This window comes from Dama dama, chromosome 20 (assembly GCF_033118175.1).
Source record: "Dama dama isolate Ldn47 chromosome 20, ASM3311817v1, whole genome shotgun sequence".
Lineage (NCBI taxonomy): Eukaryota > Metazoa > Chordata > Mammalia > Artiodactyla > Cervidae > Dama > Dama dama.
The window spans coordinates 53,158,385-53,272,746 of record NC_083700.1 but is presented as its reverse complement, the minus strand read 5'-3'; the positions used below and the strand labels follow the sequence as shown (position 1 = coordinate 53,272,746).

The 114,362-nt window shown below is 39.8% G+C and overlaps 1 protein-coding gene and 3 long non-coding RNA genes across 4 annotated transcripts; 1 reads left to right on the top strand and 3 right to left on the bottom strand.

The window, feature by feature from the left end:
- Positions 1-2,969: 2,969 nt before the first annotated feature.
- LOC133041070 (uncharacterized) lies at positions 2,970-21,902 on the bottom strand. Its single transcript, XR_009689130.1, has 4 exons — positions 19,311-21,902; positions 15,242-15,411; positions 6,587-13,187; positions 2,970-3,249 (listed from the first exon to the last, which is right to left on the bottom strand). It is a non-coding gene; the product is annotated as an uncharacterized LOC133041070 (long non-coding RNA).
- Positions 21,903-23,693: 1,791 nt separating this feature from the next.
- On the bottom strand, positions 23,694-24,774 carry LOC133041069 (uncharacterized). Its single transcript, XR_009689128.1, has 2 exons — positions 24,480-24,774; positions 23,694-24,023 (listed from the first exon to the last, which is right to left on the bottom strand). It is a non-coding gene; the product is annotated as an uncharacterized LOC133041069 (long non-coding RNA).
- A 208-nt stretch (positions 24,775-24,982) lies between these two features.
- Positions 24,983-112,445, top strand: LRRC8C (leucine rich repeat containing 8 VRAC subunit C). The gene is made up of 3 exons (XM_061121430.1): positions 24,983-25,120; positions 75,748-75,889; positions 105,537-112,445. The coding sequence occupies exons 2-3, from the start codon at positions 75,752-75,754 to the stop codon at positions 107,808-107,810; spliced, it is 2,412 nt and encodes an 803-aa protein (XP_060977413.1). The 5' UTR covers positions 24,983-25,120; positions 75,748-75,751; the 3' UTR covers positions 107,811-112,445.
- Positions 36,382-82,898, bottom strand: LOC133041068 (uncharacterized). The gene is made up of 3 exons (XR_009689127.1): positions 82,795-82,898; positions 39,102-39,158; positions 36,382-36,752 (listed from the first exon to the last, which is right to left on the bottom strand). It is a non-coding gene; the product is annotated as an uncharacterized LOC133041068 (long non-coding RNA).
- Positions 112,446-114,362: the final 1,917 nt, after the last annotated feature.

Genomic DNA, 114,362 nt, shown 5'->3' with positions numbered 1-114,362 from the left:
CTTGGAAGTAAAGCTATGACAAACCTAGACAGCATATTAAAAAGCAGAGACATTACTTTGCCAACAAAGGTCCATAGAGTCAAAGCTATGGTTTTTCCAGTTGTCATGTATGGATGTGAGAGTTGGACTGTAAAGAAAACTGAGCACCGAAGAATTAATGCTTTTGAACTGTGGTATTGAAGACTCTTAAGAGTCTCTTGGACTGCAAGGAGACCAAACCAGTCAATCCTAAAGGAAATCAGTCCTGAATGTTCATTGGGAGGACTGATGTTGAAGTTGAAACTCCAGTACTTTGGCCACCTGATGCAAAGAACTGACTCATTGGAAAAGACCCTGATGCTGGGAAAGATTGAAGGCAGGAGGAGAAGGGGACGACAGAGGATGAGATGGTTCGATGGCATCACCAACTCAATCGACATGAGTTTGAGCAAGCTCTGGGAGTTGGTGATGGACAGGGAAGCCTGGCGTGCTGCAGTCCATGGGGTCGCAAAGAGTCGGACACGACTGAGCAACTGAACTGATCTATCTCCCTACCTCTCTATCTACCTGGCAATCAATTTCTCAAACCTGCATTCATTCTTCAAGATTAAGACAAAATATTTTGTCTCTGACCACCTTCCTTCCCTCAAGTTACAGTTCAGTGCTTTTATTCTTAAACTTTATAAAAATGTAATGAAGTTATTTTAGATTTCCTCCTCACTAAACTGACAACAGAAACCAAATCTTGTTAATCTTTCTTTTCCTTTCAATTAGTAGAGTGCCTAGCACATTGTAGGTACAGAATGAATGAAAAGCAGAAGTTTAGGCACTGGCACGGAGAAGGAAATGGCAACCCACTCCAGTATTCTTGCCTGGACAATCCCAGGAACGGGGGAGCCTGATGGGCTGCCATCTATGGGGTCACACAGAGTCGGACACGAGTGAAGCGACTTAGCAGCAGCAGCAGCAGGCATTGGCAAACCTAATCCCAGGACCAGGGGGTCAGCCAGAAAGCCCAAGGAGAAGTACACGTGCCAGAAACTGCTTGTGGGTAATTTTTGTGGACAGACTGTGAATATGATAAGCCTTCAAAGGCTTGTGGGCACGTGAACAACATGAGGAAGTAGAACTTTGGGTGCAGACTTTGAGGGCATAAAGGGAATGATGAGGTTATGGTATGAAAATCTTTTGCTCATTCTACAGATGAGAGAACTGAAACTTGAGAATGTTAAATGTTTCTGTAAAAACTCACACTGCTGGTAAACAAATCTGGCTTAGAATCCAGATCTGACTTCAGAGGTTGTATTTTTAGATACTATGCAGAAACTCAACCAAATCTGCAAACACCATCTTGAACTAACATCCTTTAGGTCTTCAGGGAACATTCTCCTAGCTTGTTAAGTGACTCCAGCATGTCACTAACCCTGACTATGCCTACTTCATTTCCTCTTCAGTAAAATGAGAAGCACTGAGGTAGGTGACTATAAAGGAAGTTTCAGGCTCTGATTCTCTCTGAAATGCAAATGGTTTCCTAATCTGGGGATCAGTGTGGTCAAAACATAAGTGTACTTGTGTATTGGCTCTGAAAAACTTTTTCACAGGTTGCAATCGCGACTCCAAAACACAACAAAGACTGTGAAATACGATCTTCAGTATTATCTTGAAGGTCTAGTTATTCTTCCCAAATGGGCAGTTAAAATATGCTCAGGCACTAACGCATGATTGTTGAATTCACAGAAATCATCTGTTTATCTGAACAGTCATACTCAAGTCACAGCAAAGCTTTCACTTGCTCTCTACTGCCTTAGGGCCTTTATTCTACCTGTAATTCTGTATCATAGTGAAAGTTCAGCATTACACTACTCTGACCTGTGGCACCTCCCCCCAACCCATCCCATAAGTCTCCATCAGACATAAATGCATTTCTCTGCATTCAGGCTGAATCTTAGGGTAGAGGGCCTCTGAAAATGTCTGTGTGGTTCAGGATGAACTTCACAGTGAAAAGTTTCCGCCCAAACCACTGACTAACATCCTGTTGTTTTCATCAAATCTATGCAGTCCCTCCTTTGATTTGGCTTTCATTTGGAGTGATCTGTCCGATGCCATTTTTCTGAAACATTCAGAACAAGATACAATCTCATTTTGGTCAGTGACATAGAGTGGACCTTTCAGAGCATAAAGAAACATCTGTCCTCCATCTGCAGTGCCTAAAAAATACGACTTTCAATAGAGTACATTGTAGGACTCTAATGCCTTTAAAGGGCAAGAAATCCATTTCTGACTGAAATCTCCATAAATATGTCTAACAGAATATTTTCCTCTTACATACTGTTTTTCAAAGAGCATTTCAAAGGCCATTAGTGCAGAGCATTTAATAAGAACATAATCTTTAGGTTTAACCAGACCTGGTTCAAATACTTTTTCTGTCATGTAGTAGCTGTGTGACACGTGTGTGTGTGTGTGTGTTAAGTTGCTCAGTCATGTTCGGCTCTTCACAACCCCATGGACTGTAGCCCGCCAGGCTCCTCTGTCCATGGGATATCCCAGGAAAGAAAACTGGAGTGGGTAGCCATTCCCTTCTCCCGACCTAGAATTGGGAGATCTTCCTGACCTAGGGATCAAACCAGGTCTCCTGTATTGCAGGCGGACTCTTTACCATCTGAACCACCAGGGAAGCCCGAGTGACACTTAGTCAGGCACTAAATAAACATCAGTTTTTGTTCCTATTTCATTGTTGCTATTGTTAATCCTCGGGGCAGAGTGGCCTGATTTCTCAGGCAGCTGAAAGAACACAGGATTTGGAATTAGAAGACTTGAATTTGCACCCTGCCACTGCTGCTTACTAGTTGTGTGGCCTTGGGGAAACTACTGAATCCTCCTCAACTCAGCTTCCTCACCATAAAAGAAGGAATATAAAAACTGATGCCAAAAGCTCAACTTCTCTGCACACCGGTGCCAAATCAAATCTCAGAGATCAGAATGTAGTACAGAAGGATAGCTTTATTACTTTGCCAGGCAAAGGGGAATACAGCAGGTGCTTGCCTCAGAAAACCTTGTGTTCCCCCACATGGAAAGGATAGTGAGAAGTTTTATAGTAATGCTTCATAGAGGGCTTGTGATCAGCTCATGGATGCTCTTCTGATATGTTGATGGTGAGGTAAGGAGTCTGCATCATCAGCCTTCAGGTTTCAATTGGTCTGGGGTCTACATGCTTGTGGGCAGCATACAATGGTTAATTGTAACTTCTTCCACCTGGAGGGGGTTGGGTATCTGCAAAACAACTCAGACATTGTTGTGTGTATCCATTGATGGGGAAACAGGACCTTGTTTCTCTGGACTGTTTATCACTAGTCTGGCATGCCCTTCCTTCCCTAATTAACAACGGCTTGAATCTGCCCATTAGGACTCAGGAAGGTCATGAGGCTGAATAAAGGTTATTTCCTATAATCAAAGAAATGGGTGACACAGAAAGGCTTTGTGTCCAGGAGCCCCCACATTGTCCTGTTTGGTATCAAAACTAACTTGTGAGGTGCAAATGAGCTGGTTTATGTGAAGTATACTTGCCAACTGTCAAACTCTAAGCGTTTAGCATTAGTATTATTTTGTCATTGTTAATACTATGGGCTGAATGTAAATGTCCCCCCAAAATGCATATGTTGAAACCCTAACTCCCAATGTGATCATGTTAGGAGGTGGGGTTTGGGCAATAATTAGATTTAGGTGAGGTCATGAGGGTGAAGCCTCTAGGATAGGATTAGTGCCCTTATAAGAAGAGAGAGTCTGGAGCTCGCTCTCCTCCCCCACTCCCCACTTCTCTTTTTTTTAATTATTTTTTAATTGATGTGTAATTGCTTTACAGAATTTTGTTGTTTCCTATCAAACATCAACATGAATCAGCCATAGGTATACACATATCCCCTCGCTCTTGAGCCTCCCCTCCTATCTCCCTCCCATCCCACCCCTCGAGGTTGATACAGAGCCCCTGTTTGAGTTCCCTGAGATATATAGCAAATTCCCGTTGGCTGTCTATTTTTACATGTGGCAATGTAAGTTTCCATGTTACTCTCTCCATACATCTCACCCTCTCCTTCCCTCTCCCCATGTCCATAAGTCTGTTTTCTTTCTTTCTCCATTGCTGCCCTGCAAATAAATTCTTTGGTATCATCTTTCTAGATTCCATATATATGTATTAGTATATGATATTTATCTTTCTCTTTCTGACTTACTTCACTCTGTATAATAGGCTCTATGTTCATCCACCTCATTAGAACTGACTCAAATGTGTTCCGTTATATGGCTGAGTAATATTCCATTGTGTATTTGTACCACAATTTCTTTATCCATTCATCTGTCGATGGACATCTAGGTTGCTTCCATGTTCTAGCTATTGTAAACAGTGCTGCGATGAACACTGGGGTACATGTGTCTTTTTCAATTTTAGTTTCCTCAGGGTGTATGCCTAGAAGTGGGATTGCTGGGTCATATGGTGGTTTTATTCCTAGTTTTAAAAAAAAATTCCATGTCATCTTCCATAGTGGCTGTATCCATTTACATTCCCACCAACAGTGGAAGAGCATTCCCTTTTCTCCACATCCTCTCCAGCATTTATTGTTTGTAGACTTTTTGATGAGGGCCATTCTGACTAGTGTGAGGTGATATCTCATTGTAGTTTTGATTTGCATTTCTCTAATAGTGAGCAATGTTGAGCATCTTTTCACATGTTTGTTAAGCCATCTGTATGTCTTCTTTGGAGAAATGTCTGTTGAGGTCTTTTCCCCAATTTTTGATTGGGTTATTTTTCTGGTATTGAGTTGTATGAGCTGCTTGTATATTTTGGAAATTAATCTTTTGTCAGTTGTTTCATTTGCTATTATTTCCTCTGATTCTGAGGGCTGTTTTTCCATCTTGCTTATAGTTTCCTTTGCTGTGCAAAATCTTTTAAGTTTAATCAGGTCCCACTTGTTTACTTTTGTTTTTATTTCTATTACTCTAGGCAGTGGGTCATAGAGGATCTTGCTTGGAGTCATCAAGAGTTCTGCCTATGTTTTTCTCTAAGAATTTTATAGTTTCTGGTCTTACATTTAGGTCTTGAATACATTTTGAGCTTATCTTTGTGTATAGTGGTAGGAAGTGTTCTAATTTCATTCTTTTGCATGTAGCTGTCCAGTTTTCCCAGCACCATTTATTGAAGAGGCTGTCTTTGCCCCATTGTATATTCTTGCCTCTTTTGTCAAAAATAAGGTTTCTGGGCTATCTTGTTCCATTTGTCTATATTTCTGTTTTTGTGCCAGTACCATACTGGTTGATGACTGTAGCTTTGTAGTATAATCTGAAGTCAGAAAGGTTGACTTCCTGAAGGATGTCCTTCAGGAGAATGTCCTTCCTGAAGAATGAAGGACCAGCTCCATTCTTCTTTCTCAAGATTGCTTTGGCTATTCAGGGTCTTTTGTGTTTCTATATGAATTGTGAAATTTTTTGGTCTAGTTTTGTGAAAAACACCACTGGTAATTTGATAGGGATCGCACTGAATCTGTAGATTACATTTGGTAGGATAGTCATTTTCACAATATCGATTCTTCCTACCCAGGAGCATGGAATATCTCTTCATCTGTTTATGTCATCTTTGATTTCTTTTATCAGTGTCTTATAATTCTCTCTACACAATTCTTTTGTCTCCTTAGGTAGATTTATTTCTAGATATTTTATTCTTTTTTGTTGCAATAGTGAATGGGATTGATTTCTTACTATTTGTGATTTGTCATTGTTGGTATATAGGAATGCAAGTGATTTCTGTGTATTGATTTTGTATCCTCTCCTCCTCATCTTAATTCATCTGTCTACAAACCAGGAAGAGGGCCCTCACCAATAACTGAATGTTGACCTTGGACTTCCGGCCTCTGGAACTGTGAGAAAGACATGGCTGTTGTTTAAGCCACCCAATCTGTGATGTTTTGTGACAGCAGTCTAAACAGACAAAGACAACACCACCACCATCTAATTTTTTTTTTTTCAGAAGTTTTCATTTACAAAAGTCTTGATTACGTGCTCAAGTGATGATAACTGATTTCCACTCAGCCTCTGAAGTGAGGGTTCTGGGACAGACTAAGGGAGCACTTTTGGTCTTCCCCAACAAAACACCACCATTACGTATTAGGTGTGTGAATTAGTGCTGATCTCCGAGAACATTTAATGTTCACATGTCTGAAGAGATGCTGAGGCAGAAAAGGGTTGTTGACTATGGTCTCTGCCTATTGTGTGTTGTTTTTCTGCTCTAATTGTTAGGTTTTTCATATTTCACCTCCTCCACATCCCCACCCCCACCACATTTAAAACAACTGGCAATCCAGCTCCTCCTACTTTCCTGGGAGTCTGATCCTTCTGTCCTGCCCATAGGGTGGAAGTCCTTGGGCTTAGGGCTTTAAAACCAGCCAAACTTGTTTGAAGCCTGCTTCCCCGACTTTCTGTGTTACCTTGCTCAAGTCACTTAACCTTGCCACAACTCCATTTTCTCATATGCACAATGGGAGAGACTACTTGGTTGGGAAAAGTCAATAAGACAGTACATTTAAAATTCTGAGAGCCACATCTGTCAGCCAGGGTCACTCACCAGCTTCACCCTCCTTCCTGGAGTTCTTGTATTATCCCTGCTTGCTTCTTTTACCTGATTATTGACATCTCTCCAGGACTTTTGGTGAGATGATCACCAACAGAGTCAGCAACTATTGTGAGCCTGTAAGAAAGTATTCTTGGGGAAATACTAATCAATACTGTATCTCAGTAAAAACAACAGACTTTATTAAATATATATGCTGATTGAATATTTGAAAGAGAGAGTGTGTAAGCTTGGATATTCACAATATCTCTGGTGGATATATACACAAAAAAGGTAACACTGTAGACTCTTTTCTCTGCATATCTTTTTGTATTTTCTTTTAATTTTGCATCATATGCATATAATAACTATTTTTAAATTACTTTAAAAATGTCAGTGATATGGGAATACATTCTTGATTTGGATATTGTAGAAAGAGTTCTCCAATGCCCTGAAGGTTAGCATAAACTCCAAAACTTTCTAATATATGGATAGGGGAAATTGTGGTTTTTGAAGCTGAAAACCACTGTCAATAATAGCCTATTAAAGGCTAGAAGAAAAAATTTTAACTCTGTGGTCTCTTTGCTGTAGAACATCTATAACTTCTCACCTCAAGGTGTGCAAAGAAACCATTTGTCACCAGTAATAGGAGTAATGTTAATGGAGAGCTCACTGTGTCAAGCACTGTTATGTGCATATTTCACACACTACATCAAGTTAATTTTCACAACATTCTTGTGAATTGAGTCATTATTATTCATATTTTACATAGTAGAAAGTTGGGTCTCAAAATCTTCTAATTAGCAAGTGACAGAGCTGAGATTCAAACCTACTAAAGGTTTTTTAATGTTTCTTTTTTATTGGATAAATTTGACAGGTAACGTGTAAATTTAAGGTGATATTTATCACATTACATACTTATAGTATTATCATTTATATTATACTGTACATTAGATCTCAATTACTTATAATTACTCATAACAAGTTTGTACCCTTAAGCACTATCAGTCTTATACCCCCACCACTAGTCCTCTGGTAACCAGCATTTTATTTGGTATTTTTATTTGTTTTTATAGGTCAAACCTGTTGTAGGTTATGACAAGGGGCATTGGACTATTATAAGGATTAAATTAATTAATATATTTAAGTGCTTAGAATGGAATTTCTCATAAGTATTGATTCTCATTAAATACAAACATTAACATCTTGGAGTCAGGCAGGAATTTTGTGAGTCAGAAATAAGTTCAAGTCAGCAAAAGTACAGGAAGTCATTTTTATAATCTGAAATATGCTAAGGGCCCATTTATTCTGTAACTTAAAAGAGTTTTTCTATGTTTTTCAAGATAGTTTTCCTTGTTTTTATTTCCTATGTATGTCATTTCCTAGATCTTCCTAGAAAGATCTCCTGCCATAAATTTTTTGTGCTGCTCCCCCTCCCCCAGCATTTTACGCTTTTTCATTACAGACTTTTATTTTTAGCCCTGTCATATGGTTTGTAGGATCTTAGTTCCCCAGCCAGGACTGGAACCCATGCCCCCTGCAGTGGAAGTTCGGTGTCCTAACCACTGAATGACTAGGAAACTCCCCCATCATAGAAATTTTTAACATAAAATCAGAGAAAGATAATATTTCAAGGTGTAGCCATTAGGATGACCACCCACACAAGCAGAAGCTTTGTGTTTGGATCTTCCTTAGTGGTTCTGATTGGGCTGTGTTTCTACCTGTGGGAGCTGAGAACAGGTGAAGCAGGAGACTTGCAGGGCAGTTTGCTGTTCTAAGTGGTTAAGTCATAAAGACAGTTTGAGATCCTATTTTCAACATGTACGGGAATAGCAACTGCATAACTGCTTGCTATATAAAGCAAAAGAACAAGCAATATCTGAGCCTGACTGACACCATGTTTCTGCAGTCACATGCCAGGCTCACAAAAATACAAAGCAAGAGAGGAAAATCCCTTCCTTTTGCCACCAGAACTGCCTTATCCTCCCACCAGAACTGCAGTCTATTTGAGTTGCTCTAACAAAGCACTGGGGGCTTGGTGGGGCGGGGCAGGGACAGGGCTTCTTGCTATTCCTCAATAACAGCAGGTAATCTCCCATTTCAAGGCCTCCACCCAAATGCTCTTCTTCAGATACCGGATATCCATGTGGCTCATTCTCACACCTCCTTCAAGACTTTCCTCAGCTGCCTCCTTTTCAGTGAACGCTTCCATGACCCACATATTTTAAATTTGTAATTGCCCATCCCAATTACTCCCTTCCCCTGCTTTATTTTGCTCCATAACCTTTATCACCAGCATATTTTACCTTACTCATTTGCTTTAGTGTTTATCTCCCTCCAAGAGAATCTAAACTCCACAAAGGTGAAGACCTTATTTTATTCACTGCTATCTTCCCAGTTCTTAGAACAGTGCTGCCACAAAGTAAATGTTCCATAAATATTTGTTAAATGATGGAATGAAATCCTCAGAGGAGGATAATGACGCAGAGGGAAGTTCAGTTTTAGCCAAGATCACAGGACTAGTGTGTGCAAGGTTCAGGATTAGAACTCAGCCAGAGCTCATTTCACTCTCTCAACCTTGTTCCGGGCTTCCCTGGTGGCTCAGTGGCAAAGAATCTGCCTGCCAATGTAGGAGACACAGGTTCAATCCCTGATCCAGGAAGATCCCACATGCCGTGGAGCAACAAAGCCCATGAGTCACAGCTAGTGAAGTCCACGTGCCTGAGAGCCCGTGCTTTGCCAACAAGACAAGCCACCACCATGAGAAGCCCGTGCACAAGAGAGTTGCCCCTGCTGGCCGCAACTAGAGAAAAGCCCAGCAGCAACGAAGACCCTGTGCAGCCAAAAATTAAATACATAAAATTATATTTTTAAAAATCTGGTTTAGCAGCTGAGAGGGGGGACTCCCCATCCAACCATAAGAGCTGGCTGGTTGGGCTATACTGTGGGGGAGGCACTCACCAAGGTTCAAATGCAAATCCTGCTAGAAGGGCTGAGCTGAAACAGAACCAAGTCTTTTGGCAGCACTGTTGACAGACTCTGATTAAAGAAAGTCATTTGAAGGCATATGAAGAAGCGTTCCAGTTTTAAGACTGGCTTTAACTATTTTTCTTTCAGCTGTAGCTTTCCGGGACGATGAATGTACCATATGTCAGTATCTCCAGGTTCCCATACAAATTAGGAAACTAAAAATGCCCGATGATTAAAACAGATTTCTGCTTGTTTCCATGGGAAATCAACTGCTCCAAAACCTTAGGAAACTGGGAGGGAGGGAGACTGTTCAGCTCGAGGTGCTGTCTCGGAGTGGCTGCACTCTGCCTGCTACCTAACTTTCCCTCCAGTCTGCTCAACATTTTGGACAGGCGGGGGGTGGGGTGTAGTCCTAGGTGGCCCACCCTGCTGGCAGACAAGTGACACCACGAAGACCAGCATGTCTTATCCAGCTCCTATGAGCCTCCTGCCTCCAGGGGACCGGACACTCTACTCCAGGCCCTTCAGTGCTGGATCCCAGGCCAACCACACAGGAAAGGCCTCTTACTCATGACAAATAGACCCTGAACAGTGTCATGCCTCCGGCCTCATCCTTCCAACATAATTTCAGCAAGTGTGGAGCCCACTAGCAGGTCTTCTGGTAGACCGACGGATGCCCCCTCCAGGACTCTTGTTTGCAGACTCACTGCTGGCTACTCACAAGTAGGCAGTGGTAGTTTGGGGAAGTGGGAGGGCCCACTCAAAACAGCAAGAGGGCCCTGGGCAGCTATACCAAGGGTGTCTCTAGAAGGCTGTGATGATTGCTTGCTCCTGCCTGCCCCAGAATTAGCACCAATTTGCCTAAAAGAGAGAATGTTCAGAGAAAAGGCTGCAAAAAGATTTCAGTGTTGTCTTGCCAGTGGCAATCTTTTATCTTCTTTGGGAAAACTGGCTCAGGTGCTTACCTTAGCCTAAGTTGCTGTTTAGTTGATAAATCGTATCCAACTCTTTGTGACCCCATGGACTTTAGCCTGCAAGGCTCCTCTATCCATGGGATTTTCCATGCAAGAAAACTGCAGTGAGTTGCCATGTCTTTCTCCAAAGGATCTTCTTGACCCACAGATCAGGAAGTATTGGCAGGTAGGTTCTTTACCACTGAGCCAACCTGGAAAGCCGTAGCTTGAGTTCAGGGTTGATCAAACCACACCACCACTCTCCCTCAACCACCAGGCAAGCTGAGGGTGAAAAGAAAAATAACTTTTTTCTGATTTCCTAACCTGTAATGTAATTCAGGCATGCCAGGGTGAGGCCCAAAGATGGAAACTCGGCAGTAAAGTTGAGAGTAGAGTTTAAATTTGGATCCAGACAGCTTACTAACTTACTATCTGGGAGACCTCAGGGAACTCAGAGTCACAGTTTGAGTGTTTCTAAAGTGGTGATGACAATACCTCTTCCTCAGTGAGGTTACCAGAATGAAAGAAACTAACTTAAGTAAAAACACTCCTACTGAGCCTGGTAGGCAATAGGTTCTCAGTGCCCATGGCTTCTCTCTTCTTTCCCTCTGCTGCTGTGTTTTACTGCCAAAATTGGAAACAGATAGCTTGGTGAGCGGTAAATAGGCAATGTCCCCACTCCTCCCATAACCATTATTACCACACTAGCAGTTCAATTCTTCTCAGAATTACTACTGGCGATGCAGCTAGTACAGAGGATTCCAAATCCTTGGACATATTATCCCACTGGTAACACATCAGCCAGGCTTGGTTGTCTTGGCTAGGTGGAATGTTTCTCAGAGACACTAAGTGGAAAAGGACAGTGTGTTGTCTTCTGCCAAAATAAACCACTGGTAGGTCCTTGTGGAATCAAGACCATCGATCACAATGCATTCCAAGTGCTGTCCCCTAGGCTGGTCAAAATATTTTAACTCCTTTTGTCTTTAAATGATTCACAGGCGTGATTCCTTACCATGAGGCCATCCTCACAGGTTCCATGTAATCAAGATTAGAGGACAAACGCAGTGTTATCATTTTGTGGTCCTGGGGAGGCTTTCAGTAAATCAATCTTTCCATCACAGTTCTGCTATACAAAATCATGCTCTGGTGACTTGATCTATTTCTGCAGATTTCCAGTAATAGCTTCTCAAGACTGTCAGCTCTGTTTCTATCCCAGCCCAGTTCTAACACTGACTACCCAGAGTTGACACAGGCTCCACAGGTTAAAGGTGAAGTCCTCCACATGACTATCTTCACTTCAGATGCTAGACATGAATCTTGGGAGGTCCCTGGACCACCTACTCTTCTGCCCAACTAGCTACAAATTTGGGGGTTCCATGACTTTCCCAATGGCTCAGTGGGTCAAGAATCCAATTGCAATGCAGGAGACACAAGGGATGCGGCTTTGATCCCTGGGGGAGGAAATGGCAACCCACTATAGTATTCTTGCCTAAAAAATCCCATGGACAGAGGAGCCTGGTGGGCTCCAGTCCATGGGGTCGCAAAGAGTCGGACGTGACTGAGCATGAGCACAATAAACAATATGACGACTTGAAAAATTCACTAGAATGACTCACAGAGCCCAAGCTCTAAACTGATTATAACTTTATTGGATACAACCAAGAGCAGCCAAATGAGACGAGGTCCAGGAGAGAACAGAGCGCTTCAGTGCCCTCCCCCCATGGAGTCAGGGCATGTTACTCTCCAGGCACATCTATGAGTTCATTAACCAGGAGCTGCACTGAGCCCCAGTGTCCAGGATTTTTACTTGGGTTTCATTACATAGGCACAATTGATTAACTCATTGGCCTCATGATTGAACTCAATCTCCAAGTACCCCAATCCCAGAGGTCAGGCTGGCCTAAGGTTCCAAGACTCTAATCACATGGTTGGTCCTTCTGATGTCCATCCCTCATCCTGAAACTATCAAGAGACCCAGGTGAGGCACTTTATTAACTTAACAAAGACACCTCATCATTCAGGAGATCCCAAAGGTTTTAGGACCTCTGTCCTAGGAATGGACAAACATCAGATATATTCTTCATTATATCACCATCTCTTAATATTTACAAACCATCAGGGTTTCGAGTTTAAGCTTTCTCCTTGGGGCGGTGGAGAGATATTTGAAATAAGTTGAAGTCATCATGTATTGAGACAATATGTGCTGTGAGTAGTATTTGGAGAATAAATTGGACACCTATGTGGAGGGTGGTCTGGCCGCAGCTAAAATGGGGAAGGCTGAGGAAGAGGCAGCGGCTTCTGTGTAGCCACAAAGTGGTGAGAGCTAAACTGGGGAGCAGAAGTGGGAATGCAAAGGGAGACGGTGAGAGAGGTTTTGAGGGAAGCTTTCAGCTGACCATTTAAAGTTTTTTTCCATTACAAGAGACTACACAATGGACTGAGAAATTAGAACTACTTGAAGAGTTAAACTACCTTCTAAAGACATCCAAGTAATATTGACAAAGTGGCTCCTCTGTGATTAACAGAACTTCGTATTCTAAACATTAAAAAATTCAACTACCATTAGAGATCGTAATGCTTTACCTCTTGAATAAATTTCGGGAACCCTGTCTTCATCATTAATGCCACATTCCCATTCATTCTTCTCAACAAAAAATGGGGACTCCTCTTGTCTTCAAATGAAAGACTTGTTTCTGTTTTAAAATGAATACTGTCAGTTTTCATCTTTCAAACAGCCTTTTGAAATTTCTTCACTTCTAAGTTCAAGATCTTTCCTCTCCTTTATATCAAAAATTCATGATGCATCCCTGAATAAATTATGTATAAAAGAGAACCTGTAATATTGTTGCATTAAAAACTAGCTATTTCTTCCTGCACACAGATTTCAGTAAACAATAAAAGTAATATTTCAGAATTCGGTGTGTATGTTTTTCTCACACTAATTATTAAAACAGTGAATTACTCATATCTGTAGAAGTTCTGCAATATGACAGATATTTTAGATAAGAATTTTTCAAATAAAGTAATTTAACATATTTAAATTTAGGGGCAAAGAGAAATGATGATTATTTCAATGTATAGAAATAGAAATGAAATAATAAAAATTATATATAGTTTGCTCAGGCAATAAGCGTTCATTTTATTGTTATTTTTCATTTGCTAAGTCATGTCCAGCTGTTTGAGACCGCATGGACTGCAGCACACCAGGCTCCCCTGTCCTTTACTATCTCCCTGATTTTGCTCAAATTCATGTCAGTGATGTTTTCTAACCATCTCACCCTCTGCCTCCTCCTTCCCCTTTTGCCCTCAGTCTTTCCCAGCATGAGGGTCTTTTCCAGTGAGTTGGCTCTTCACATCAGGTTGGCAAAGTATTGGAGCTTTAGCATCAGTCCTTCCAAAGAATATTCAGGGTTGATCTCCTTTAAGATTGACTAGTTTGATCTCCATGCAGTCCTAATGTTTACTTTAAAATTTTTTAAATCATATATCAAGCTATTAGACATTGACTTTTAAGAAAATTGGCAACTGGCAACTCTTCATGTTTGTCAATATGCTTAAAAAATTTGGAAAAAAGGCTTCTTTGACATTATATTAAAATAATTAAGTGAACAAGTAGTTTTTGAACCTCAACTAGGTGGGAAACAGAAAAAAATCTAAAGTGTCAAAAAAAGAAGATGTAATTAGCTGTTGAATATTAATAAAAATTAACATTTACTGCATGTTTACAATGTGTCAGGCATGGTGCTAATCTAAACATCACAGTCACACTGTAAAGTAGATATTAATACTATAATTTATCCCCATTAAACTATAGAGAAACTGAAGCTCAGAGGTTAAGCAACTTATCCAATTTCGCACAGCAAAAGATTCATTACTATAAGCATTTATAAAAAAGAAAGTGTTTTTTAAAAAAACTTTATGGAGAGAGAATTTGAACAGGACATTTAAAGACTGATGGAATTTGGAAGAGAGTAGAGAGATGAGAAAAAAATGAGAGAAAGCAGAAGGCAGTGTGAAGACCTGCACAAGTTGAGGTGGTAGTAGAGTACCAAAGCCAATGAAGGCGTGTGCCAATGGGGTGAGCGTGCCCCTCAGGGCAAACGACCGCAATACTTATGAAGGTGATTTGGACAAAAATTGGGTCCCTGGGCATTCAGTTATCATATTAAAAAAATCATGCAATGCAGGTTAAAAATCTAGATAAATCCAAAACCTCTTCATTAAGGAATTAAACCACTTCTGCCCAGCTACTTGAGGCCTTGCAGGAATCAAAAGATGGAACCCTACTTATGTTGGAGGAGGTAATTGAAAAGACTTGACAACTGGTTTGACCTGCAAACTGGACCCGAGCAGTTGGAGGTCCCCTACCTCCTCTCCTGTCCTTGGAATGTGTGTTCTGTTTGCTTTCCCCACTCCCAGAAGCTGCCCCAAGAGGACTTCCCTGGAGGTCCAGCAGTTAAGACGCCATGCTTCCACTGCAGGGAGTGTGGGCTTGATCCCTGGTTGGGAGAACTAAGATCCCGCATACCACCAAGTACAGCCAAAAGAAAAAAAGAAAAGGCTGTTCCCAAGGATGAAGCCTTGAAATAATAATCTGGTGATGAGACTAGATTGCACGCAACCGAACCCAGTTAAGGACTCCATATAAACTTTTAAGATTCTGGTGGGCACATGCAGAAATCTACTTGTCCTGCATCTGTCCAATATAAACCTTATAGTAAATCCCCTTATGAAGCCTGCCACCTACCAATCTGGAATGGTCTGCTTCTTTGTTCCTTCTCTCCCTGACTTCTGGATATGGGCTTCAGTTTCAGATCACACCTGAGAAGTTCCCAAGGAGGTCTGTGAACCATCAACTCACTTCTCTTAAATCTCTAGATTCACTCCAGATTTGAGAAGCAGCAGCTTCTTCCAGTCCTTGACAGAAAAAGAAAAATAATGACCAATCGCCACAAAAGTCATTCAGCAAAGCCCATGATAACTGTATTTTCTTGTGAAAATGGTGGCAGGGGATGCAGAAGTGCATCTTGTTCTTGCAACTGAAATTTGTGCTGTACCATTTGTCTTCACTGCAGAGAGTTTTATAGGAAATTTTCCTATCACTAATTTTCAGAAATCGTTTTGGAATTTTAGAGGCTGGCCAGAAATCTATAAATGCTGTGCACTAAATGATCTCATCATTCTAAGTAGTAGCCAGCCAAGATTTTTAAAATTCCTTTCTCCTTAAAGCACTCAGAAGTCCCCTACTATTGCTCACCTCCATGCTCTTTGGGAAGATTCGCTCAGATAAGTTTCCAGTCTGATTTGAAGAAAAGCAATGTGGTGTGATGTGATTGTTAGCCTAGACACAGTCACAATGTGCCCATCTGGGAACTGTGGCAACTGTGGGTGACTTGTGGGCTGGTAATACCACTCCTGATAATGAAAAATTAAAGCTTGCCCAAGTAAAGAACTGGTAACTTTAAAAAATATGGTTACTTTTACCTCCTTCACTGGATACAGACTGTAAGACAAACATGCAACATCTATTGTATGTTTGTTTTAGATTATTAAAATATTTTTCAAATGCATCTTGTGTCAGGAGTTTGACATGCACTGAAATGGAACATTTCAAAGTGGCTTAACTGGAGTATCTCCCTACTCAAAATGAGCCACACAATATCTCCCTTCTCAGTCACTGTGGGCTGATGATGGACATAACTCATCCTTAAATGGTCCTGAAATATATTCATTATGGAGAGATGAAAAATAAAACATTATATCTGGGAAGATAATCTAGAGATAAAACTACAAAGCAGCAAGGAAATTGATGTTTATTTCCCTTAAGCAGTCCAGACCAAAAAAATCACATTTTCTAGAAGTTTAAAAAATTCTGATGTTATAAGGCAGGAAAGGATGCAAGACTGCAGAAAGAGTTCAGGCTTTGGGGTCAGGTGCCTTGATTCCATTTCTGGTTCTGCCCCTTTCCCCGGTGACACTAGTGGTAAAGAATTCACCTGCTAATGCAGGAGACGCCAAGAGGCATGGGTTCAATCCCTGGGTCACGAAGATTCCCTGGAGAATGAAATGGAAGCCCACTCCAGTATTCTCGCCTGGAGAATTCCATGGGCAGAGGAGCCTGGTGGGCTACAGTCCATGGGGCTGCAAAGAGTCAGCACTTGTCCCGGGGCAAGACACATGACTTACCTGTGCCTTCAAGTTCCCTGTCTGTGAAAGGGGGACAGTGATAGTACCTACCTCTTACTGTTGTCACATGGATTAAATGAAACAGTAAATGTAAAATGCTTTAAGCCCTCCCTGGCTGAGAGCACTCAACAAATGTTAATTTATTGATACTAGTCTATTGGTAGCATTCAAATCACTGTAGCAAATTATCAGACAACCTCTTAAAAATTCCAGACTAGGTTGCTCACAAATCAATTATTGTTATATTCTAAAGTCCCTGAAACCCTTTTGATCAGAAAATGTTCGTTTCAAAGCAACTGATCAAAAGCATTATTATAGAACACATAAAGTTTGAGTTCTGGTTTAGTCGATGAAATCAACATGAAGAAGTGACATCAGATAAGATGCAAATAGACTGTTGTCAGGAGTATCTTACAAGCTAAAGAATATCACTGACATTCAAGAAATCTGGATGTTTTCAGTTTCTTAAATGTGATCACTGTTGTTTTCATGTTACCATAAAATGATCCTCCCTTTGGTCATGTGAAGCAATTTATCTATCCAAACTCCAGTGTTTTCCTTTATTCACACTGCTTCTGGGAGAAATTAGTGAAGTTAACTCAGAAGTACCCCCCCCCCCCCACACACACACACACATACACATATCTATTCTTTACTGTAATATGGTAAATTTCTTTGCACTGAGGATTAAATTTTAAATTCCTTTAAAATAACAAGATAGAACATAAGATATTTTATAGTCATGTTAATGACTGGAAATGCTGTAAAGAAATTCATGGTGCCTTTCTTTGATAGCCCATAATCAGAGCACATCATTTCTATCAGCCCTCTACTGAATGTTCCTCAGAAACAGGGATGGACAGCTGTAAATGCTAACAGGCCTAGAGAAGCACTTGTAGGAGAGTATGTTCACAATAACAGGGAGGGAGACCACCTAAGGTCATGAATTATTCCACCCATGTTCAATTCATAGGGAAGAAAAAGCCAGTTACTGTCAAGGACTGTAAAACGCTAGAGACTTTATTATTTGCAAGCTAAAAAAAAATCATCCTGCCCCAGTTTCTCTTGGATGCTGGTAGAAGACATTAAATTCCTGGATCAGAGATGGGGGAAAGTTCATTTCTTACAGCAATAGCTGGAGCCAGAGTATCAGCATTTTCTGTGTGTCTGTTCCCTGAGCTTCAACATACTAACAACAGGTTGTGTTGTAGAAGAGGAACCGTGATCTTAGGTAGTGTGAAGCCTTTATAATGAGTGTGTCTCCTGTCCTTTGCTCTGGAGAGAGACAGTATAATATTATTATACTGAGCAGTCACTGTGCTTGCCCTTTGCTCCAGAAGGAGGCATTATCACTACTGTCAAGGCTGTTCACTATACAAATGTCTTTGAAAATCTAGTCTGGAAGAAAGGGCAGTCAGTGTCTTGCTCACAAGATGTGCGAAATCTTATAGATGCATGGACAGTTGTCTCCTGTCAGTCACTGGTAAATTCTATGCTATCCCTTCAAGTGCATGGAAGGTGTTAGTTGCTCAGTTGTGTCTGACTTGCGATCCTATGGACTGCAGCCCGCGAGGCTCCTGTGTCCACTGGATTCTGCAGGTAAGAATACTGGATTGTCATTTCCTCCTCCAGGGGGTCTTCCCAACCCAGGGGTGGAAACTGGGTCTCTTGCATTGCAGGCAAATTCTTAACTGTCTGAACCACCAGAGAAGGCTGTAGAAAGAACCTAAAGGCTAACACAAACATGTAAAAGCAAGGGAATATTCCTCAGTGTAAAGGAACAAAACCACAGGATTACCAGTGAGAATGGGGCTCCTTATCCTATTAAAGATGACAGGGACTCTATTATGGCTATTTGTAAGGAAAATGCGTGCAGATCGCATCTGTCAAGAGGGCTTATCTTCATGGGCATTCTTTAAATTAATAGTTAATAGGGCCTATAATTCCCTTATCTTTCCAAGGGGGGGAAATCTTATGAAGGTTCTGATGCCTTTAACTCTAGAATAACAATTCAAACATTCTATTCTGATAGATTTTATTCTTCTTGGAATGTTGGTAGATATGGCAAAGGAAATCATTTCATGGTAAATGAAATTAGAGAAATGCTAAGTTCAGCAAAGTCAACAAGTATTTTTAGAGCAGGACTTCTCAGAGCCCTTAGCATGTTAATATTCACTGTGAATCCCCAAGAGGAATAGAATGTTTCCCCAATGGCTCTGACCAAAGACCCCTATTTCTCAGGGTACTTAAAGGGTAACTCTACAAAATGCTACTTGGAAATGCCTCAGTACAGGAAAGGCTTTATCTCACTGGCAATGGATGGTGGAAGACACACGTGCTTTGGGAAGAAATTGCCTGACTGTTCTGCCCCGCTCTAGACATATTTCCCATAGATAACAGCAAAGGATACCTTCCTGCATCTTTGATTATATGTTGGTGACTATATCCATTACTTCCTGAAATCTAGGAAGGATAAATATTACTAGCAATAAACGTGATCGCCAAAGATCTTACCACTGTTACTGAGAAGGCAAACCAGGCTTTCTTGTTTCGTTCTCCAGAGAGGTAAACAATGTGAGTAAATTTAGGAAATTAATAAATGAACTCCAAAAAGCCTCAAGAAAATGTACCTTGTGTCAGTGTAAGGCAGCTTTAAGAAGACAGCATCCAGGCATGGCTGTAGCATTTTCTGAGTGAACAAAGCACCGTCCCACCGTCCATGATACTTTTCCAAAGAGAGAGTCATGTTTATGTAACAAGAGCATCTTCAATTTCACTACCCTGATAGGACGTCTTGAGCCATGGCTATTCATGCCTCAGAGAGACAGAGAAGAGCAGCATTTTAGTCAGAGGAAAGAAGCAGTTCTTCAGGCCTGAAATCAAGTGCTTTGTCAGGGCTGATGTCACTGAAATTTGAAGCAAGTTAATGTTAAAGTGTGATCTGAGATGTTCTAGGATACATTCTACATGCATAATATGATATGGTACTAAGAAAAGGCTAAAAATGTTTAGTCCTGGGAAAAAATGAGTTACCTTCCTTAGGAAGTAAATCCTAATGTAGTTTGTTTAATAAATAAGAAAGTTCTAACCCTTTTAACAGTGTTTCATTATCTTTAGAATAATTTATTTCACGGCTAGAGCCAGTCATTTGTAGATTTAATTAACGAGTTAATATAGGTAAAGTTCTTAGATCAGTGGCTGTACGTGATTAATAAGTAGTAGCAAGCAAATATTATTTAGTAGTGCAATTATAGCAGTTATATTTGGATACAAAAAAAGTCACTCCTGAGACTATCAAACTCATTTTTACTTAAAACTTATACTACATGTCTATCATGTGAAAGCTATTTATCATTGGTCTGTATAAAAATAAAAATTCCAAGAATGAGGCTGCCTGATATATTTCATATTGCCTAAGCTCAGAACCACAGACACTTCATGCTCTTTCATTAAGTTTGCTTTCAGTCATAAAACGCTTCTCAATTAAAGAGCAAGCTGTAAAATCATCCCAGGAAGGCACATTTAGGATATGAGTATGCTACTGGGAAAAGCACAAATTAATGCAATTTCAAAAAGTATTGAAAAAGTACATCATAAACCTTACTGAAGATACTTGATGGATTCAATTTAAAAGTACATATTCCTTTCTCATGTGATTGAATAGTGGTTAAGCCCCAGAACTCTGAAATTAGAGTCACCTGGGCCCAGATCCTAACACTTCCACTCATTGGTCATGTGGCCTTTGACTAGTTACTTGATTGCAATCTGCCTCTCTATCAACAAAAGAAAATAACACTGCCTACTAGCTGGGGATGGCAACTAAATGATAACAATACATATAAATATTAATATAAAGCTACTACTTAGCATATTAGCATGTACTTTGTAAATGCTTATTCACCATTATTTCCAAAGACTATCTCACAAGTTAGTGGGACCAAACACTTACATATTGTGTTTGCATGTGCACAAACATGCATGTGTTTTTGAAGGAGATATATAAATTATGATTTTAGAAGAATTTGACCCAAACTTTTCTAGAATCCTATTTTAAGTCCTCAGCAACACTACCCTTGCCTCTGGCACAATTCTATTGCCATTTTAGGATCAAGACCACATTTGACCACATTACCTCTTGGGCAACTTCCGGCTCACAGGACATTTTCTAGGGAAGGTTTCTCTTGTCTGAGCATTTTTACTGGCATGCAGTCTAGAATTTAAAAACTGTAGCTAAAGGTGGGTTTTGTCTTGCAGCTATTAACTCAGAAAGTGCTAATGGTTGCAACAATGTTAACAGCTGAAACTTAAAAACAACCACGTTTCCTGTTAGTTCAGGATCCTTCCCACAAAGCTCAGAAGATGTCTGCAGAGCAGATGTGCAGAGGGTGGGCAGAGAATGCTGGGTAAAGTTCTGCTGGTGGTTTGGGTTTAGAATTTAGATTTTACTTTCACTATTACTGGGCAGGATCAACTGACATCCCATACAAAACACACAAGCATAGCAGGTTGATCTTAAAGAATGAGCCCAGCACTGAAAAATCAAGGTTTAAGCAGATACATGTACATAACACATAATTTTAGTATAAACTAAACTGTTGAGGTCTTAGAGACTGTAGTTTAATACAAATTATACTGAAAGTCAGAACCAATACAGGAGATGGAAATATTTTTAAACTTGTTCTTTCAAAATTTGTTGCCAGGTTCTCTGCTAGTATTGATGTAGAAGTGAATAAAGAAACAGTAGAGAAGCAAAACGTAAAGAGATAAGTGGTGGCGTGCAACGGTGAAACAGAGATTCAAAAGTAAGTTCTATGGGAACACAAGGAAGAGAGAATTATGCTTGCCCAGAGCCCGCAGAGCTCTACAGAGAAGGTGACTTTTGAAATATGCTTTCAAGAAATGAGATAGCTCAGGCTGTTCTTTATTGTAGCCAACAACAAGATAATGTAATATAATCACCATTTCCATACAATCTACCATGGCAATTGCATATATTCTTTCTAAGCCTCACTGGAACGTTAAAAAGAAGGTATTATTCTTCCAATAAAGATACGGGAAATGGGGTTCAAAAATTAAGAAACTCATGATCGCATAGCTGGTGAGTGGCAGATTCAGGATTTGAGCCCAGATCTATAACATTCCGGGCTTTCCAGGTGGCACTAGAGGTAAAGACTCTACCTGCCAATGCAGGAGACATAAGACATGAGTTTGATCCCAGGGTCAGAAAGATCCCCTGGAGTAGGAAATAGCAACCCACTCCAGTATTCTCGCCTGGAGAATCCCATGGACAGAGGAACATGGTGGGCTACAGTCTATGGGGTCACAAAGAGTCAGACACAATTGAAGCAACTTAGCATGCGAACACTACATCATTCCAAATTTTGTACCATGGTCGTGAGTTGCCCAGAAAGATCTACTTTTGTTCCCTATTGTCAACCAGTATATGGTTAACTACATAGAATTTATCCTGGCAGCCCATCTGGAATGCCAAACTTTGGCCTAAAGGACTGAATATTAAACGAAAGATCAAAATGGTAGCCTTGGCCCACAGGGCCCTCTCTTTTCTATGAACTTCTTCCACATTTAGTTCCAAATGGTTTATACTGAGTCAAGTGCATGCTAGATTCCCTCTCCCATGCTCTGTGAACACCTGGAAATCAGGGAATAAGCCTTATCCTTCTTTGAGACCCTCAGGGTCCAGCAATCACAGAAGCTGGCTGATTGCTAATTCACCTAGTGTTTTACAGAGGGCTTGATAAGTGTGTGTGTTGATTTCAGTTAAGCTGACTGAAGTGAGGTGACTATAGACTTAAAGCCTACATTCTGTAAAATAAGAAAAGGAAACCTAAGCAGTACAATATAATGAGTTTCAGGCTAGTGCCTCTCAGACTGCAGGGTACATGGGAATCACCTGACTACACACAGAACTGTCCAGCTCATCCTACTAGAAAGCAGGCACAGAGTAGAAAAATGGATTGCAATTAATGGGGTGGAGCAGGGAGGGACTCAGCTTGCAGGGACTCAAATCCATTTCCAAGCTTCATTGCTGTTTCCGGTTCTTTTGTTCTCTGAGCAATAGTGCAAGTCACTCACTCTGTGTCAGACTCTTTGCAACCCCATGGACTATAGCCCACCAGGCTCCTCTGTCCATGGGGATTCTCCAGGCAAGAATACTGGAGTGGGTTGCCATGCCCTCCTCTAGAGAATCTTCCCAACCCAGGGATCGAACCCATGTCTCCTGTACTGCAGGGGGATTCTTTACTGTCTGAGCAATGAATTGTAGTAAATACCACAGCTACCATTTACTAAGTACTTATAAAGTGTTTGGCCCTGTTCTTGGTGATTTAAGTGTGTTATTTAATTCTCACATCACCCTATAGTACTATACTTACATTGTTGATGGGGTGGGGGGAAGTAGCAGTAATTTCCTTACATTTACACAGAAAAAGCAGGGATTTCTTCCTGGTTCACCTCAGTCCAAAGTGTAGGATTGTGCTTCCTTGACACTGGGCAGTGAGGCAGCATTTCAGGGAGGACTAAGCTTGAGTTTAGGAGCACAAGGAGGATAGAGGTGCAGGCAGAAAGCCTCTGGAGACCAAAGCCCTCCACAGGATATTTGTGCCCTTAGTGATCACCTCACTGTTTAAATCCAGGTAAGGTATTTAACCTGAGTTAACTAGTTGACTCAGCTAGTACCTGGTGGCCTACAAGGTACTCAAATTTTTACTTAAAAAAATTTTTTTTGTTTGTTTGCAGCAAATTGCTAGTCAGCCTCTGTCTTTTCTCTAGGAAACTTCCAGGAATTTTTCCCACCTGCTATCTAGGAGGAAGGCCCCACTTTAGAATTAAGTGTTGTTCTCTAGGTTAATTAAGGCTAATGTTAGGGTCATCTCCTAAGGACTAAGAGGGTTGAATGTTTTCTTCTGTGAAAGACACCCAACAACAGTACTGGAATTCGAAAACGTGTAGGAATTTGCCAGAGGAGCATGGAAAAATCAGTTAAGACTAAGAAATCAACTTTTTGACAAATTTTAATTTTGACTTGGAGATAAAAATGGGGTAAAAGGAGAGAGGCCTGCTTTCTTAAGGTTTGGTGTGTAAGAACAAACCAACTAGCAAAAGACTAGCTGTCTATGAATTGCTCTGCTGGCATACGCCCCTCTTTTCCTGAATGCCAACACAAAGCAATCGTATAATTGTTGGTGCTCTTAGAAAAACTCATATTGGTAAGGCATTCCAGAAGATCTTATATTACTTAGCAATCTTGTCTGTACATTTTTCCATTGGGGAGATTTTCTATTCAGGTGACTCGGCTTTCAATAAGGCAGAGTTCGCTTTTCATCCTGAAATTGGGTAGGGAAAAGTGAAGAAAAGCGTGGTTTAGGTCGATTTAAGAGGGGAGAGGAAGAGGAAGAAACCCCCTCCCCCATACTCTAAACAACAGGTGGTTTTGACGAGAAAGATCAACTCCACGCACAGTACGAAATTGCAGGCGGAGCATTTGATTTCAGTCCCCCAGAACCTGGCGCCAGGTTGTCAGGCTGCGTGAACAAGGAGGTTCCTAGCGGTGAGCAAGCTCAGGTGTCAAGGGAACGGCTCCTGGGTTTTACGGTCCAGGAAAACTGGTTTTTGCCTTTGTTCTCTGTCTCTCTAAGTGTGTCCCACCACCCCCTCCCACCCTTCTGCTCATCTGTGAGGGGAGCAGGATAGTGAGGAAGGATTATCTCCATCCTCCCCAGTCCTTCCGAGGAGTGCCCAGAAGGGCTATTTTTAGTGGTAGCGGCTCCCCTCCAACTTACCCCGGGGTGGAGCTGCGACCGTGGCGCGGCCGCCAGCGCAGGGAAGCCTCGGGTTCGGGATGGGGAAGGTAGTGGCCCCGGTCCATTCCTCAGGCACTGGCCGCCAGGTGGGCGTTCCAGAGGCCGGAGGGGCTCCCCCGGCAAGCGGCGGGAGATCTTCTTGGGCGCCCTGAAGGAAGTCCTCGGCGGCCGGCGGCTGTCCTGGGCGGCCGGCCCGGGCGCGGGGTGGTCTCCGCGGGAGGAAGTTCCCGGGCCCGGCGGCCTGCGTCACAGCGGGCTGGCACCGCGGAGCCGACCGGCGGGCGGCGCGGCGACCCCGGGGCCGGGCGCTGGGCGGCGCTGGCTGCCGCTGGCCCGGCTGCTCGCGGGGCGGCGCTGGAGGCGGCTCCGTCCGCGGCTGGGGAGGCGGAGGGGAGGAGGGCTGCGGGGCTGGGGCGTTAGCTGCGTCCCGGCTCGGAGCCCGCGAAGAGGACTAGGAGGAAGGCGCCGCCGTGGCCGCGGCCGCAGTGCTTCGGGGCGCGACGAGCCATGAGCAGCCGCCCGGCGGGCGACCCCGCTGCCGCTGGCCGCCGCTGAGCCCAGCCGGGAGACGGCTCGCCGCTCCCCAGCACCGTTCGCAGCCGGCACCCTCGCGCCCAGAGGTAAGGGCGGGGACCGCCGAGGGATGGGATGGGATGCGATGGAGAGGGACGGCCCGCCGAGGACCGCCGGCTCGGTCCTCTAGGTGTGCTGGAGCCACGACTCGCCCCGCCTCGTTCGCGTCCCTGCCTTCCCCCGGCTCTCGGGCGGGCGGACTGTGGGCTCCTGCCCGGCGTGTGGTCCCTGGAGCCATCCGCTGCCGGGGCTCGGGGACCCGCCAACCCTTACCCCACCCATTCCGCGCCAGCCCAGCGTCGGGTGAGAGACCCCAGCCTGGCGCCAAGCGCAGCGCGGCAGGTTCTGCGGACTTGGGGGGATGGGGCTGGGGGACCAGGAGAAAACGGGGCCACGCAGGGGGAGATCGTCGTTCTTTTCAACCTTAAACCTCCCTGAGACCTCAGGGTCTTTACCTACTGGTCAACTCTTCCCTTACCACCCCAGAGCTCCTGAAGTTAGCACTTTGGGGAGAGAGAGGAATTAGGTCTCCGAAGGGAACGAGAGCGAGATGCCTGCTCCCCAGCAGGACCCGAGGGGAGAGAGGGTTTCGCTGGATCTCGCGGGCCCCAGAAACCAGGTGTCTAGGCCGGCGATTGAGACCAAGACCGCTGCTTTCGACACAAACCCAGGCTCGCTTGGTCTTTCCCTTTCCAGCTGGTTCTCAGCGACGACACGGCTAGGGATGGAGTTAGCGACTCAGCAACCTTAGGATGTGCTCTGTAGAAGCTAATTCCTTTCTTCGCTCCCTCTGCCAGTTCTTCCCTCCCCCACCCACGGTATATATCGGATTCTAGTCCCTTCAAAACCTTGCTCTCTACCTAGCTTTGGGTGCCACGGACACCTAGCCCACATCCCAGGACTGATATTTCAAAGGGTTAAGGCCAAACTTCTCTTTCGAATTCTTTTTAAGCATTTTAAACTCCCAGCAAACCAGTTAGGAAACACTTTCAAGTCCCTATCCACCTTAAAGTTAAAAAAATAAGCACCCATCAAACTGTGTGTGAGTGCCAGCAGCGTTGGGCAGAGGGAGATTTGAATGACTATTTCATGCAGACTTATGGGGGAGGAACAGGTAAAGGAAATGGCAAGACTTATTTTAGTCACACATTTCTCACAAGCTCTCACTAGTGGATAGTGTAAAAAATGTAGCTTTAACCCATAGTCACATTTCCGGACAGGTATTATAGTGGTTTCCTAAGGCATATTGGAGGCTTCTTCATGGACAAGTTATTAAAATGCCTCCAGATGAGAGATGAAGGCAACTGGTCTTAACTCTCTTGGCACAGTAGGGCACCATCACCTCAGCGGTCAGCTTTATAGTTTTTATTTTTCTTTACATTCTATTTTTAAATGTTTTGTGTAAACCCCAAAGGTAAGCCATACTTCACAAAATTTGCTCTGATTCATAAACCTGTGGACATGGGTAACAGATTAAGTGTCTACAGTTTCAATCTGTGATATTTGCGTTCTTGTGACTTGCTTAGATAGGGAAGACCGTGGACCTGACCGAGACTGGCTTTGCTTTGGAGTGATCAAATACTCTCTTTAGGTCAGGTTGTTTATTTGCTTTTGAGGGAGAGGTGGGGAGCAGCTTTGCAAGGATGGATGCTTTTCATGGTTCACATAACAGATTTGACCACAGATAAGGCCCACTCACCCACCAGCAGTATCAGAGATAGCAATCATGTTTAACAACTTTCTTAGTAATAAAATGATCAAAGCCTTTGTGAACGGTACTAATCTCTTATTTCTCAGATGGACTAGGCACTTAAGGAAATGTGTTTTGAGAAGGGAATGCTTTTAGTATAAAAAAGAGTGTCTAATCTTTACCAATTTGTTAATGATTCTTAATAGTGTGTACTTAAGTTGTAGTCACCCATAACTTCTTAGTAAAACCCAAGTTTAAAAAAGAAGTGGAAAAAAAAAAAAAAAGAAGTAGAGTGGAAATACACACTTATTTTGCCAAGTGTGGGGTTAATAATCTAATATGGAGCATTACTGTAATACAGGCTGCACTAGATGCCTGACATGCGTGATCTCAAAATCTGACAACAAACTCTTAAGGCAGATGGCCATTCACACTTCACAGAAGAGAGCAGTTCAGGGTGTGTGACTTATCCAAGACCATACAGCTGAGTTAATGCCTGAATGAAGCCAAGCCTCTAGTTGTCTTTTTTCTTTTAATTTGTATTGGGCTATAATTGATTTACAGTGTTGTGTTAGTTTCAGATGTACAGCAAAGTGAATCTGTTATACAAATACATACATCCAAATCCTCTAGTCTTAATGATTTACTTTTTTGTTATTCAAAGCTGCCTCTCTTTTTTTCCTAAATAAATTTATTGTTAACTTACCATAAGGACTGTATGAGGAAATGGGGGATTAAGGAAGTCAGGTCACCTGTTCAGGGTTTTCTGGTATATAGCAGAATTCACATTTGGACTCAGGGCCATCTGTTTCCCAAACCCCTCTTCTGGCCACTGCTCTCTATTAAATGACTGATTTAGAGCTTAACCTAATGAACATTTCACTCCGGCTCATCAGCTATTCTCATTCACATGATAATGATGCCCTCATGAGCTGCAACACACTCCCAAAGAGTCTATACTCAATCCCTGGAGTGCTGGCTATGTCTGCAGGCCCAGAACACTCATGAAAGCATATTGCAACCAACAAGGTGACAGGTATCCTAATGCAGGTATCCTTAATTCACTTAATGTCTCTTAAAATATAAATCTTTGTAGACTGGTATGGGATAAAGGGCATGGCCTCAAGATAGGAAAAGCTGGTACAGATTCTGGCTCTACTGCATAGAACAAGTGCCAACTAATTCACATTATTGAGCTTCTCTGAGCCACAGTTTCTTGGTGTGATAATGGGCTTATAAGTAAAGCCTACCTAGCTGGATCATTGTGTGCATTCAGTGTAACAGTGCTTACAAAGGACAGCTCCTGAAACCTGTGTGTTGTGTGTTCAGTCACTAAGTCGTGTCTGACTGTTTGCCATCCCATGGACTGTAGCACACCAGGCTTCCCTGTTCTTCACTATCTCCTGGAGTTTGCTGAAACTCATGTCCATTGAGTCAGTGATGCCATCCAACCATCTCATCTTCTGCCACCCCCTTCTCCTGCCCTCAATCTTTCCCAACATCAGGGTCTTTTCCAATGAGTCGGCTCTTTGCATCAGGCAGCCAAAGTATTGGATCTTCAGCTTAAGCGTCAGTCTTTCTGATGTATATTCAGGGTTGATTTCCTTTGGGATTGACTGGTTTGATCTGTTTGCTGTCCAAGAGACTCAGGAGTCTTCTCCAGCACCACAGTTTGAAAGAATCAATTCTTTGACGCTCAGCCTTCTTTATGGTTTAACTCTCACATCCATACATTACTAATGGAAAAACCATAGCTTTGAGTATACAGACCTTTGTTGGCAAAGTGATGTCTTAACTTGTTAATACACTGTCTACATTTGTCATAACTTTCCTTCCAAGGAGCAAGCATCCTTTAATTTCATGGCTGCAGTCACCATTCGCAGTAATTTTGGAGCCCAAGAAAATAAAATCCGTCATTGCTTCTACTTTTTCCCCTTCTATTTGCCATGAAGTAATGGGACAAAGGGCTTCCCAGATGGCACCAGTGATAAAGAATCTGCCTGCCAATGCAGGAGACGTAAGAGAAGTGGGTTTGATCCCTGGATCAGGAAGATCCCCTGGAGGAGGGCATGGCCACCCACTCTTATATTCTTGCCTGGAGAATCCCTTGGACAGAGGAGCCTGGTGGGCTACAGTCCATAGGATCACAGAGTCAGACATGACTGAAGTAACTTAGCACAGTGGGACAAAATGTGGCCCTGTCACCTAGTAGGTGCTTAGTAAATGGTAAGAATTACTGTATTCTACCCCTGATTGAAATTTCTGCTTGATTTTACATTTGTATATTTTATATGCATATAGCATTTAGTCAGCACTGTCATTGATTCACTTTTTTATATAAAGGCCTTATCTGCTTTTTAGCATCTTTAACTTTTGAATCACATCCTTTTTTTTTGTAGTCTTGACTTATAAACATTTACTCACCTTATGTAGTTTTTCCTTTGCCCTACTCTGCACATTTTTTAGAATATTAATAGCCATCTTTCAATGGGGTGGAATTTGTATATCTTGGCAAATGCACTATCCTGTTTTCTGCCTCTCCTGATATCTCAGCCTTGCTTATCACTCAGAGCACCAAGGCAATCCTAGTATCTCCCCACCACATACCTCACCCTTCACCGAGTCTCTACCAGCTAATGTTTTGCATCTACTTCAAGGCCCAACCTAAATGCAACCTCCTACGTGAGCTATAGACCTTCCTTTTTAATGATTTGTCAGTTCACTTATAATTCAGATAACATGTCCCCCTAATGATTTTTACATTTTTTAAGGTTATTTGTCCAGGTAATATCCTACAAAAAACTGTAAACTCTTTGAAGATAGGGACATTTTTCTATTTCTTTATATGCCTTGCTTCAAATAAAACATAGATAGTTTCGATTTCCTGAATGAAAGATGAGTCAAATATTCAAAGAGAGATCCTCACAATAATTAGGAAACACACCCAAGTTATTTGTCTCTGTTACATGAGTAGTGGCACCCTCCTCTTTCTGAGGAGGCACCCTCCTCTTTCTGAGACTTGTTCATCCCAGCCTTCTTCACTCTTTTAACTGGCATTCCATTTACTAGAAGGCCACAGTTCTTCAAAGCCTTGGCCATTAGGTACCAGGTAAGATAGCTATATTTCATTGATCAGTTGCTTCTGTGGTGGTATAGTAACCTCATTAGGTTGTAAATATATTGAGTACATCAACAGTATTTGGATAGTTTGGCATTTTAGATGGGGTAATGATCCTGATGGATTTCTTTAATTAGGATTATAATTTACCTGTGGGAAAGAAATGCAGGTTTCCCCCATTATCTGCAAGCAGAGTTCCTCTGAAAATTTATGTAAGCTGAAATAGCATAAAGGGAAGGAACAGTTATCTTAGGACACATCTTACTAACGGATGCACAGAATACATGGAGATAAAGCGCAGACGCTCACAGATACTGTTCAGAGTTATGGGGCTTGATGTGGAGATGCTGAGTGTAGTTCTTGGGGAAGGAGCTTGCCGTGCCACTGTCGCTGCTGCCCTGGGTGTTCGCTGCCTCTGTATTTCTGCTTACTGCAAAACCAATGCTGAATGCTATTTTTGCTTTTTGCCTTTCTTTTCCATAAGTGCAAAAGTCCTTTTTGGATTTCTTTCAGTTAGTCAAATCAGGCACCACTATAGGTCTTTCATAAAAGTGAAGTAGTGTAAAGGGAACTTTCAAAAAGCAGGTATACCTGTACCTGCCTTAGAGAGAAGGTTGAGATAATAAGCAATGAAGATTTCAAACCCTTTGGTTGAAAATAGGACTAATCATGGCACAGTATGAAGGATACAATCAAATTGACTTTCATGAGAGAATTCAATTTAGTTCAGTTCAGTCGCTCAGTTGTGTCCAACTCTTTGCCACCCCATGAACTGCAGTACGCCAGGCCTCCCTGTCCATCACCAACTCCCAGAGTTTACCCAAACTCACATCCATTGAGTCGGTGATGCCATCCAACCATCTCATCCTCGTTGTACCCTTCTCCTCCCACCCTCAATCTTCCCCAGCATCAGGATCTTTTCAAAAGAGTCAGCTCTTCTCATCTGGTGGTGAAAGTATTGGAGTTTCAGCTTCAACATCAGTCCTTCCAATGAACACCCAGGACTGATCCCCTTTAGGATGGACTGGTTGGATCTCCTTGCAGTCCAAGCGACTCTCAAGAGTCTTCTCCAACACCACAGTTCAAAAGCATCAATTCTTCTGTGCTCAGCTTTCTTTAGAGTCCAACTCTCAACATCCATACATGACTACTAGAAAAACCGTAGCCTTGACCAGACAGACCTTTGTTGGCAAAGTAATGTCTCTGCTTTTTAATATGCTGTCTAGGTTGGTCATAAATTTCCTTCCAAAGAGTAAGTGTCTTTTAAAAAATGTCATGGTTGCAGTCACCATCTGCAGTGACTTGGGAGCCCCCCAAACTAAAGTCAGCCACTGTTTCCCCATCTATTTACCATGAAGTGATGGGACCGGATGCCATGATCTTAGTTTTCTGAATGTTGAGCTTTGTCACTCCCCTCTTTCACTTTCATCAAGAGGCTCTGTAGTTCTTCTTCACTTCCTGCCATAAGGCTGGTGTCATCTGCATATCTGAGGTTATTGCTGTTTCTCCCGGCAATCTTGATTCCAGCTTGTGCTTCTTCCAGCCCAGCGTTTCTCATGATGTACTCTGCATAGAAGTTAAATAAGCAGAGTGACAATATACAGCCTTGATGTACTCCTTTTCTTATTTGGAACTAGTCTATCGTTACATGTCCAGTTCTAACTGTTGCTTCCTGACCCGCATACAGGTTTCTCAAGAGGCAGGTCTGGTGGTCTGGTATTTCCATCTCCCTCAGAATTTTCCACAGTTTATTGTGATCCACACAGTCAAAGGCTTTAGCATAGTCAGTAAAGCAGAAATAGGTGTTTTTCTGGAACTCTCTTGCTTTTTCAATGATCCAGCAGATGTTGGCAATTTGATCTCTGGTTCCTCTGCCTTTTCTAAAACCGGCTTGAACATCTGGAAGTTCATGGTTCACATATTACTGAAGCCTGGCTTGGAGAATTTTGAGCATTACTTTACTAGCATGTGAGATAAGTGCAATTGTGCGGTAGTTTGAGCATTCTTTGGGATTGCCTTTCTTTGGGATTGGAATGAAAACTGAACTTTTCCAGTCCTGTGGCCACTGCTGAGTTTTCCAAATTTGCTGACATATTGAGTGCAGCACTTTCACAGCATCATCTTTTAGGATTTGAAATAACTCAACTGGAATTCCATCACCTCCACTAGCTTTGTTTGTAGTGATGCTTCCTAAGGCCCACTTGACTTCACATTCCACGATTTTTGGCTCTAAGTGAGTGATCACACCATCGTGATTATTTGGGTCGTGAAGATCTTTTTTGTACAGTTCTTCTGTATATTCTTTCCACCTCTTCTTAATATCTTCTGCTTCTGTTAGAATTATGTGAGAATAATGAGAGAATTAGCATGGGGAAAAGACCCAGATAGTCTCACCACAAATATCAGAGGTGGAAAAATTTTAAAGGAACAGGTTAAAGAAGTGAAACACTATAATATTACTATACTATGCTATATTCTCTCTCTATATATGTGTGTGCGTGTGTGTGTATATATATATATATATCTCACACACTATAACACCCTATGACAATAATAACAAATACTATTATTTATTATTAATAATAGGTCTGCTAGATATGGGTCATTCCTGGACTATAGAAATAGGAAAGAGACTGTGGGGTCAAGATGGGCAAGAGTGGAAACTAGTGTGGCCTCGAATACCTAGAACAATAACGTACTCCCATTCGCTCTCAGCACAGCCACAGAAGGGCAAGAGGGTAATCTCAGAACTTTACGTAAGTAGGTAGTTCGGCAGATACAGAGAAAATCTCCTAAACGTATTCAAAGGTAGAGAATACCTGAACTCTTTTCCAATATCAGGCGTGAAACAAAAAAATAGCCTGGGGTACCTACGTAAAAGTGTAACGCACTGTCGCAAGTTCAGGGAGTGAATTTAAAATCCTTTTCTGCTATTGGATGGGTTGTCCTTTTAGAATATGATTCTACAGTCTGTGAATGCCAGTCAGTAGAGACATGGTAATATTCAGAAAATGAATAGAGTTAAGAAAAGAGAAAAAGGCAAAATTCAAGAACCGGTTTTAAGAAAAATGTTGTAAAGTTTAGGGAAACAACTGAAAGTGTTCTAGACCACTGGGCATTTGAGGTCAAAGGCATCCAGGAGAACTATAGGTTCTTTCAAGAACTCAGAAGAATGAAAGCTCTGTCTTTACTGGAGATGGGTGGGAAGGAAGAGCAAGGAGGAAAGTTATTTTGGCTGAACTCAAAGACTGCCCAAAGGTAGGAAGCGCAGGAGTAAGTAAGGAAGCTTACTTAAAGTAAGGAAGCTCTTAGGGAAGCATTTCTCAACATTTCTTTAGTCATGCCTACCTTCCTTCTAGAGATACATATTTTTAGATACATTGTAATGCCACAGATACCCTGTCTACCCACTTAGGTGCTGTGGCCTATTGGCAGGCTACAACCTGAACCCACTGCAGAATTCTTGCCTGGAGGATCCACACAGACACAGGAGCCTGGCGGGCTACAGTCCATGGGGTCACAGAGTTGTACACAGCTGAGCAACTAAGCATAGCACCCGGCAGACCAAGTATTTGACGGACAAGATTGCCCCCCCTGTTGAGAACAAGTGGAGGACCATGATTCTAGACTATGTTTGAAAATCACAAATGAGCCATGTGGCACTAAAAGACATGAAGAACAGTGTATACATACACATTTTTCCTTTATAAGAAATCATATTGGCTCTTAAGCTGAAATATATTTGTAAAAATACATCTTCCAGTTGTATCAGTTGCATCTTGACAACATGATTACATTCTTTAAGTTATCTTCCAGACCTACCTCTACCTGCATTCTTTTGTTTCAGGGATGGGAAACCCTCCTCAAACTTTAAATGCGCAACATCTTTTATTTACTTACTTCTGTTATGCTGGGAAGGCTCTAATACTAACCATTCATTCTTGTGATTGTTCAGTTTTAATGAGTATAAATTAGTTTGTCTTTATTAGAGCATTTGCATCTTATGGCAGTTGTTTATTATTATGAAACACTGTGTTCCCTGTCTAAGAAATTTTAACTCACAACAAGTAGATATTTGGTGGTGGGGGTGAGACTTCTGAAGTCACTGTTAGCTTTTTCATGTTTGTTTCCATGCTCTGGTTCCATAGGGAGCATAAGCCTCGGCTTCTGACATGGAATCTCAGAGCTTTTTAGGGTTAGAGCTTTTAGGAGCTTGGCTTCTTTATATACTGGCTTCTTTTGGCATTTGGAGGCCGTGGCCTTCCCAGGTGGCGCTAGTGGTCAAGAATCCGCCTGCCAGTGCAGGAGACACAAGAGCTGAGGGTTTGATCCCTGGGTCAGGAAGATCCCCTGGAGAAGGAAATAGCAACCCACTCCAGTGTTCTTGCCTGGAGAATTCCATGAACAGAGGGTGCTGGTGGGCTGTAGTCCATGGGGTTGCAGAGAGTTGGACACCACTGAGCCCACACACACACAGCCTTTGCATGCTCCTTCCTCCACCACAACTCATCTTCTTCTTTCAGCTTTTATTTTAACCGTCTTATTCTTTCCCCTTCTCCTTTCCCCCCAAGGCCTCAGAAATATCTTTGTTTTCCACATCTTTTCTCTTTGTTTGATTTTTAGAGCTGCACTGAAAGTCCATGAGGGCCGAGGCCATTTGGCCGTACTGGTCCTGTTCACTTCTGTATCCACAGCACCTGCAGTGACTGGAACAGAGCTGCTGGGGAAACAGTTGTGGAATAAACACTTAATGGTACATTTTGCACTGAAGTTTCTAACCTGCCATCTTACCGTATATCCCTTTCTGTTATCTTAACTTCTAGAAATGAAATTTAAGAGTGTAGTTAGAAGTTATTCTTCTTAATAGGGTCGTGACATATGTATACAGAAATATTTCTATATGCCATTGGAAATTTGGAGTATTATATAAAACATGAAGTCAGAACATCAAATCCTAGATAGAAGTCACTACCTAAGCTAAATAGATGAAAACTCATGGGTCCAGTAATCAATAAAAATTACTAACTAGTCTTTCTCGAATACCTTAGGAATGTATTAAAATTAGAAACAGATTCAAATATCTTTTTTTAAATAGGAAGGGTATAACCTATAAATCCAGCTTCTGGAAAAAATACTTTGGGGGTCATTTAGCTAATAACACCTTGATTTTTAAAAAGAACAGTGAGAATAGCTTCATTAGGAAAACACCTTCAAGCTAATTTATACTATGTCCCTTGAAATTAGCAAGGTCCAGGATAATTTCCCATCAGCCAAGTTAGGAAATACTATATATATAGCACACAAAAATACCTTTCTAGTTAATGCACAGCTATATAGATCGCTGTAACCAGAAAATGGTGAAAGTTGAGGAGTTAGCACTAGGGGTGTGTCTAGGGTTTGGATCTTTGTTGAGTGTTTAAGCATTTTATCTAAGGATCTGATGGTTTAATGTATATCTTATATTTCTGTATGTGGCTCCATGGTGCATAACATAGTGTTGAAGCAGAGTTGGAAATGAGCTTGGCAAAATAAAAATGAAGGAAATAGTCAAAACTGAGCACTGAAATTCACTTAAGGAAAGTATAGGATTGTACCTTGAAGAAAAATAAATCGAACATAAAATATACTAGACTTTTGTTTGTTTTGTTGTGTTCATTTCTATATCAGCAGTATTTAGAATAGTACCTAATGTGTTCGCAAAGGATCAGTAAATATTTGTTGGATGAATAAATGAATGAAATGCAAGATGGAAAAAGACTAACTACATGCCATTAGGGCAAAAGTAGAGTTAATCCTATGGAGATGGTGGTGGATAACTAGTAGACTGAAGAAACTGTTAGAAAACACTGTTTGGACAAATCATTTTTGAGTCTGTGTTACAGTTTTATTTTAGTCTTACATATAAAAGACTTCTGGTAGGTCAGAAGTAGTTTAAAAATTCATCCTGACTAGGGGCATTTTATAAGCATTGTGGATGGTTAGATATTATTGGTCAGTCCAGTTCAGTTCAGTCGCTCAGTCGTGTCTGACTCTTTGCGACCCCATGAATCGTAGCACACCAGGCCTTCCTGTCCATCACCAACTCCCAGAGTTTACTCAAACCCATGTCCATCAAGTCGGTGATGCCATCCAGCCATCTCATCCTCTGTCATCCCCTTCTCCTCCTGCCCGCAATCCCTCCCAGCATCAGGGTCTTTTCCATTGAGTCAACTCTTCGCATGAGGTGGCCAAAGTATTGGAGTTTCAGCTTCAGCATCAGTCCTTCCAATGAACACCCAGGACTGATCTCCTTTAGGATGGACTGGTTGGATCTCCTTGCAGTCCAAGCAACTCTCAAGAGTCTTCTCCAACACCACAGTTCAAAAGCATCAATTCTTCGGTGCTCAGCTTTCTTCACAGTCCAACTCTCACATCCATACATGACCACTGGAAAAACCATGGCCTTGACTAGATGGACCTTTGTTGACAAAGTAATGTCTCTGTTTTTTAATATGCTGTCTAGGTTGGTCATAACTTTCCTTCCAAGGAGTAAGCGTCTTTTAATTTCATGGCTGCAATCACCATCTGCAGTGATTTTGGAGCCCAGAAAAATAAAGTCTGACACTGTTTCCACTGTCTCCCCATCTATTTCCTATGATGTGATGGGACCAGATGCCATGATCTTCGTTTTCTGAATGTTGAGCTTTAAGCCAACTTTTTCACTCTCCTCTTTTACGTTCATGAAGAGGCTGTTTAGTTCCTCTTCACTTTCTGCCATAAGGGTGGTGTCATCTGCATATCTGAGGTTACTGATATTTCTCCCAGCAATCTTGATTCCAGCTTGTGTTTCTTCCAGCCCAGCGTTTCTCATGATGTACATATTATCGTTAGGCTAGATAAAAAAAAAAAATGTGGGTTCAAAGTCATTGGATTCTTGCCTGACAGTTGACAGTTAACTGATTAACTCTTTAGCTGGTTTCCAAAGACTAGTCTTTTCCCCCTTTAGCATTATACCGTATTTTGTAGGAGACTAGCCAGTACAATAAGGATAAAAAAATTGAAGACATAAATATTGGAAAGGAAGAAGTAAAAGTATGTCTACTTACAGACTTAGTGTTTGAAATTAGGATTCCATATCCCAAGGAATCTACAAAGCAACAGCTAAAGATAAATGCCACACTCATCTCTAATAACATGTGGGTATTTAAAATTTAGAAACAAAATCTTTGAAATAAATCTGTTGTCAGTGACTGTTTCAGTCAGCTCTTGTACCTGAACTTGAAGATGATTTTACTTATCCTGAAAGGGTATCTAGTAACATAATCACATTAATAACATTTTATTTAACTTTTTTACTTAACAGCTCTCCCCGTAATGTGACTGCAATAAACAGAACAGCCTACTGTTGACCTAATTAAGGGATTTAAGGAGCAAATCAATTAAAACTAATTATTTTCAGCATCTTTTTTACGTGTGAGTACCGCATCCTGGATTATAGGAGAGGGAGCACACCTTTGGTGTTACCTAGAGGCTGTCTAATGTGTCTCAAACGTGTTTTGAATATTAAAAAAAAATGCTCCTTTTTTACTGCTCCAAATTAGAAACAATCTTAAACCAACATTTTAAAATGTTGTCAGATAAGAATACAGATGCCCAGTAATAAGAGAAGGCCATATGGGTGGTTGGCTTATTAACTACACGTAAGAAAGTGTTTAAGAAATCTCAGAATTTTAATTTCTCTAGAGTCCAGGAATCTTTTATTGTTCTGCTATTTTGCTTTTAGTTATTTATGATTTTGAAATTTCAAAAAGCAGCCCAAAAGCAGGAAAGCTAATTGCCCCTTCTGAAAGAACACATTTGGTTTGAGTGAGGGAAAAAATATCTTTTGTCAATTAGATAGAATATATGGTAAGTAAATAATTTTACATCTTCATATTGGGAAAAGTTTTTTCTTAGTTACCAGTTAGCCTATCCTATTAAGCTAATTAAAAACAGTTAATTTTATTTCAGTGTATTATTTATCATGTAAATCACATTAGCTAAACAATGGTGGACGACAGTATTTAAAGTGTTACACTTCAGTTCTTAAGATAAAATAAATTTTATAAAGCATGTTATAATCATAGTATTATTATTTAAATGTTATAAAGAACAAATTATGTATAGATATGATATGTAGGTTAAAACTATCATATGATATTATTTGTCAAATGTTCATTAATTAATTATTAGTCCTAAGTCTTCATATTAATTGTCTTTAATTACAATCTATACTGCCATTTAAAAATGACATAATCACAGTTCACATTAGAACGTATCAGAGAAAGACGACATTTCATGGTTTCACGTTACTGTAGGAGTACAACAACCATTAAATAAACTGGCACTAGTTATAATTCAATGTTGTTGAACATACGTACAAAGACATAAATTTTTAGTGTAAATAATGATCTGGGGAGCTGTCTCTCAGAACTATCTGAGATGCTGTGTTCTCAGTTTTATATGCCAAATAAAACATAATTCTCAGCAACAACAACAAAAGTGATCTGACCTTGGGCTTCTCTGGTGGCTCAGAGATAAAGAATCTGCCTGCAATGTGAGAAACCCAGGTTCGATCCCTGGGTTGGGAAGATAGATCTCCTGGAGAAAGAAATGGCAACCTTCTCCAGTATTCTTGCCTAGAAAATTCCATGGGCAGAGAAGTTCTGCAGACTACAGTCCATGGGGTCGAAAAGAGTCAGACATGACTGAGTGACTAACAATTTTAGTTTCACTTTCGTGAGACAAATACAAAGAAATTCAGTTCAGTTCATTTCAGTCGCTCAGTCGTGTCCGACTCTTGGCGACCCCATGAATCGCAGCACACCAGGCCTCCCTGTCCATCACAAACTCCTGGAGTTTACTCAAACTCATGCCCATTGAGTCGGTGATACCATCCAGCCTTCTCCTCCTGCCCCCAGTCCCTCCAAGCATCAGGGTCTTTTCCAATGAGTCAGTAACTTCCAATTTAACAGGCATCCTATCAGAGAACAGGTCAGTCATGCAGGAACTAAAATACATTTTAACAGCTTTATTGCGATATAACCCACCTTCTATAACAGTTATTTTTTTAAAGTATACAATTCAGTGGTTTTTAGAGTAATTACAGAATCATAACAACCATTACCATAGTCTGTTTTAGAACATTTTCATCACCTCCCCAAAAAAACCTGTACCCATAAACTATCACTCCCCAACATACCTCCACTTCTTCTCCAAGCTCAAGGCAGTTGTCTGTCCTCAGTCTCTGTAGATTTGCCTGTTGTAGAAATGTCAATAAATGGTATCATGTTATATGTAATCTTTTGTGACTGGCTTCTTTCACTTAGCATATATTTAAGATTCATCTGAGTTGTACCGCGTATTAGTACAGCATTCCTTTTAATTACCAAATAATATTCCGTTACAGGGGTATACCATATTTTCTTTTTCCACTCTTCAATTAATGGGCATTCATTCAGGTTGCTTCCACTTTGAGGCTGTGAGGAGTAAGGCTCCTGTGAACACTCATACAAGTTTTTGTGTGGACATATGTTTTGATTTCTCTTAGGTAGATCTGTGTAGAGGTGGAATTGCTGGCTTATCTGGTGTCTTTGTGTTTAACACTATGGTATAAGTGAGGTATAATTTTTTCATGATCTCCCGACCTAGAATAAAATCAGGGCTAAGATTTTAATAGTCTTTAATGAAATTTAAGAAAATAGTTTAATTTGTCCCGAGTACTCATTATCAGGAATATCAATTGAACTTTGAATTTTATGTAATTCAGTGCAGAGTACTATAAAGCTTTGCTAAATCTCTTTGAATTAAACATTTTGATTGAGAAATGTAGAAAGAGCTGTTGAAGGGTGAACAGAAAGCTATTTGCATAGGTTTTAGTTCCTCATCCTTACTGACAATTCTACCCATTACCTCCAAACTTCCCTTTTGTGCATTTTTCTTCTTTTTGTTGTAAGACAGTGGTGAATATTTTTTGTGTTTCCTAATTCTAGGTATATATGTTTATTACCTCCTTCTTGGAATATGTGAATTCATTATAGTCTTTACAGTCCTGTTAACTTCCCTCTGGAAAGAGGGAAAGGCACTTTTTTTTTTCCCATTTATTTTTATTAGTTGGAGGCCAGTTACTTTACAGTATTGTAGTGGTTTTTGCCATACATTGACATGAATCAGCCATGGATTTACGTGTGTTCCCCATCCTGATCCCCGCTCCCGCCTCCCTCCCCATCCCATCCCTCTGGGTCTTCCCAGTGCACCAGCCCTGAGCACTTGTCTCATGCATCCAACCTGGACTGGTGATCTCTTTCACACTTGATAATATACATGTTTCAATGCTATTCTCTCAGATGATCCCACAGAGTCCAAAAGTCTGTTCTGTACATCTGTGTCTCTTTTTCTGTCTTGCATATAGGGTTATTACCATCTTTCTAAATTCCATATATATGCATTAGTATACTGTATTGGTGTTTATCTCTCTGGCTTACTTGACTCTGTATAATGGGCTCCAGTTTTATCCATCTCATTAGAACTGATTCATATGTGTTCATTTTAATGGCTGAGTAAAATTCCATTGTGTATATGTACCACAGCTTTCTTATCCATTCATCTGCTGATGGGCATCTAGGTTGCCTCCGTGTCCTGGCTATTGTAAACAGTGCTGCGATGAACATTGGGGTACACGTGTCTCTTTCAGATCTGGTTTCCTCAGTGTGTATGCCCAGGAGTGGGGGAAAGACACATTTAAAAGTAAAACACCTTTTCTTGGCTAACATTCTTTCAGGCACTACTGTTTTGCCCAGGAGAGTGAGAGAGGGGCTGTCTTTTTAAATTGTAGGTTCTATCTTTTTTATCTATTTGAACTATTCTTTTAATCCACTGTCAGACCAATTCCTGACAGAAATTTCCCTTGACTCTTTACTACACAGCCTTATGAAATCAACCACGTAGATTTCCCCTTCTCCCTTTATTTCAAGATAAATTTAAGGAGGTGTTTTTCTAGGGGAAAAAAGGACAAACTCTGACCAATTAACCTTCATTCTTAGAGATATTCAAAGCAAGGGAAAAAGTATAGTTGTAGTAAGTGGCCAAAGAATTCACTGACCACAAAATAAACAAACAAACAAAACATACAAAAAAAAACCACAGAGCACTGTAAATAACTATAGTAACAGGCAAATATACAAAAAAATCTCTGAACCAATTCCTGCATACAGTTTTTTAACTGTTAGACAAATGTGAATACAAGTGCAAACATATACACAAACAAACCCACTGTAAGCAAAACACAAGATAAGACTTCTGTGAATGTTGTCAAGGGATAATTTTTAAAAAATTAAACATGACTCGATGAATATAGAATAAACCTGTCAAAGATTTATTCAACTCCTTATTGAGGGAGCTGGTAAGATGGCAAAGCATTTAGTTTAAAGAGCATTCCAAGAACTGTTTGAAAAAAGAATGTTAAAATAACATTACTAGGTTAGATACAAAACTAGGTAATGTCCTTCAGGGCAATAAAAAAAACATGTTTTGGGTTTTCTTTTCTGTCGAACAAAAATCTACAAGTCTGGGGTGTAATCAGTAGTAATTAGCAAGTCAAACAAAAGTATATTTCCCTAAATTACTCTTGGGTATGGCAGTTAAAAAGTTCTGCAGTATAATAATAAAAGGAAATCTGCCCTCGTTTTGCCTCACTTCCAAGTTTTAGATTCTTTTTTTTCCCCTAAAAATGCATAGTTGTTCATCCTAAGCTTCCTTTTGAAGGGCTTTTGTTTTTCTTAGTGTTATAACAGAGATTTGGCTGTGGAATGTGTCAAATTCAAAACACTGGTCATTGAAATTCTCAGATTTAAAATATGGCATGGAAACTTTGGATTCTACACTTGACTCCCCCTCTTGGGAGTCCTTTACGTCACTCGAATATCAAAATACCTCTCTGATCTCATCTTGGGGAGGAGTTCTTTAACTCCAACCCCAAGTTTAACCAATTCTTATGGTCCAGACTGCTCTCCAGGCTCTCAGTTCAGATAGTAAATCATCGTAAACCCAGTAGAACAAGAGTCTTTTCAGGTGGCCACCAGACTTTGACATTCAAGAGATAAAATTGCTGTAGATCAGCAAAAAAAATACTCCAGGCTCAGGAAGAGAAGCAAGGGATCTCAGTAGTGTACATGCATGAAGTTCCTTGATTCAGTGCCTGCTGTTTTGCAATAAGCAAATCTCCATGGGACCTCCAAGAACCGTGACAACAAAAATCAGCAAACTATGGGCTGTGAGTTGGGTGCAACCTGTTTTTGTATGGCCTGCTTGCTGAGATTGGTTTTAACATTTTTGGAGGGTTGTTTAAAGAAATTTTAAAGAACTTATAACATAGACCAGATGTGATCTAAAAGGCTTAAATATTTACTATCTCTCCATCTGTAAAGCTTCCCTGGCGGCTCAGATGGTAAAGAATCTGCCTGCAATGTGGGAGACCTGGGTTCAGTCCCTGGGTTGGGAAGATCTCCTGGAGAAGGGAACGGCTACCCACTCCAGTATTCTGGGCTGGAGAATTCCATGGACAGAGGAGCCTAGTAGGCTACAGTCCATGGGGGTGGCAAAGAGTCAGACAGGGCTGAGGAATGGGACTTCACTTTCACTTTCCCTCTATAGAGTAAGTTTACTGATGCCTGCATTTAAAAAAATAATAATAATTTTGTTGTTAGTATGTATCAAAGAATTACAATAGATTTCCTGTTTGTTTGTTTTTTTAAAGCTCTCTAGTCAGCTAATTCGGAGAAGGTAATGGCAACCCAGTCCAGTACTCTTGCCTGGAAACTGCCATGGAAAGAGGAGCTTGGTAGGCTGCAGTCACTAAGAGTCGGACACGACTGAGCAACTTCACTTTCACTTTTCACTTTCATGCATTGGAGAAGGAAATGGCAACCCCCTCCAGTGTTCTTGCCTGGAGAATCCCAGGGACAGGGGAGCCTGGTGGGCTGCCGTCTATGGTGTTGCACAGAGTCGGACATGACTGAAGTGACCTAGCAGCAGCAGCAGCAGGCTAATTCAAAGATTTGCTCTTCCTAGGGACATTTTATAGGAAAAGAGAATGGTTAGAGAAGTGTTAGATTCAACATCAAAAGAAAGTAGTATTTGGTTAAAGGTTACTAAACTCTTGGTTGATGACTTATCACTGGTGTTTTTTTAAAAAAAGCTCTCTAGTAGGCTGATTCAAAGATTTGCTCTTTGTAGGAATATTTTATAGGAAAAGAGAATGGTTAGAAAAGTGTTAGATTCAACATCAAAAGAAAATAGTATTTGGTTAAAGGCTACTAAACTCGTGGTTGACAGTTTATCAACTGCGTTGGGTTGGTAACTAATCTCCCAGAATTTCTTAATGTCATTAAAGTTTATTAGAATAATTTAATTAAGCATTGTATCAGGAACATTAATTTCTTTCTGGGAGGAGGTTGCAAATTATATTACACAAACAAATTTGACACACTTTTTCATTTATAAGGCAATGTATTAGTATATATTAAAAACATACAATGGGTTAAAATAAAAGTAGACTCTAGGATTCTTTTACACATTATTAATATTACAATTTAGGACTATACAAATAGGAAGATGAAAAACTTTTAAAAGAGTCAAAAGACCATCACAAAGAGGATTAGAAGATTGAAAAAGCAAAATCTATGTGGAAAAAAATGAAAGGACCTGCGATATTTCAGCTAAGATGAGGAATACAAGGAGAAATTGAATAATTACTTCCAGTGGTATAAAGGGACCTCCAATTGAATCTAAAGCGTGATTGTATATCTCTTTTGAAAAGAGATAGAAACAACTTCAGCATAAGAATTTAAAAAGAATTTGCTGACACCAAGTCATCAGACTTGCCACAAATTTTCATAAAGGCTGTGTCTTTGTTTAAAAATTGAACAGAGTTGGGGTTGTCTGCCCTGTGTTGAGTATGCTCTTGCCTGAAGGTTTAGACAGATAATCCCTTGAGATCAGCCATGTGTTTTGAAGACCATACTGGGTGCAAACCACCACCTGATCTGCTCTCCTTTGAGGAAATTAAAAACCAGCCACTCAAAAAAAAAAAAAAAAAACAGCCACTCTCCTTCGTAACATACTCTGTAACAGATGGGGTAGGGTAAACAAATATATGTGTGGCAAAGATAAGGGGTAGTCCTACCATAGAAGAACAGGGAAATATTCACAAGTATTTAAATATCTGGAAAGAGAAACAATAAAAATATGGTTCATAAGGCAGAGACCTGGAGGAAGGGAGGGAGCCATCCATATCTGAGGAGAGAGAGAGCCAAGAAAAGGGAACAGCAAACACAAAGGCATATCCTTGGCCTGATGGGCCAGCATCAAGGAAGCCAGTGTGGATGGATGGAAGGCACTGAGCAAGGGGAGTAGTAGCTACTAGGAGAGGATACTGGAGGCTCATGGAGGGTGTGTCCTCTCCTGTGAGTGCAGTGAGGAGCCATTAGAGGGTTCTGAGCAAATGAGTTTTATTTTATTTACTTATTATATGTATTTATTTATTAGACTGTGTCAGGTCTTCCTTGCAGCATGAGGGATCTCCGTGGCAATTCGTGGACTTCTCTCTGGTTGTGGTGTGCAGCTTCTAAAGTGCAAGTGCTCAGGAGTTGAGGCGCACAGACTTTGTTGCTCCGTGGCACATGGGATCTTAGTTCCCTGACCAGAGATCAAACCCACATACCCTGCATTGGAAGAGGATTCTTAACCGTTGGACCCCAGGTCGTCCCATAAGACTTGAGTTTTAGAAGGATCACTCTGGTTGCAGTATAGAGAAGCCATTAGCCAGTGGCTTCAGTGCTTTCATAATCTTGAAAAATTGTTGAAGACTCCCAAAGAGCTTTACGTGGGTTATACCTCTAAATGTTTACTATATTGGGCTCCCCTGGTAGTTCAGACAGTGAAGAATCTGCCTGCAATGCAGGAGACCCAAGTTTGACCCCTGGGTTGGGAAGATCCCCTGGAAAAGTGAATGGCTACCCATTCCAATATTCTTGCCTGGAAAAGTCCATGGACAGAGGAGCCTGGTGGGCTACAGTCCATGGGATGACAAAGAGAAATTTAAAACTGTTAAGTATTTATTAACTTATTTTAAAATAACAGCACAACTTGATGTGTTGGTTGGAAACTACTGAAACAAAATATGGATCTCAGGAGAATTTTAATAAAAGGTAAAGTTTTTCCAAAAAAAAAAAAAACAAAAAAAAATAAATAAAAAATAAAATAATAAGAAAACATGTTATCACACATAATGTATTTTTATGAAAATAACTGTATTTTCCCCCAAAGAAAGACAATATTATTGTCTTATATTGTTACACATGTCTTTAATGCCTGGCATTCAGTATGTTCACTGACATCATATAGCCTCAAGAAAACTCTATACGCTCACCAGAGAATGTGAGTTAAAAAGGCAAATCATGTGTAGTATTTTACAGGAATAGTTTTGACCTCACTGACTTTCTAAAAAGGCACATGTTGAGGAAAAATAAAATGGTACAGACTAGACCGTAGGAGACAAGGATGGAAACATGGAGACTGCTGCAAAAAACCACATGAGACATACTGGTGGTTGGGACTATAACTGGCAGTATAATTAATGAGAAATGGTCAGATTCTGGATATAGTTTAAAAGTTGAACCATTAGGCTTTGCTGACAGAATACACCTGGGTGCAAGGTGAAGAAGTCAAAATTAGCTTCAAGGTTTTAAACCAGGGGAAACGTAATGTAGAAGATTGTGGGGACAGCAGATTTAGAGTTGAAATGAATTCTGTTTTGGACTTACTTATTTTGAAATGCCTATTCAACATCCAATTGTAAATGTCAAGTTACCAGCTGGATATATGTCCAGAATTCAAGGGAGAAACTTTCTATTGCCTTTACATCCCTCAGTACTTTTAAAAGAAAGAATGCATAAAGCTGAGTTTTCTGAACTTTTCTGTATCTGAAATATATTATTTATTCTACTTTCAGATTTGGAAGTTAGTTTGGTTGGATATTGAACTCTAGCTTGACAATTACTTTCACTAAGAATTTCAAATGTTTCAAAGAGGACACCACAATTTGGGAGTACTTTTAGACATATTCCATGAATGGTAAATATAGAAAAACATACAGTAAATGGAATTTTTAGAATCCAGAAGCTTCCTAGGAGAGAAGCCTAGCTAATATTTTAATTAAATGAGGTTTAATTAAATGAGGTTGATAACTGTCATATTTACTGCCAAGAACTTTTCCAAGTGTGCATGGTTTAAAGAGACTGCCACAGAGTTATATTTCAAACCTAGGTCTTTCTGGCTTGAAAATTTGCATTGTAGCCATTGCATTATTTTGAGTAAAATGGTGAACGGAGATAACTTACTTCCATCTTTACTTTTTAATGTGGCTGCTTATGACTAAACTTAAGAGTTCTCAGAATACAGATGTTCAGTGAGGTAGTATGTACCCATAAAAGAATAATATTAATACTTTTATTAGTTTTACTGTTGGCATATCTTGCTTGGGACTAAGGATTTAAAATCAGCCTTAATGTGCGAAAATGAAATCATTTCATAGAAAAGAGAATTTGTACAAATTGCCCTGAAGTTTTACATTAAAATACTATTAATAACTTGTCAGTGCCACAAGAAGGAACATACCCCACCTTTATGAATGGTCTGCCTGGTAAGCTCAGTCAGCAGTGGCCATAGTGGTTTAGAGGAAAGATACTTAGTATGATGACAGTCTGTTCCTGCAAAATTTTCAGGAGACCTCTTCTTCACTAGGGGCTTCCCTAGTGACTCAGCAGTAAAGAATCTGCCTGCCAATGCGAGAGATGCACGTCTGATCCTTGGGTTGGGAGATCCTCTGGAAAAAGAAATGGCAACCTGCTCGCTCCAGTATTCTTACCTGGGAAATGCCATGGGCAGAGGAGCCTGGTGGGCAACAATCCACGGGGTCACAAAAGAGTCGGACACAACTTAGCAATTGAAACAACAACATTCTTCACTAGAAGGGAAAAGAATTTTAGACCCAAACTGAAGCCATGCATAAGGAATCATATCACATTAGAATATTTGATATGCAAAAATAATGTTTTAGGTGAGGCAACAAGGGAGCAAGAAGCAGACATATTTGTAGAGAATGAAGAATGTGAGTATCTGAGAGCATATTTACATTCCCTCAGCTGTACTGAGATTTTTTTAAAAATTGAAGTATACCTTGCTTTTAAAAAGCCCCCTTGTGCCACGTCCAAATCTGAGCAAAATAGGTCCCTTATACGAGGAAACCACAAATCTTGAAAACAGAGGTGTTCCTTGATGTTCTTTGGCTGCACCAATGTTTGGTTTAACTAGCATTTCTGGCAGTGGAATCACTTGAGTCTCAGAATTAGTTTGCTTAGAATTTTTATGTTTTCCTGCTGATGCATTCAACCTGAAACAAAGTTATTTGTGTGACATCATAAGCAGTGTAAGTATAGCATTTGAAAACAGTCTAAGGCTATGATATATTAATTAATGTATTTGGGTGTGTTTGCTTAGAAACCTGGAAGCCTGTTTTAAAGTATATCTGTCATTTAGACTAATCTGAGAAAGAGTCAGAAAATGTTTAACCTCTCTGACGTTTTAAAAGAGTCATTCCCTATCTTTCAATGTCTCATATACCAAGTAAATCATTTATTTAGTGAAATTATGGAAAGTAACAGACATACTGTACTTGAAAATAGACAGTTATATCCTCCTTTTAAGAAAAATTATACCTAAGCATCATCAGTATTTTTATATTAGAATCACCAATGAAAATTAAAGAAATCTTCATTATCTTTAAAAAAACACAGCATTTGATATAAAAATTGAACCTGTGTATTATCTTTCATTATCAAGTAATAAACCATAAATTTTTAAATTTAAAAATATGGAAATACAACAGGAAAATGGAATAGCTGTACTCATTTAGGATGAGATAGATTCTACTCTTAAAAATCTTTAAAGTTTAAAGTTATTAAGTGCTTGACCAAGAGACTGAAGAGCTAAGAGATTTAAAGCCAAAAGCCAAAAAGTTAGGAGCCAACACCAATGAAAAGCAAACAGAAAATTAAAAGAAAACATCTCTTAATATGCATTCTGAATAAAATGAATTTAAAAGGAAACATTGCTGATTTTATAATGTAAGTTAATAGGACTTTTAAAAATTTATTTTAATTGGAGGCTAATTACTTTACAATATTGAGGTGGTTTTTGCCATACATTGACATGAATCAGCCATGGATGTATATATGTTCCCCATCCTGAACCCCCATCCTACCTCCCTCCCCACCCCATCCCTCAGGGTTATCCCAGTGCACCGGCCCTGAGTGCCATGTCTCATCCTTGGAACCTGGACTGGCAATCTGTTTCACATATGGTAATACACATGTTTCAATGCTATTCTCTCACATCATCCCACCCTTGCCTTCTCCCACAGAGTCCAGAAGTCTGTTCTTTACATCTGTGTCTCTTTTGCTGTCTCGCATATAGGGTCATCGTTACCATCTTTCCAAATTCCATATATATTCATTAATATACTGTATTGGTGTTTTTCTTTCTGACTTACTTCAGTCTGTATAATAGGCTCCAGTTTCATCCACCTCATTAGAACTGATTCAAATGCATTCTTTTTAATAGCTGAGTAATATTCCATTGTGTGTATATACCACAGCTTTCTTATCTGTTCGTCTACCGATGGACATCTAGGTTGCTTCCATGTCCTAGCTATTGTAAACAGTGCTACGATGAACATTGGGGTACACATGTCTCTTTCAGTTCTGTGTGTATGCCCAGCAGTGGGATTGCTGGGTCGTATGGCAGTTCTGTTTCCAGTTTTTTAAGGAATCTTCACACTGTTTTCCATAGTGGCTGTACTAGTTTGCATTCCCACCAACAGTGTAAGAGGGTTCCCTTCTCTTCACACCCTCTCCAGCATTTTGTAGACTTTTAGATAGCAGCCATTCTGACCGGCGTGAGCTGGTACCTCATTGTGGTTTTGATTTGCATTTCTCTGATAATGGGTGATATTGAGCATCTTTTCATGTGTTTGTTAGGCATCTGTATGTCTTCTTTGGAGAAATGTCTGTTTAGTTCTTTGGCCCGTTTTTTGATTGGGTCGTTTATTTTTCTGGTGTTGAGCTGCATGAGCTGCTTGTGTATTTTTTGAGATTAATTCTTTATCAGTTGCTTCATTTGCTATTATTTTCTCCCATTCTGAAGGCTGTCTTTTCACCTTGCTTATAGTTTCCTTCGTTGTGCAAAAGCTTTTAAGTTTAGTTAGGTCCCATTTGTTTATTTTTGCTTTTATTTCCATTTCTCTGGGAGGTGGGTCATAGAGGATCCTGCTGTGATTTATGTCAGAGAGTGTTTTGCCTATGTTTTCTTCTAGGAGTTTTATAGTTTCTGGTCTTACATTTAGATCTTCAATCCATTTTGAGTTTATTTTTGTGTATGGTGTTAGAATGTGTTCTAGTTTCATTCTTTTACAGGTGGTTGACCAGTTTTCCCAGCACCACTTGTTAAAGAGGTTGTCTTTTCTCCATTGTATATTCTTGCCTCCTTTGTCAAAGATAAGGTGTGCATAGGTGTGTGGATTTATCTCTGGGCTTTCCATTTTGTTCCATTGATCTATATGTCTGTCTTTGTGCCAGTACCATACTGTCTTGATGACTGTAGCTTTGTAGTATAGTCTGAAGTCAGGCAGGTTGATTCCTCCAGTTCCATTCTTCTTTCTCAAGATTGCTTTGGCTAATCAAGGTTTTTTGTATTTCCATACAAATTGTGAAATTATTTGTTCTAATTCTCTGAAAAATGTCATTGGTAGCTTGATAAGGGATTGCATTAAATCTATAGATTGCTTTGACAGGACATTTTAAGTAGTCAATTTCTAGTTCTTCAGAAACTCTTCTGTAGAGTAAGGGCAAACACCCTTGCCTGCTAATTCCTAAATTAAATCAAGAAGAAATTCAACTTTCAATTCTGTTATTCATGAAATGTTAGGTTTAGTGACTTACTTAGAATAATTGCCTCTAAAAACAGATCACTTGGGTTGTATTTAGGCTCCTCTACTTACTGCTGTGTACCCCTGGGGACATTTGACCTAGTAAAGTCTCCATTTCTTCTGTAAGGATACCCAGAACCTAGGTTGTTTTGAGATTAAATGATATGATACATGTACATGCCCAAACCTTAGCTCATACTGTGATGGAGATGCAATTTTTTTATTTATAAAGGGATCTTTGCTGTTAAGATTCACACTTACTGTTATTCTCAAATAAAAAACATATAAAGTTAAAATGGACCCCATCAGAACTACAGTTCTAATGTTCAAAGCATCATCTACATTCAGAAAATGTTTTGGAGGGTTAAATCATTACCATGCCTGTGGAGCTCCTTGTCATTATGCTCAGACAACAAGGTCAGAGGCTGGGAGTGCCAAAATGAATAAGGTAGTATCTGCCCTTATAGAACTTAACAGTGTAGATGAGGAAATAGATGCATATATAAATAACCAAGGGGAGTGAAGGAGTAAACAGACCAGGTAGGGAGAGAGTTGATCTTGGCCTACATATGAAAACATGCAGCCACATGCTTCCAGAATTGAACACTGCAGTTACGGTCATGATCCTATCAAATGTTATCCTAGCAGCATGTTCTTTCTGCAGGAGGGTGGGCCACCTGGGGGAGCCTGTCAGTCCTGATGTGCTAATCCGGGTAGAGGTAAGCTACCTATTAACTATAGACACGAAATGAAAATGTGAGTCCATAGAGTACTGAAATCATTTTAAAGTAAGCAAAGTCTGCTTTGGTAGGCCAAGCTGAAGCTCTCATTTTTCCTTAAGACCTTGTCTGGTTCATAGGTTTACTTTTTATCCCAAGAAGAGGAAGTAGGTTTCTAGGGAACTAGATCTCAACCTCAATTGGATGTTGGCATCACCTGGGCATGTTTAAGACGCAACTTCTTGTCTGGAGTGATTTTCTGATCTAACTGGACCTGGAGCATTAGTATTTTTAAAGCTTTCCAGCTGATTCCACACTTTGAGAGCCTCCACTCTATGTACCCTGGGTTTCATTTCCTCCAAGATTTTCTATTTCAGGGTCCTGGTTCAGCCCAGATGTTGTCAACAGGTTTTCCGATGGGTCATTCCTGATTTAACATCAGTCTGTGTGACTTCGCTTTGGGAACACATGGTGTTCTCTGCTGTTTCAGTAAGTGATGTTGGCTCCTGGGGAAATACCCATCTTAGGCTCTGAGCAGAGCGGCAGGGGGCTTTCTCAGCTAGCACTCCGCCTCCGGGTTTTGAGTGTGAGTCTCACCCATTTTTCATGTCTCCATGGCATGACCAACCCACAGGCTTTCTTCTAGAATGTTCTATTGAATCATTTAACAGCAGGCTCTCTCTGTTTACCCCAATTCTCTTATGCAACAGTTTGAGACCTGTTTTTACATCAAAATTGAAGTACTTTGTATTTGGCCATAGTTGATCCATAAACTTCTAGGTTCTTGCATCATCTGTTAGATTTACATATTCCTTTGCTAACTTGATTTTGATATTAATAACTTGTCTGGGTAAGTTCTGTTTCTACTGGTTTATTCTTTCAATCAAAAAGTATCTACTGAATGACAAATATGGGCCAGGTACTCTCCTGGACATTAGGGACAATGTGGTGTCCAAATTTGACAAAACTTTCTGCCTTCATGGGACTTATGGTCAAGGGGGAGGAGACAAGAGAAATATGTAAGTAAAGTGTGTAGTATGTTCAAAGGTACTAAATGCTATGGAGAAAAATAAGGCAGGGCAGGAAGAAAGGGACTGCTGGGCCTGGGGTGGGATTGTAATATATTAAATCAGCTTTGCAGTATTATCCATGTGAGAGCTGGTGAAGGCTCAGACTAGAGTGGTAGTGACAGAAACGGTGAAAAGTGGTTGGCATCTGCGTGAGTTTCAGCAGGGCCTGAAGAAGGCAAGGGATTGAACCCTGCAGATGTCAGGAAGAGGAGAATTCCAGGCAGAGGGTAGGGTATTGCAAATACGAGGGCTCTGAGGCAGGAGTGAACCTGGGATGTTGAAGAAACTGCAGGAAATACTAGTGTGGCTAGAGCAAGCCAGAGCGAGGGAGGCTATGACACTGGTGCTGAGGGTGGGGAGAAGGCAGATTACATAGGGCCTATAAAGATTTTTGTGAACATTTTGACTTTTTCTGAGTGAGATGGAATTATTAGAGGGTTTTGAGCACAGGAGAGACCCAATAGGACCATTTTGGCTGCTCAGTTGAGACAAATCTATGTGAGTCCGTGATAGAAACAGGGAGACCAGTTGTGAGGATATTGCAATAATCTAACTGAGAGATGATGGCTTGGACCAGGGTAACAGCAACAGAGCTGAGGCAGAAATATCGAAATCTGGATATATTTTTGAAGGTAGAGCTTGTTTCTCTTAAGTGTCTAACGTCTTTTCACATTTCTCTTGAAAGATGGAACTCAAACTCCAGTTAGGGGCCAAATAATGCTAGTTATAACAAAAGGTTGACTTGCAGGCTCTTGTTACCACCAGTTCAGTGCCCTGATTTTTTTTACAGAATGATGGTAGAGGCACCATGGCTTCCCATAGTCCTGACTTTCCCATTTTCCTTCTCTTGTGCATTGCTGGGCATTTGCCATTGAGAATTCTAACCTAAACTATCAATGATCACTCTTGCCTGCTATTGTTTAGTAAGTACCTGTCCTTCCCTTCTTTCAGTCTTTACCTTATTCAGTGGTGGGTCCCTGGAAGGTGATTTAGACAGGCAATGGGAGTGAAGAACATGATACCACTACCATTATTACATAAGAGCCCAAGGTTCAAAATAAATCAGGTCGAAAACACCTCTTTTCCCACTCCTCCCCTGTCTTCCCTATTCCAACTTCCTGAACAAAGCAGAAAAAATTCTCCTTTTCAACCTCCATGTAAATCTCCCAGGTGGCCTTTTATGCCTTCCTTGCTTCTCTGCCCCAAAACAGAGTGTAGGAATCATGAGAAAATGCAGAGTGTTGCAAAAAATTAAAAAATCTGGTGATTCTTTTCTTCAAAACTAAGTCCGCCTAACTCTAAATTCTGGTATTCATGTAAATATTTCTGTTATACAGGCATACCTTGGAGATGTTGTTTGATTCCAGACTGGGTTTGATTCCAGACTAGCACAATAAAGCAAATATCATGATAAAAATAAGTCACACCAATTTTTTGGTATCCAAGTACATACAAAAGTTATGCTTATACCATACGGTAGTCTATAAAGTGAGCAATAGTATTATATCTAAAAAATGATGTACATACCTTAATTTAGAAATATTTTATTGCTAAAAAATGTTAACTATCATCTGACAATGCTGGGAGGCCACAAACTTTCAATTTGTAAAAATCACAGTGTTCGTAAAGTACAATAAAACAGGTATACCTATTCATTTTTAACAACTGAGAGAATTCCAAAACATGTGCATACTCATTTTCGTTATTCATTCATTTATGACATTATGGCAGCAACCATTTATTGAGTCCTTTTTATGTGCCAGGCACTGTTCTGCACACTGGGAGGTACGAGTGAACAAAAGGAAGTCCCTGTTTCTTGGGAAACGTACCTTATAACGCAGGAGAAAGACAAAACACAAATAAATAAGCCCATATGTAGTACATCTGATAAAGATAATACTGTTGATAAAAATCACTTAGGAGAATGAAAAAATGGACTGCTGGGATAGTGTGCCACTGATGGTGGCAAGTTAGTATTAATATTTTAAAGAAGGTCACCAGAGACAGTGTTACATTATCATAATAATGATGATATGACATTTTCACAGCAACCTAAAGGAAGTAAGAGAGTGATTCAATCTCACATCTGGTAGGAAAACACTCCTTGCTGCAGGAAGTCCTTAGGTAGTTATCTTGTACTTCCTAGTGACTTCATCCAGTCCCATGGCTTTAATCCCTTCCTGTACCCTGATGAGCCCCTAATTTATATTCCTGGCCCAATCTTTCCTAAATCTAGCCTAGTATATCAAACTTTCTTGAGTCCCTCCTCTTTAATGTCTTAATCACTTCAGTTCAATTCAGTTGCTCAGTCGTGTCTGACTCTTTGCAACTGCATGAACTGTAGCACGACAGGCTTCCCTGTCCATCACCAACTCCCAGAGCTTGCTCAAACTCGTCCATTGAGTCAGTGATGCCATTGAACCATCTCATCCTCTGTTGTCCCCTTTTCCTCCTGCCTTCAACCTTTCCCAGCCGTCAGGATCTTTTCCAATGAGTCAGTTCTTCCCATCAGGTGGCCAAAGTATTGGAACTTCAGCTTCAGCATCAGTCCTTCCAATGAATATTCTGGACTGATTTCTTTTAGGATTGACTGGTTTGATCTCCTTGCAGTCCAAGGGATTCTCAAGATTCTTCTCCAACACCACAGTTCAAAAGCATTAGTTCTTCAGTGCTCAGCTTTCTTTATGGTCCAACTCTCACATCCATACATGACTACTGAAAAAACCATAGCTTTGTCTAGTCAGACCTTTGTTGGCAAAGTAATGTCTCTGCTTTTTAATATGCTGTCTAGGTTTGTCATAGCTTTACTTCCAAGGAGCGAGTGTCTCTTAATTTCATGGCTGCAGTCACCATCTGCGGTGATTTTGGAGCACAAGAAAATAGTCTGTCACTGTTTCCATTGTTTCCCCATCCATTTGCCATGAAGTGACAGGACCAGATGCCATGATCTTAGTTTTTTTAATGTTGAGTTTTAAGCCACTTTTTCACTCTCCTCTTTCACTTTCATCAAGAGGATCTTTAGTTCTTCTTCGCTTTCTGCCATAAGGATGGTGTCATCTGCATATCTGAGGTTATTGATATTTCTCCCAGCAATCTTGATTCCAGCTTGTGCTTTATCCAGCCCAGCATTTTGCATGATGTACTCTGCATATAAGTTAAATAAACAGGGTGACAATATGCGGCCTTGACATACTCCTTTCCTAATTTGGAACCAGCCTGTTGTTCCATGTCCAGTTCTAACTGTTGCCTCTTGACCTGCATACAGATTTCTCAGGAGGGAGGTCAGGTGGTCTGGTATTCCCATCTCTTTCAGATTTTTCCACAGTTTGTTGTTATCCACACAATCAAAGGCTATGGCATAGTCAGTAAAGCAGAGCTAGATGTTTTGCTTTTTCTATGATCCAACAGATGTTAGCAATTTAATCTCTGGTTCCTCTGACTTTTCTAAATCCAGCTTGAACATCTGTAAGTTCTCAGTTCACGTACTATTGAAGCCTCACTTGGAGAATTCTGAGCATTACTTTATGAGATGAGTACAATTGTGCTGTAGTTTGAACATTCTTTGGGATTGGAATGAAAATTGACTTTTTCTAGTCCTGTGACCACTGCTGAGTTTTCCAGATTTGCTGGCATTTTGAGTGCAGCACTTTCACAGCATCATCATTAGGATTTGAAATTGCTCAGCTGGAATTCCATCACCTCCACTAGCTTTGTTTGTAGTGATGCTTCCTAAGGCCCACTTGACTTCACATGCCAGTATGTCTGGCTCTAGATGAGTGATCATACCATTGTGGTTATCTGGGTCATGAAGATCTTTTTTGTAAAGTTCTTCTGTGTTTTCTTGCCACCTCTTATCTTCTGCTTCTGTTAGGTACATACCATTTCTGTCCTTTATTGCACCCATCTTTGCATGAAATATTCCCTTGGTATCTCTAACTTTCTTGAAGAGGTCTCTAGTCTTCCCCATTCTATTGTTTTCCTCTGTTTCTTTGTATTGATCACTTAAGAAGGCTTTCTTATCTCTCCTTGCTATTCTCTGGAAGTCTGCATTCAGGTGGGTATATCTTTCTTTTTCTCCTTTGCCTTTAGCTTATTTTCTTTTCACAGCTATTTGTAAGGCCTCCTTAGACAACCATTTTGGCTTTTTGCATTTCTTTTTCTTGGGGATGGTCTTGATCACCACCTCCTGTACAATGTCATGAGCCTCAGTCCATAGTTCTTCAGACACTCTATCAGATCTAATCCCTTGAATCTATTTGTCACTAAGAGATTTGAGTTAAGTCATACCTGAATGGCCTAGTGGTTTTCCCTACTGTCTTCAATTTAAGTCTGAATTTGGCAATAAGGAGTTCATAATCTGAGCCACAGTCAGCTCCTGGTCTTGTTTTTGCTGACTGTATAGAGCTTCTCCATCTTCATCTGCAAAGAATATAATCAATCTGATTTCGCTATTGACTATCTGGTGATGTCCATGTGTAGAGTTGTCTCTTGTTTGTTGGAAGAGGGTGTTTGCTATGACCAGTGCGTTCCTTGGCAAAACTCTATTAGCCTTTGCCCTGCTTCCATTTGTACTCCAAGGCCAAACTTGCCTGTTACTCCAGGTGTCTCTTGACTTCCTACTTTTGCATTCCAGTCCCCTATGATGAAAAGGACATCTTTTTTGGTGTTAGTTCTGGAAGGTCTTGTAGGTCATCATAGAACCATTCAACTTCAGCTTCTTCAGCATTAGTGGTTGGGGCATAGACTTGGATTATTGTGATATTGAATGCTTTGCCTTGGAAACGAACAGAGATCATTCTGTCATTTTTGGGACTGCACCCAAGTACTGCATTTCAAACTCTTTTGTTGACTATGAGGGCTACTCCATTTCTTTTAAGGGATTCTTGCCCACAGTAGTAGATATAATGGTCATCTGAATTAAATTTGCCCATTCTGGTCCATTTTAGTTCACTGATTCCTAAAATGTCATTGTTCACTCTTGCCATCTCCTGTTTGACCACTTCTAATTTACCTTGATTCGTGGATCTAACATTCCAGGTTCCTATGCAGTATTGCTCTTTGCAGCATTGGACGTTACTTCCATCACCAGTCACATCCACAACTGGGCATTGTTTTTGCTTTGGCTTCGTCTCTTTATTCTTTCTGAAGTTATTTCTCTACTCTTCTCCAGTAGCATGTCTCATTATTTGTTGTTGTTTATCACTAAGTCTTGTCTGACTCTTTGCAACGCCATGGACATATAGCCCACCAGGGTCCTCTGTCCATGAAATCCTCTAGGCAAGAATACTGGAGTGGGTTGTCATACCCTGCTCCAGGGGATCTTCCCAACCCAGGAATCAAACCCAGATCTCCTGTATTGCAGGCAGATTATTCACCGTCTGAGCCACCAGGGAAGCCCTGTCTCATATATAGTATGTCTCTAACCAAATTCTTCATGCCCTCCCCCAAATCAGCTCTTTCTGTTGTTTCCTTCAGAAACTATCATCCCTGTTCATTCTGTTTCTCAAGTAAAAAATCTTGGTGTTATCTTCTTCTGTCTCACACCCCACATCTGATCCATCAGATACACCATGAGTTACTCATATTGGGGAAAACTAGAAAAGAAGGAAACTTGGGAGTTGGGATGAAAAAATTGAGGTTAAATATTAATAGAAAGCAGAGCAGTAATAGAAGTATCTGCAGGTGGTATTTTATGATATGAAGAAAATGAAGCTAAGGGATCATGTGCCCTGGAACTCAGGTTGACATAAAATCACATCATAAGTCAGATTCTCCTAGAAGAGCTACAATCTCAAAGTGGTCCACCTGTTGGATATGTCTTAGCATTAAGAATTAGTTGGCAGAACCTAGGCTGTAACTCCATAGGTTGGGATAAGACTTTGTAAGTACCCATGGGAATTTTTTACATAAAGGGCCCCTGAAGCATTTTCTGTCCCCTGCGTCTGGAAACATTGTGTGACCTGAATGGGGAAGCAAGAAATTCAGAATCATAATTTTAAAAAGACAGTGAACACTTGAAACATTAAAAAAAAAATCCTCTTTGTGGGCATAGCTGCAGTAAAGCAAAACTCTTTGCTGAAGCATCAAGAAAAGGAGGTTCTGGTGCTTTTCTAGGGGCAAGAGATGGTTAACAGTTAGTGTCTCGACCACATTAACTTGAATAAGAACAATGAAAAGGAAGTAAGTATTCACTGTCCTTCTGTTTTAATTTGGAATATGTTTCCCAGTATTCAGATTCTCAGTACAGAAGGTTTTTGCCGTTTTGATGCACTGAGTTCCTGAAAGTTACATGTAGAATCCCTAAATGAGACTGAACAGTGTGAAATTGGGCAAATTTCATTCTTCACCCAGGGCTTCCCCTGTGGCTCAGTGGTAAAGAATCTGCCTGCCAATGCGGAGGACGTGGGTTTGACCCCTGGGTAAGGGCATTGGCAACCCACTTCAGTATTCTTGCCTGGAGAATCCCTCATCCAGAGGAGCCTGGCGGGCTACAGTCCATGAAGTCGCCAAGAGTCAGACATGACTGAAGCTAGTGAGCAGAGCAGCAGGCTCTCCACCCAAGGATTTACCATTAAATGAAAAATGGGTGTAACCAAGAGTATCACATCAAAGTCCTTCTGTGGTTCTGGTAAAATTTGGTTTTGCTAGCTATTTACAACAGAAGTGTCAGTGCCATACTAATTACTCCCTTGAGGGAAACTGACTCCTTTATAAATTTAAAAAATGATCTTTCCTCAGACTGGGTGTCTCTCTCAGTGCCAGATTTTAGACAACTGGATGCTAGTCACAAATCTGACTGCCCTGGATTTAGTCCTCGGATAATAGCTAACTCCCCAAATGGGAGTTTTTGTCAATGGATGACAAGGCTGAATTTCCCATTAAGGAGGTTGTTAGAGACAAAAGATTTCTCTCATGAAGTGGAATGAGTCTGAACATTGGAATCTGACAAAGCGGAGTGGGAAGTTTAGCTTTGCCCTCACAGGCTTTGTAACCTTGGCGAAATCATTTCATCGCTCTTGCACATTTATTCTTCTGAAGAGCTAAGATAATACCTTACCTCATGGGTTTAATGTGGAAGCTCAACAGATAAACTTGATCTATACTTGCTGTGTAGTAGGCACAATAATATTAAATGTTCGTTGTTACACCTTTCCTCTCCCCTTTAAAAAAATTGAGCTCTCAGTTTGTTTCTTTTGTTTTATAAAGATTTGTTTTAGTGTGACACCTCAAGTTAGAGCTAAAGGCCATAAATGCCAATTCTTATTCTTATAGTAATTCTTATTCTTCTTCTTATTCTTCATAGTAAATTCCCTATCACATTTATCAAATTGGATTGTTAGCTTTATTGGTAATATTAGCAGTTGTCATATCTGAGTGCTAATTTCCTGCCTAGAATAACAATTAGTGTTTGCCAGAATTACCTTTTATACACTTCCCAGAAACTCTGTGAAGGAAGATACCATCCTTTTCCCCATTTTAAGGAAGCAGAAGGATTGAGTAACTTGTTCATGGTCACCCAGCTCCCCAGTGGTAGAACCAGGATTCAGATCCAGGCGCTTTGACCTCAGTGCTATGGCATGAATACTAGAGTAATTCTTTCATACTCAAGAATTACATTAATATGAATGTCTCTTCTTGCTTTAATCATCAGGGACATAACTCTTCCCTAAAAGTGGAGATTGGATATGGAAAATGTAACCTATTCTTTCTGTTTTTCTTTCTTTTGCCTTTTCCTATAATAAAACCAGAGCTCTAGACTGGGTGAGAGATTCTGTACCATTTGGGGAAAAATAAGTGGGTGAAAGTAATACATTAAGCTGAACTTTTAAAATCATTTAAGATAACATGTCACTGAGAAAAGTCACATTTGATCCCTGCAGATCTTTTGCTTTCCCCCTATTTGATTCTGTGAGTTAAAAGAAAGGTACAGATTATTTATTAGATCAGCTTAGTCTTTATTACTGTGCTTCCACTCCCTTGGATATTTTCTTTCTTTAATCTGTTTACATGTTTTTCGCCTGTTGCCATGGTAAAGCTCATTCCATGATGTGAGAGATCTCAGTGCCCAAGAAGGTTTTCCTAATGTTAAATCCTGCATTTTCACTTCCACATTTTATCTTGGTGTTACTAGGGCAACCCAAATAATTTCATTTTTTCTTTGAAGTTGATACCTTTTAAAGTTTTTATACCCTCATGCTGACTCATTCATGTTCTTACTATTTTTTTTTTTAATTCCTGCAGCTACTTTCTTTACACACACATTTTCTGCTTCTCTATAATCATAATAGCAGATGTACTGTGGTGTAGTGATTAAGTATTTGGGGGATTACAAATCCCACTGGGGATTAGAAAAAGCCTGTGAACTTTCTTACCAGAAAAAAACAGCAGTTTAAGAAAAAAAGATGAATATACAATGGGGAAAGGATTGCCTCTTTAATCAGTGGTGTTGGGAAAACTGGACAACCACATGCAAAAGAATGAAACTGGAAAACTGTTGTATACCATACACAAAAATCAATACAAAATGCGTTAAAGACCTGAATATAAGAAAGACCTGAAAGCATAAAACTCCTAGGAGGAAACACAGGGGATAAGATCATTGACATCAGTTTTAGCAGTGAGCTTTTGACACCCAAAGCAAAGGCAACCAAAGCAGAAATAAACAAGTGGGATTACATTAAACTAAAAAGCTTCTGTAGAGCAAAGGAAGCCATCAAGAAATGAAGAGGCAACATATGGTATCGGAGAAATTGCTTGCAAATCATATATAAGTGATTAATATCCAAAAAATATAAAGAACTCATACAACTCAATAGAAAAACTCAATCCAGTTTTTAAAAACAGGCAGAGGATCTGTAGAGATATTTTTCCAAAGACAACATACAAATTGCCAACGCATGAAAAATGTGCTCGACATCACTTATCAGCAGGGAAATGCAAATCAAAACCACAACGAAATCTCACTTCACTCCAGTTAGAATGCCTATTATCAAACTTCCCTCAAGGCTGAGTGGTAAAGAATCTGCCTGCCAATGCAGGAGACATGGGTTCAATCCCTGATCTGGGAAGATCCCACATGCTGCAGAGCAACTAAACCTGTGTGCCACAGCTATTGAGCCCGTACTCTAGAGCCCAGAAGCTGCAATTACTGAGCTCACGTGTCACAGCTACTGAAGCCTTCATGCCCTAGAGCCCATGCTCCATAACAAGAGAAGCCACCACAATGAGAAGCCTGTTCTCCGCACCTGGAGAGTACCTGCCATTCGCTTCAGTTGAAGAAAAGCCCATGCAGCAATGAAGACCCAGCACAGCCAAAAACAAATAAAGTTATATTTTTAAAAAGAATGCCTATTATCAAAAGGATGAGAATATAGAAAAAGGGAAATCTTTGTGCATGTTGGTAGGAACGTAAATTGGTGTGCACTTGCATGCTAAGTTGCCTCAGTAGTGTCCAATTTTTTGTGACCCTATGGATTGTAGCCTGCCAGGCTCCTCTGTCCTTGGGATTTCCCTGGCAAGACTACTATACAAAACAGTATGGAGGTTCCTCAAAAAATTAAAAATTGCCATATGATCCACCTCTGGGTCTTCACCTGAAGAAATTGGAAACAGTAGCTGGAAAAGATGTCTGTACCCCCTTGTTCATTGCGGCATTATTTGCAGCAAAACAGAAACAACGTTAAGTGTCCTTTGATGGGTGAATGAATAAAGTATATGTAGTAGCTATAAATATATACAATGAAATATAATCATAAAAAAAGAAATCCTGCCATTTTCAACAATATGAATGGACCTTGAGGGCATTGTGCTAAGTGAAAAAAGTGAGCCAGAGGAAAAGAAACACTATAACACTATGTGATCTCGCCTATATGTAGAATCTTAAAAAAAAAAAAACAACAAAAAAAAACTGATCTATGAAATCATAGATAGAGAGAACAGACTGGTTGTTACCAGAGCAGAGGGTAAAGGGTGGTGGCTGAAATGGGTGGAGGTGATTTGAAAAGTACCCAATTATATGATAAATGAATTCTGGGGACATAATAGACAACATGGTAAATGTAGTTAACAAGACTGTATTGTATATTTGAAAATTGCTAAGAGAGTGGATCTTAAAAGTTCTCATCACATGAAAAAAATTTGTAATTGTGTGGTGATGGATATTAACTAAACTTGCTCTGGTGATTATTTCACAATATATGATATCAATATACCAAATCATTATGTTGTACATCTAAAAGTAAGACAGTGTTATGTGTCAATTATATCTCCATTACAAAAAGAAATAATGGATAGAGATATTCAATAAATAGTCTCTTTTACCCAAATGTGTTTGGTTCTTGGATTTTAAATAGCAAGTTGCAAGAATTTGTATGGCAAAAATCTATCCCAATCTATTCCAGTTCCATTTTTATTTTTACTTCATCCCAGGACAACTTCATGCCTGTTTTTATATCTTTGTCCTTCACTGGCAGGTCTCTTGGCAAAACTACGTGCAGAGGTTAAATGGTTAGTTGGTATGCTTCTTTCCTAATGCAGATTGGGCTCACAGAAACCCTTTGGGTTTGAATCCGTACAAAGAGCTAAGGAGCAAAAAGGAGGGATAACATTTTGAGTCTCCTTGAGAGCACATACTCAACTATCACTTCTTATTTCTCCCCAGTATTTGACACGGAGTGGTTGGGTAACAAATGTTGGAGGAGGGAGAATGGGAGGGAGGAAAAAGGAGGGAATAGGAAGAAAGAAGTGGAAGGAAGAAGGTTCTACCCAAGGGAGGAAGGGAGAAAAAAATAAAAGTGACTAAAGGAGACTCTCCTCTGACTAAAGGCTGACTTTCCTGTGTGACTCAGAAGTCCGCTCTACAGGCGGAGTTCTAGAGAGAGGCTGAGTGAGATGCTGCTCTGCGGGCTGGTGCACATTTGGATGGATGCAGGTGAGAAGAGCAGCCTCTGGTCCTCATAGCTGCCACTTATAAAAGACTCCTGGGGAGTCCTCGTGACTTTTTGCCCTTTTCAGTTTAGGAGCATGTAACTTGGGGACTCCCTCTGTCTCAGAGAATCTGAACCAGCTCAGGCTACCCCTACCCTCATGTCTCCAGAGATAGAAAATATCAAGTTCAACCTTATTTGAATAAACAGAAATAAAATGTTTCTAATGAGTGATGGAGGGCAAAATAAATGTCTCAAGGGGGAACGAAAGACATCACATTGTAGACCTTTCATTCTGCCCAGATGTTCTCCTGGCCTTGCCCTTCCAACTTTACCAAAGTAACTATTCCTACCTCTACTTCCTATTTTCATGCAGACATCACTTCCTAAACCCCCAGTATGTCAGGTACCTTCATATACTCACTATCAGGGGATCTGAAACTTCCACTTCATTGTACCTGTCACAGTTGTGATTAAATGATGGTGTGTCATGTTTTCTTTTTTTTTTAACTGAATATCTTTCCCCCATCATATATGGTCCATTGGACAAAGGTTATGTCTGTCTTAATCACTGATATATCCACTATTAGTGAGCTCAATACCCTGCAAATAAAAGCTACTCTGGTACCTGTAGAAAGAGTGAATAGCTGCCAGGCACTGTGTGTGGTAGGTGCAAGGGATATAATAAAGCTTTTCAAAGGCACTGCATCTATCTTTGAAAAACTCTGTGCCTCTGGAGTAGCTATCTCTAATGATAATATATCCCTCTCTCAGCCTCCAGAAAGGAAAGATGAAAGATGAATCAAAATCCTGTGGCTTTGACACCTCATTCCCCTAAATCCCACTTCTTTCCCACAAAAATACATCTTTCATATCTAAAAACACTGAGTAGAAACAAACCAATTTATCTTCTCACCAATTCTCTTCCTTTGTTGAATAGATATTTATTTTGTTTTTCTGAAAACAATTTTGATTTATGTCTATATAACCATTTTTTAAGGCCCTAGAACATTGGTCTGTTAAGTTTTTAACATGGGTCATCTGAAAATAAGATTAAACATTACAGGACAAGTAAAAACAAACAAATCCCCACAGTTGTTCCATAAGTTTGTCTTTTCCATTGGCCCTAAGCTACCCAAAAGATCGTTCACTCATTCCTAAATCCCATTTTACTTCAGAACTTCCAGAACTTTCTCAGCTTTGAAATGCTTGATTTTTTTTTTTTTTTGGCTTACCTTTTTAAAAAAGTTTATTATTGGATTATGATTGCTTTACAGTATTGTGTTTCTGCTGTACAACAAAGTGGAAATGTTTGACTTTTAAAACTAACTTTTTACTTGTTTCTTCCTCACTGTTGCCTTCTAAATCTATTTTTAAATAAATGATTGTCTTTTCTACATAGCTTTTCAGTAATTGTGATTAACAGTGAAAACTTCCCAATTTAACAACTCTTCAATCAATTTTGTTCCTTTCAAGCATCTTTGATCTACCTTTTCATCCTACTGATAAGGTTGTTTGAACAAAACCGCTTTAAATAAGTAGATGCTTTAGATAACTAATTGTCAACATACAAGTTGATGTATTACTGGGCTTTAGTATCTTGTTTTCTAGGTCTCTGAACCATTTAAAAATACATTTGACAGGACTCAGTATCTTTGAGATAGTTTTCTCCGGAAGACCTCATCTGGCCCCAAGCCATCTTTCTTAGTAAAAATAGCAACTGTTAGTAAACGATTTTAAAATACTATACAGTTTGTCTATAAAGATGGGCACTGTTTTGGGTCTCATTCCTAGTTAGCTGATGGGCTCTAAATTTTTCCCTCTCTTTTCCTTTTGCTGACAAAGTATTCAAAGGAATAAATCTGAGATTTCACACTGAGAACTGTTTTTGGAACTTGGTTTTTAATGAATTATTCATTTGATGAACATATATTGAGCACCTGTTATGTGCCAAGACTGTTAGGTGTTGGCAAAACAATGGAGACCAACATTCATTTGGAAACCAGATAAACGAATGGGAAATGGTGCCTGTGACGGGGACCACAAGTGAGATCCACAGTGCTGTAAGCCCTGCAGGGCTGGATGTGACCTAGCCAGGGAGACCAAGGGTGGCTTCCCTGAGTGAGCAGCACTAGAGGCCCACTCTGCAGGAGGCACAGGAGTCTGAGAAGAGAGGAGAAATTAACAAAACATCCCATTTTTATAGAGTTAGCACCACAAGGACATGCTACAGCTGCTGGTATCTCCACTGTGGTGACTTCTCAAGAGCCCCACACAACACTCAACCTTTGCAATCAACTAATGTATAGCACCTAGTTGGAGGTGGGGGATTAGAGGGTTTTTGTTATGTTTTCTATTTTGTTTTCGGTAAAGAATATATCATCTTCAGAAACAGATGTATTTTAATGAATTGGTTTGTATTTTCTGTATTTTTTTTTTCTTTCATTTAGATTTTTGGCACAGTCTCAGTCTGACTGAGAGAGTCTACAAGTAGACTTCGACCATATTCTCCTAGAAACTTCATATACGGAAACTTATGCCCTTTGTCAGCTTCCAGAAGTGAGACTCGAGGAGAGTTGAATATCATCATGTTAGATTTTATTTAGCTTTGCTGTGAGAAAGGAGTTGGAAGGGGAAACTCATATAATGTCTAACTTGGAAAAGATGAGCCATTAAATCAATATGTTAACTTTAGAGCCAAACCCAACAGATATTTTTCTTTTAAGCACAAAACTTTGCATTAAATATTTATTGGCTGTATGGATAAAAACAAATATTCCAATTTCCAGGTAGTTTTAATAGTCTGACAGTAAGATTCTGGTCATTTTCTCCTATAGTTCCCCCCTCCCCACCACCTCCCCAGAGGCTGGAGGATCTGAACTTCTTTCTTCCATCATGGATTTTACTGAGCACAGCCAACAGAAAAGACAAACCAAGAGTTGACTTCTTGAGAACAACTTTCTTGAAAAGAGACTTACTCAGCATTTAATATTTTTCTGCTATTAACAACCCTACCATGTTCCCTGATCTTAAAAGGGAAACTGTGAATGGTAGATTCTTATAAAGATGAGTTTAATAAAAAAAGATGATAAAAATGATGATACTATAAATCCTCTAGTCTTTCAGTCTCTCACTGTAACCACCAATCTCTTTGTTTATTGAGTGTTGCCTTGGCTGCTACTGTATTTAATATGGCTGGAAATTTAAAATTTTACCCTATTAAACAACAAAAAAAGAGCTTAGTGGCAAAGTTTTGGTAACAAGTTACTTTAACTTCCCTGTCACTCTTGATTGGCGCTCTGTTTTTATAAGTTCCAGACCATCTATGTGTGTGAAAAGTGTTTGTAAAACACACCAAACTTTCTACTGAAACAGAAAAGGCAACTCCCCCAGTCCCCCCCACCCCAGCCCCCTGCCACCGACCCCTGTAGAATCATTAGGAATTTAACTCAACAAACTATTGAGCCTTTTAGGCCCCAGAGCAAACAATATGAAATAAAAGGTGACCCCTGCCTTTTCAATCTACTCTATTTTGTGGGGGGAAAAAAAAGCAAAAAACTTGAGTTTGAATGTTCTGGAGAGCAGGAATGTTTCTGTCTTCCCCACCTCTCTCTCCTCCGCATCCTTTCCTCAGAAAGTCACCCTCCAGGTAGAAGGCTCCTGGCACTCGTTTTGTTTGAATTTTCTGGCCTGCGCGATATATTCATGGTGTTCATAGAACTGTTGTGCTTTCTTTATTCAAGGGGGAAAAGTGTGGACTGGAGATAAAGCTCAGTCTCTTTTTGTGCTTTGAAGGAAGAGAGACATAATCTTCAAAACACTCACTACAGATATGCTCAGTTGAAATCTAGACTTGGTTTTTGGATGTGGAGACTGATAAGAACTGAACTCTTGTCTACATTACATTTGAATGATATCAGCTATTTAAGGGAAAACACAGTCTTTCCAGGGGTTTAGAATCCTCTGGGATGGGGGTGGGGGTTAAGTACACCCTAACATCCTGGAAGGCCATTCCTGGTTTAAGGAAGGCGGAAACAGTGTGGAATGAAGAGGTGACTGCAAAGAGCAGTGAGGTGCAGAGAGTTGGAGCCTTAATTCTCAGAGAGACTTTAGGTGTATTTAGAACAACAGAGATGAGGGAGAGAATGAATAACATTTGATGATAATCTTTTATGGTCAGGTTTTAAGAAACTATTAGATCACTCTTTAGCCTCATTTTTGAAAAAATTTCTGAGTTTACTTCAAAGGTATAGAATAAGCATTAAATAATTACTAGTGTCATTTAGATGTAGCTGAAGTTCTTTGACAAAAATTCCAAAGAAGTAAAAATCTCACCAAGATTTATAAATTTATAAATACTCACCAAGTATTCTAAACTGTTATATTGTAAATAACACTTTTATGTTTGGATCTGTTTCTGTCACTTGTTTCTTAACAGAGTAATGTTCTGATAAGGGAATCACAAAATGTGGCCATTGGATACTGACTGGTGCTTAAGAAGTCATCATTGATCGGTATATCCTCTTTGTAAATAGTGACAGAACATCATACATTAAATTTTCAATGACCCTTAACTTTGAAATTATAAATTATTCCTGACTCTCATTATCTTCCCAAACAGTTTCTTCAGTAGTGGATGTTCTTTGAATAATCATCATTCAATGATTGTGAAGCTATGTGGTAATAGTCACGCTCTTATTGTAGTATCAAGCTGTAACAGAGGATAACAGTAGAAAAATTTGTCTTTACTACAAAATGCTCAATTGGGTGTGTGTATCTGTTTATGACTATGTTTGTATGTTTAGGCCTCTTTGAATTTAACAAAAATGTGTTGAGGGTCTGTTCTAAGACATTGTGCTGTTTTCTAGAAGATACAAAGATCAACAAGACATAAATCCTTTCCTCCGTGAAATAAAAACAGCAACCTCTTTAAATGCACCATTGGCCCTGGAAACAGTAATCAAAGAAGATCAACTACAATTCACGCTCTCATGGGAATTTGTTTAATGCACATTCTCCTAGAAGCGTACACAGGGATGAGGCAGGCACTTTGTCTGTTTTATACCCCCAGCACCTAGCACAGTGCTTGACATATCTTAAACTTTATATTTTTAGTGTACATTTTAATATATATTTCTTATAATGCTATAATTATTTATAGCAAGTGCATAAGTAAATGAATTATGCTTGTGAGAGAAAAATAAGCTACTGATAAAAGTATAACAAATTTTTAGTAAATTAAAAGCTTATGACTATGCTAAAGATAACTGGATACTGGTGTGTAAAGCGATAGCCTTGTGATAAATGGTCTAAAGCAGCGATTAAGGGGTTTTTCTTTAAATATGGGAAGGATATAATGAGAAAAAGGTTATAATGATATCTTAATTGACAAAGAACTAAAATTGCCAACTAAAATAATGTTTAAAATATTTTTGTTTATTTGGCTGCACTGGGTCTTTGTTGCAGTATGGGGGATCTTTTATTAATAGTTGCGATCTCTTAGCTACTGTGCGAGAACTGTTAGTTGCAGCATGTGGGATCTGCCCACGGATGGAACCTGGGTCCCTGCATTGGGAGCGTGGAGTCTTAGCCACTGGACCATCAGGGAAGTCCCCAAGGAGTAATTTTTGTTCCCTATCACTCTTAGAAAAACAGGTTAAGCTCATTCTGAATGCTTCCCAAATAATGTGATTGGGCCATTAATTTAACACATAACATCATGGAAATATTCACGGAGATGATAGTACCAAAGTCCACTGGGTTGTCAGATCAACTTGCATTCTGAGTCTTAAGTTCTCGTTTATGGGACTGTAAGAGCAGTAGAGCTTAAGAATCTTTAAATATATTAATAATAGTTTATTTTTCATTTTATGTTTTCAAAGAGAGACATGAAACAAGAAATTCTATTTAAGCCATTTGTTTCTTAGTATATATTTTAGATTCTTTGCGTTCAGATCAGCATGATGTATTATTGACTAAGAGCTGTAGAGTAAGAGGTAAGGTTTGATTAGAAGTCAAGACACCATGAGCTGTGTTCCTTGGGCAAGTCACCAAACCTCTTGGCTCAAGTTTTTACTCATAAAATGAGAGTTATGGAGTGGATGACTTCTGAAAGTGCCTTTCAGATTCTGAACAGTTATAACCCACCTCTGAGTTTCTTTAAATTAAATAGATTTCTGTAGAACCATATAATCATGGTCTTCTTTAATGGATTTTTCTAAAAAATTTTTGTCATGTATACTGCAATTGCAGAGTAAAATACAATCCAGAGTCATGCTCTCCTAAGAGAGAAATAAATCACTTTTATATAATTAGGAAATTTGGCTTTTTGTCCTGTTTTTTATTTCCATCTTTGCATTGCTAAAGGAAAAGTAATTTGTTTTATAATTGATGCTTTGAGCATATTCTGATGACTTTATTTTGATTAGTACTGCTGAAAAGAACCCATAAATAAATCATGTTATTCCTATGCTTTTTCTCTTTTGCACTCCTCTGCACTGGCCTTGGCTGTGCCAACGTCAAGGCCCTGCACTGTGGGATCTTCCTCCCATGACAATACTTAGACACACGCTTTGCTTTTATAATCATTATTTCCAAACCAAAGGCAATCGCCCCTCCTATCTTTATCAGAATTACTAGTTATTCAGTAATTTATTCAGCAAATATTGAGTGCTTACCATATGTCAAGCAATATTTTCTAGGTGCTGGGGCACATCAATATACAAAATAGAGTTGAAAAGAAAATTCCTGTCATCATGAAACTTACATTCTTTCAGGGGAGACAGACAATACATTAAGGAATGTATAATTTTTGACAGATGGGGTGTGGGATGTAAGAGATGAAGAAGACTCAAGGATGACTCCCAAAATTTTGGTCTAAGCAACTGGATAGACGTAGTTGCCATCAAGGGAGGAACGTTGCAAGAGGAACAGGGCTCTGCCAAGGATAGGAGAGGCAGGGATGAGGAGATGGAACTAGAGCTGGTTCCAGACATCCTGAGTTTAATGTGTCTACTGGGTGTCCAGATGGAGATATCGAGTTGGCAGCTGGGTCCACCATTTAAAGCATGATGACTTGATGTGCTCACAAGGGAATAAATGAGGTAGGGAAGAGAATTGGAACAAAGACTAAACATTGGGCACATCAAGGCCAGAGGTCAGGGAGGTGAGGAAACAGTCACGGAGTTAAAGAAGGAACAGCATGGAAAACAGGAGGAAAACCTAAAGGCTGTAGCATCCTGAAAGCCAAGTAGAGAATGTCATTTTATACCAGATGCCTCAGATGGAGCAGGTCAGGTGAGGGCTGAGAACTGACCATTAGATACAGCTAGCCACACAGATGAATTATATATGTGGGTTTCTTTCCTGTAGAAGTCACATTTGTTGTGCTCAGGAATTAGTGACTTTTTAACACTCATTTTTGTAAGGGGCCACTCACTGTGTTATTGATGTGATTACTAGGATCACTTGGAATTGGCTGTTGTTTTCTTGGGCAGTACTATACTGTCTAATGTCTAATGCTATTTTCCAACAGCCAGAAAAATGTGAGACAGAGCACTAGTAGTATATACCCACCTAATAGCCATTGGAAAACAGTGTTAGCAATCCGATTTGAATCAGAGTAGAATATATTTAATATTATTAAAGTCATGGGTAATAAATAGAGTAGAATTTGTTCTGTATAATTAATTCTAGAGAAGAAGATATTAAAATTCTCCTGAGATGGAGAAGAAGACATTGTTTCAGGGAGAACCAAATAAATGAAAGAAATAAACTCTGGGTTTGCAACTAACTTACCAATATTCTTTATAAAAAGGATTATAGATCTGTATATTTTTGAGAGGTAACATTTTATAAACAATGAAGCCTTTAAAATTAGTTTTAGTAATAAGTTTTTTTTAATTGATTTATGTTCATTGGAGGCTAATTACTTTACAATATTGTAGTGGTTTTTGCCATACATTGACATGAGTCAGGCATGGGTGTACATGTGTTCCCCATCCTGACCCTCCCTCCCCCCTCCCTCCCCATCCCATCCCTCAGGGTCATCCCAGTGCACCAGCCCTGAGCACCCTGTCTCATGCATCGAACCTGGACTGGCTAGTTTTAGTAATAAGTATTTTTAATAAAAGTAATGCAAATGGATTTCTGCAAAAGGATACAGAGGGAAATATATAACAATGTAAAAGTTCATGTATTTTTGATTAGGATACAAGAATCTTTTGATTTAATTTAAAATGCCATGTTTCTAAAGGCATTATCAGATAAGCAAAAATCTTACATAGTAAGTTAGAAATTAGAGTTGGAAGAAATATTAATATAATCACTTATATTTCTAAAATAGGAAAATATATATATAAATAGAATTATCCTGATTGATCTTTAGGGGAAAAAACTATGTAAACTTAGCAGTTCATTCAGAAGTGGCTTCTTCAACTTGAAATGATAACTCTCAAAATGTCACTAATTATTTGGAAAGTACAATGATAATGAAAGAGAAATTGTGTTGTCACTGTAATGCACAAGGAGGGGAGGAAGGGTAGGGAGGGAAGGGAACGTATATATAATTATGTCTGATTTGTGCTATTGTATGGCAGAAACCAACACAACAATTTAAAAAGTTTTTAAAATATTGAAATAAAAAATGGGGGAAAGCACTAAAATTGGTGAAAGAACACAAAACTTTTTTTCAGTTAAGCAAGTGCAAGATTCCTTTACCCTCTCTTTAGTTTCAGAGGTTTTAAGTCATTTCCTATATTTCCTCTCTTCCCCCTGATTTTTTTTTTTTTTTGCATCAAAAATAATTCCAAGGATTAAATCTGTGCTGGATATTGGCTTTGAGCCTTGTGATATGTTAAAACAATAGTCTGTATGTGTGTATTATACATGCGTCCACATACATTTATATGTAGTATGTGTGTACATACATATAAGAGCATGTACATACCACATGCACATACACACACTTACCCTAAAGAGGTTAAGTACATTAAGAGTAGAGTTATAACACTAAAAGACTGCTTCACCTTGACTGTTTTCTCTGATAAACCCTCTTAACAGTGTGAGGAAGCAGTAGACAATACTTCAGTTTCCTAGATTGCTTAGTTTGTCTTTATTTTCCACATTAAGAGAATGATGCCAATGAACCGGATAGCCTCGCTGTTATGAGTGCCCTAGGCCTTTGCTTTTCCAAGGCGAGCCACAGAAGGAACAGTGAACCTCTACCTCAGTGGTTCTCAAAGTGTGGTTCGTGGAACACCAGTCACCTACACATTTTTAGGGAGTCCACAAGATCAAAGATCAAACCAGTCAATCTTAAAGGAAATCAGTCCTGAATATTCATTGGAAGGACTGATGCTGAAGTTGAAACTCCAATACTTTGGCCACCTGATGCAAAGAACTGACTTATTTGAAAAGACCCTGATGCTGGGAAAGATTGAAGGCAGGAGCAGAAGCAGGCAACAGAGGATGAGGTGGTTGGATGGCATCACTGACTTGATGGACATGAATTTGAGCAAGCTCTGGGAGTTGGTGATGGACAGGGAAGTTTGGCGTGCTGCAGTCAATGGGGTCGCAAAAAGTCGGACACAAGTGAGCGACTGAATTGAACTGAACTGACAAGATCAAAACTAGTTTTTAATGCCAAGATATTTCTTGCATTTTTCATTGATGGTACAAAATCATTGGTGGGTAAGTCATCTTAATGTGAATCAAGGTAGAGGCACCAAATTCTACTGTATTCCTCACTGGCACACATTTACAACTTAAAAGAAAAAAATGCCAGTTTTATTTAATGTCCTGGTTGAATCCGTAAAAATTATTACATTAATAGCTCTTGACCCTTGACTAGAAATTGTAATAATACATGATGTGATGAAAGGGAAGAATACATAAAGCATGTCTGCTGAATTCCAAGTACAGTAGGTAGGTATCTCAAGGGAAATCTTTATTTGAGTTGAAAGTTGAATTAGCCACTTTATCATAATGTACCATTTTTAATTGAATAAAACAACTGATATTCAGACTTGAGTATGTGGAGGATAATTTCTCAAAATGAATGAAGCGAACTTGACATTTCAAGGAAAACAACATAATATTTGCTGCCACAAATAAAATTCAAACTTTCAAGCGATGATTAGAATTTCGGAAAATTTATACACCACCATGAGCTTGACAGGCTCCAGTTACTTAAAAAAATTTCTGATGAAAGCATTAGTGATTTCAATGAATGTGATTTCTTAAGTATAATTTGTCAGCATTTGGAAAATCTGCATGACTAAATGATTCAGTATTTTCCATATGTTCCAAATGACCAATGTCGTTACCAAATCATATACGGATAAAAGATCCTTTCAAAGTACGAGACAGATGAATGAGTTTTAACAGCAAGGAGTTTGAAAAGTTCATTAATACAGTTTTCAGGCTCCATACTGCAACTTACCAAGTTAATTTGTTATATTATCAAATTATAATTATCCACAATTATATGAAAAGTCTGTTAAGATAATCTTCCCTTCTCTAACTGCATATATATTTGATTCATAAATTTCAATCAAGGCAACATATCAGAGCAGACTGAATGAAGAAGCAGATATGAGAATCCAGTTATTTTCTATTAAGTCCACTGGGAAAGAGATATGCAAAAATGTGAAACAACGCCATTATTCTCATTAATGGTTTTTGTTTTGGAGAATATAGTTATCTTTATAATAACATAATTTATGTTAACCTGGAATGGGTTTATTATTTTTAAATGAGTTAATATATATATTTTTAAAATTTCATTTTAATTTCTAATGTAGTAAGTATTGATAGGTATCACCCACCTAAAACGTGCTCTTTGAGGTCCTCCTCCTACATTTTAGGACATGAAGGGATTCCCAAGATCAAAAATTTTGAGAACCACAGCTCTACCTTGGTGTATTTTATTCCTAAAATTGTTCCTTGCTTCAGAGAGCAAGCCCAGGTCCTTCCAAGGTATACAGGAAACTTATCATGAAGGAGACAATAACCAAATCTATCAAAAGATGTAAACTATAGCACAAGGACCGTACTTGTTAGTGCTGTCACTGCAGCTGGCTCGGGTCACTCCTAATCTGATTAGGTGAGCCCTGCTCTGTGAACAAGCGTCTCAATCGACACATCCATTTAACAGACAGTTGCTCAGGGCCTCTTGTTTTCCAGGCACTGTGGTAAGTGATGGGGGTGCAAAATAGAACACCAGTAGCTTCTGCCAGTAGCTTCTAGGCAGAAAGTGGAAGTTAAGATGAGTTTTAGTGCCTGTGACTGCCACTGGACAGCTGTGACTAGAAAACATTTGGGGCCATGAGATTATAATGATCCATTGAGAAGAAAAAGGTCCTAAAGTGTCAGGAAAATCAAACTTTGGACTAGTCTGAAATGTTAATAACACTAGGAGTAGGTGACGTTATTTAGTTTGGGTGGCTTGCCTGAAACATATGTTTTGGAAACATACATATGATAACATATAGGTTCTCCCTTCAAGAAGCTTGCAACCCAGTGGTGGTGAACAAAGTGGAATTAAGGAAGTTGTGTTTCAGTAAAATGAGGAAATTTTATCAAATGCTGCACAGATGTCAAGTGGGTAGGTCATAGGTAAAAGGAGCACCAAGCGGTTGGATTTTCCCTGTTGTGTTAAGACAAATTACTGCTTAAGAAAAAGTCAGGTAAAGCAGTGAGATGGAATGGAACATATTATAATAATTTCCAAAGATAAACACTAGTGAACCCAAATAGGAGGCTTTCATTTTCTTTAGGCTGTTTATGGTACAGCCTTGAATTCATTATTAGGAAAGAGAAGATCCAGGAAACAAAAAGGCTTGGGAAAACAAGCACCAAATGTAGCCTTTCCCTGCCCTTTAATCAGACTACATAACAAGGGCAGCTGTAAAGAGCGAGATTATTGGATCCAAAGATGGCAAAAGAGAAACTTTTTTTTTGGCCCTCACTGGCCACCCTTTTTCCTTGCCGTGAGATAAGGAAAAAATATTCCTTCTCCCAGTAGCCAGATGATTAACTTGAAGTCTTAAATCATAATACAGGCAATGGCGTTAAGCCAAAAGATAGAACAGTGCAGGTGAAGGAAAGGATGTGTCTCTTTTTCTCAGAGCCTCAGTATACCCTATTCATCTTCGGTCATTCAGAGAGAGAGGCTGGGGCTTCCCTGGTGACACAGTGGTAAAAAAAAAATCCATCTGCAATGCAAGAGATGAAGGCTTAATACCTGGGTCAGGAAGATCCCCTGGAGGAGGAAATGGCAACCCACTCCAGCATTCTTGCCTGGGAAATCCCATGGACAGAAGAGCCTGGCAGGTCTAGGCTGCAGAAGAGTCAGACATGACTTAGCGACTAAAAACAACAAACAACAGATGTTTCCAGGGAAAACTGACTTCTCAGAGGATAAGTTTGAGGTTCACAGTGAAATATAAAATGTTTAGGAAATAGAGTGGGGAAAAAATCGAGTCAAAAATCACAGGGACAAAAAAAAAATAGGAGGGGAAAAAAAAGTTCTCCCCAACACCTCTTCCCCACATGAGATGATCCCATTTATAAGAAGATTATTAGTGGCAAAGTCGTTTGCCTTTCAGGACTTAGTAAATAGTTAATACAAACCAATGCTGAGGTTTACACTTTAAAAATAGTTCAAAGCAAAAAAACCCAAGATGACAAGATAAATAGGAAAAACATTTTAAAGGATGGGCTGCGCTCTTTCTGGCATCTTCTGGCTCTTTCTGGCATATCTTTCTGACATTAGGGGAAAGGGAGAGACCAGGAAATAACAGGCAGCTTTGCTCTCTCTCTGGGCTTTGGCTTTGGCCCATTGGAGCTAAAGGGCACTGCTGGTTGGACAGGCATTAGTAGAGGTGCTTGCTGTTTCCATGTGGGGTTCCTTATTTCCTCAAGGGGTGGATTTCTCAATGACTTGTTAAAACCCTAAAGTACAGTGACAGCTCATGGACTAATTGAGACTACTGAGTATGACAGGTTGGAGCAGAATTTTCAAATGCTGTGAACAATGCAGTATGTTGTGTGTAAAGATAAATGAATTCACCAGTCACCTCTCTTTTCTCAGAAACATGATTCCGGTGACAGAGTTTCGGCAGTTCTCTGAGCAGCAGCCTGCCTTCCGGGTGCTGAAGCCATGGTGGGATGTGTTTACCGATTACCTGTCCGTGGCCATGCTGATGATCGGTGTGTTCGGATGCACTTTGCAGGTAGGTCAAGAAGGAGGCAGAGCAAGACACCAAGCCATCGAAACCTCTTAAAAAAGTATGTGATTTTTAACCATGTATACATTCGTTGCTCTTTCTCTGTTTGCATGTGGTATTTATAATCATGGCAGGGAGCCTGAAGCCTAATTTCCTGAACTTTCCTAATAAGGTAAATAGGGTATTTGTAAGGTTTAGCTGAGCTCAAACAGCAGTTGAGTATAGTCAAGTAATATTTGATGTCATGAATATCAAAGGGAGTCCTTTATCTTCCAGAGTTGGCTTTACGGTAAAATACAGCATATATACGCACAGTGCCATTTACATTGTTAATATCAAGTTTTTTTCTTTATCTCTTATTTTCACTCCTAAGATTTTCTGAAAGAACTGACATTTTGATGAGATGTTTTCACACCCAGTGCTTTAGTTCTGAATTAAAATGTAACTGAATCATAATTTATTCTGTATACATACTGTACATTCATATGTTGAATCTAGATTTTTTTTTCTGCATATCTATGTGTCAGGCACTATCCTTTGTGGCCATAAGCAGTTCATTTCTAGGGGGAGACTAAACAAGCAGTCAGAACAGGTTGTGATAGAGGCTTCCAAAGAGCTCTGAGTGCAAAGCAGGGGAACCAGAGAAATGGTTGCAATATTAAAACTTGAGAGCCAGTCAGGAAGAGGGAGCTGGCAATAAAGAAAGTGGTAGGAAGAGGAAAGAAAGCTCCAAGTCATGGATGTGAGAAAAGGACACGACGCCTGTGGGAGACAGTCTGTAGGACGGACGCCCTTTGGGTGTCTTCAGTGTGATAGTTGAAGCAGTGCCTGGGGATGGAGTCAGACCAGGAGGATGCGGTTGGTGAGGTAACGTCAGGAATGGCAGTAGAAAGTGAGAGTGATGGAAACTGAGGCGCCTCTCGAAGAGGCTGACGAGGGGCAGCCCTAAGGACAGGTGGAAACCAGGAGGGGGAAAGGCTCAGGTGTGGTCAGGGAAGGCAGGTGGTTCAACTATCTCACAGGCTGAGGAGAGAAAAACAGCAACTAGGCCTTTAGAAACCTTAGTGCAGGTGGGTGGAAAACTGAATGGAAGTTAAAGGCTGTGGGGTAGATGGAACTTTCATGTGTTGATAGATCATCTGAGAGGAAAAGTCAGGAAAGAGGGAAGTAGCTAGAAGTGGTGCAGAGTAGAAATAAAGACCTTTTTGTTGTTAATTTTAATAATAGTTAGTATCTAGTGCTTCCTAGGATTTCCCAGGTGGGTGCAGTGGTGAAGAATCCACCTGCAATGCAGGAGACGCAGGTTCAGTCCCTGGGTCAGGAAGATCCCCTGGAGAAGGAAATGGCTACCCACTGAAGTATTCTCATCTGGGAAATCCCATGGACAAAGGAGCCTGGTGGGCTACAGACCATAGGGGCACAAAGAGTCGGACACGACTAAATGTCTGAGCACAGTGCTTCCTACGTGTCAGACACTCTTCTGAACACTTTACATATGTTTTAAGTCATTTCATCCTCATACCAACCCTAGGATGTTCTATTATTATCCCCATTTATAGATGCAAAACTAAGACACCAAGAGATTAGGAAAACTTCCAAGGTGACTGACGAAACCCTTGTTGAAATCCAAACAGTTTGGCCCCAAGTCCCTATCCTAATCCCTAACACCAGGCTGCATTTTATTTGCAGGCTGAAAATATTTCGCCCTCCTCCCCACACCAATAAAATGATGCCAGTGAAAAACTAGAGTTTGAAAGAAAGGGCTTAAATTCATTCATAAATAAAACAGATGGTTGTTGAAGAACCTACTGTGTGACAGGCAGCATTGAACAGGCCAGGCATTGTCAATGCAGGAGATAAAAACAAAAAGACAAATCTCCTAGCCTTATAAAATTTAAGTTCTATGGGGGAAAAAATAAGCAAAATCAATCAGTTATACACTGATTCACTGGAAAAGATTGAGGGTGAGAGGAGAAAGGGGCGACATAGGGTGAGATGGTTGAATGACATCACTGACTTAACGGACATGAGTTTGAGCAAACTCGTGGTGAAGGACAGGCAAGCCTGGCGTGCTGCAGTTCATGGGGTCGCAAAGAGTCGGACACAACTGAGTGAGTGAACAGCAGCATCTGCATACATGTTTGAAAGTAATAAGAACAATGGAAAAGAAAATAAAGCACACAAGAATGGTAGGAAATCCCAGCAGCTGAGATTAGCACTTGAGGTTCTCAAACAGGGTGCTCTCATCAGGGAGGTGACTTGTGAAGAAGGAATTGAAGTCAGTGAGAGAGCAGCCTATCCAGATATCCGGGGAGGAGCCATCCTATCAGAGGGAATAGATGGAGCAAAAGACACAGTGAACAAAGCAGTCACAGTACCCTTCCCCTTCTACAGAAGAAATTGACATTTGGCTTTCTCAGCTTTCTATCTCAGTTTCCCTGGAGCCTGATACAGTAGAATGTTAATTGTGTTACTAGGCAACATTGCTTATGGCATCAATTGCTGCTGATTGGTCAGCTACATCTGGGCTCGGGCAATGATAAAAATGCCCGGTAGGAAGACATAGATGGAATTTCTGTGATTCTGGTGACTCCTGTAACTGGGCATGTCCCTTGACACGTGGAATATCTATCTCCTAAGTTACAAGAGTTGCTGGCTCCTTGGGAATATAAGGCATCAAGTCAGAGTAAATCCAGAACCTGCATACTGTGGATCTCTCTTCCTTGCACCTGAGATGACTGGGGAGGAAAAACCTGGGGAGAGACTAGCTCTTGGGCAGCAGAGTGGACCACCACACAGATAGTTGTGAAGATTACCCCCAAAGGGAAAGAGCCTGATGCTGCCTGGCTGGCAAGCTGTGACTCCAGTCTTGTTTCCAAATGATTCTGGAACCAAGTGAGATCTGTTATAACACTCTAAGTTTGAATGTTGAGGTGATGTTACAGGCCTGAAGCAGGGGTGTTCCTCACACACTGAGGGAAAAGCCAGGAGGCCAGTGGGCTAGAGCAGAGTGACGAGTAGAGTAATAGGAGATTGAGGCCTGAGAGGCAACAGCTGCCAGATCTCGGAGGGCCTGGAGGCCACTGTAAAGATTCTGTCTTTGCTCTGAGTGAGATGCTCTGTGTTTGGAGGGTTGTCATTATCTGACTTAGGTTTTGACAAGACCACTCTAGGTGCTGAGAATACAGTGTAGGGGGCAAGGATGTAAACGGGGATGACTGAGAAGGCTAGTGCAATAATCCAGGCATGACACAAATCAGATGGCTTGGACTAGGAGTGAGGCTGTGGTTCTGGATATATTTTGAATGAAAAAAAAAAAAATGAGAGTTGCTAGAAGATTGAATGAGATGAATGAGAGAAAAAGAAATCAAAAATTACTATAAGATTTTTAGGCCTGAGCCACTGGAAAAAGTTTTTTTTCGAGCATGTTAAGTTTGAAATATGTATACAATGGAATATTACTCAGCCATTAAAAAGAATTCATTTTAATCAGTTCTAATGAGATGGATGAAATTGGAGCCCATTATACAGAGTGAAGTAAGCAAGAAAGATAAAGACCAATATAGTATACTAACACATATATATGGAATTTTAAAAGATGGTAACGATAACCGTATATGTAAAACAGAAAAAGAGACACAGATGTACAGAACAGACTTTTGGACTCTGTGGGAGAAGGTGAGGGTGGGATGTTCTGAGAGAATAGCATTGAAACAAGTATACTATCAAGGGTGAAACAGATCACCAGCCCAGGTTGGATGCATGAGACAAGTGCTCAGGGCTGGTGCACTGGGAAGACCCAGAGGGATGGGATGGGGAGGGAAGTGGGAGGAGGCATCGGGATGGGGAACACATGTAAATCCATGGCTGATTCATGTCAGTGTATGACAAAAACCACTACAATATTGTAAATTAGCCTCCAACTAATAAAAATAAATGAAAAAAAAAAAGTTTGAAATATGTTAAATGTCTAAGTGGAGAAGTAAGCAGTTGAATAGAAGACCCAGGAGTTGATGGTAAGAGAAGGATCATCTTCAGGAGGAAGGAGGTGTTGGATCCAGAATCCAGGGGGGATTATCATTGATTTGAGTAGAGGGATCACCTTCTACAAGTACAAGAATTATGGCTACAGAGACATTTTTTGCAGGGAGAGGAAAGACACAATAAGATGGGAGTGTATGCCTTAGAGAGCTTCCACGAAGCAGAAAGTGACCCATCTGCTGAGAGATTGTGGAGGGAGGGAGGCAGCAAGATGCAGCAACAAGGTGGGTATGGATTGGGGTCCTCGAGGAGAAGGGCAGATTTTGGAATGGCAAGTTGGGGAAATAGCAGAAGGGGGGTAACATAGGTCTGTAGGAAGATTCTCCATCTGTCTGTCTTTATCACTGTGCCACGCGTGACAGCAGAACTGCCGCAGGGCCTGCTTATTAACAAGCGCAGGAGTTTCTCTTGTTTACTTATTCCATCATGGAAAAGGGAAACCACAGAGCATCTGTAAGAACTAGTAGCTAACTTGGAACAAAATAAATGAAAATGGGAGTGTGTACCTATGACAGTGCCATGATGAACATCATTTAGGGAAATGGCTGCTGTGAGTTCAAGCGCAACTTTATCTCTTTCTGAGCCCTGGTCAGAACCATCTTCCCGGAGCACAGTCCCCGTTGTGTCTCTCTGCTACACAGAAGCTTCCCACTTAGCACCCTGCCCAGCACATCAAGTACCTGCTCCTCAGATGGGTGACCCAACCTGGAGCCTTCACACACAGGCCTGTTTCATCCTTACCACCTTTAAGAATATGGATGCCAGTTGACTGGACATTGGAAGTACAATCTGAGATGTCAAGGTTCTAAAACATCTGACATACCGCAAAGGAAGATTGCATCAGAATGTGAAGGCTACAGAGCTCAGAATTCATATGGGGTAGACCATGGTTCAACAAACATTCCTAAGCATCCTCAGTGTATCAGGTGCTGTGTGGTGTGTTAGAGACACTGAAAGACAATACAGTACAGCCCCTGCCCTCGGATTGCTAACTGTCTACAGTCCGTAGGAATACAGAAGCAATGCCATTCAATGTGTAAGCACCTTGATGGTGGTAGACTTCAAGAGCATTAAATATGATGTCATCTCAGCTACTGGAAGTTAGGGACTTGAGGAGGTGAATTTGAGCAAATTCTCAAAGAATAAGTATATAAAACCAAAATATACATTTTTTGAAAAGAAGAATTAAAGGAAAAAATCAATATAAGCAGAAGATTTAGTGTGATTATTTCAGAAAGCCGTCATTGATGGGTCCTCATAGCCTTTTCAGGGGCATCCTGCTCTGGGTGGGGCATTCCCACAGAATCCAGGATGCTAATAGCACTCCCATTGAGTGACACTGGTAAGGAGCCTGTGATAGAATCTGTATGCATTTTATTTAGCTTCCTGTAAGGACCCTTGGGAGGTAGATCAGTCCCATTTTTCAGGTGAGCATTCTCATCTGAAAGGTTAGGTGATGTCCCAAAGCCAAGAGAGATGCAGCCAGGGTTCAGATCTCGGGTCAGTTCTCCACCATGTGACTTTCACTCCTGTGTACCCTGCTATGGGTGCGATATTATGGAATCATTACAGTTGCACATTGTAATGGCCAAATTTTGGCTTGTAAAATAGGATTTTAAGTATAAAAATAAATGCAAGATGACTGAAAGAGAAAATAGTTATAACAAGATTGGTTTTTTCTGATTTACAGCTTAGGTTCTCTAAAAGATTATTCACTGTACACCTACTATTAACAAATAATAACTTCTAACCTGTAGTGAACATTAAAGAGGCAAGAAATACAATATAAATTGCTAAAGAAAGTAAAACCACCCAGTATTTGTATTGCAAATGAAAGTAATGTTCCCGAGGGGGAGAATTTAAGCTCTTATTTTAGCTCTGCTGTGATAATCCTGTTAAATGACTGATAACTTCATAAACAAAAGGTTCTCTTTGAAGCTCAAAATCCTTTCCCACTTCTAAGGGGCTCTTACAATAATCACAATATGTTTTTATGCCTTGATTTTCCCTTTGTGCAATAAAAGTGCAGTCATTCATTCTGATCATGTTTATAAAACAAGATAACTCTTGGGATTTGAAAACACAGCAAAGCAAACTCTCAGTAGGGTTAGAAGAGTACTCATTGGTGGTAAAATAGGTTTCCAGCAGCTTTTTTACTATTTTATAAATAGCCTCTTCCAATAGCAAGCAATAGTTCATTATCTCTTTTTTCTTATCATTATACAGTTACCCTTTTACTTTATTTTTTAAATTAATTTATTTTTTTAATTGGAGGATAATTGCTTTACAGTGTTGTGTTGATGACTGCCGTGCAACAATGTGAATCAGTCATAATTATATCTCCTCTCCCTCTTGAGCCTCCCCCCACCCCACCCCCATCGCACCCTTCTGGGTCGTCTCAGAGCACCAGGCTGGGCTCCCTATGTTATATAGCAGCTTCCCACTAGCTATCCATCTTACACATGGTAATGTATGTAATTATCTCTTTATTCCAAAAGAGATGGTGTGCATATAGGTTTAACACTATGCAGCTTTGAAAATACTGGAGAAAGGAGGAAGATACTGCCTTGTCAATGGTGTGTTGATTCTTGCCTCGCAATGTGAAGGGATCAGAATCAACATTTGTCTTACTCATCTGACAAATATTTATTCATTTCTGAGCAAGTGACTATTTTTCAAGGCTGCCATGGACTAAGAGCACGCATAAAGAGCATTCCTTAGGTTTTATCAGTCCACATAACAAACAAATATAAACTCACTGTAAACCAGGAGACTGTATGTATCCTATTTCTGTACAGCCACACACCCTCAAGGACCAATAGCATAAACACCCAACCTAGTGCTATAAACAATACTATTCAAATACTCACATTCAATAAAATAGACGAAATCCTGAAAGGTCAACACGCTGCTTCCTGGAAAAATAAGGTTGCTTTAGATCTCTGCTCCATGACTCCAGGTTATCTTATTATGACCAAATCCAAAACAGCCCATGGTCAAGCTGTTACCAAATATAGAGTTAACAGTTAGAAACCAGCAACAGGAACTGGAAGACAAGCCCCCTGGAAACCCTAGGGGACTGCTCTGTGACTGCTACACAGGAAAGACATTTCCTGCTTTCTGAATTAGAGGGGGAAAAAGCCAAGAGAATGATTTCAGTAACTTGAAATCACCTACAAAAAAAATCCTTATAGACTAAGCCAATGGCCAGGAGCAAACTGTCCAGCAGAGTCACACTGGAGAAGAGTTTGGGACATCAGAGCTTGCTGGTTGGAGTTGATCCTCACTTTAATTTTTGCTTCATACTCAACTGCTTCTCTGATTTAGACATCAGCATCAACTCCATGGCAAATGGCCTTCAACTGAAAATACAGGCAATTCACTGGAAAGCACAGGTGGTAAAAATTAGTGATTTCAGAGTAGTTCATTTTTTTAAAAAATGTATTTGGCTGTGCCAGGGCTTAGTTGCAGCACGTGGGCTCTTGGTTACTATGTGTGTGATGTTTTGTTGCAGCATGCAAACTGGGATTGAACCCAGGCCGCCTGCATTGGGAGCTTGGAATCTTAACCACTGGACCACCAGGGAAGTCTCCAGAATAGTTCATTTTGTTTACACACCCTGAATCCTTGCTTCTGCCTCTCTCCCCTAACCCTTTGTCCTATACTACCCAGGATCTCTAGTAGATTTTTCCTTTGCCAAATCTGAATTTACAGATGGAGACTCAGAAATTCTTACTTAGATTAGCCTATTGTTTAAGGTGAAATTCAGAATCCTAATGTAACAGTAGATGGTACCAGTGGGTAGGCTTAAAATGAAGACCTCATCTAAGATATGTTTTATAAAGTTTCTGTGTACCCACAACATGTCACCATTCTACTTCACTCTTTGGGGAATATAAAACAAAAATCATTTGATGGTGAAAATAATTTTAAAGAACAACCTTTCTCATCTCATCATGGTGGTGGGTGCTGTGAGAGAAACACTATTTCAAAATCCCTGTTACATCTCGTAACAAAAGTATGCCTTAGTTAGGATTTCCTTGTTATGATGGTTTATTCAAACTGATACTTTTTCTTCCCTAGAACTTTATTTCTTGTCATCTATCACCTTGACAACTTAATGTGCAGTGAATTCCTGACCACAAGAATAATATATGAGTGCCTTTCACCTCCTTCTCTTGGGTTTAACACAGGACGTGAACCTAAATGCTTCTCTTAGACCATCTGATGCTGCCCAATACCACTCTGAATGGGGAGCATTTCCTTTTATTTCACTATTATGGATTGTTGTGACTTTGTTGCCTATTGATTGTTTAATAATACATCTTTCCCTCAGATAACAAAGCACTGACAAGAGTATTGAATTTTTTCATCTGTGAAGCAACTGAGATTTACTTATATTTAGTCTCTTGTTAGGACTTCCCTAGTGGCTCAGTTGGTAAAGAATCTGCCTGCAATGCAGGAGACCCAGGTTCAATCCTAGTCTCTTGTGGATCCTATGTTGTAAATCACCAAAATCTGTGTTTAAAAATCTCTATTAAGCAGGTTTGTCACGAGATGGAGGGAGGTAACCTTGTATTTCTGAACGGGACATTTGATTTGGAGACCCTCCTCGATCCTCTCATCCTGTCTGGCAAGCAGATTCACTCCTCTTCCTCTTCCCTCGCTTGGTCCCTCCCCAAGACCCCCCCTTTCCATTTCCCTGAGAAGACTGATCATGTCTGGATTTTCTCGGCTTACACAGGGTCTCTGTGCTAAGGATTAGGTTAACACTTGGCACTACATTTTAATTGCAAGGCTTGTAAGTTCCTATATTATATCTGGAATCATATTTAACATAATGTGTGCTGTTCTTTTGTCCCCATGCTGCTGTTTTTCTTTGTAAACTCCTGCATTTTTGTTATTTTTATTTTGCAGTTCCTATTGTTTTGGAACGTCTGACCTTCCTATAGTTTTTTTAAAATCTGGTATTATTGTTTTGTATTTACTTTATGAAATAAAACACTCCCAACTAGAAAGATACATATCAACTGAAAGATTTAACAAAATATAAGATCCCGCTCACAGTGGCAATGAAAGCTATTAAGTATCTAGGAATTAAGCTAATCAAGAATACACAAGAACTTCATTAATAGCTTTTAAATGCCTCATAAATGACTTATAAGACAATTTGAATAAATGGAAAGACATCGTGTCTTTGGATGGCACAAACTTGACATTACAAAGATGTTCAGTCCTCAAAAATTAGTTTATAAATTCAAAGCAATATTAAGAATATTCTAGTTTATTTTTGAGAAACTTGGTGAACATATATCACAATTTATATGAAGAGTGCTCACTTGTGGTGGTGAGGGGAATAGAATGGTGTAAGTTGATAAAAGGAAGGAAAAGAGAGGAGGAAGAGGAGATGGAGAGGGAGGGACTTTGTAGGAACTGATAAAATACTGTGCTTGGAGGAATATGGAAAGTTCAGCCCTCTGCCCCTGAGGGTTCCCTTGCCCACCACACACGCAACAAATATAAACTTGACTATATAAACTACACTTGACTATATAAACTAATTTCTTCAGATTTCCTTTATAGAATATGGGTCAGAAGCTCCATCTAATTCTCATTCCTTTCCCAATTGTAAATTTCTAAATCTCTGTGCAAATATTCTATTTACAAGCAGGAAATTTCCTAACTCTAAATTTCACAAGTGGGTACGTCATTAACTCTTAAGATTTAGCATCCCATTGTTTCAAAAGCAAAACTCTAGCTGAAAGAACTATCTCTAATTGTTGGGAATAGATAGAAACCTTGTGAGACCAGGCCTCACCTGTAAGGTTCATTCATGTGTCCCCGGAAGGAGAGACAGTAGTGGTCCTGGATAAGTAAGTACTCACCAGAGTTCATTCTGTGGAATGACAGGATGAGTGAGGGAGAATGGATGAGACATTTTTGCCATGTGCTAATGTACAGTGAGCATTTGTAAGCTAAGTCGCTTCAGTCGTGTCTGACTCTTCATGACCCCATGGACCATAGCCTGCCAGACTGCTCTGTCCATGGGATTCTCCAGGCAAGAATACTGGAGTGGATTGCCATTTCATTCCCCAGGGGATCTTCCTGATGCGGGGATCGAACCCGTGTCTGTGATGTCTCCTGCATTGGCAGGCAGGTTCTTTACCACTGGTGCCACCCTAACAGCCTTGAAAAGGGACTGAGACCTTTGAATTACAGAGATACTGTGCTTATTTCTGGGTATTTTACACCATAACTTAAGAGATTGTGACCAGTAGAAAAAAGAGACCAAAAACCTGTATGAGACCTACTTGAAGGTACACGTAGCCTAAAGCTGAGAAAATTGATGGGATCATGAGAAAAGATAGCAGGTGCTCAAAGGGCTGCCATGTGGAAAGTGTAAATGGTCTAAACTGATTTCATGCATCCTAGGACACCAAATAGAACCAACAACAGAAGTTTTAGAAGGAAGATTTTGGCTCAGTACAAACCCAATTTTCAAAAAGTTAAGCTCTTTCTGAAACTACCATGTTCAGTTGTGAGTTTCCCGTTACTGGAGATGCACTTGCAGAGAGTGAATGGCCTGGTGGAAGGGAGCCTACAAGGACAATCCGTGTGTCGAGAACTGTGGGCATTTGTCCTTTACATACGATTAAGCTCTAGGCAGTGAGTTTAGGCAGTGATAAAAATGACAAGGCGGCCCTACCAAAAAAATATCAACGGATACTTTTAAAATACAATGTCAGGTGTATTTTAAGTGCTTTGTGAAAAAGCAGTGCAAGGAGGGAGAGAGACAGGGGTCCTGCTTTAAATAAGGTGGTCAAGGAAGTCCTCCCTGAAAAAGTAACATTGGAGCAATACCAAAGGAGCTGAGATGGGGAGGCATGGGGGTATCCAGATGAAGAACTTTCCGGGCAAAGGAAACACTAGAGGCCAGTGTGGCAGGTACAGGGGTGGCACAGGCGAGCGTGGTGCCTTCCACTGTTTCCTTGCTAGGATCCCCCGTGTGTGGCTTGACATCAGTATTGACCTAAGTGGAGCTTACCACAGATGCCAGGCACCTGAGATTTAAGCTTCAGACTTGTCAGAGTTAAGACAAAGAATTTAATCCTGTAGTGTGTAAAATCTGGGACCTTATGCCCTACCAAAGCAATTAGTATTACCTCTTTGTTGACAACTAATCACAGTGTATAGAAGAAAATATTAACGTATCTCATTGCCCTTTCAAGACTTCAAGTTGCTCAAAGGCAGGATCTGTGTCTGGTACATCTTTGTACCCACTTTTGTGTCTTAGACCTAACACAAGAAATGTGTGTTAGTGAATGCGTCAATGTACTTCAGCAGCTCTAAGAATTTATTAACTGTCTTAGTAAAAGCAATTGTACAAACTCTTCATTTAAAACTGGATCATAAACTGATGGAGGAAAGCTTTGTGTGGTATAATTAATGAGAAGTGATAAAAATCAGATCTCCCCTGCAAAAAAATAGAAAAAGCAGCCAGTAGCAAGTGATCTTTCTTTAGGAGTATCAGAGATTAAACAGCCCTCTGCAGAACTTGATAGGAATGCAAGGAGCATCCTCTCTCCAACAATTATCATAAACCCAGTGCCGGAGAAGGGAGACACGCCCTTAAGCTTGAGCAATAAACTAGAAAGAAAAAAATCCTTTGAGGATGTACTGCAAAAATGTGCTAAAAATAGATCAACAACTCCTGATTTGTATGTTATGTGCCCTCACGTGTTAGAAAACTACAACCAAAATTGTGTAAAAAAAAAAAATCATGCTTTTATGTCAAAGAGACTTAAGAAACTGTAGACATTGAGGCACCTTGGAAGAGCAAGTTACAGAATCACTGCAGTGAACCCAATGAAGTATATTTTTACAGAAACAAGAATTTGTTATGTTTTGGCCATTTGTGGTTGTTTTATAATAAAGTTGAATGCCATGGTGAAAATCAGGTTTTTCTTGTACAGATTGTCCATTCATATGGATGTTGGGTAGAGAAGTATTTTTAGGGCATCCCAAAGTAAACCTCATTGTAAGTGTTGACTGAGTTCTATAATGGTATTAGTACTTGACCTTGTACCCATGGAATAGATTTTACAAGCTGCCATGAGAGTCTAAAAACCTCCATGTTGTTTTGTGGGAAAATGGTTTCTTCTTTCTAAACAACCAGTTTTCAAATGAACTTTTGAAGGCTTGCTTATGTTCATTAACTATTTAGTATACTTTAGTCTTTCAGAGATTTAAAAAAAAATTATTTAAAATTTAGTGGTTTCTGAATAATGGTGATATTCTCATGATATTGGTTTATTCTAATCTAAAAAGGTCATTTTAATCTAAGAGGGTCCTACACCTGTTAAATTTCTTTTAAAGAAATAAAAGTAATAGAATTTTAGAATTGGAAAAGATTTTAGAGGTGATTTAGTATAAGTTGTCATCCAATATAGAAATCTCTTTTACAGCTTCCTTGACAAATTAATATCTGGTTTCTACTTGAGCGAATTTGGTAATAGGGAGAAGTGTGCTGTTTAATCACATTTTTGCTATGAAACTGCAAGTAAATCAGTACATATTTACTGAATGTTGACTAGGTTCCCAGCGCTGTTAGATATTATTGGGACTAAAAATAATTTAAGGCTCCATCTCTTAAGAAGCTTAAGGAATAGTTGGAAAGCAAAGTAACACATTCATTCATTGTACCAGTTTATTCAGTGTGCTATGTTATAGGCACTGTGCTAAGTTCTGATAACACACAACTTGCTCTTGGCCCTGAAGATGTTGCAAAGATAGACATTCAAATACATCCGTCTAAAACACAATATAATTGCTGGGGTGTGTGTGTGTGTGTGTGCACGCACATGTGTGTGTTCATATTGTAATGACCATAGATTGCAATACCTGCCAAAGAGGAAGAATAGTTAAGTCTACCTGGAGAAATCAAGTTTCTTGATATTCTGTGTAGGACGGTTTAAATTATATTCCTGAAAAAAAAAAGTGGTGTGTTACAAAGAATAAGACTTGTAAGGCAAAATAAAATTTAATAAATGTCCATGTGGAAATGTCTAGCAAATAAAGACTTTCAGCTTTTTAGATGTACCAGTGTTTTTTATTTCTAAGAATAAAGAAATAGAGGCTTTGAAATGTATACATTACTACTCATTATATGATAGCAAGTTAAAATCTTTAGGCTTCCTAAGAAGTAAACTATTCTAACTGGCAGTATTAGAATTAGCTACTTTAGATTTGAGTTGGTATCTCTCTACTTAAGGTATATTAGTCTTAAGAGCTGGCAAGATTCTTTGGACCAATACCTAAAACTAAGGCTGTGTAATCTTAAATTCAAATATGTTAGCTTATGTTTTGGGATGTTAATGTAAGCTTTTAAAATGTTGAAGCTGGACTCAGGAAATGCCTAATGCATGAGCAGACAATGTTGTAGAGATCCTCTTCTGAATCACTCTTGTGCATCATTTGTATTGGTCAGTTGCTTAATTTTAAACTTTTAGAAATTCGGTAGTATCAGCCACAAATCTTTTGTCTAATAAACAGATCATCAACTGCGTCATCAGTTTACCTTGTAAGAAACTTCATAGCCCCCTGGAAATCTTAAATCTGGGTTAATTTTTATAATTTCAGCTAGGTCAAGTAAAATTAAAGAGAAAAGCTGAATCTTTCCCCAGAGCTTCAAGCAAAAAAAATGGGGACTCTGCCATATGATGTTGAGTAAAACACATGGCCTTTCTGAGCCAGTTTCATCAAATGAGCAGTATTGGCATCATTTTCATTTCACAGATGATGGGAGAAACATAATGGTAAAATAGAAATGTCTTATGTTTAGTCTCGAACTCTAGACTTCAAAAACCTTCTCTTCATCTGACATTTCTAGATGTCTTAGGTATGATTAGTTGAGTCTCTGGCAAAGAGATTGAAAGAAGTCTAAGATCAAGGTCCAAATGCCCAGTTCTTCCCTCTCACAGCTGTCTGCTTCCCTCTTCCAAAGGATCTGCAGGAGCTGTACAGGCGAAGGACAGACAGACAAAAGAACATTTGATGAAAACCGAGCCCTGGCCCCAGGCCTCACTGTCACCCTCCCAGTGAGCTAGGCCAGAACTCAGATAAGTCACAAGGACTTCCTTTGGCCAGAAGGCTGAACCGGAAGTGGGTGGGAGAGCACAGGAAGCCTCCGTTATCCCCTTTCCCTGTACTTTAATCTCTCTCTCCCTGGAGCAAGAAAAGGGGAAGCTGGGCAAAGAAGAGACTGGGTGAGGAAGGGGTGGGGAGGAGGAAACTGACTATTGATTCTCCCAAAAGCCAGCAGGAGAGCTTGTCTGAGCAGTCCTCCTCAGGCCCTCCCAGGGTATAGTCCACTTCTAAGATGGAGGCAGCTCCAGACCCACCTATCACATCAACTTCAAGGAGTAAGAGAGACTTCAGAGTGATGACTCCTATGAGAAGCTCTAAAGAGAGACTCCAAACAAACTAATTCCAAGAGAGCCCCTGCTCAAACTCAGAGCCTTAACCCCCTAACCCCTTAAGCACCAAGGTTCAATACCTTTTCCTTTAATGTTACCATCTCTACCAGCCCTCTTTCTCCTAGAAATATAAAAAGGAGGAATAGAGTCTTGAGTTCTGCCCAAAGATCAACCATCAGATGAGTTAGAAAAAAAGAAAAAAACTCCACAGCTGAAATTCACCTTATATGGTAAAAGATCTACTCGCCTGGAATGTGTGAAGCCAAATTAATGGTATTTCTGGAGTCCAGATAGCTTAACTTCCAAAAAAACATAAAATGATTGGAAAAAAAAAATTCTCCAACCATCCATCACACCTAAATGACTTAGGATTGGCATGACTCTTGCCTTACCTGCAAGCCTTCTGTAATATCATGTAAGTTAAAGTGTTTGTTGCTCAGACATGTCCTGCTCTTTGAAACCCCATGAACTGTAGTCTGCCAGGCTCCTCTGTTCATGGAATTCTCCAGGCAAGAATACTGGAGTGGGTTGCTACTCCCTTCTCCAGGGGATCTTCCCGACCCAGGGATTGAACCTGGGTCTCCCGTATTACAGCAGAATCTTTGCCATCTGAGCCACAAGGGAAGTCCTAGTGATGTCATAGCAAGGTACAGCTGTTCTCTCCTGTAAATAATACCATCTATTCTTTCACATAGATTGGACCACAGCCTGGCAATTGACATCATTCATTTGCTGAGTAGTAGAGCAAATTATTCTTTGATTACTATAGAAAATTTCTGAAATAAATTAACACTTTTTAAAAGATTCTTTTAGTACTTCTTTGTTTATTTGGTTGGTGCCAATGGTAGAATTCTGTGTCTCTGTGCTGTTTGTACATTGATATGAATAACCAGAAGATTTCTGTTTCTCTGGGACTCTTCCAGTTTCTACCTTAACTCCTGCTCACAGATTTGTTAGTGAACTACAGGGTGTCCAGAGATAAGTCAGTTGAACACAGAACTAAGATTTCAGTCCCTGCACATTGCTCCAGAAAGAGCTTTTTCTTCATTATTTCAAGAGCATAATTTTAAGTATTTGAAAATTCTAAGCAACAGAAGCAAATTGTCTTGGTTATGAATCACTAACAGTATGTTCCTAGTGTTTATCCGTAGTTTCTGTATATGCACTGAATTTTCTCATATGGTTCTGACCTTGAAGTGGATGCTTTCCACGTAAGTCATGATGGATGAAATAATTCATTAGCCTACTTGACTTATCTGAGGTTATTGATATTTCTCCCAGCAATCTTGATTCCAGCTTGTGCTTCCTCCAGCCCAGCGTTTCTCATGATGTACTCTACATAGAAGTTAAATAAGCAGGGTGACAATATACAGCCTTGACATACTCCTTTTCCTATTTGGAACCAGTTTGTTGTTCCATGTTCAGTTCTAACTGTTGCTTCCTGACCTGCATACAGGTTTCTCAAGAGGCAGGTCAAATGGTCTGGTATTCTCATCTCTTTAAGAATTTTCCACAGTTTATTGTGATCCACAGTCAAAGGCTTTGGCATAGTCAATAAAGCAGAAGTAGATTTTTTCCAAAACTCTCTTGCTTTTTTGATGATCCAGCGGATGTTGGCAATTTGATCTCTGGTTCCTCTGCTCTTTCTAAAACCAGCTTGAACATCTGGAAGTTGCTGAAGCCTGGCTTGGAGAATTTTAAACATTACTTTACTAGTGTGTGAGATGAGGGCAATTGTGCAGTAGTTCGAGCATTCTTTGGCATTGCCTTTCTTTGGTATTGAAATGAAACCTGACCTCTTCCAGTCCTGTGGCCACTGCTGAGTTTTCCAAATTTGCTGGCATATTGAGTGCAGCACTTTCTCAGCATCATCTTTCAGGATTTGAAATAGCTCAACTGGAGTTTCATCACCTCCACTAGCTTTGTTCATAGTGATGCTTCCTAAGGCCCACTTGACTTCACATTTCAGGATGTCTGGCTCTAGGTGAGTGATCACACCATTGTGATTACCTCGGTCATGATCTTTTTTGTACAGTTTTACTCTTGATGAAAGTGAAAGAGGAGAGTGAAAAAGTTGGCTTAAAGCTCAACATTCTGAAAACTAAGATCATAGCATCCGGTCCCATCACTTCATGGCAAATAGATGGGGGAAACAGTGGAAACAGTGGCTGACTTTATTTTTCTGGGCTCCAAAATCACTGCAGATGGTGACTGCAGCCATGAAATTAAAAGATGCTTACTCCTTGGAAGGAAAGTTATGACCAGCCTAAACAGCATATTAAAAAGCAGAGACATTACTTTGTCAATAAAGGTCTGTCTAGTCAAGGCTATGGTTTTTCCAGTGGTCATGTATGGATGTGAGATTTGGATTATAAAGAAAGCTGAGTGCCAAAGAATTGATGCTTTTGAACTGTGGTGTTGGAGAAGACTCTTGAGAGTCCCTTGGACTGCAAGGAGATCCAACCAGTCCATCCTAAAGGAGATCAGTCCTGGGTGTTCATTGGAAGGACTGATGCTGAAGCTGAAACTCCAGTTCTTTGGTCACCTGATGCGAAGAGCTGACTCATTTGAAAAGACCCTGATGCTGGGAAAGATTGAGGGCAGGAGGAGAAGGGGACGACAGAGAATGAGATGGCTGGATGGCATCACCGACTCAATGGACATGGGTTTGGGTGGACACCGGGAGTTGGTGATGGACAGAGAGACCTGGCATGCTGTGATTCATGGTGTCGCAAAGAGTCGGACACGGTTGAGTGACTGAACTGACTGACTGACTTGGCTTATCGGAAAATGCCATGAAGCAAAAAGAATACAGTGTTTAATTTTATCCACTTCCTCATTTTTCTTTTCTTTTTTTGTGTGTCCTAAAGAAGCTTTCAGAGAAGGCAATGACACCCCACTCCAGTACTCTTGCCTGGATAATCCCATGGACGGAGAAGCCTGGTAGGCTGCAGTCCTTGGGTCGCTAAGAGTTGGATACGACTGAGTGACTTCACTTTCACTTTTCACTTTTATGCATTGGAGAAGGAAATGGCAACCCACTCCAGTGTTCTTGTCTGGAGAATCCCAGGGACGGGGGAGCCTGGTGGGCTGCCATCTATGGGGTTGCACAGAGTCGGACACGACTGAGGCAACGCAGCAGCAGCAGCAGCAGCAGCAAAGCAGCTTTCCTCAAAAGAAAAGGGATGAAAGCAATGTAGATACAACTAAAATTCAAGATGTAGGAAATGAAAACATTCTTGATGACTAGAAAGTCTCACGCTAACCAGGGTTAAAAAAAATTAACATTCACAGTATATATAGTCATCCTTACCTCGAAAAGTCAGTGTTTGTATATTCATAGTGGTAGGAGAATCGCTTTTATTAAAGTGAGATATCACAATGCAGATAGGATCCTAATGTAGATGTGTTGGTTTCTCCTTTTACTTGGGATTTAAATGAATGGGTAGTGCCTCTCAAATCTGGCACTCTCTGTGTATCTTCAGTGAGTCAGCACTTTGCTCTAGGAATCACTAGGCTGACATCACTTGGCAATTCGGAGGTTGTGTGAAATGAGCTGTTTCATCTCAGAGGAATATAGCTAGAAGGCCAGTTTTTCCAGATGTTCGCTGGCATCTGATTTTATACATGTGTGTACTTGCCACTGTTGCAGTTTGTTTTGCTTTGAGGAGGGGGCACAGTGTTTATTTATTCACCTCATATTTATTGCGCACTTACTTTGTACCAAGGAATGTCAATAAGGATGGAGCTTTTCTGTATCTTTACTGGTCTAGAAGGTAAACTGATAATAGAAAATTAGACTATGTTTCCATAGGTGCTACAACAGAAGGAAAATCCAGACTTAAAAAACTGCTCCCATTAACTGTATACTTTTGCTCTCTACAGTAATGACCCAGGTAATTAGGCTTTAACCTTTTCAGTGTTTAATTCTTACACCAGACTAGTGGCATTTGATGTTCCTCAGAGAAATTTTTGATGACACCTCACTAGAGAAGATATGCTTGATGTCTGGTTTTTAATCATGTACAGATAAATCCTACAGCATGTGTATTATTGCTGTACCTTAGCACCGAGAGAATTCATTAATTCAAAAATCTTAAGTTTTAATCAGTTTATCCCTCCAATCCCTTAGATTTTTTTTTCCGAGAACATTGATTCCATGCCTCAGAGGTGCCAGGGTATGATTTTTTTTTTTTCCTTTTCCTGTTGCTATTGAGGAAATAAGCAACCAATGAAAACAGACTTTTTACTCAGTCCTTATGTTTATTAATAAACATCTTAAAATTTGGCAATTTTCTTTATACTATTCTTTCTCTCTCTCTTTCTTTCTCTCTTTACACTCTGGGTCTAAACTTCCTGCATACACAGGGTGTTATTTCCTGACCATCACATAAGTTTTAAACATCATCATTAAATAAGGAAGATACCATGTGCATAGCAGGCAGGAAATGATGCCACACCCTTGCAGTTTTGCTTTTCCATTTCCCCTGGAGACAAGGACTTGTTTGTGTTGGTGAGAGTGATGCAGTGTGTGTGGTGGCTCATGTGTGTCTATTTTTGTTCCCCATGGTGATTGCCCCCAAGCACACATGTATTGGGCTTGGAGAATAGCAAGCTTTATGAATAAGACATTTGCTGAGAATTAAAGCATTTAAATCGTCACCCTTTTAGAACCATCTTCCATGCCTTTTTCAGTTCCTTTTGTTTCTCGATAAGCTTTTTGGTACTTAAAATATTCTCAGTAGTGAGCCTTGAAACAAATTCTGGCAATCTGAGTTAATCCTGTCACTGATGAGGGTAAATCTTATGTCTCTTGAGGATAGATGCTTTTGTCTCCTAACGTGTTTCTGAGAGAACATAATTAATGCAGTTTGTACATTAACTGATAACTTAGTGACATGAAAGTTAATTCGCTTCCCTTGTATCGCCATCATTTTTTCCCAGGAGAAATGGGTCTACCTCAGAAAGGATGGCGACAGTCTGTCTTTTTAATCTTTTTTTTTTTTTAATCTTATTTATTTATTTATCTTTGGCCATGTTACACAGGCATGTGAGATCCTAGTCCCCCAACCAGGGACTGAACACCTAACCCCCTGCAGTAGAAGCACAGAGTCCTAACCACCAGACTGCTAGGGAAGTTCCATCTTTTTAACCTTATCCCTTGTTCTTTGCAAATGCAGCCCTTTGCCGCCTGTCTCTGGATCCCACAGGGTTCTGACCTTATCCTCCCCCAAAACCTATCCAGGTCCAGCAGCTTTGAGGCTCCAATGAAGTTGCTCCTATTCCATGAATCCTTCTCTGTTCACTGCAAGCCTTAGCTTATTGCACTTAACCACATCATTCACTTGATGTATGTACAACATTGTGTGCACCCTTATTTGACTTTTCATGTGGCTGTTTATGTTTCTCCAACAAGAATGTAAGTGCTTTTAGAACAGGGAATGTTGGTTATGCCTCCTTGATTTTCCTATGATGGTTAGCATAAAGTAGGTTTTCAGTAAGTTTTAGTTAATAAAGGATAGCCTGTTAGTATCTCTGAATAAGCCCTGGGGAATAGATCTTTGGGATCTGTTTCTTACTAGATCATTCTTAGATCAGCAGAGATAACTTGCTCTATCAGACTGGGGACAAATCTGGTTGGTCTTCAGGGTCCAACCGTCTGAAACCAGTTGTATCTGGAGAGTGGAGGGCAGGTAAAGGATAAAGTTAGTCACCTTCCTGTTGGCCCACCTGTCACTTTGTGACTCCAGTCTACCTGTCTATGTCCAACTTGCCATAACCAAGTTAAAGCATCATCTTTTAAAAGAACAGGCCACTATCTAAAGAATATACCTGAGTCACACATTAGCATACTGGAATGATGACTGCTGATTTATCATATGCAGCAAGTTTTCTCACTTCTTTCAGTGATAATACAGTCATAGCTATGATTTAAAGTCTAAACCAGAAAAATGATTTAGGGGTTATAGTTCATAGAAAAAGAGTACTGGACTTAATTGTCAAAGTTGTAGGAAAATAAGAGCTCTCATATGCTATTAAGGGGAGCTGTATATAAGGAAATCCAGACTTTTCTTGGTGGGAGAAGAACTTGATGTTGTAAGTTTACTTTGTTTGGCAGTACCCAAGCAATATTTATTCATAATGGTAGCTTGCTCATCAGTCATTTCCAACTCTCTGCAACCCTTTGGACTGTAACCCACACAGCTCCTCTATGGGCTTTCCCAGGCAAGAATACTGCCGTGGGTTGCCATTTCCCCCTCCAGGGAATCTTCCTGACCCAGGAATTGAACCCATTTCCTCTGTTTCCTGCATTGCAGGTGGATTCTTTACCCACTGAGCCATTTGGGAAGCTCATAACAGTCAGGAGACTAATTTTTTTTTTTTTATTTCAACACACTGCCTCTCTCTTCTGAAAAGATAGTAAAGCAAGAGTTATGCTTGAGAACACTCTCTGTTCAATGTGCATAGCTATGATAAAGTATAAAGAGAGATACTAAAAACGCATACATGGACTTAAAAGCAAGATAAACGGTTCTGTGGAGCACAGATGGAATACTGAGTGGGGCTGAGGCAATAGCTGGGCTCTCATCCAAATGTAGGCAGTAGCGGCCAGGAGTTCAGCTCCTGCCAGTAAAGGAACTAAAAATGCACCAAGCACGATAAGAGACTGGAGTCCGGTCACTGTAGCCAGAGGCCCTCATTTCCAAAAGGAAGCTAGAAAGAATGGCGACTGACTGACTGCTAGAGCTGGTGCTTCAGAGGAAACCGCGCATCTGGGGTGCCTCCCAACCAGGAACTGAGTCAGCCTGCCTGGAATTGTGAGATCCTGACATCACAGTGGAGCAGCAGAACATCATGGCAGGTCCTGATGGTGGGCTGGGAGGCTGGGTGCAGGAAACCACGCGGGAGCACGTGAGAGAAAAACGGCCTCCTCCGAATGAGCCTCCCGCCCAGCACGCATGGAGACAGCTATGCTGAGAAAGTCTCGCAGCAGAACTGACAGTTGGAATATTGAATCACTCCACTCTAGAGGAAACCAAGCTTTGCAACAACAATGAAGTTAAAATAAATATATTTACTAAAGTATAAAAAAATTAAATAAAAAAGCAGAAAAAATAGATTTAGAGTGGTCAAGGAGATAAAGACAAAACATAAAAAAGTAGGTAGATATGTCATAAGATCAAATGAATATAAAAAATTTAGAAATCATAGAAGTAAAAAACCACTGAAATTTAAAATATCAACAAGCAGAAGAATAACACTGTACTCAGTTGCAAGAAGAATGAGAATTCTGAGTTACCCAGAGCCCAGCACAGAGAGAGATGGGAATTAAAAAGCACGCACACACCCATGGAAGATCAACGGAGAAACTCTAACATATGTCTAATAGGAATTGCAGGAAAAAAATGGAAGAAATGATGAAGCAATTTTTGAAGCAATTATTTAAAGAGATTTTCCTAAAGTTTTCCAAAAGTGAAGAAAGTCAAGTCCGTGGCTACAAATATTGAGCAGTGTTCATCTACATACATTTAAAATTAAGGTGAAAATGTAAAAGATCTTTTATTAAAGATAAAATCTTCAAAGCTACCCTAGAGAGAGATTGCTCCTCAGAGAGCAAACTCAAGCTGACAGCAGGCTTCTCATCAGCAAAAGAGGCCAGAAGAAAATGGAATAATATGTTTAAGTGCTGAAAGGAAATTACTGTCAATGCAGAATTTTATAATTTACTAAATTATTATTCAAGAGTGAAAGCAATATAGACATGTTCAGACGTATGAGGCATATGAATTTTCTATCCACAGGCCCTTATTAAAAGAACTATTAAGGGATACACTTCAACCCATAGTCAAAGGAACTCAGGGGGCAGATAAAGGATCTGAGACAGTGGGTGAGCACATGATTTAATAAATATGTAGATAATCACAGTGAACTATAGATTTTTTTTTATATTATGTGTTTCAAAGGAGAGCTAAAACAGACTCTGGGAACAACAAAACAGGATAGTTGGGTGGGTAGTTAAAACATGCTTGAAAGAGGAGGTAAGGATTCTGAAAAACTTCAAGTGTATACATTCTAAGAAATTATATGTAACCTTTACTACAGAAATTTAGTCTACACATTCCCAACCAGCTGAGGCAAGATGGAAAATAGAAGGTGTGGACAGTGTTATCAGGGCAACAGAAAGCAGGAAGGAAGAAGTGGTATATATAAAAATAAAAATATGGACATAAATCCAAATATCACTAAATATCCAAATATAAGTGAGGTGAGCCACAAAAATGTAATAGATTAAATTCATTTGTGAGAAGAAAGAGGTGATTAGTTTGGATTTTTTTAAAAGTCCATAAAACAGACACCTAAAAGAAAAACAAAATCACAAAGGTTCTAAATAGAGATTAAAGAAGGATATTAAAAAACAGGAAAAAGCTGATGAAGCTCTGTTAATATTAGATAGTATTTAGACCTTCCATTTTCAAAAATGCACTGTTTATCAAAACAAGGTATGTTTTTAATTTGAGAACATGCATAAATTCTTGTTAACACCACACAGGATACAAAAGAATCTCAACACCCCAAGGAATTCCTGGGTGCTGAACCTTTGCAGTGAACCTCTGGCAAGCACTGATCTGTTCTCTGACCTGGTTTACAGAATGTCATGTAAAATCAGTCAGCATGTAGTTTTTGAGACTGGCACTGTTTTTAAATTAAAACTTGCCTGAATGCAATCATCATCGGAATATTTTTAATAAATTATAGCACATCCACATCATGTAGTAATGCAGCCCTTAGAATGAAGTAGATCTCTATGTGGATGTGTTAGGGTCTGTAAGACATACTATGAAGGTGAGAAATTTAAGGGGCAAGAACAATGCATGTAGTAAGATCCCACGTGTTCATATGTCCTGTGTGCAAAGTTGCTTTACTCGTGTCCGACTCTGCAACCCTATGAACTTTAGCTTGCTGGGCTCCTCTGTCCATAAGATCCTCCAGGCAAGAATACTAGAGTGGGTTGCCATTCCTCCTCCAGGAGATCTTCTTGACCGAGGGTTCAAACCCATGTCTCTTAACGTCTCCTGCATTGCGAGGAGGATTCTTTACCACTAGCGCCACCTGAGAGGCCATGTCTGTGTCAATACACAGATACAGAGTACCCACCAAACTTATCAGGGCTTCCTAAGGCATGGCTGGGGAGTGGGAAAGGTGAAGGGAGTGCGCTCCCCTCTATGCTAAATATGCAGCTTTAAAAAAAAAGATTTATAATAGCAAAAAATAAAATGTTTAGGCATAACTTAATAAATGCCCAAAATCTATTTGAGGAAAGATATGAAACACTCCTGGGAGATACAAAATTAGATTAAGCCAAGTGGAGGCACACACATGGAGAGGAAGAATCAACACCATAAAGATGTCAGTGCTTCTTAGTTTATAAATGTAATATAATCCCAATAAAAATACCACCAAGGTGGTTTGGTTTTGGGTTTTTTTGGGTTGTTTTTTTTTTTTTTTTTTTTTGGATCTAGACTATAAAGTTGATTATAAAGTTCATTGTGAAAGACAGGCATGAATTTGAGCACTTACAACACTCATTACTGATTTAGTCACCTATCTCCTGTACTGGACTTTGAAGGGTTCACTGCTCTTGGTATATCTGACATGATGTCTGACACACAGCAGGTCCTTCACTAGGAGTGACTTTTCCTGAGGCACACTCAAAACTAGTTAGCACTTGTGTTCTACACATCCCACTCCACCCCCATCAGTGTCATTTATGTCTCCTGCATGTAAAAGATAAGCTGGCCCTTATGTATGTTTCCCTGTCTTTGTTATATCAAGCAGTTTCTCTGAAGCTGAGTGCTTTTGTTTGGTTGGGTTTGACTCTCAGCCCTTTGGTGTCTCATTCATGAACATGTTGAACTGCTTCAGTAGGTCACCACTGGTCCCTGCTGCTTCTCATGGCACTGCTTTTCTGGAAACTGCCTCAATTAAGTAGATCTTACTTTTTTACATTGTGATGATGGATGTTATGATTCTACCAAAGGGACTGAGAATCAAATAACCATCATCAAAAATACAATCAAAGATGTAGGTGAACATTAATAATTTAAAATTGTGAAAGTTACTATTAAAAGGTCCTCATTTACATTGACCATGCAAGATATTTCAATATGTGATCAAGTGTGTACATATTGTATCTCTTTGCTGGTATAAACTTGGCAATTTTGATTTTAAATATTTGATTTCTTTTTCTAGCTCAGAGCAGCATTCCAGGACATAGTTTAGATAGGTTACTTCATTTTTTAAGGAAGTTTGAATTTTACTTTGTTTCTCTTAAAAACATACCTTGTAGAAAGCAAAATCAGGAAATGCAGTTTATTTCATTGACCCTACAATTTTTTTTTCCGAAAACAGCTATTGTGTTATCTGAAAATAATTTGCAAATGGAAATTCATGAATTTGGCTCTTAGTGAGCCCATTTATCCAATCACTGCAACCTTTGTGTTTCTTTTCCAGAAATATTATCTAGGTATTAGGACAGTCATGGAACAATTTCACATATATATTTTTTATTCCTCTAGGAACTTTAGTTATAAAGTCTTGAAGAGCATTTTATATAATTTGTTACCTGGATGTCAGCTGCTCCATGGGATATAGAGGATATTGTATCAAATTCCAGTCTATGAGCTCTCTGCATTCTGACAGACTCCTGGAAGAATTAGGTTCTCACTGTTCCAGTTCTTGCTTCCATGGAAACAATTTAGATTATAGATTTTTAGCATCCCAGGCAAAATCTCCCTGTCCAGTTTTGATCTAAGCGTGAAATTACTTGGTCCTTTTGCCTGTGATTTCTATAGTTCATTCATAATAGAGGGGTGTGTGTGTGTGTGTGTGTGTGTGTGTGTGTGTGTGTGTGTGTATGTTTGTGTTTAGCAGATTTTACCAAAGGTTTAGGGAAGATTGAAAGGTATTTACATTTCCAAATGGAAATAATGAGAGTACACTGCAGCCTCCTACCACATTGCTTGACCTGTTTCCTTCGATTCTACCCCTCCTCTGCTGATTCACCTCACCCCCCTCCAAGCCTGTTCATCCCACTATAGCATGGGTGGCTTAGCCATCTTTGTTGCTGGTTTCACCTTACTTTTGCACTCAGTGACTCATGTCCTTCTATGTACAGCTTTTCCTTATTCTGAAACTAGCTTAGGTATTTGCTTTAATTTCGATGATTTCATTTAAGAATTATTCTCAGAACTTCCCTGGTGGTCCAGTGGTTAAGACTCAGGGCTTCCCACTGCAGAGCAAATGGGTTTGGTTCCTGGCTGGGGAACTAAGATGCTGTGCTGCACAGCCAAAAAATAATAACAATTATTATTATTCTCAAATCTGTTCTTAGGGTAGTTAACTTTCTCACCTTGATATATCTTGGATCAGATTCTTCTGTTCATCTTGCTTTTTAAATTTTTTTCTCTTCCCCTTGACCCCATTTCTTTCCCCTCTTTCTCCCCCTCCCCCTGCATAAACACACTGTGTAGGTGTAGGTCTAGTCCCAATGCTTTTTCCTCAAAAGGCAGCCTGAGAGTTGTCCCTAGCAGAAAAGCATTGGGTTTCTCGTCTGTGTGACACATGTATGGTACAAGCTGGTGGTGATGGTCTAAGCCTTGATGTTCTGCAGAACAGGATATGGTGGTGGGGCTTTCTTCCTGCTCTTACCCTAAGCACTCTTCCTTAGCCCTCCACTGAAGCCTGGAACCCTACCATTATTCCTTTAAAAAAAATTTTGCAGCTATTCTTTAAGGCTTCTTTTGTATTCTAATCTTTAAATTTCTGGATTAGGTAAAGAGAAGTGAGGTGTAGGTTTAATTAGGCAAGCTTCTCAAGAAAGCAGAAAAGTTGAAACAAAATCTTTTAAGTTCTTACAAGCTGCTATTTCCAAATATCCCACAAAACACCTTTTACCCTTTTCTTTTTTAAAGGAAGCCTTTCTGTCTTCTTTCTGTTTCTTTTACTGTACCTTTGAAAACATTGATGCTTCTCCCGGTTCTTCTTGGTGATGGAGTGTTTACACTAATCATAGAAAGTAACTTCCTTCCTCTCTCCTATGGCTATTTTACTGTTTAAATCCCCACAGTCTTTTCTCTTGGGCTCTGCAAGATGCCAGCCAATCAAGTTCCTTTGTCCTAAATATAAAGAGGTACCCCAGGAGGGCACACAGCTGAGCCAGGGAGGCCCAAGCAGGATTTCAGGCCACACTCGCCCCTCAGCTGGACACCCTGGTGCCAGGCATAACCTGAGACCCTCTGCAGCAGCCAGGCTCCAGAGGTTAATCATCTGCCCCCATGAGGAGCAAGTCTGGACAAGGGCAGGGCAGGAGGCAGTACTGGGACCATCTGGGTGCTTGGCAGGGACCTAGAACCTCCAGAAGGTACCTACTTGCCTTTTTACCTTCTGGCTGATCTTGCTTTCACATCAGTGCGTCTCTGTTTTCATCACATCATTAACAATGTCGTATTAACATACCTGGAGAAAGAAATGACAACCAACTCTAGTATACTTGCCGGGAAAATTCCATACACAGAGGAGCCCATGAGGTCGCAAAAAATCAGACAGGACTGAGCATAGCATTAACATGCTAGCTCAAAGGTGTCACTCTTGGAGAAGGTGCTAGGGAAGCATTTCTGTCCGTACTGGTCTCTAGCCCCCACCTTGTGCCTGCTTCACAGATGCGCTCAATCACTCAGTTGTGTTCTACTCTTTGCAACTTCATCAACTGTAGCCCACCAGGCTCCTCTGACCATGGGATTTTCTGGGCAAGAATACTGAAGTGGGTTGCCATTTCCTTCTCCGGATAATTGAAGCTTCACAGATAATTGGAGCATTAAATGAGACTACAATTGGGAAAACATCTAGAATATGACCCCAAGCCACTGAATTTCTTTTTCTGTTTGATATTTCTGCAGGGTAGACTCTAACATCCGTCTAGGCTTTCTCCTACTATTTTCTGTTCCAGGGGTTTCCATGGTAGAGTGCTTGACCCCAAGAAATATAAAGGATGCCCTATTGAAATATGAGATTAAAATGAAAACTTTATGTTCATTTTAAACTTAAAGGAAAAATAAGCTAATATTTGGCTGAGGGAATTGGCAATACTTTATGGTTATAATTATAAATAGACATATATGAGTGAGTGAAAGCCACTCAGTTGTGTCCAGCTCTTTGTAACTCCGTGGACTATCAGTCCATAGAATTCTCCAGGCCAGAATACTGGAGTGGGTAGCCTTTCCCTTCTCCAGGGGATCTTCCTAACCCAGGAATCAAACCCAGGTCTCCCTCACTGCAGGCAGATTCTTTACCAGTCAAGCCACAAGGGAAGCCCATAAATAGATATATATATGCCCACAAATATGGACATGTTTAACATTTTTTTCCTCTGATACAGGTAAGTGATTAAAATGTTTGTTTGAAGACATTCTCAAACATTCTCACACCACTGTAGTTACCAAACCCTTTGAATGCAATCACATTTGTTTTTCTTCCCTGCCTTCTTCTGATTTACATAGTAAATAGTAGCCCCTGATACATCTTCTGGTCTACAGCGTTTATATATCTTTATAAACAAAACTTCCTCTCTTCCCCCAACTTCATTCTTTCATTGTTATCCACATAGGATATGGGAAGAGATAAGCATTTCCCCTAAAACATGTATAACTTATGAAAGGTAATTTGTTACTTAGGATGAAGTAAAATTGAGATCTTTTTGGTTTAATCCTAGAAACTCAGTAAAATAAAATAAGAATGTGGGTTCTGGGTCCAAGTGGCCTAGGCTAGATAACATTAAGCAAGTTGCCTAAACTTTCTGTGCCTTCATCTCCTCATCTGTGAAACTGGGGTAAAAAGAGTAATCTGCCTTATCACGTTAAGGTGACAATTAAAATAATTAATATCTTTGACATTATTGGAATAGGATTACATATTAAACACAACAGCAGGTTTGTTGCTGTCATCGCTGTAGTCACCGTCCTTAACTTTATCCCTAAGAGAGATCCACGCCCAGCACTATGCAGCTCTGAATTGGAAAGACTAGTGTCAGTGTCAGTTCTAGATTCATCCACTTTCTCAGCAAATACATACTGGCAGTCTCCTATATATCAGACACTCAACTAAGGGCTGGACGCTCCACTGCATCGTCAAACCTTGTACAACACTTCTCTCTAGGGATCTGTATCTCCCCCCGTCACCAGCTTGTGGTCATATTCCTCATGCCATAATAGTCTACTTTGTAATAGACTGAGTGTACATGTTCGTGTACTTCTTCCTGGAGATGATTCCTCCAGGTTGATTCCAAGTGTATTTTGCCTCATCCTATCTCATCTTTGGGAAGAAAGTGTTCTCTCTTACTGAAATTGCAATCTTATGAGACTGCTGGACATTCTTAGGGCTTCAGATTATTTTCAACAAACCTGAAGCATTAGTAGGGGAAGAGAAGTTGATGTAATATTTTGTGTGAAAAGCAGCAAGTTTAGACATAACTATTTTACTATCAAACATTTCTACAGTCTTTCATCTCTCTCTGAATAAATAGTTCTTACAAAAGCATAGTAAATTCCCATTTTATTAAAACTAGTCATATTCATCTATGCATGACTAGGATATGGGTAGAAAGAAAAGAGGAAATTATAAAGACAGGAATTTCTCCCGTATTTCCTCCTTTTAATCCTTTTACTTCTCATACAGAAACTAATATAATGTTGGGAGCCATCCAGTTCAAGACAGAATCTGATAAGAGGATGTACTTCCCAGACCAATGACTGATTCCCCAAGGCTTCAGTGAAAGAAGAAATGCAAAATTTTTTAAATATGTGAAATGTTCTTCAAATATTTATTTTGTCATGAACTGTTCTGTGTCCTGACATACTGCTCCATTTTGTGTCTTGAGTTAGATGTGGCAAACAAAGATATACATTTCATTTTCCCAACCTGTGGGCTAAGAATAAAAATCTCGGTGTTGGAATTGAACATTGTATTCTCCAGGCAAAGGAAATGGACTTTTATTGGATGTTATTGCTGCTTTCCTTCTCACTAATGACATTATGAAAGCTCTTTGAGTAATATAATTTGAAAATATTATTTCTGTGTTTCAGGTCATGCAAGACAAGATAATCTGCCTTCCGAAAAGAGTACAGCCTTCTCAGAACCACTCTTCTGTTTCAAATGTCTCTCAAGCAGTGGCCAGTACCACCCCACTGCCTCCACCAAAACCATCTCCTTCTAACCCAGTCACTGTGGAAATGAAAGGGCTGAAGACAGATTTGGACCTTCAGCAATACAGCTTTATTAACCAGATGTGCTATGAGCGAGCCCTCCACTGGTACGCCAAGTATTTCCCATACCTTGTCCTCATTCATACCCTGGTCTTCATGCTCTGCAGCAACTTTTGGTTCAAGTTCCCTGGCTCCAGCTCCAAAATAGAACATTTCATCTCAATCCTGGGGAAGTGTTTTGACTCTCCCTGGACCACACGAGCCTTATCTGAAGTGTCTGGGGAGGACTCAGAAGAGAAGGACAGCAGGAAGAACAACATGAGCAGGTCCAACACCACCCAGTCTGGTCCAGAAGGCAGTCTGGTCAACTCTCAATCTTTGAAGTCAATTCCTGAGAAGTTTGTGGTTGACAAATCCACTGCAGGGGCTCTGGATAAGAAGGAGGGTGAGCAGGCAAAAGCTTTATTTGAGAAGGTGAAGAAGTTCCGGCTGCACGTAGAAGAAGGTGATATACTGTATGCCATGTATGTTCGTCAGACTGTACTTAAGGTTATAAAATTCCTAATCATCATTGCATATAATAGTGCCCTGGTTTCCAAAGTCCAATTTACAGTGGACTGTAATGTTGACATTCAGGACATGACTGGATATAAAAACTTTTCTTGCAATCATACCATGGCACACTTGTTTTCAAAACTCTCCTTTTGCTACCTGTGCTTTGTAAGTATCTACGGATTGACGTGCCTTTATACGTTATACTGGCTGTTCTACCGTTCTCTGAAGGAGTACTCTTTTGAGTATGTCCGGCAGGAGACTGGAATTGATGATATTCCAGATGTGAAAAATGACTTTGCTTTTATGCTTCATATGATTGATCAGTATGACCCTCTGTATTCCAAGAGATTCGCGGTGTTCCTATCTGAAGTGAGTGAAAACAAATTAAAGCAGCTGAACTTAAATAATGAGTGGACTCCAGATAAACTGAGGCAGAAGCTGCAGACAAATGCCCATAACCGTTTGGAACTGCCTCTCATCATGCTCTCTGGCCTTCCAGACACTGTTTTTGAAATCACAGAGTTGCAGTCCCTAAAACTTGAAATCATTAAGAACGTCATGATACCAGCCACTATCGCGCAGCTAGACAATCTCCAGGAGCTCTCTCTACACCAGTGCTCAGTCAAAATCCACAGCGCGGCATTGTCTTTCCTGAAGGAGAATCTCAAGGTCTTGAGCGTCAAGTTTGATGACATGAGGGAGCTGCCCCCCTGGATGTATGGCCTCCGGAACCTGGAGGAGCTTTACCTGGTTGGCTCTCTAAGTCACGATATTTCCAGAAATGTCACCCTTGAGTCTCTGCGGGATCTCAAAAGCCTTAAAATTCTCTCGATCAAAAGCAACGTTTCCAAAATCCCACAGGCAGTGGTTGATGTTTCCAGCCATCTCCAGAAGATGTGCATCCACAACGATGGCACCAAGCTGGTGATGCTCAACAACCTGAAGAAGATGACCAACCTGACAGAGCTGGAGCTGGTCCACTGTGACCTGGAGCGCATCCCTCACGCCGTATTCAGCCTGCTCAGCCTCCAGGAACTGGACCTCAAGGAAAATAATCTGAAATCCATAGAAGAGATCGTTAGCTTCCAGCACTTGAGAAAGTTGACAGTACTAAAACTGTGGCATAACAGCATCACCTACATCCCAGAGCATATCAAGAAACTCACCAGCCTGGAGCGTCTGTCCTTCAGTCACAATAAAATCGAGGTGCTGCCTTCCCACCTCTTCCTATGCAACAAAATCCGTTACCTGGACTTGTCCTACAATGACATTCGATTTATCCCACCTGAGATCGGAGTTCTACAAAGTTTACAGTATTTTTCCATCACTTGTAACAAAGTGGAGAGCCTTCCAGATGAACTCTACTTCTGTAAGAAACTCAAAACTCTGAAGATTGGGAAAAACAGCCTATCAGTACTTTCCCCCAAAATTGGAAATTTGTTATTTCTTTCCTATTTAGATGTTAAAGGCAATCACTTTGAAATCCTCCCTCCTGAACTGGGTGACTGTCGGGCTTTGAAGCGAGCTGGTTTAGTTGTAGAAGATGCTCTGTTTGAAACCCTGCCTTCTGATGTCCGGGAGCAAATGAAAACAGAGTAACTTATTTTGTTTAAAGTTTGACTAAAACATGCTTCTACCAAATACAGTATAAATAACTAGGTAGTCTTAATGCCTTTCCTACTTTATTATTGTTTTTCTTCTTTTTCTCACAAAACAAAATGTACACAAAGAATGAGTAAGGAGTATGTATTTTTTAATAAAAATTTAATTGTATTTTTTCAATATTAGTATTTTAAACGTTTATTTGTCCTGGAACCTAATGTATCTATTATTGTTTTCTACTGACAGAGACAGATGGTTCCACCTGTTTTTGTTTGTTTTTTTTGTTTGTTTGCTTGCTTGCTTGTTTGTTTTGGTTTTTTGGTAAATTCTTGTAAAAGGAAGGGAATTTTAAGTTGCATGTTTTTGGTATTTTTTAAATCGATGAAGATACTTTGCCAAGGTCATTTTTTAGCTTGTTTACATCTGTACAGGGTCTTTATTTTTGTTTTCATTGTATGTGTACCAAGGAATCTCTGCTAGTTATTTTAATACCAGCTGCCTTCTGCATTGGTCAAGTATTTCATTGTACAGAAAACTTCTCTGGAGTATAAGCTCACATAAGTGCATTGTCATGGACTATTATTTTCAAAATTTCCCCTTGCCTCCAGCAGAACTCTAAATTGTTTTCTTTCACATACCTGCCAGTTATTTATCATTAGGCAAGGATTTTGTGAGTAAGGACGATAATCTTCCATGGTCATGTTGGTTGGATTGGTCATTTATGATTTAACTGATTTACATTTTTACCAACATTTTTTAAATGTTGAAAATATTTTCCTTCAGTGAAAAAGGAAATGCAGAAGCTCCTCCCCTTTAATATCAATGTTGTTATGTAGTTCTGGTGAACAACCTTAGAAAAGCTAATTTATTTTAATTAAAATAGCTAATTAAATTTAAAAATCAGAATCAGAAGCCTGCTTTTTAGTAATTTAATCATCTTTGATATCTTGATATGTGAATACATCCGATGGAAAAAAAAAGAAAAAGTTCTACTAAAGCACCCTGCTAAAGAGCTGGTGCACTCCAGCCAGGCACACGGGTTCCTCTGGGCAGTGTGGCAGTGGTGATCTCTGTTCAAATTCTGCCTGTAACACAAACTAATCAATGTATACATATATATATATATTAATCAATCTCTCTCAAGTCTGCCCTTGCTATGAAGGCTAGTAATGCAAGCACAGAAACTCTATCTGTTCTCTTTGGCTTAAAAAAGTTTATCTCATCTAAAATATTTCTATATCTTTGTTTTTTTAAGTGTGAAAAAATAGCTGAGTGAATATAACTTAGAAATAATTTTTGCCTGGTGGTCAGCAGAGCTTTTATTTTATCTCTATACTAAAAAATCCAACATAGTGTGAAAGTGAAAGTAGCTCAGTCGTGTCTGAGTCTTTTGACCCCATGGACTATACAGTTCATGGAATTCTCCAGGCCAGAATACTGGAGTGGGTAGCCATTCCCTTTCCCAGAGGATCTTCCCAACCCGTGATCAAACCCAGGTCTCCCACATAGCAGGTGGATTCTTTACCAGCTTAGCCCCCGGGGAAGCCCAAAATGTATGGGTCTTGGGCAAAAGTTTTCACTGACTATTAAACTGTATAGAACAGGAAAATGAAAACACTATTTGTGCCCTCAATCCAGGACCAGTGCTATCTATCGTGGAAATTTTGTTTCATGCTCCAACTTCATACTCACTGTTTTCAGAACCCTAGTCTGATCTAAGATGGTTTTGCGACCTAACAAAAAAAAAAGTAGGAAGATGGTTTGGGTTTCAAAATCCTGGTTTTAAAATTTACTCCTTGATCCTGGTAAATTTGCTTAATGACACTTTGAGTCATACACGGGACACAGCTCTACAAACTACTCAGCAGATACGTGTACCTCAGTTGTGTTTTAAACATTATGATACAACGTGGGGTAAAGGATTTGGAGAAGAGATGCTTTTCATTTATCTAATAATTTAATCATGTAGACCAAAGTGCTTTGCTGTTTCTGCTCTATGTTTAAGTGTTAGAATAGTGATTTTGTATAGCTGGTTTATTTCCACCTGGAATTGAAACAACATGTTTAAAATAGCAACATGGTTTTACTTCTTTGATAAAATATTCAATTCTAGTATGTTTTTAGGATCTTGATTATGAACCATGAGTTGTATTTAGAGACATAGCACTACCTGTTTTAAACAAAAAACAAACAAACCTGGAAGATTGTCCATCACTGAGCATGACAAGAATACCCCTGTTGAAAGGTGAGCTTTGATAACTGCTGTTAAGACACTGGGTGCATTATTTTTCTGGATAAAATTTATAGTTGTTTTCTATATCACCCTTAAAAAGGGATCTATTCAGGTTAAACATCATATTTATGCTGAAATCTTTATCTGGTGTTAACTTATAATCTCCCATGGGTTCATAACTGAAGTAAATCACTAGTAATTAGTCTTTGTGACAACTTGCTCAAAATGTCAAAATAATTTTATTTACTTCCTAATGATTTCACAGATTGACCCTAACCTAAGTTCTAAATAACAACCAGCTAATCAGTATAGTTCTGAGTTTATGGTTTAACTAGGAAGGAAAATTCATAGATGCTTGTTAGATTTTATAAAAATTCAAAATGTTCAAACTTCATCTTGAGTCTTAATTTTCCAACTTGATCCTTTTAAATATTGTATATTTTTGTTCACATTCTTAAGTAAAAAGCATTTAATTACTCTTTAGCTGTTAAATGGGAAACTCAGGTAAATGAACTGCTGACTTTTCTAAAGTTCTTTAATGAATCAAACTCAGTGTTAAAAGGGGTATTTACCTAATCCTTTTCGTATTTTTACAAGTGCTCTTGCTAAAAAGGAACAACTAGCTCTATTTCTCCAACTTCTATAAGATTCATGAGAAACCGCTTATGTAAATATAAAAGCATCACACGTACTCAAGTCCTGTGGCTACTGGACACCCTTGGTGAGTATGCTTTTTGGTCAGTTTTAGTAGTTAAGTATAGATCAGTTGTTGGTGGATGGTCCTGTTGAAACAGCATCTAAGTATATATCCTAGTGGAACTCACCTAAAAAGACCACACCTCAGAAAGCTAGTCATTTGTTGGGTTTTCACTCAGTTTGTTTTAAGTACAATGGTTTTTAACATAAATGTTCTTGATTCAGTGAAACCTGTTATTTACACTGGTAAATTTTCTGATTGTTCACCCACCTTTCCCCTGCCTTAGGTTTCCCATGTAGTTAATGAAGTGAGTTCTAACAATTTCCGTAGCACCCCAAGGGCAGGCACTACTTTTTCTGAAAGGCTTGGAAAATAAGCCTGCTGTGAGTATTCTGTTCATTTATAGGTTCCTCCTTCTCTGTCTCTGAAGCCATCTTTACAGAGAGAGGCTTAGCAACCTGAAGTATTCGGTGAGTTACTGGGGATAAACAAAGTTCACGTTTTTGCAACATACTATCTTATGATTTCTGTTATAAGAAAGGGAAGAAAAAAATATTTACATTTGTTGTTACCATTCCCCCTAAGAGTTTTGCTGTGGTTTATGTTCCTAATTCTAAATAAAGTTCATTTTTTAAGTAGTGTTTTACTCTCTAATGTAGTGTAGTGTTAGTCACTCAGCCGTGTCTGACTCTTTGCCACTCCATGGACTGTAGCCCTCCAGGCTCCTCTGTCCATGGGATTTCATAGCAAATACCTGATCGGTAGTAGTGATTTATTTATTATACTTAAACAGTGATCCATCTTTATGGAAACTGCAGTATTTAGTAGTAAAGAGATAAGATAAACTTCAAGACAACTTAAATTTGTGTTTAGAAATTAAATTGATTCAGTTTGCATTCTCCTATGAATCTTCAATGTGATAATGCTATTCAAGCAGTTCACATTTTTGGTAGGATCTCAATAACTCAGGGTAGGTAGGGTTCCATAGCAAAATAGCACAGTTATTAGTGAGGGGAATGCCTCAAGGGTCTGTAAGATTTTCTCTTTTTTTTTTTTACTGTCTACTCAGACACATTGTAAGAAAACTTGGACAGTCTCAGACCTGCCATTGATTTTTCAGATTTAGGCCTTGGTGACATGCTTCTAATACAATTTCATACCAGTCTTTCAAACTAGCTATCCACTCTTACTCCATCTTCTCAGAGACTTTCACTGATAAAGGTAACATGCTTAAATTCATTTTGGGGAGACGGGGAGGAGAGAAGCTCTCCTCCCACGCTAAGGAATTTTTTTTTTTTTTTTTAAATTAGAAGACCTTAAAAGGGGGTATATAACTTCAAACAGTTTTTTGGTCCTGTTAAATAACAGTTCCTATGCATGGTTTTGGATCTGGTATAAATTTGCTTTTTGCTGAACATTGTTCACTCCTCCATATGATTCTGCCTATTTAATGAATATTTTTTGTGGGGTTGAAACTCAATGCCTTATGTGGTCACTTAGATTTCCTTTTGCTGCTTGTTTCCTCTTACTGTATATGTTCAGATTTTGTCAGTGCTGGCAAAACCTCCAAGACTGTCAAGAAAATGCTTGAAAGTTGATCTGTCATAGTGTAAATTCATGATACAATGTCTTAATGTTATTTGGCTATGTAGTACATAGGAACAGAAAATAAATTAAATAAAATTGTTTTTGTAATTTGAAATTGAGATCAGTCCCTTTCTTATCTATTTGTGGAAATCATGTTTCTCTTTTGCATTTCTCTTGTGTTTTTGCATTTTCTGTTACCAAGGCTCCCTGAACTCTGCAGGAAATAGGCTGCATGCATTTTTTTCACTTTGTATTTGGCTAGTTTCTGCAATTGTGACTAATGATTTCCTTCCTTAATTCTCTGTACTGCATCTACCTAAGGTGCCCCTGGAGTTTCATTTGGGTCATTAGTGCCTTGCTATGTAATCTGGAGTGCAATTTCTGTGTATTTGCCAGATCAGACTGTACAATGGCTGTCCAGCCCAGCTCTCAGTAAATACTTTTATGGTAATAATTGGGTCTACTTAAATCAGAATGGTTCCATGCAACTAGGAAGACTTCCCTAGTTAAACACATATATTCCAAGCATAGGGAAGTGCTTAATAAAATAACTTCATGAACCACTTATGCATAAGAAAATTGTGACTGGTAACTTTGAAGCTAAATTATCATTTTACAAATTTTTCTGTAGTTATTTATGACTCAGTTATTTCACTGATAATCAGCTGATAGTCCTTTGGGAGAGAACTTTGTTGAGACGAGGAGAGATTGTGAGTGCGATGAGAGAGGCCTTGCGAATATGTGTACAGAAACTTAGAAGGAATGATGGGAGAGTGCTGGAGAAACTTCTGAGACAAGCTGAGATGGGCAGCGGATCAGAAACATCTCGTGATTCCAGTGCAAGTTGCACAAAGAAAAAGTCTCTGTCCACTGCCACCTCCCACTGCCCCATCTTCCAGTCCTTTCATTACAGAATATTGAGATAAACACTAAAATTAACTCGGTTGTTTCAGTTAGCAAGGTTCAGGGTAAGCACTTTGATTTGGATGGAGAGATACATGAAAGTCATTAAAATCAATAGGGTACTTAAACAGCCATAGCACCAGGCCTGTGTGTTTCTGAATGTATATTTGAATGTCATTCTAAACATCCAAGCAGGAAAAAGTGAAAAGCTCTTCATAAGCTGCATTATTTTTATGTACAAATCTTTGAATACAGGTTATAATTTAGGTTTCATATTTAAGCATTTTTGAACAAAGCAAGGTGCAAGTTAACATTTATGTGATCACATATACCACAGTGATGAAGTATTTTCAGAGTGTGGATATTTTGCATAAAAATCACAGCCCTAGGGGACTTCCCCGGTGGCCCTGTGGACCAGAATCTGCCTTGCAATGCAGGGGACATGGATTCAATCCCTGGTTGGGGAACTAAAATCTCAATGCCTCAGAGTAACTAAGCCCGTGCACTGCAACTGCTGAGCCCAGATGCCACACCGCAAAGAGAGACTCGGCGTGATGCAGTGAAGAATCTGCATGCTACCATCGAGACTGACTCCACCAAATAAATGACAATAATAAAATAAATCATCTTAGCCAAACTGGCCATTCTGATTTTTGTGATTCAGGGGTTCCTCTGTTGTAAAGTTTGGAAACAATTAGAATATGGCCTTTTGTTTTATTTTTTTAGTCCTTTAATTAATTTTTTGAACTGAAGGATAGTTGATTCACAATGTTGGGGTGGTTATTATACAGCGAAGTGATTCAGATATAAAGATATTGCTGCTGCTATTTAGTTGCTAAGTCATGTCTGACTCTTTTCCAACCCCGTGGACTGTAGCCTGTCAGGCTCCTCTGTCCATGGGATTTCCCAAGCAAGAATACTAGAGTGGGTTGCCATTTCCTTTCTCCAAGGGATCTTCCCAACTCAGACTGAACCTGCCTGTCTTGCTTGGCAGGTGGATTCTTTACCACTGGGAAGCCCCAGATATATGGATATAAAAATATATATATTGTATTTCATATTTTTTTCCATTATAGGTTATTAAAAGATATTGAATTTAGTCCACTGTACTATGCATTAGGTCCCTGTG

What these genes read in the sequence shown, in the direction of transcription:
- LRRC8C (XM_061121430.1), top strand. Translation starts at nt 75,752, where the DNA reads ATGATTCCGGTGACAGAGTTTCGGCAGTTCTCTGAGCAGCAGCCTGCC. An exon ending in TGTTCGGATGCACTTTGCAG is followed by an intron (nt 75,890 to 105,536) that starts GTAGGTCAAGAA and finishes TCTGTGTTTCAG; the next exon opens with GTCATGCAAGACAAGATAAT.